The sequence below is a fragment of the Equus asinus genome, chromosome 8, assembly GCF_041296235.1.
Source record: "Equus asinus isolate D_3611 breed Donkey chromosome 8, EquAss-T2T_v2, whole genome shotgun sequence".
NCBI classification, from domain to species: Eukaryota; Metazoa; Chordata; class Mammalia; order Perissodactyla; family Equidae; genus Equus; species Equus asinus.
This window is the reverse complement of record NC_091797.1, coordinates 27,107,234-27,216,556: the sequence shown is the minus strand read 5'-3', so window position 1 is coordinate 27,216,556 and position 109,323 is coordinate 27,107,234. Positions and strand designations below refer to the sequence as shown.

General features: G+C 45.9%; 2 protein-coding genes across 4 annotated transcripts; one reads left to right on the top strand and one right to left on the bottom strand.

Annotated features, from left to right (window-relative positions):
• The first annotated feature begins 13,058 nt into the window (after positions 1-13,058).
• CMTR1 (cap methyltransferase 1) lies at positions 13,059-68,493 on the top strand. 2 transcript variants are annotated; one of them, XM_014830920.3, is made up of 24 exons: positions 13,059-13,340; positions 15,299-15,436; positions 30,577-30,728; positions 32,268-32,426; positions 35,045-35,137; positions 36,575-36,646; positions 37,776-37,870; positions 37,987-38,059; positions 42,794-42,992; positions 43,765-43,883; positions 46,122-46,218; positions 46,547-46,679; positions 47,395-47,574; positions 57,784-57,840; positions 58,598-58,655; positions 59,157-59,225; positions 60,209-60,340; positions 61,227-61,349; positions 62,029-62,120; positions 62,941-63,009; positions 64,397-64,444; positions 65,321-65,433; positions 66,066-66,174; positions 67,012-68,493. In XM_014830920.3, exons 2-24 carry the CDS (start codon positions 15,304-15,306, stop codon positions 67,142-67,144), a joined length of 2,508 nt encoding a protein of 835 aa, XP_014686406.1. In that variant the 5' UTR covers positions 13,059-13,340; positions 15,299-15,303; the 3' UTR covers positions 67,145-68,493. The 2 variants fall into 2 exon arrangements, with proteins under 2 accessions (XP_014686406.1, XP_070371092.1); XM_070514991.1 differs by lacking the exon at positions 59,157-59,225 and having other exon boundaries at positions 13,149-13,340.
• A 1,418-nt stretch (positions 68,494-69,911) lies between these two features.
• CCDC167 (coiled-coil domain containing 167) lies at positions 69,912-92,001 on the bottom strand. Of its 2 annotated transcripts, XM_070514992.1 has the most exons (5): positions 91,907-92,001; positions 85,162-85,310; positions 71,984-72,078; positions 71,737-71,789; positions 69,912-70,260 (listed from the first exon to the last, which is right to left on the bottom strand). In XM_070514992.1, exons 2-5 carry the CDS (start codon positions 85,282-85,284, stop codon positions 70,157-70,159), a joined length of 375 nt encoding a protein of 124 aa, XP_070371093.1. In that variant the 5' UTR covers positions 85,285-85,310; positions 91,907-92,001; the 3' UTR covers positions 69,912-70,156. The 2 variants fall into 2 exon arrangements, with proteins under 2 accessions (XP_070371093.1, XP_014686407.1); XM_014830921.3 differs by lacking the exons at positions 85,162-85,310; positions 91,907-92,001 and adding an exon at positions 84,824-84,971.
• Positions 92,002-109,323: the final 17,322 nt, after the last annotated feature.

The following is a 109,323-nucleotide window of genomic DNA, read 5'->3' as shown; positions in this document are numbered from 1 at the left end:
CCTTCTTTTTTGAGGCTGAATAATATTCCATTGTATATATACACACCCCATTTTTTTATCCATTCATCTGTGGATGGACACTTGAGTTGCTTCTACATTTTGGCTATTGTGAATAATGCTGCAGTGAACATGTGTGTGCAAATATCTCTTTGAAGTTCTGCTTTCAGTTCTTTTGGATATATACCCTGAAGTGGAATTGCTGGATCATAACGTAATTCTATTTTTACCTTTTGAGGAAAGTCCATAGTGTTTTCCTTAGTGGTTGCACCATTTTACATTCCCGCCAACAGTGTGTGAAAGTTCCAATTTCTCCACACCCTCACCAACACTTGTTATTTTCTGATTTTTCTTTTTTTGTAGTGGCCAGCCTAATGATTATGAGGTGATATCTCATTGTAGTTTGGATTTGCATTTCTCTAGTGAATTGTAATGTTGAGTATATTTTTATATGCTTGTTGGCCTTTGTATATCTTCTCTGGAGAAAGGTCTGTTCAAGTTTTTTGTCCATTTTATATTGGGCCATTTGATCTTGTTGTTGTTGTTTGTATAATAGCTGTTATAAGACCTTTGTCTCTTGCAGGATAGAAGGTTAATATACAAAACCCAATCACTTTCCCATATACCAGCAATGATCAAGCAGAATTTGAAATTAAAAACAATAGTATTTACAATCACACCCTCAAAAATGAAATATTTATGTCTAAATCTAACAAAATATGTACAATATTATATGAGGAAAACTATAAAACTGACAAATGAAATCAAAGAAGAACTAAGTAAATGGAGAGACATTCCATATTCATGTATAGGAAGACTCAATATTGTCAAGATGTCAGTTCTTCCCAAATTGATCTATAGATTCAATGTAATCCCAATCAACTTCTCATCAAGTTATTTTGTGGATATCAACAAACTGATTCTATAGTTTATATGGAGAGGCAAAAGACCCAGAATAACCAACACATTATTGAAGAAGAATGAAGTTAGTGGACTGACACTAACTGACTTTAAGACTTACTATAAAGCTATAGTGATCAAGACACTGTGGTATTGGCAAAAGAATAGACAAATAGATCAATGGAACATAGAGAGCCCAACAATACACCTTCATAAGTACAGTCAACTGATCTTTGACAAAGGAGCAAAGGCAAAGAACAATGGAGCGAAGATAGTGTTTTCAACAAATGGTGCAAGAAAAACTGGACATATACATTAAAAAAAATTAATCTAGACACAGACCTTATACCGTTCACAAAAATTAACTCAAAACGGACAACTGACATAAATGTAAAATACAAAAGTATAAAACTCCTAGAACAGAACATAGGAGAAGACCTAGATGACTTTGGGTATGGCAATGACTTTTTAGATGCAACACCAAAGGCATGATCCATGAAAGAAATACTTAGTATGCTAGACATCATTAAAATTAAAAGGTTATGCTCTGTGAAAGATCCTGTCAAGAGAATGAGAAGACAAATCACAGACTGGGAGAAAACATTTGCAAAAGGCACATCTGATAAAGTATTGTTATCCAAAATATATTAAGAGCTCGTGGAATTTAACAATAAGATAACAAAAAGCCCAGTTAAAAAATGGGCCAAAGACCTTAGACGTCTCACCAAAGATGAAAAGATGCTCCACATCATATGTCATCAGGGATAAGCAAATTAAAACAACAACAACAAAAAACACTACACACTTATTAGAATGGCCAAAATCTGGAATACTGACAACACTAAGTGCTAGTGTGGATGTGGAACAATAGGAACTTTCATACATTGCTGCTGGGAATGCAAAATGGTACAGCACAATGGTATTTTGGAAGACAATTCAGCAGTTTCTTATAAAATGAAACATACTTTTACTATATGATCCATCGGTGTGCTCCTTGGCAGTTACCCAAAGGAGTTGGAAAATTATGTCTAGGGGCTGGCCCCGTGGCCAAGTGGTTAAGTTCCCATGCTCCGCTGCAGGTGGCCCACTGTTTCGTTGGTTCGAATTCTGGGTGCGGACATGGCACTGCTCATCAAACCACGCTGAGGCAGCGTCCCACATGCCACAACTAGAAGGACCCACAACAAAGAATATGCAACTATGTACCAGGGGGCTTTGGGGAGAAAAAGGAAAAAATAAAATCTTTTAAAAAGAAAAATTGCGTCTAGAAAAAACCTGCCCATGGATGTTTCTAGCAGCTTTATTCGTAATTGCCAAAACATGGATGCAACCAAGATGTCCTTCAGTAGGCGAATGGATTAAAAAAACAGACAATGAAATGTTATTCAGTACTAAAAAGAAATGAGCTATTGGGGCCGGCCCGGTGGCGCAGCAGTTAAGTTCATACGTTCCGCTTCTTGGCGGCCCGTGGTTTGCTGGTTTGGATCCCGGGTGCGGACATGGCATTGCTTGGCACGCCTTGCTGTGGTAGGCGTCCTACGTATAAAGTAGAGGAAGATGGGCATAGATGTTAGCTCAGGGCCAGGCTTCCTCAGCAAAAAAGAGAAGGACTGGCAGTAGTTAGCTCAGAGCTAATCTTCCTCAAAAAAAAAAAAAAAAGAGCTATCAAGTTATGAAAGCACATGGAGGAAACTTAAAAGTACATTACTAAGTAAAAGAAGCCAATCTTGCAAGACTACCTACTGTATGACTCCAATTGTATGATATTCTGGAAAAGACAAAACTATGAAGACAGTAAAAAGATTAGTGGTTGCCAAGGGTTGACAGTGGGGATGAATAGGCAGGGCACAAAGGATTTTTAGGGCTGTGAATACACTCTGTATGATACCATAATGATGGATACAGGTCATTATACATTTGTCCAAACCCACAGAATGTACCAGAGTGAACTGTAATATAAACTATAAACTTTGTGTGATTATGACATGTCAATGTAGGTTCATCAATTGTAAGGAATGTGCCATTTTGGTGGAGGCTATTGATAATGAGGTAGGCTATGCATCTGTGAGGGCAGAGGGTATATGGGAAATCTCTGTGCTTTCCCCTCAATTTTGTTGTGAACCTTAAACTGCTCTAAAAAATAGTTAATAAAACAAACAAAAATAACCCTTTGTGTGATAATTCCAACCTATGTGTCCTCACAAGGTAAGAGGCTATTGATTTTTCTTTTACCTTAAAAAATATTGAAGATTTCCTAGTTCTTTGTATATTGAGCAGTTTTGTATACTTGACATTTTGAGTATTACATTATGTGACTGTGAGTCTTGTTTAAATCCTATGGAGAATGTTGATTTCTTGTTTGTTTTGTGTTTGTTTGCTTGCTTGCTTTAACCGGGAACTGACCTGTTTAGATCTAAGCCACAAATTCCTACCTACGGTCTATGGGCTGTGGTTCTAATGGGTTATGAGCTATGCTGCCACTGTCACCTTGTGACTGCCTGAAAACTGGGGTGAAAGTGAATCACGGAAGCAAAATAAAAACCAGGGGTTTCCCCTACTTTCTCCATAGAGACCTCTTTATTGCTTCGGGAAGGAGAAATAGATGATTTCTCTTGGAGCTCTATCTGCACCTGTTATACAGTTCGAGGTTTCAGGCTGCCCTTCAGTCCTGGCTGGGAGGTACCAGAGGGGAAAAATTGAGAAACTCACCCCTGATTTGTTGGTTCTTTGACTTCTTGTTTCCTTCCACAATAATTCTGCTACCATTTACTTTTTAGAATCTTCAGATAGGTGTTCCATACATTCTGCCCAGGTTTTAAATTGCATTTAGTGGGAGAAATGAGATGGAATGTATTTTATCCATTTTGAGAGGAATTGGAATTTTCTGTTTTTCTTTTTATTATTGGGTATTATATATATATATGTTTTTTAGATACAAGTCATTTGTCAGATGTATGTGTTGTGAATGTTTTTCTCTCAGTCTGTGGCTTGCCTATTCAATCTCTTAACAGTATCTTTTGATGAGCAGGAGCCTTTTATTTTGATGAAGTCTATTTTATCACTTTTTATTCTGATTAATGTTCTCTGAGTCCTGTGCAAAAAAAATATTTGTCTACTCCAAGTCTGCAAGGATATTCTCCTATGTTTTCTTTTTTTTAATTCCCCTGCCTGTTTTATTGAGATATAATTGACACATAACATTGCATTAGATTAAGGTATACAACATAATGATTGGGTATATGTATATATTGTGAAATGATTCCCACAATAAATTTAGTTAACATCCATCACCTCACGCAATTACAAATTTTTTTTCTTATGATGAGAACTTTTAAGATCTACTCTCTCAGCAACTTTCAAATATACAGTACAGTATTGTTAACTATAATCACCTAAATTCTCTTTTATGAGCTTTATCATTTTAGCTCTTATGTTTAGGTCTGATCCATTATGATTTAACTTTACACATGCTGTAAGGTAGGAATCAAGGTTCATCTTTCCTCTATATATTTTTATGGTTGTTCTAGCACTATTCATTGAATTCATTCATATATATTAAAAAATAAATTTATCTTTAACTTTCCTATTTAAGATAAATGTATTCCCCCATTATTTAATGCTTTACATTAAAATTTAAAACAGGGGGCTGTCCCCGTGGCCGAGTCGTTAAGTTCGCGCACTCTGCTTCGGCGGCCCAGGGTTTCACCGGTTTAGATCCTGGGTGCGGACATGGCACCGTTCATCAGGCCATGCTGAGGTGGCATCCCACACACCACAACTAGAAGGACCCACAACTGAAATATACAACTATTTACCTGGGGGCTTTGGGGGACACTGCTCATCAGGCCATGCTGAGTTGGTGATATCAAACCTCAAGTGAGTTTCCTCACCCATTGTGCAACAAGCCAATCTCTGACACCGGGTGAAGTGGAAGAAAGTAGGAATTTTATAATTGCACAGCGCTGAGCAAGGAGAGAGGGCAGCTAACGCTGAAATCCCAAACTCCCTGAAAAGCTAAAAGGAAGGGTTTTTATTTGGGGCTTTAGGCAGGGGAGGGGGAGCATATGGCCTTGATGGTCGGAGCTTTCCCACCAGCCTGTCTTTGGCCTTGAGACTACTTGCAGAGAGGAGGGAGCCAGTGACCTTGCTGGTCAGCAGCTTTCCCACCAGCCTGTATCTCTTTGCAGGGAGGAGATAATGAATCCAGGTGCTTGTCCTTGGTGGTGTCTGTCTCTATGGATGATAGTGGATTCTGGAGCCAAGAAGCCAGGGAGTAAGCAGGGAATGAGTGTTTTGGTTTTAACCCATTTATGCTGGGTTTAATGTAGGGAAACTGATATCAGGGTCAGTATCAATTCCCCCCTATTTTATGTTCATCCCTCAATCTTGAGGGATTTGGGACAGCGACCAATCTAGCTACTTCCTGCTGAAATGGGGAGTAGGTTGTTTCATCTCCTTGAACCAGTCTTTTAATAAGGCGGTGATGCTGGTGGGCTCCCGAAGTTAGGCCTGTATCATGTTAGTAAGTAGCCAGGTATTTTATAAAAAGTTTTTCTAGAGAAACAAAAAGAGAAAAGGTTAATGGTTGGAGCAAATTATAAACCAGTTTCTGAGCCTGGGGGCAGCCAATCAAGATTCCTAGCAGTCAGGGTCAAAGCATCTTTTGCAGTTTGAAATGTCTCTGATGGTGCCATTGGGCACTCAGGTAGCTTCTTGAGAGGCTTACACAGCAGCAGACATGAATTTTTATTAAGTTTATATTAAGTCCTCCAGCTTCAGTTTGCAAGGCTTTAGGAAAAAGGGCAGATTTAGTTTTCAATGACTCCAAATAAAAATGATGGGAAAAAAACCCTGAAAATGTTAGTTTGGAGGTTTGTAGCCAGCTATTTCAGGAGACTAGATGAATTCAAGATCTACTCCAGTTAACAGATGTAAAACAAAAATGTCAAAAACAATTGAAAGAACCAAAATCCAATATCCATAAATGTGTATTACAGTTTCTATTGAAACATAACTTTTTCTCTAAAATCATTCATTTTTATAAAGATAGCTAAATTAAGACTGACCGGTTTGCAAAATAAGTCTAGTTTTAATAAATTTGGCATAATTATTTACATAAGTACAGCAAGAATAGTAATGTATATAGGCTCTTTTAAATCTGCTTTGCTGGAACCTTATGAGGAATCTCAGGTTGAACTTTAAAGGCCTCTCGAGGCCAGGAAAGTCAGACCAAGAACTTGTTATCAGATTTTGCCTGTAGTACCTACAGATTTGGGTGAATTCCTCTCTTCGTGAGGTTCCCCAAAATATTAAGGTTCCTTCTACCTGCCAGAGGGAGCGACATTCTTTGCTCAACCTTACCAGGTCACTGAACCCATAAACACAGTACCAGGCCAATATTTCCAAGTGACTTTATTCCAGAATGTCAACCTTCATTCCCCAAAAGCTGTCTTGTTATATCCAAGCCCATATGTTTTTTTCAAATATGATGTTCCAGTCAAAGCCTTGGTAATATAACCAGTGTTTCCAATTGTGTCCTGTTATAAGAACAGATTCATATTGAACTTATGCAAACAACCATATTGCCATGAGAATGAGAATACTTACTCACTAAGACTTTCTAAATTCTGGAGGGCTCAGGTAGGGAGAGAAAGATAAATGCTTCAATTTTGTTTACAAATTGCTATAAGTCATAGCTCCTTAAGAGAATAGAGAAAAAGTTTTTTTTTTAAATCTGTAAAAACACAAAACATCAAAAATCAGCAATATCTCAATCAAAAAGCCATAAAAATTATAATCATCTCTATCGGTTTATTCAGTCCTGTGTAATTGGTTCTTGATCTTAATCTTCTATCAGCAGTTTGTGAGGTCATGAGTTTCTCTGTTAGAGTTCTGTAATTTTTACCCAGTTTAGTTTTACAATCTAAACATTTGTCAGAACCTGTACTCTAGAGTAAGCACCAGAGTCCTTCCCATGAATTTCTCTGAAGATGAAACACATTTGTAAAAACATTAAACAACTGTCTGTAAATAACAAAACATTTTAAAATGGTAATTGACAAAGACGCTTGACCATTCTTGTGACATATAATACTTTGAGATAATAACCAGAATTATGGCTGACAATCAGAACAGATCAGAATTTTAGATAATTTTTAAAATACTTATATCAATAACACTCATTTACATAATGCCATTTAAGAAAGTTTATTATTACTTATTTGACAATGCTTTCCTTATAGTCTGATATGTCAAACAAGCCTAATTAGTTTAGCACTTTTTCTTAGAGGAAGAGAGCAAATCTCTCTGAGAAGTCTCTGGGGCCCTCTGAAAGTCCCCAGAGAAACTCTTCCTCCTCTTCCAGTTCAAAAAAACTTTTATACAGGACTTGAATATTTTTGTGTGTGGGGGGGAAGCTCCTCAAAAATATTAAAAGCTTTAAAACATTTGTTCAGATAGGAAATAAAGCTCATCACAAAACCACGTTCAGGTATCCATTCAAAGTGACAACAGAGACAGTCAAGGGGAAACAGAGTTAAAATAGTAAAAAAAAAACCTTTTTATAATCATTTTATGAAGAGCAGATTAAAAGTTTAGGAAAATTATCCTTTTAAGAAAGAGGAGACCAAGTTTTAATTTTGTCCCAGTTGACTTTTGATATATAAATTTATTTACTTAATTGGATTTACTTTAATCTTAGCCAACTGGACTATGCACAAAATTTTACAGGGTTTTACTTTCACAAACCTTTTGTTGTTCATTTTACATTCTGAATTTGTCCCAGTACTTCAGGACAAATTTATCTTTCTTAACTCAAGAAAAAAAATATTTCTATTCTTTATACCTTTTTACTGAAAGCATACATTTTACTTTCCTTGTATACAGACCATTTAGAAATCTATGTTTTCTTATAGAAAATTCCTCAGCATACATAAAACATGTTTATCAATAAGCCAAAGCATTTTTCAGTTTCTTTGATATAAGAAACCAAAGGGAGACAGATACATGCTTAGTAGTTAACCTTTAATATTTTACCTTATGTGAAAATGACCTAGATACCCAATAAATTATTATTTGATTTACCTTAATAAAGTTTGTTTCCAAAAAGATTTTGGAAGCTGTTTTTTAAGTATGCAGACTATAAAACATGATTATTGTACTTAAAACTCTTACCCAGTTTTAACAATTAATCTTAAAAACTTCATGCAACTTCACAGCAGTTAACTATTATCTTCAGTTGTTTTAAGTACCTACATCAGAACACATATAATTATTGTTAAAAAGTTTTTCCAAAACTTTTATTTTTTCCATTTATTTAGTTTACCTGTTCTTAACAATTATATTTAGATCATCTACAAAAAACCCATGAGACATTAAACAAAATTAGCTATTATACCGAGTTACTAGTTTTGCTGATATATTTTGTAACAGAGATGACATGAGCTCGTTTGACCAGTAAACCCAGGCTGTATGTCTGCATCATAGCCAATGCTGATAACTTTGAGGACATGTCTATTTTAAAGCAAACCAGCAAACTTAAACAGGCTTTCATTCATCAAAGTTAATTTTATATCATGTTAAATAACTTTGTCTCTTAGAAGTTTTTGCATATTAATTAAAGACTGCATTCCATTATGAGAGATTTGAATCCTCTTCTGAAACAGGTTTCCAGAATGGCCATTACAATTCCAAATTATCTCAAAAGTTTACTTATTTTTACTTGTTCAATTTTAGACCAGGAATTTTGGGGGAGTTGAAGCGAAGCTCAGCTTACTGGGAAGCTCGGCAAGAGAGTAGACAAAAGCAGCAGATTTGGGTTCGGCTGCTGGCATGTTTAATTATTTAATTATTTTCTCTTAAAGAGGCAGTAAAGTATTCCTAATTTTATTTAGAAGCCTCAAAAGATTAAAACAGGCTCCCTGTTGTTGCAGCTGGCTTTTCCAATTGCATACATCAGTTTGGGTGAACTGAAATTGGCCCATTTAAGTATATCAATTTTTGCAAAGCTTTATCTTAGTTTTACTAACTCTTATACTTTTAATTAGAACTTACATTAGAATTCCATTAACAAGTTTTGGTATCACAACATTGTGTAGGGGACGCATTCCCAGTTAGACATAACATTTATTCCCTAAGCAAACATTCAGGCAAAGTTGACATAACCTCTTCATATGATAGTAGCTTAAACACTTTAATCTTTATAGTCTTATTAACCTTAGTAGCCTAACTGTTGCCCCAAACAATTGCTGGTCAGGTTCCTCATTCTGATTTCTGACTCCTGACCTTTTAAATTTTTCAAACTGAGTTAAATATAACAGGTTTGTCTGAGGTCCTTTAATGTTGGGGAATCAATGGGGGGGGGGGTCCCTTTAGCCCATCCAACCTTAGGCAGTGTTTTATTAAAACCTTTGTTTTAACTTTATTCATGTCTGTTCCATTTATCCCATTTTTCTTTTAATAACTAGCTAAAGATTTTCATTCTGTTGAGATGAGTCCCGTGACTCTTCCTTTTCTAATTTCTCTTTGTTAATTTAATGTTTTCATTAGCATCTGTAAGACCATGAGAAGAAGCTGAGGCCCCCAAGTTTGATTAAGTCCTTATGACTTGTCATTGTATTTTCCTTTTAATTTAGTTTTTTTATAGGTACCAATAAAACAGCTGTTTATCATGAGAGCTCTCTAAAAAGTTTCCCAACTTAAGGATCTATTGTTTGGCCCTTTTTTCCTCCGGAGACTAAAGAATATTGTGGCCGCGTGGTGTTACAAAAGAAAATCATCCCTCTTTAGACATTGGCTTATAACTATAGGTCGACCAGTCAGCCAAAGTTTTTCCTAAGGGACTCTCAGGTGGAATAGATGTGGCACCTACCATGTTAACACTTTTAAAAGGAAAGACAAACAGACAAACAACAACAAATACCAAACAAGCGCACTTTCCCAAAAACCCTCAGCCACAAATGGAAGCCAAAACAAGGACCAAAACCAAAAACCAAAGTGCTTTCAGTCCCAGCTTAGTCTGAGTCCTACACTTGGGGTGCGCCCAACAAATGAATCCACTACGCAGCTCTTCCTAAATGAGCAAGGACAAGGGACCTCGGTTGTGTACACCCGGGGGACTTACCAAAATTTGGCCAGGGCGTCACAACTTCAAAACAAACGGAGGCTAGAGGGCTGCCGTGTACCCAATATTTTAGCCCGGTCCTGTTGGAAAAGGTTAACACAAAGACAAAAACAAAAACTACCAGCTACTTACAAGAGATGTCTTCCTAAGTCCTGAGCCTAGTTTCTTCCACTACCAAAGCAAAAGTGCCATGGGCCAACAACGGCTGGTTAGCAGCCAGTCACTTGGGGCTGTCCCTGAGACAACAGGCTCAGGCAAGCTGCAGGACAGCTTTCAAGAGAGGCCTTTAGCCAGAAGCTGGTGTGCCACAGGCGAGACATCCACCTGAGACATTGTCCCATCTGGGTCACCAAATTGATATCGAACCTGAAGTGAGTTCACTCACTCGTTGTGCAGCAAGCCAATCTCTGACACTGGGTGTAGTGGAAGAAAGTAGGAATTTTATAATTGCACAGCGCTGAGCAAGGAGAGAGGGCAGCTAACGCTGAAATCCCAAACTCCCTGAAAAGCTAAAAGGAAGGGTTTTTATTTGGGGCTTTAGGTAGCGGAGGGGGAGCATATGGCCTTGATGGTCGGAGCTTTCCCCCCAGCCTGTCTTTGGCTTTGAGACTACTTGCAGAGAGGAGGGAGCCCAAGACCTTGCTGGTCAGCAGCTTTCCCACCAGCCTGTATCTCTTTGCAGGGAGGAGATAATGAATCCAGGTGCTTGTCCTTGGTGGTGTCTATCTCTATGGATGATAGTGGATTCTGGAGCCAGGAAGCCAGGGAGTAAGCAGGAAATGAGTGTTTTGGTTTTAACCCCATTAAATGCTGGGTTTAATGTAGGGAAATTGATATCAGGGTCTGTATCAGAGGCATCCCACATGTCACAACTAGAAGGACCCACAACTAAAATATACAACTATGTACCTGGGGACTTTGGGGAGAAAAAGGAAAAATAAAATCTTAAAAAAAAATTAAATTAAAAACAAATCACAAAATATGTGATTTTCAATATAATTTATTTCCTTTGTAATCATATACATTTTATTTTATGCCCTTCACATTATTATTTTGAGCATGAGACCATAAGCTTTATAAGATTACAAAGGTGTCTAAGGCACAGCACATGTTAAGAACCCCTGATGAGGTGGAAAGACTCAGCTTTAGAACCAAAGAGACCTGGGTTAAAATGCTTATTTGCTGCTTCCTACTCTGTGACCTTGGGCACATTGTTTAACCTTCATTTATCTTCCATTCTTCCACAGATTCAATAAATGTCTATTGAACACCTACTTCCAGGCACAGTATTAAGGACTTAATACAGACAGACATAACCTTTCCTGTACAGAGTTTACAACTGAGTGAGGGAGGCAGGTGAGTCAACAGGTCATTACACAATACTGTGGTAAGTGCTTTAATAGCAGAAGGACAGAGTCCTATGGGAACTCAGGGGTGGGACTCCCAACCCAGACTTGTTGGGTCAGGAAAGATTTCCAGAGATAAGTCAGTAAACTGAGACCTCCAAGAGAAGTGGACATTAGGCAAACAAAGAGAGAGGAAGAGCAATCTAGGCAGGGGGATGAACCCTTAAGAGATGTGGCATGTTTGAGAAACTGAGAGAAAACCAGGATGGGGAGAAGTAAGGGACTAACAGCACAAGGCACAGTAGCAGAAGGGGTCAGACTGGAGGGACTTGTAGCCACCTTAAGGATATTAGCTTCACCCTAAGAGAAGTGGGAAACCATTGATGGGTTTCATTTATTTATTTATTTTAAAGACTGGCACCTGAGCTAACATCTGTTGCCAATCTTTTCTTCTTCTTCTTCTTCTCCCGAAAGCCCCCCATACATAGTTGTGTATTCTAGTTTTGAGTGTCTCTGTTTGTGCTATGTAGGATGCTGCCTCAGCATGGCTTGATGAGTGGTGCCTTGTCTAGGCTCTGAACCACTGAAATCCTGGGCTGCTGAAGCAGAGCATGTGAACTTTAACCTGTTGCCACAGGGCCGGCCTGATTTTTTTTTTTTTTTGAGGAAGATTAGCCCTGAGCTAACTACTACTAATCCTCTTTTTTTTTTTTTTTTTTTTTGCTGAGGAAGACTGGCCCTAAGCTAACATTCATGCTCATCTTCCTCCACTTTATACAAGAGGCGCCCACCACAGCATGGCTTTTGCTAAGTGGTGCCATGTCTGCACCCAGGATCTGAACTGGCGAACCCGGGGCCACCAAGAAGTGAAACGTGTGAACTGAACTGCTGCGCCACAGGCCTGGCCCAGTGATGGGTTTAAATCATTGATGGATTGTGACAGATCAGAATAAATTTTTTAAAAAAATCACTTGGGTTTTGTGGAGCATGCACTAGAGGGATCACGACTGGAGTCAGGCACAGTGATTTGGAGATTATTGGAGAAATCTTGGTGAGAGAAGGTGAGTGTGTGGGTAGTGGCAATGGGGATGGAGAAGAATGGATAGATTTGAGAGATAATTAGGAGGTGAACTCAATGAAGTGTATATTGGAGGTTCTGCGTAATGAGGAAGATGGAGCATCCTCAGATTTCTGCTTGGACCAACAGGATGAATGGTGGTGCTATTCACTGGAAAAAGCAGGCTTAAGGGAGACCATAAGGTCAGATTTGAACTTATGGGTATGAAGTGACTGAGTGAGGATGTTCCGCAGACTTTTGGCCATATTGGCCTGAAAATCGGAAGAGGGTTTTGGGATGGGAAGCCATCTGTGTCCATATGGTAAGATGCCATAGGCAGCATTTCTTCTTTCCTCCCAACTTGTTCAACATCTGTTGAGGATGTTGGGGATACAGCAGTGAACAAGAAGACTGGGTTTCTGCCCTTAACCAGTTTGCCGTTTAGCCCTAAACTTGTTCTTTAGCTGTAAAAGGAAGACAATGAGATTAAATGAGATGAGGTTATGTGACAGCACCTGGCCCTTTTAATTTTTACATTTGTTTCCCTTCCCCAGAACCGGAAGAGAAGATACTTGCTGACTTTTGCTTTTGTATCCTGTCCCGGTTGGCTCTTCTGCGCAGGCTCCCTGGGCCGCCCGGGGGCGGGGCGAACCAGCACCCGAGCGGTCTTCCCCGGGGCCACGACCTGGCCGGGAGGAGGAAGCAGGCTGCCCTGTGACGTCATCAAGCTGCGCGGCCCGCAGGGCGGGACCCGAGCGCGACAGCACGGCCGGCGGACCGGGGCTGGTCGTGGGAAAACGAAACTGAGGGAAGCGGCGGCGGCTCTGGCAGTGGCAGGGCCAGGCTTGGTGGCTGCGGCGGCGGCAACAGCGGCCTGACCCCCCCTCCGCTCCCTGGCAGCTCGCCCTCCCCCCTCAGCGTGAGTGCCGACGCGCGGCCCCTGGGGAGCGAGCGGGCGGGCGCGCGGGCTCCGCATCCTTCTCCCCTCCACCGGCGCCTCGGCCCCCTCGGCGGTCGTGACCCCCGCCGCCCCTTCCCTCTCCCTTTCATCCCCCACCCCCACGCCGCCAGTTCCCCGCAGCCCGAGCTGCCGCTGACGTACGTCCCTGCGCACTTATCCACACACTCACGTTATCTTCAAATGAGAAGCCTGGCCCGGGGAGATGGGAGCTCTCCTCCTCCCTCTGTGAATAGGGGTGGCAGTGCGAAACCCAGGCCCAGGGGGAGAAGCCTGGGGAGGGGATTTGAACCCCATCCTAGGGGAACAGCAGGTAGAACCAGGCCTTCTGCCTTCCACTTAGAAGTTCCCTGCGAGAGCACATTCTTCTGGCCTGTGTAGGTCGCTTGAGCTGGGCATTGGTTAGCTGTGCGGCCTTCCCCGCTCGAGCCTCAGTTTTTTCCAGCGGAAAATGAGAGGGTTGGATTAGATGATTTGGAAGGCCCAAACCTAAGGTGGTCTGGGGAGGAGCATCAGTGTCTCCTGCCTTTCATACGACTGTTTCCTCCTTTCTTTTACCCACCCCAACATAGTCTGCATTGAGTTTCCCCTGCTTCCAGTCTCCCCTGCAGTCGCTAAGAATCAGAGGACTGTTTTTGCTTTGCTTATGGGCCTTCTGGGGGGGATTTAAGACTGGTTTAAAGCGAAGTGTGGCTCAGCCTGGTCTTGCTTTGTTCCATGTCTCCCCTTCTTCCTACTTCCCCAGCATAGCCCCAGCCTGTACCTGGTTAGAGGCTGCCTCCTTCGGAAGGATAAGATTATACATTGGGTTGACTAGCTCATCCTTGAACTGGAAAGAAGTGAACCATGTGATTCAGGGTTTTGTGAGGTTGAGGGGATCAGTTATGTTTGGATTGCGTTGCGCTCTCGCTGCTGTGACCGACCCATGCTGTAAGCCTGTTCTTGTGCCCCTGCACTTCCCTTTTCCCAAGGGATTGCAGCCCAGCTGGTCACCCACCTGTTTGCTCCTGTGTTTTGAGTCCTCTCTCTTTTCTGAGTCCTCTTACAGCCAATCAGTTGTGTGTAAACCACACTGTATTCACGACTACCTTTGCTTGCTCATTAACTTGAACATTCCTTAAGATTTCAGGGTCTCATGGTCACTTTATTCCATCTCATTTTTTATCTCATGTTTACTTTTCATGTACCTACCAATGGTGCCTGCCTGTTGCCATTCTTTGTTGTGGGGGTGGGTTCCTGTTCTTAAAATTGTTTTTGTACCTGAGTCCTATGATATGGCTACCTCCAGTCCCAATAACTTTCCTACTGTTCTCTTTCCTCAGTCCTGAGTCAACCACAGCTTCCATTCCTTTCTCTGGTTAAAAACTTGCCCAATTCTTTCATGTTTCCAAACTTCCTGAAGTAAACCAAAAACCAGTATTGGTATTATATTATGTAATCTCTTAATTGTCATGTTAAAATAATAATGGTGATGGAACTATCATTCAGGGATGGTCTCTTTACCTTGGAAATATTGGTTGAAACTCATTAGGTTTCATAATTAATTTCCAGTGTACGTTGTTGTCATGCATGGCCAATATTGCATCAAAAGTATAGAAAACAAGTATCCAAGGCCTTTTTTCCTCTGTGGCTTGTGGAGTTCATCCATGACTTTTTGGTGCCTGAACCAATGGCCCAGAGGCCTTTGGGTCTGTGAGCACTACATTTTCCAGTAAAACTAACAGCTATTGCTGAAATCCAGAACTTGGCTACGCTCCTTCCTGGATTTCATTCCGAGGAAGAGACTATTCAAGTGCTGGCATCAGAAGCTGTTTGGAGTTGCCAAATCCCATCCCATTGATGATTTATACTTTAGAATCCCTGCTCTGATCCTAGTGGCTCTGACAAGGGCAGCTAACTGTCTGGATTTATGGTTGCAGTAACAATGAAGAGGAGAAGTGATCCAGAATGCACTGCCCCTATCAAGAAACAGAAGAAGAGAGTTGCAGAGCTTGCCCTGAGCCTCAGCTCCACGTCCGACGATGAACCTCCCTCCTCTGTCAATCATGCAGCAAAAGGTATGCTTCCCATGTGGTCTGAGGCTCCTGGCCTTCTGGTTGTTTGAATTCCTGGAGCCTGAATTGGGCAGAATGCCATACACTGCCCTTTGAGGAAATAAGGCAAATTCTACAGAGTGATGTTGGCTGTAGACTCTCTTCCCTGTTGCCTTTCTCCTACTAGGAGTGGGGAACTTGTTTTTAATTAAAAAATTGGAATTTTTACAGAAGCGCGTTAGTTCTGTTGTGAGTCCTTCAGTAGGTGGCACTCTTTTGCTGCCTCAAGCCAGTTAGAAGTAGTTGTGAGTGTTGAGTCCCCTGTGCTCTTAATAGCTGTTAATGATCCTGGGGTTCTTTCACAGGGGGTGGACTCTTTGCTGCAATGATCTGGCCTAATTCCCCTCAGGTTTTTGCATTTAGTCTTCTCAGTTCCCTCAGCAGTTGTGATCAGAAATACCCAAATGAATTGGAGCATCTTTGTGTTCACTGTTTACATTAAGCTCAAAGGATTTCAATGATCTGGTTGAATAAAACTAGCATTTTACTTTGCCTTTTTTTTGTGGTATGGACATTCACAGTTTACACAGATGCTTTCCGTGAGAAATTGTAAAGTGTCTAGGAGCTTGCCTCAAATACCAAGCAATTAGAAATAGCTCTGTTTGCATTTACCTTGACTTGCAAGTTATGTTAATTTCCTAGGGCTGCTGTAACAAATTACCACAAATTGAGTGGCTTAAAAACAACAGAAATTTATTCTCCATGTTCTGGAGGCTAGATGTCTGAAATCAAGGTGAGAAAGGCTTTGAGTAATTGAGGTTACTAAGTGAGAAGGCAAAAAAATATTGGGTACATTGGTTTTAGGGACTGTTGAGGAAAGGGAGTTTTGATTCTCACCTGGGACTTGAGCAGTATTGGGAGAAATGGCCTACAGAGGAAAAAAGGAGAGCATGTCTGGGGGAATAAATGATACTCAGGTGTTGGAGGTAGCTAGTTCTAAGTAGACCTTGGGGAACATTGCTCTCAAGTGACATCTCTTTGAAGGAGAGGACAACTCTGAGGTAGAGGAAGGTATATGGTTAAGGATCTTTCAAGAAAATCAGTCTGGTTTAAATTTCAGGCTTTTAAAAATGTGACTCTGTGGGCTAGCCCCATGGCCGAGTGCTTGAGTTTGTGTGCTCTGCTTTGGTGGCCGAGGGTTTCACTGGTTCAGATCCTGGGCGTGGATCTAGCACCACTCATCAAGCTATGCTGAGATGGCATCTCACATAGCAGAGCCAGAAAGACCTACAGTTAGAATATACAACTATGTACTGGGGGGCTTTGGGGAGAGGAAGAAGGAGGAGGAAAAAAAAAGATTGGCAACAGATGTTAGCTCAGGTGCCAATCTTTAAAAAAAAAGTGACTGTGAATTGAGATTATCCCCTCCCCCACCACAAACTCCCTTTAATTGTACCAGATAGCTTTAACCTTTTCTGGAAATAGCACCATATGACTCAGTCAGGATTGACTATTACTGTTGTGTGTACAGAATAGAAATCTAGAGGTGGCCAGTACCTTGTATGTGACTGCCAGTAGGCCATTTGGTCCCTTTCATTTGCAGAAAATGAGGTAGGAGGCGGAGGCAAACAAACATTGCTGGATTTCCTGGGTCAGTTTATTTTAGGAAAGGGCAGCTCCATATTGACACAAAAACTCTGAGGGCTAGAGTCTGGTGTCTTCATCAGCAAGATTGCTTTCTGTGCCCCTCCCCTCCCAATCCCATGCCTGGCATGGAGTAAATGCTCAGTGAATATTTACGGAATAGAATTGATAGAAGGCAACAATAGTATCTTTTCCAAGAAGCTTAAAACGCTTCACCTCTTTCACTTTGCCTATCTCAGCTTCAGCCTGCAGAAGATCATTTCATTAAGTAATTAGCATTTATACCATCTCCGTTTTGTGTTGGCTCCTTTTAGGTGTTCCCTGGACAGTGTGCCCTGGTAGTTTACTGTTTGGCCAGAAACTACGTATCCCCTGAGATCTATACGCAGCTTTCCTATTCAAGTCATTGCATTCAAGCAGGTGTATTGCCTTTTGCTCCACTTCTACCTGGTCATACTGTTGAACAAGTGATTGAAAAATGCTCTTTAGGGAGTACAAATAGAAAAACAGAAAAACTGTAGTTACTGTTTCTGTCTGGGCCTTTTTTTGTTTCCTCTGCTAGATCAATGTGATGACTCATTAATAGATCTATTTAGTTTAATCAGTTTGTTTATTTTACATTATTGACAAGGTAGCTACATTACCAGGTCGGAGACTGATGTTTGACCAGAGTAAAGAAGAAAAAGGGATGTTGCTGTGGCATCATGCGTTCTTTTGAGTATTTTAGGATGAGTTTTTATGTATTTAAGAGGAGTTTGAAGGCATTTTCAAGCCTGAACTCTTGGAAATTTGCTATTAAATAAGAACCTGTTGAAGTGAGGAGAGGCAGATGGAGGTCATCTTGTTCTTTGGTTGTTTCTCGCGGGGAAACTGTGGTCTCGACCTCCAGACAGTTTCCTTTCTCCTCAGCTGTGCATCCAGTGTGGCTCCTGGCCCTCCCACAGGGCGCTGCTTTGGAAGTTGCCAGGCTCCTTCCCCTCCACCAGGTTTCATTCTTCCCTAAACAGGCTATTTTCCCTGAAACACCATCGCTTTCCTGTCAGCCCAGATTCATGACCTTAATCAAAAACTTCCTTTATCCGTATCTGTTTAAATTGCTCTAACGAGTTGCCATTTGTCTGGCATGAAGGAAAAATTGAGTCTTTAAACAGGAATAAGTGTATTCCACAGCAATTGTTAGGCAAGATGTGATGTTTATTAAAATCCATAATTTATTCTTCTGTATCTGTGTGCTGCTCACCTTGGCCATTAGGGATTGGAGCTGCCCCTCTTTGTGTGTTGTCACTGTCATTTTTAATCTTGGCGTGTTTACCCTACTGTTGTATTGCCTTGTGAAAATTTTGCCAGTATCTGGGAAACCTCTGATTCTTTTATAAAGTGAACCTTTCTTCTTTAAAATGACTTAAGAGTAATGATTTCCATCAGGTAGAGAAGAAATCTTAAATAAAAACTCTAAAGAGTGTTTTGGGCTTCCTGGTAGGTTTTAGAAGGGGAGCTCCTGGGAAGGTAAATGGGAATGCCACCTAGCTTTGGCAAGTTCTTAATGAAACCAATGATTTTAATAGACTGACCTTATTACTCCTGTTAATTTATATCCTCATTACAGGATTGCTCAGTGTTTGTTAAATTCTTATCAGTCTTGGGAGGCTAAACCTCCTCTTTTGTTCCTGTTGCAGCCATGATAGTTATCTCCTTTTTGTCTAAAAAGAGTGGCCCCAGAGGCCCAGGGGTAAAAATTAGTAGTGGCTGTGGCAGTCTGTGGACATCAGGACTAATCTAGGAACTTTGTCTTAAATCATGTCAGGCTAAGAATTGGTTTCAAATACCACTTGAAATAAAAGAGAGAAGTAAGGCTTATCTACTTATTCAGTGCACTTCTGGATAGCACAAAGAAATGCCTAGTAGGATATATTTTAGCTTTCATCAGCCTCACTCTCAGAACCTGGACGGGACAGCTGTACGCTAGGTAACACCTAGGGAAGAGGAATGGAGTGCAAGGATCTTTGTGCCAGAGTCTGGGCTGGAATTTTGCACTAGAATTACCACCGATTTGCCTAATGAGACTTCCAGCCAAATTTGGTTCTCCCTCTCATTTTGGTCCAAAAATGTTATAAAGACAAAACAAAAGATCTCCCTGTGAGATCTGAGGGTGACAAGAAGCTGCATGCCCAGGAATGATGTTCGTACCACTGTCCTTAAGCAAACTTAACAGACTGACACCTCCCTAAAGCTGGACCAAGGGCACACTCTCCTTTGAGAAGGATACCAGATGTTCCTAAACTTTTCATGGATAGACCTGTGAATCCCCACATAGCTGGTGAAAGGGATAATAACTGGTTTAACATTGTAGCTTGTAATTAGTTAGGACCCTGGATCCTGGGCTGCCCAGAAGGAAACTTTAGGGCTGTGCTTAGGGAGCTGCCCGCAATCCTGGTACCACCTCTTTCTATAGAAAGCAGTACAGATTGAAGGCATAGAAGCAACCGAGTGAAGAGAATCTGCGCCTTTGGAAGCGTGCAGTTCTTTAGCATGTGGGCACTCTGTTGCAGAGCGCATCTCTCTCCTCTGCATGAGAGATAATAGTTAGAGGCCCAGGCTTAGTCTTGAGCCACTTAGGAGGTCTTTCCCTTCAAAGCTGTCTTCTGAAGATTTCTCTGGAAAGGAACCAAATTCTTGCAAAGGCCTGGAATGGTACTTTATTTCTTTATAGCTTTATTTTTTTAATCCTGATTTTCAAACTAATAGATTCTTTCTTACACAGAAAATGCAGAAAGGTGCAAAACAGACGATAAATATCACCTCACTTTTCGGTTTCCATGGTTACTCACTGTTAATGTTCTGGATCTTTCCTTGTGAGTGGTACTCTCTAGCACTCTGCAATGTGTGCTGCATTGGTCCATGTAAACAAGTCAGCTCTTTATTGAGGGAATTGGATAGCCACCTTAAGAGAATGGGGCAGATTTGATGCCTCTCCTACAGGGATATTCTCAACTAAAAGCCCTCCTTGCTAATGCTTAGGAGCTAGAATTTTGGTTTTAAGTTTATTCTGATTTTTTCACACATGTTCACCTTCCTTTTTTTTTTTTTCCTTTTTCTCCCCAAATTCCCCTAGTACATAGTTGTATATTTTAGTTGTGGGTCCTTCTAGTTGTGGCATGTGGGACGCCGCCTCAGCGTGGCCTGATGAGCAGTTCCATGTCCGCACCCAGGATCCGAACTGGTGAAACCCTGGGCTCCCAAAGCGGAGTGTGCAAACTTAGCTACTCGGCTGCGGGGCTGGCCCCTCCTTTTCTTTCTTTTGCAAAATGTTATATCCTTAAAAAATGCATATTTATCTTAGCTATTAAATTTTTAAACTCTCTGAGGATAGGGTTGTTACTTTTGGATAGTACTCCATTGTATATGGCGTGGACCTCTTATAGAACAGGTCCTGAACCCAAGTTGTCCCCTGATCCTTTAAACAATATCAGTGTTTTGTTCTCTGACAGATCTGACAGATGTCCTATTTCAGCCTAGGGCGTGGGGGAGGTGCTAACCACTAGTCCCAGGAGGACCCAGTTCTCTTTTTGGCTATAAATATTCCATCTTCATGCTTAAACTTTTTGTTGTTGTTGTTTAATCTTTTTGAAAAAGATTTTTTTAAAGATTTCCTTTTTTTGGAGCAGTTTAAGGTTCACAGCAAAGTGGAGAGGAAAGTACACAGGTATCTCCTAAACCCTCTGCCCCTACACATGCATAGCCTGCCCCATTATCAACATCCCTCATAGTGGTACATTTGTTACAACTGATGAACTCACAGTGGCATTATTATCCTGAGTCCATAGTTTACATTGTGGTTCACTTTTGGTATTGTATACTCTATAGGTTTGGACAAATGTGTAATGACATCTGTGCTTACACTTTTTAAAAAAATTTTATTGAGGTCGTATTGGTTTATAACATTATGTAATTCTGGGTTTACCTTATCATAAATCAGTTACTGTATAGACTGCATCGTGCTTACCACCAATAGTCTAGTTTTTATCCATCACCATACATATGTGCCACTTTATCCCTATTGCCCCACCCCCACCCCCTTCTCCTCTGGTAACCACTAATTTGTTCTTTTTATCCATGTGTTATGAGCAAAATCATACGGTGTTTCTCTGTCTCTGACTGGCTTATTTTGCTTGAGATAATACCTCAAGGTCCATTCATGTTGTTGCAAATGGCACGATTTTGTCTTTTTTATGACTGAGTAGTATTCCATTGTATATATAAACCACATCTTCTTTATCCACTCATCAGTTGATGGGTACTTGGGTTGTTTCCACATCTTGGCTATTGTGAATAATGCTGCAGTGAACATATGGGTGCATAGATCTCTTCGTGTTGTTGATTCCATGTTCTTTGGATAAATACTCAGTAGTGGGATAGCTGCATCATATGGTAGTTCTATTTTTAATTTTTTGAGGAATCCCTGTACTGTTTCCCATAGTGGCTGCACCAGTTTGCATTCCCATCAGCGGTGGGTGAGGGTTCCATTTTCTCCACATCCTCTCCAACACTTATTATTTCTAATCTTGTTAATTATAGCCGGTCTGAGGTGATATCTCATTGTTGTTTTGATTTGCATTTCCCTAATAATTAGTGATATTGAACATCTTTTCATGTGCTCGTTGGCCATCTGTATATCTTTGGAAAAATGTCTGTTCATATTGTCTGCCCATTTTTTGATCGGGTTGTTTGTCTTTTTGTTGTTGAATTGTATGACTTTATATATTTTGAAAATTAACCCCTTGACATATATGATTTACAAATATTTTCTCCCACTTGGTGGGTTGTCTTTTCGTTTTGTTCGTGGTTTCCTTTGCCTTGCAGTAGCTTTTTAGTCTGATGTAGTCCCACTTGTTTATTTTTTGTTTCCCTCCCTGAGTAGACATTGTATTCGAAAAGATGCTGCTAAGACAGATGTCAAAGAGTGTCCTGCCTATATTTTCTTCTAGGAGTTTTATGGTTTCAGGTCTTACATTCAAGTCTTTAACCCATTTTGAGTTAATTTTTGTGTATGGTGTGAGATAGTGGTCTACTTTCATTCTTTTGCATGTGACTGCCTGGTTTTCCCAGCACCATTTCTTTTTTTCTTTTTCTTTTTGTGAGGAAGATTGGCCCTGAACTAACATCTGTTGCCGTTCTTCCTCTTTTTGCTTGAGGAAGATCATCACTGAACTAACATCCGTGCCAGTCTTCTTCCATTTTATGTGGGATGTTGCCATACTGTGGCTTGACAAGTGGTGCTAGCTCTGCTCTTGGGATCTGAACCTGCAAACCCCAGGCTGCCAAAGCAGAGCACATGAACTTAACCCCTACGCCACTAGACCAGCTCCCGCAACACCATTTATTGAAGAGAACTTTCCTTTCTCCATTGTATGTTTTTAGCTCCTTTGTTGACGATTAGCTGTCCATAGATGTGTGGTCTTATTTCTGGGCTTTCAGTTCTGTTCCATTAATCTGTATGTCTATTTTTGTGCCAGTATGATGCTATTTTGATTACTGTAGCTTTGTAGTATATTTATATTTTTTCTCTTTTTTTTTTCTTTTGAGGAAGATTAGCCCTGAGCTAACATCTGTCACCAATCCTCTTTTTGCTGAGGAAGACTGACCCTGAGCTAACATCCATGCCCATCATCCTCTCCTTTATATGTGGGTCGCCTGCCACAGCATGGCTTGCCAAGTGGCGCCATGTCTGCACCTGGGATCTGAACTGGTGAACCCCGGGCCACCGAAGCGGAATGTGTAAACTTAACCGCTGTGCCACCAGACTGGCCCTGTCTTTGTAGTATATTTTAAAGTCAGGGATTTTGATGCCTCCAGCTTTGTTCTTTTTTTCTCAGGCTTCTGTTGGCCGTTCAGGGTCTTTTGTTGTTCCATATAGATTTTAGGATTCTTTGTTCTATTTCCATAAAGAAATTGGGGTTCTGATTGGGGTTCTGATTGGGATTGCATTGAATCTGTAGATTGCTTTAGGTAATATGGACATTTTAGCTATGTTTATTCTTCTAATCCCATGAATGTGAAATATCTTTCCATTTCTTTATGTCTTCTTCGATTTCTTTCAATAATGTCTTATTAGTTTTCAGTGTATAGATTGTTCACCTTCTTTGTTATATTTATTCCTAGGTATTTTATTCTTTTTTTTTTAAGATTTAAAAAAATTTTTCCTTTTTCTCCCAAAGCCCCCCAGTACATAGATGTGTATTTTCAGTTGTGAGTCCTTCTAGTTGTGGCATGTGGGATGCTGCCTCAGCGTGGCCTGATGAGCAGTGCCATGTCTGTGCCCAGGATTCGAACCAGCGAAACCCTGGGCTGCCGAAGCAGAGCACACAAACTTAAGCACTCGGCCATGGGGCGGGCCCCTATTTTATTCTTTTTGTTGTGATTATAAATGGGATTGTAATCTTGACTTCTCTTTCTGCTAGTTCGTTATTAGTGTAGAGAAATGCAACTGATTTTTGTAAGTTGATTTTGTACCCTGCAACTTTGCTATAGTTGTTGATTATTTCTAATAGATTCTGGTGGATTCTTCAGGGTTTTCTGTATGTAGAATTATGTCATCTGCAAACAGTAAGAGTTTTACTTCTTCCTTTCCAGTTTGGATACCTTTTATTTCTTTATCTTGCCTAATTGCTGTGGCCAAAACCTCCAGTACTATGTTGAATAGGAGTGGTGTGAGTGGGCACCCCCTGTCTTGTTCTGTTCTCAGAGGGATGGCTTTCAGTTTTTCACTGTTGCATACGATGTTGGCTGTGGGTTTGTCATATATGGCCTTTATTATGTTGAGGTACTTTCCTTCTACACCCATTTTATTGGGAGTTTTTATCATAAATTGATGTTGGATCTTGTCAAATACTTTCTCTGCATTTATTGAGATTATTGTTATTTTTATTCCTCATTTTGTTAATGTGGTGTATCACATTGATTGATTTGCAGATGTTGAACCATCCCTGCATCCCTGGTATAAATCCCACTTGATTGTGGTGTATGATCCTTCTAATGTATTGCTGTATTTGATTTGCCAATATTTTGTTGAGGATTTTTGCATCTATGTTCATCAGTGATATTGCCCTGTAATTTTCCTTCTTTGTGTTGTGCTTGTGTAGTTTTGGTATCAGGGTAGTGTTGGCCTCATAAAATGAGTTAGGAAGCCTCTTGTCTTCAAGTTTTTGGAATAGTTTGAGAAGGATAGGTATTAAAATCTTCTTTGAATGTTTGGTGGAATTCTCCAGAGAAGCCATCTGGTCCTGAACTTTTGGTTTTTGGGAGGTTTTTATTACTGTTTCATTCTCTTTACTTGTGATTGGTCTATTCAGATTCTCTATTTCTTCTTGATTCAGTTTTGGGAGGTTGTGTGAGTCTAAGAATTTATCCATTTCTTCTTGGTTGACCAGTTTGTTGGCATGTAGTTTTTCATATTATTCTCTTATAATCCTTTGTATTTCTGTGGTATCCATTGTAATTTCTCATTTCATTTTTAATTTTATTTATTTGAGCCTTCTCTCTTTTTTTCTGAGTGAGTCTTGCTAAGGATTTGTCTATTTTATTTTTTCAAAGAACCAGCTCTTAGTTTCACTGATCCTTTCTATTGTTTTTTTAGTCTCTATTTCATTTACTTCTGCTCTAATTTTTGTAATTTCCTCCCTTCTGCTCACCTTGGGCTTTGTTTGTTCTTCTTTTTCTAGTTCTGTTAGGCGTAGTTTAAGATTACTTATTTGAGATTTTTCTTCTTTGTTGAGGTAGGCCTGTACTACTCTAAATTTCCCTCTTAGCACCACTTTTGCTGCATTCTGTAAGAGTTGGTATGTTGTGTCTTCATTTTCATTTGTCTCTAGGTATTTTTTAATTTTTCCTTTGATTTCTTCATTGATCCAATGGTTGTTCAATAGCATGTTGTTTAGTCTCCACATATTTGTGACTTTCCTAGCCTTTTTTTTGTAGTTGATTTCTAGTTTCATAGCATTGTTGTCAGAAAGGATGCTTAATATGATTTCAGTCTTCTTAAATTTATTGAGGCTTGCCTTGTTTCCCAACATATGGTCTGTCTTTGAGAATGTTCCATGCGCACTTGAGAAGAATGTGTATTCTGCTGTTTTTGGATAGAGTGGTCTATATATTATCTATTAGCCCATCTGGTGTAGTGTTTCATTTAAGGCCACTATTTCCTTGACTTTTGTCTGGATGATCTATCTGTTGATGTAAGTGGGGTGTTGAAGTCTCCTCCTATTGTGTTGCTGTCAGTTTCTCCCTTTAGGTTTGTTAGTAGTTGCTTTATATACTTGGGCGCTCCTCTGTTAGGTGCATGTATGTTTATAAGTGTTATGAACTCTTGGTGGAATATCCCTTTTATCATTATATACTGCTCCTCTTTGTCTCTCATTGTCTTTTTTATCTTGAAATCTGCTTTGTCTGATGTAAGTATGGCAACACCTGCTTTCTTTTACTTGCCATTTGCTTGTAGTGTTGTCTTCCATCCCTTTACTCTGAGCCTGTGTTTGTTTTGAGAGCTGAGGTGTGTTTCCAGGAGGCTGCATATTGTTGAGTCTTGTCTTTTAATCCATCCTGCCACTCTGTGTCTTTTGATTGGTAAGTTCAAACCATTTACATTTAGAGTGATTATTGATATAGGAAGGCTTAGTACTGCCAATTTTGTGTTTTGTTTTGTTTTTTTGAGGAAGATTAGCCCTGAGCTAACATCCACCACCAATCCTCTTTTTGCTGAGGAAAATTGGCCCTGAACTAACATCTGTGCCTATCTTTCTCTATTTTTTATATATGGGACACCTGTCACAGCATGGCTTGAGAAACGGTGCGTAGGTCTATGCCCAGGATCCAAATTGGCAAACCCTGGGCCACCAAAGCGGAGCCTGCAAACTTAACCTCTATGCCACCATGCCAGCCTCAATACTGCCATTTTATCTTTTGTTTTCTGGTGGTTCTATATTTCTATTGTTTCTTTCCCCTTGTATTTCTGACTGCCATTTGAGTTTGCTAGTTTTCTGTGATGTTTTTCTCAGTTTTCTCTTTATTTATGATTTATGGCTCTGCTTTGACTTTTTGTTTAGTAGTTACCATGAAGTTTGTATAAAAGATTTCATAGATGAGCTAGTCCATTTTCTAATAGCCTCTTATCTCTATTAGCCTAAGCAGGTTCCATCCCTCCCTCTTCCCCTTCTGAGTTATTTTTGTCACTAATTGTTCTTTTCTGTGTTGTGAGTTTGTGACTAAATTGAAGTGTTTATAGTTGTTTTTGATGCTTTCCTCTCCTTTATCTTTTATGTTATCATTAAGTGTTAACTAACTTGTTCTGATATAGAGCTCCAATTTTCTGAAGCCGTCTATCTCCTTGCTCAAGGTTTTTTAGTTTTAGATGAAAAGTTTTAGTTTGCTTTTTAGTTTCAGATGAAAAGGCTCCTTTCAACATTTCTTGTAAGGCAAGACTAGTGACAGTGAATGCCCTTAGCTTTTGTTTATCTGGGAAAGCTTTTATTCCTCCATTGTATCTGAAGGATAGTTTTGCTGGATAGAGTATTCTTGGCTGAAAGTTTTTGTCTTTCAGTGTTTTGAATGTGTCATTCCATTCCCTCCCAGCCTGTAAGGTTTCTGCTGAGAAATCTACTGAAAGCCTGTTAGGAGTTCCTTTGCAAGGTATTTTCTTCTGTCTTGCTTCCGTTAATATTTGTTCTTTGTCATTGACTTTTGCCAGTTTTAATAGTATGTGCCTTGGAGGAGGTCTTTTTGCATTGATGTAATTAAGGGTTCTGTTGGTTTCCTGTACTTGTAAGTTCAGTTCCTTTCCCAGGTTTAGGAAGTTCTCAGCTATTATTTTTTTGAACAAGCTCTCTGCTCCTTTTGCCTTCTCTTCTCCCTCTTGAATACCTATAATCCTTATGTTTCTTTTCCTAATTGGGGTGGATATTTCTTGAAGAATTTCTTCGTTTTTTTTAAATGTTCTCTCTCCTTCTCCACCTGAAGCATTTCTGTATTTCTATCCTCTAACTCACTAATTCTGTCCTCCATAACATTAGCTCTATTTTTTATGGGTTCTAGATTATTTTTTATCTCATTAATTGTTTTTTTTCCATAACCAGAATTTGTTTGGGTTTTTTTTAGAGTTTCAGTCTCTTTGGTGAAGTATTCTTTCTGCTCATTAATTTTATTCCTTAGCTCATGGAACTGTCTTTCTGAGTTTTCTTGTAACTCATTGAGTTTCTTTATGATAACTATTTTGAATTCTCTTTTATTTAGATTGTAAATTTCTGTTAGTTCAGGATTGGTTTCTGGAGACTTGTCATTTTCCTTCTGCTCTGATGTGTTAATGTAGTTCTTCATGGTGTTTGATGAAGTGATCCTTTACTGGTGCATTTGTGGTAGTATCAGGGGACAGATTCCACCTGCCCCTGCTGTGTCTTGGGGCCAGGAGCTGTGTTTTCTGATCCTGCCCCATCTACTGGAAGTTGTGCTGGTGGGGCTTCTCTGTGTTTGCATGCTGGCCGCAGCTGCTTGGCCAGTCATGCACGCACGCACAATCGAGGCCTCTGTGCTCCGCCAGCAGATTGTTCTGCTCTGGGACCACTGTGCTCAGCCAAGGGCTGACTGAGCTGGTGCAGTAGGCGGGAAAAGAGGGGCACTTCTTTTCATGCTTGGGCTGGCTCTGTGCTTGCAGGCGGCTCAGCTGAGCTGCTGTGCTTGGTGGGGACTCCTTCACAGGGACTAAGTCGTGCCACTCAGTGGGGAGTATTCCCACGGGCAGGGCTTCCATGGCACAGTGGGTGCTCCCACAGGCTGGCCTACAACTCCAAAAGCATTTGTGCAGGCCCTGGTGCTCCCGCCTCCTCTTACAGTCATGCTGGCCACTGTGTGAGTAGCCACGACCTAGATCACTGCTCCTGGGGAGGGGAAGGGGTGCACTCACCTAGTTTCACGGCTTCCCAGGGATCCACTCCACCCACCTTCAGATGCATGGCTGCATGGATTTCTCAAATGTCCTATTGTGCTGTGCAGGGAATCCTCTGCTGGTTAATGAGTGTCCACGTAGTTGTAACTTAGAGGGGAGAGACAAAGGGAACAATTCATTCTGCCACGATGCTGATGTCAACTCTCTATCCTTATACTTCTGAGGGGTGTGAAAATCTTGCACTACTTGTGTGAGGTATTGTAAGAGGAAATATCTTAAGGAGCTGTACACTCAGTAGGTTCTTAGCAAAGATGACAACTGGGTAACAGTTCTTGAAATTCACTACAGTGAGCATTGAATTAATTTCTATTGAGTAAAAAGCTTCTGTCCAGATGTTGGAGATAGAAAGTTGACTGTGACACAGTTCCTGCTTTCTAGGAGTGACCCTGTCCAGTGGGGTGGCATGTGACGATAACTGGCTCTCAGGCAGTGTGATGAGTGCTCTGCTGATGTTGTGAATACTTGTGCTTCTGGAGCACAGTGGAAAGGAGAATTAGGTCAGGGTGCTGGGAAAGGCTTCGCTCTTCTCAAATGTCAACCCTTAGCGATTTTGTGTTCTTGGAGCGAAATGGATGGATCAGTGCAGAAAGGCTTTAGAATTCTGATGTAATCCTCAAGTTATGAATGTCAGAATGGTGATCATCTTGGGCATAATAGGAATTGTTTTACATCGCTGCCCTTTGTGCCTTTCCTCAAGCAGCCAAGCTTTGACTCAGCATCTCTTCTTGGGGACTTCCTTTCTTCCTTAAAGGTATTGGACCACATTGCTAAGTCATTTTTTTAATGTTTATTTTAAGTTTTAGTAGATAATATATTCACATGATTGTTAAATCAAAAAATATGAAAATATAGCCAGCATAAACTCTAGTGATATAAAAATGTAAATCAAATTTCACTTCTTTCACTTTCACTTATTCCAAGTAATCATTTGGTGTTGTCTCCATGCCTCAACCCCACATGTGAGGATCATCAGTTCTCTTGGTCTTCTTGTATATCTTTCCTTCCAAACACCCTTTTGGCAATTACAATAAATAAAAATATATATTCTTACTTTCTCTCTTTAGTGCACAAGAGTTAAAATGCCATTCTTATGCATATGGGCTAGCTCTCCTGTTATTCATTTGACAGCGTGTCTTGGTGATCTATCCATTTCAGTATATAGAGCAGCACTTCCCAGGTGTTCTTGGCACCCTTTGTGTTGTCTTAACTTTTTTCAGCATGACCCTAGGCCAAAAGAAATACCTGACAGTTCAGTTTATTAAGTATTTAGGTCTAAATAGCAAGCATTCGTATCTTGAAATCAAATACATGTTTGAAAGAATAGTACACATAAATTGAAAACAATTTTTATTTTATTCTTAAGCACAATTAACTTATTAATGAGATGTGTATGCTGTTGAGCACAGTACAGTTTTAAGCCTCAGGATCGGATGGGACACCACCACTCTCATTTCCTGTTCTACATTCCTCCTGGCTTGCAGTTTATACCATTTTCATTGGGAATATGCAGAAATTGTTGACCAGATTTCTGAGATATAGTCTATTTCCAGATTTGGGTGGCTTTGCCTGAGAAACTACATGAATAAAATTACACTGGATTGAAATAGCTTTCAATTTAAGAGATTCATGTATCTATAAAGGAGAGAGAAAGAGCCAGTCACAGTGAATATCTAGACCGTGGATCATCCCCCTTTTGGCCAAGAGACAGGTACTGCATTACTTTTGGCAGCTGCTAAAGTGGTTCTTATTTGAAGTCCTTTGGCAACAAGGTTGTTGACCATGAAGATAATGGCTTAGCTCACTCAGGCAGCAGCTCCCTCCTGGAGTATTTAGATGCAACTCCTCTACTCTCCACCTCAGTTGGTACTGCTGCCTAAGCATCTCCCCTCTTTCCTGTTTTCCTCTCTTTCCTCCTCTTCCTTCTCTTTTCTTTCTTTCCCTACCCCTTCTCTTCTTCCACTTCTTCCCCTTTGAGCCAGCTCTTCTCTGGAGCTGTGTTATAGACCCACCCTCTCACCTATAAGTTTGAAGGACTGAAAACAGAGGAAACTAGGAGATTAATCAATCGGAAATTGTTAGTCCAATGATAGGATTGTTGAAAATGGAACCAGGCGCCAGTGTTTGGAATGATGTTCAAGTAATAAACAGCAGCAGCAAAAATAACAATCATCTTCAATAAATACAGTTTATATTTGACAATATACTTTCAAATACGTTATTTCATTTAATCTTCAAGCAACCCCATGAGGTAGGTGTAACCATCCCTGTTTTATAGGGAAAGAAATTGAAAGAATGAGAAAGGAAAACTGATATTGTTGAGCTCCTGCTGTGTATCAAGTACCATTGGGAACTTTCAGTGACTTGCCCAAGATTATGCAGTGAGAAGTAGAGAATACATTTGACCCTGGGTCATTTTGTCAACTTTATATGTGCAAGGCATATACTTAACACTACTAGTTGAATAAATGAAACTTAGAGGCTATTTTGTGCCATAAACTCACCTAAGTATTTTCTTTTTTTTCTGTTCCAGCGTCTGCCACAAGCCTAAGTGGATCTGACAGCGAGACTGAGGGGAAGCAGCGTAGCTCTGACTCTTTCGATGATGCATTCAAAGCAGACTCCCTTGTGGAGGGAACTTCCTCTCGCTATTCTATGTATAATAGTGTCTCCCAGAAGCTTATGGTATGTCAGCACTTGGGTTGTGTTTCTAAGCTCGACTAGCAGAGTGAGAGAAGGGAAACTGTATTGGTATGAAAAGAAGAAAAGCTAGGGCGTGAATTTTTCCTCTGCTTTTTCAGCTACTGAAATTTAGTAGAGAGAGTGTGGCTGCCTTCTTGATAGACATATCTATCACATTGGACTCATTCATAGGAAATGGCTGCTCAGGCTGCTTCTCCTGTCCTGTCCAGAGCTGGATCACCCTTTGGTCTGCTTAGTGATGAATTCTTATTATGAGCACATGTGAACATACTTCCCTACACATGGATGTGTGTCAGTGGGTAAAGAGGCTTCATGCTGTGAATTTTTGTTCTAGTGAGTGATCTCAGAAAAAATGACTAAAATTCTGCCCACCCCCGGATGCCTAAAATAAATGAGAGTAGTACAGTCTTCTGTGTTATTTCCAAAAGAAGGCACAATTCTTCTTCCAAACTTCCATACCCTGTTGATATGCCATAAGAAGGAAAGTAAATAGGAAGACCTACTCACTTTCCTCGTCAAACTTTAGTGTATGTACATAGGTTAGGGAAAGCCAAGTTTGCCTTCCGTCTGGCTTCAGGAATATTATAGTTGACTTCTCCATTTTCTGTTGGATTTATTTGAGAATGAGAACTGCCACTTCTTAAGTCATAGTCAGGATTCTAGTTTCAGGGCCACAAACTTTGGGGAAGTGGAAGATGGAGAGGTTTGTGACTCACTCAGCCTCTTTGACCTGGGGGAAGGATTTATGTCCATTGTAGGAATTCCATGCAGCTCTTGAGCTGGTAATGCCCTTCCCAAAAGCAATATAGACCCTCTAGGAGGACTTAGATCTTCTCAGGGTTGCAGTTCTTTTATTAGGTAAGGGTCTGTGGGGTTTGGAATTTGGGTCTCTGATTTTTGGAGTGTGCTACTTGGGCCTATGACTCTAGAGTTTAGTGTAAGCTTATAGACGGTTGTGACATTTAAAAAAGTATTTCTGTCCAGCATTTTATAGTACCTTCCATAGCTCAGTTTTACATGGAGTGATTTTTCATTTTATCTCTTAGTTGAGCAGGCTTCTACAGGCCCTCATTGTCCTTGCCTAATAAGACTGTTTGACTGGTTGAGGGTAAGGTAGAAGTTGCTGCTTAAAGCGGTTCCATTTTAAATTATGTTCTCCATCATCTCTACTCTAGATCTACTTCTCACTTAATCAGACAAATTAGCTACAAGGGTGGTTGTGCAAATGTCCCATGAGATTCATTAAGTACTCTTGGTGCTTTTAATTACAGCTATGAGGTCCCTTCTTATTTATCCAGCTTCTGGTTGCCCTAGATTCTCGCCTCCAGGATAGAGAGCCACTGGGGCCACAGTTAAACTGTGGTTATTTATTTCTACTTCTTTTCTCCATTAGGCTAGAAGGAAAACTTTAGACCTTACTGATCTACATTTCTCAGGGGTTAACACAATGTCTGGCACATGATAGGGGCTAAATAAATGTCTGCTTATTTATATAAATTCTTCATTACTTCTCTTTTTCAGGCCAAGATGGGCTTCAAGGAAGGTGAAGGATTGGGTAAATACAGCCAGGGTCGGAAAGACATCGTTGAGGCCTCTAATCAGAAGGGTCGAAGAGGCTTGGGTCTGACTCTGCAAGGCTTTGACCAAGAGCTGAACGTAGATTGGCGAAGTGAGCCAGAGGTAACTGGTGTGGGGAGGAGGAGACAGGAAAGCCACTTGTGTTTTTGGATGCGTGGCTTTAAGTAATCATATTAACAAACTAAAAGTCTCCAGAAGCAGTATGATCAGGGTGGTTAGTGGGGATTGGAACTAGTTTCTTACATGGAAGGTAGTGGAGATGTCCAGAATGGAAAACAGAAGACTGGAGGAGATGTGATAAGATGTAGATTTGTTTCCTGTTGCTTCATATAGGACTATGTAAGACCAATGAGTAGAAGATGCTGGAAGGCAGAGTTTGACTCCACAAAGAAGTTTAATAAATAAATACAGCTTTCCACTAGTGATTAAGATACCTCACAAGGTAGTGAGCTCCCTCTGCTGAAGGATTCAGGTGGGCTGAATGAGGACCCACCCTCTGACTATGTGAGTGACTGACGGGATAAGGTGCCCTTTAAGGTCCTTAAACCTCCACAGGTTTATGACATCCCAGTTGTAAATAGGTGTTTGTTTATGCCATATTGCTTTTCTGTTCTGGGTTTAGTTTGATTATCTACTTGGGCACCAGTTTGTTTTAACCCCGAATACCCAAAAAGACTCTTGTCCCTTTCCATGGCACAGATAATGTTGAGATTTTGTTTTTATTCATTTATTTATGTCATACCTTATTCCACAAAGGATTTGAAGTAGGTATAATAAAAACACCTAAAAATAATGGTGAAATATTACAGAGTCAAAACTGGAGAAAATAGAATACAAATGTCTAGCCTTCTACCTAGTTGCTACAGTTGAGCTTTAGATGTGGCTCTGAACTCTGGAAAGTTGATACTTTGTCTCTTTGATGTTCCAGTTCAGGAAAGAACTCCATGAACCTGCACATGATAAAAGTCTAATAAGTCTTCAGAGTAAGATGCTGACAAGCTAGGAGCTAATGGGTTCTGGGGGTGGTCCTGCTGTGTTGCCTTGTAGTTGTCAAGAGAGGAGACCAGCAGAATAGCAGATGAGACAGTGCAGAATAGGGCAAGTGTCTGTAATTGGGTGCTAGATGCAGATTTTCACCTTAGAAATACTTGGTGCTTTCCATATCCTCATTTGTGTGAAAACAAGTAGAGTCCCAGTCCTCTCAGTGGGGCAGAATTAAAACTAACATTACCAACGTGAAATCTGAAATTTGCCCATGAAATCTCTGTTTTTAATGGGGACAGTCTGTTGAAATTCCTTTTGGAGGCAAAACTATCCTAATTACCTGTTACCATAATTCAATTCTTTTCTTACAAAAGATGCCCTATGTTTCGGTTAAGACTTTGGTTCAACTGTAGTTGGTGGCCACTTCTTTAAGGTATATGAGTTTGGGTGGCCTGAGCTGAATATTCAGTTTCTGGAGTCACTGCAGGGAAAGTGCTCATTGGCTCCTACAGCCCAGGAATGTAGAGTGCAAGGTTTGACCTTTCAGACAAAGTCCACTTTGCAGGTAGCCTAAATGTTCAGATGTCCATGGGGAGATTGAGTCCGCTTTTTCTCTTCAAAGGGGCATCCAAAGTGTATATGAGCTGTTTTTTTCCTAGAGTTTATAATTTGCAACTATTTATGCTTAAAGGTGATGGATTTGACCAGGGGAGATGCGTGATTCCCTGCCAGATTCATTGACAAAAGGCTTCAGTAATTTTTCTTTTAAACTTTCTGTGTTGGTGGTGGTTGGCTTGCCCTCAAGACCTTGCATTGTGTTACCATTTTATGCCTTTCAGAGCATGTAATATTACCTTTAATCATATTGCTTCAGTTTGCAATGGTGAATCTCTTCTCCACACTTGCTTGGGAGGCAGTGTGTGAAGCTGCCATGCAGGTTAGCCACCTGTTTAGGTTTTATAATCCACATCTTCTCTAACCCAGTGAACTTAGCCCTAGCTGCACATTAGAATCATCTGGGGACTTCTGAAAAGTCCCCATACTTTTAGCGTTTTGGTCTGAGGGTCCCCACCTCAGACCAAGAGAATAATATACTCTGAGGTAGAGCCCAGGCATCAGTACTTTTTAGAAGGACTGCAGATGACCTAATGTGTAGCCAGGATGAAAACCACTGTTTTAGCTTGATAAAGTAATTGAAAAATTAAGAAGCAGCAGCATTAGAGATGCCAGTTTCTACTCTGGCTTGGAATGAACAGGCGAAGAATCCTGTTTATTTCGTGAATAACACCTTGAAAGGCATCAGAAGGTGAGACTCACTGCCATTGAGTCTTCCTGATGTAATTACCTTATCATAGACTTATATGCCATGCGTACTTGTCTGTGTACACACTGCTCTGATTGTGGGCCCCTTGCATCAAGGACCATGTCTTTTAAACTCTGCATTCTGAGCACTTAGCCCATAGTAGGTATTCATCAAATAATATTGGAACAAATGAAAGAAACCTTGGTTTGGGAAGTTCCTGAGTGTTCAAACCAGAATTGGAGCTGGCCTTCAGAAGTGAAACTTAAGAATTCTGGCTCTCAGTTCTCATATCTGACCACTGCATTTAGCCTCAGCTTCCTGGACCCTTCTCACTCTGAGTCTCTCTTGATTGTTTTGGGGAAGCCCTGGTGGTTTGGGGCCTAGCCCTCAGGGTCTGTCTTACTTGACTTATTTGCCTCTCTTTTGTTTGTAGCCCAGTGCCTGTGAGCAGGTGTCATGGTTCCCAGAATGTACCACTGAAATTCCTGACACTCAGGAAATGAGCGATTGGATGGTTGTGGGAAAGGTAGGATTTCAGGATAATGTACCCTGAATTCTTGGCACTTAGCTCCTGACTTTCTCCTCTTCAAGTCCGGTATATATGTATGTATACTCACAGTTTAAGAACATTATGAATCTGACCCTTCGGGCAGGAATAAAGCTGCGTCAAGAGAATGTGTCAGGGCCTTACAGATATGCCACTGGGGAGATGTGGCAGACAGGATTTTATTCTGCTAGTCATTTAACTTGCAAGGCAGTACAAAATGCCAAATGTCTGTCTTCCTCATGAATGCTTTTTTAGAGTAGCTTATTGTACATCTGTGTATATTCCGGTCACTCCTGGGTACTGTTCCAGGTAGGTGAAAAGATACTGTCCCTGTCCTCAGAAAGTAATGAGGGAGTTGATACAGAGGAAATTTGCTAATCTCCTTCTGGAAAATTGTAAGAATAGAGTAGATAACTACCAAATCAGTGTGGACTAGAGAGCAGTTCTCAAAGTGTAAGGGCCGCCGGGGATCTCCAAGACCCTTTTGGGGGGGTCTACAAGGTCAAAGTTATTTTCATAATGATGTTGAAAACTTGTTTGCCTTTTTCACTCTCATTCTCTCACAAATGACCGGTGGAGTTTTCTAGAGGCTATGACATGCAATATCACAGCCAGTTGAATGGAAACACAGAGAGCAGAATATAGCTATCTTCTGTTAAGCCAGATATTAAAGATTTGCAAAGATGGAAAACAGTGCCACTCTTCTCACTAAATTTTTTTAAATATAGTTATTTTTCATTAAAATGTTACTTACGTTAACATAACATATTCTTTTAACTGAGTTAATATTTTAAAATTCTTAGTTTTAATATCTAATAATAGATAACAGATATCAATATACTCTCCACATAAAGAAAAGCTCTTTTGGGTCCTCGGTGATTCTGAGGAGTGTAGAACCTGAGGACACCAAGTTTGAGCATCATTGGTTTAGACCTAGCCTCATTCAGACATAGGGTTGGACTTGACATCCCTGTGAGGCTCCCTTGAGCCCTTGTTTCTGTGATGCTACCAGTTCCTAGTGTTCTGCATTCATACTCATCAAAGAGCAAGAGGCTTCCTGGTTGAAGGACAGCCTTCTGTCATTTGGGGAAGTCCCCACCCTTCTGCCTCCACGCTCTAGGGGTAGACAGCTTGAATGTCTCCTTCCTGTTTGCTTTTCTCAGCCCCAGTATTCATGAGTCTTGTATCCATATGGTGCTCTAGTCAGAGCACCCGGGGGGCTGCTTCATCTCAGAGCCATCTGGAGTATAGCCAGAAGGATTGAGGATTTTCTCTTTCCTTCCCTCAGGGGTTGATGTTCCTTGGCAGGGACTCAAGCTCCTTCTTGCTCTGCTCACTTGGAACCCTAGTGTTTCCATTCATGCCCCCAAATGTAGTTGCACGTGGTCATTATCTATTGTTTTCTTCTCCCTGTAGAGAAAGATGATTATTGAAGATGAAACAGAGTTTTGTGGGGAAGAACTGCTTCACAGTGTGTTGCAGTGTAAGGTAAGGCCTTCTGGCTAGAGCTGGAGTTGAAAACCTTGTGTGCTGGGCTTTTCCAGTTCTTTTGAGTCAGTTACGGGAGAGTGAAGTTTAGCTAAGATTTTTCCTGGAGGTCAGATGTATAGTTTGCTACATTTCTCCAAGCTGTCCTTTTTCCTGGTGACTGTCCCACCTTGTAGTGTTGTGCTGTCCCTGTAGTCAGTAGCCAGGAAAGGATCCACTTAACCTCAGTGAGTCGGCTTGTTGTAATCCTGAGAGGGCTTCATGTAGTGAAAGGTTTGGAATCATTCTTTAGCATCAGGTAGACCTGAATTCAAATCCTAGTTTTGTAACTTTTTTGCTATGTGACCTTGGGCTAGTTACTTTAGCTTTTCTGAGATTGAGTTTCCTCGTCTATAAAATGGAGAAAATACTTCCCAGGGTTGTTGTGAGAATCAAATGAAACAGCGGGTGTGAAGTTCTTAACATGCTGGGTGAATGTTAGCCTCCCCTTGATATCTTTTGGCCTGATTTGGGTCAGGAGGTGCATTGCCTGGGGCAGAATAAGCCAAGGAAACTCTGAGGCGGAAGTGGTTAGAGAAGCAGGACCAGACCAGGCTCACAGAGCTTATTTTTTGGCAGGCAGAGGGTTGGGAATATCCTTTAGGTGACTGGAACTCAGGTGAAGTGAGGCTTTTCTTTTTTCAGAGAGAAAATTGGAGAAAGGAGAAGGGATCCCTACTGTGTGCTAGGTGCCATCAGAATACCCTAGCCTTGTTTGCCCTCTGTCTGAGTGAGCCTTAGTATCAGAACTCGGGTCCCTTGGAGAGTTGCTGCTGGAGTGGAGAAACAGATTTGCTGTGAAGATTAGCAATGCCAATCTGTGCATAAGCACAGGGGCCATTTATTAACCACTTACTATGTGTCAGGGACATGTTTACATTTTGTTTTTTACCATTTTGCAGGCGAGGTAGTTGAGGGTCAGAGTAATTGAGCATCTTATCTGGGGTCACACATCTGGTCATTTCAGAACTGGGACACAGCGGAGCCTGGCTCTTCAGAGGGCTGTGAGTCGGGCTCCACAAGCTCTTAAGACCCTTGTCCCATCCTGGAGGGTGATGCTTACCTTGAGGTTCTGATTCTCTCTGGGCAGAGTGTGTTTGATGTCCTGGATGGGGAGGAGATGCGGCGAGCTCGGACCCGGGCCAATCCTTACGAGATGATCCGAGGAGTCTTCTTTCTAAATAGGTTTGCTGACATCACCCTCCCCTCCCCTGACATGTACTGTTCCACTTTTTCCTTTGAGCCTCAGCTTTCCATATGTCTGGTACTGAGTTGCGCTCTTCTGTCTTGCTTTGTTGCAGGGCAGCAATGAAGATGGCTAACATGGATTTTGTGTTTGATCGCATGTTTACAAATCCACGGGACTCTTATGGGGTGAGAACAAGATTCTGCTTCTGAATTTATAGTGCTAAATGGGCTTAAGCTTCAGTGGCTCAGAAATTGCTGTTTGTGCAATGCTAGTTTTCCTGCTGTGTGATAGAGATATATTTTGTGATAGATATTTTGCTTTGAGTTCCTCAGATAGGATTCCATAGTGCTGCTTATGGTCCCAGAAGTGCCCCAAGAAGCAGTTGTCTCTAGGGCTTCAGGCCCAGAGTCCCAGTCCTTGCCTCTGCAGATCCTGCTGCTCACTCCACGTGGAGGTGGGCAGGGCTTGCAGAATTGCGAAAGGACATTCCTGGGCAAAATCAGCAGCTCTGACATCTATAGGCCTAGGCAGCAGGGAGGTGAGGCCGTGAGTTAGAGCATGAGCTTTCCTTCTGCTTTAATTAAACATGTATTTATCCAGCCCTGACTTTGTGCCAGGCACAGTACGAGGCACCAGGAATATAATTTTGAATGAGATAGATGTGATCCCTTCCCCCATGGTGCTTAGGTTCTGGATATTCTAGTGGACTTGAGAGCTGGTAAAGGTGCAGGGTTGGGATGTTTGTAAAGCCTTTCTGTGCTCCTTGGTGTATGAAGGCCAGTTGCCACCAGGGACACTTAGCCTGCTGCCTTCCTACTGGATGAGGTAGATCATAAGGGTGAGTATGTAGTCCTAACAGTGACTTTATTTTCCAAATCGAAACTTGTCATGTTATCTGATTTGGGTGCTGTTTCTGGAATGAGAGGGGAGTGCTCTGGGAAATGTTTGAGTGTTGAATGAAAGGGAGGCATCGGGGTCCTTTCACTGGTCTATTTAAAATCTGTCTCATGTGTGAGAATCCAGGCTGTGTTGTTCAGTGGGGGTCGGTGCAGGGAGTGCAGCACTTCCATCACAGGTGGTGTCACTTCAGTTCATACCTTCTTTGGGTCTCAGCTGCCTCATCTCTGGAATTAGCCCTACTGACCTACCAGAGGGCTGGGGTAGGACCAAAAGGCTCTTAAGATTTATTCCAGCTCTAAGATCTGTGATTTCAGATGTGGCCACTTTCCCTTTCTGCCTCTGAACGAGCCTTGTGTGGGATCATAATTATCAGGCTTTAGCCCTTCTCAAGAAGTGGTAGAGGAAGATGATTTTCTACTCTGCTACACCACATTTCTCTGAACACAGGCCCTCCATAATGAGAGAGAAAGAAAAAAGGAAATTGCATGCTAACATTCCCTTCAGGATTTCAAAGCATTTTTACCCAGTCCTAGGAAGTTAGTTCTCTTTGATAGTGAAGGGGCCAGGAGCCAGCTGTTCCCAAACCTGTTTTTGCTTCGCTCACCCTCCTTCCACTAGGCCCCCCTGATTATCTACCGGCTTAAGAAACTTATTTTCCAAGTTCTTTAACGTTTCAGCTTCACCTGCCTAACTGCTTTCTCCATGCTGGCAAAACTGGCGTGTAGACCCCTCCAGCATCTTGTCATTTCTCTCTCCTAGGTCTCCCTCCCCATTTTCCAGAACCAGCAGGCAGCACAAAAGGGCTCTTGGAATTAGTGTCTTGAGAAAATTAGGTTGATATAATGTTGATTTAATTTTCTGAGGTCCAAATGATTTCCTTTAAATCCCCGCCTGGCAGAGGAGCTCTGTTAAGCTGATGGGAAATCACAGCGTCATTGTGGTCTTTTGAATGTAAACGCCTCCAGCAGCTGGTATCTGGTTACTGTCTTTTGCTGTCATGAAAATGAAGTAGGCCCCAGGGTAGTACCATTCAGGTTGAGGGTGGAGATGTTGGTTATGGAGGAAAAGGCAGTGATGTTTGTAACGCTTCAGGCAGCGTCTTGACTTGAATTGATTGTTAGTGGCCATGGAGAATTGCCCTTTCAGGGTTGTTTCTCTAAACTCCACTATAAAAAGTGATTTCTCTCCAGCCCGTAGAGTTTTCTTCCCTCTTTTCAGCTCTGTTTTCTTCTGAGGGCCAGAGTGACAGCCAAGCCCAACAGGCTTGGTATGTTTTTCAGGCAAACAGACACCCTAGAGCAGTCCCCAGCAGAGGTGAGAGTGGCTGAAGCCCCAGGCACACACCTGGATTTGCTAGGGTCTCAGTGGCTCTTGGCTCAGGCAAATTATAGAATAAGAGCACAGAGAACTTGAAGCTTGGGGAATTGTGTAGAGGTGGGAGGTGGGAAGTGGGTGCGGAGGGACTCTGAGGTGATTCAGTGAGTTTCTCCTTTTACCACAATGCAGCTCATGGTCAAAGGAGAAAGACTAGGGTGGGGAAATAAAGAAATTGTAAACAAGAATTGGAAGAGGCAAGGGAAAGAAGAAAATTTAGATTCTTTGGGTAAATGGAAGCATATTATAGACCATAAACATTATGTGAGGGATTTATGTGCCTGGGGATATTGTTGAAGTAGGAAAACATTGTCTGTGAAGCATAACAGGAGACAAACACTGAATATAGATCCTTAAGTTTCAGCGCTGTCTTAGAGGACATAGACAGCACTTAGAAAATGCCCACTGAGTGTAGAGTACCGCACTAGGCATTGGAGGGTGAAAAAGATAGAAAAGGACAAGAGTTTTGACTCCAAGGAAATTGATCTAGTTAGTTGAATATAGTATCCTCTTTTGTTTGTTTAGTGTTTTACAGTTTATAAAGAACTTTGACATAGTGGTACTTTATTTAATCCTACAACAGCCTTAAGAAATAACCTGCATTAGGCTCAATTTACAGTTGCGGAAGCTTGAGCTTAAAGACATAAATTGTTTGCTTGCCCTTGACTGCACAGCCAGTAAGTGGCAGAGGTGAGAAGCCCAGCTGTTGTTTCTATGAAAAGACCTTCTGGCCATGGCCACGTGAGGGCCACATGTCTTGAAATCACAGAATGAAATCACATTTATGCTCTCTTTTTGGAAGTGAGATACTTGCATTGATTCATTCCCCTTCCTTCCACCAGTCTTCCTTTGGGCCAATGACTCACCCAGAGAGGCTGGAGCCTGGGGCTAAGGCATGGCCAGTGGTGAGAAACATTGTTTTTCCTCCTTCCAGTGTGTACAGGCCTTAAACTTGTGACCCCTGCCTCATTCCCACTGTGCTGCCTGGAAGGTGCTACATAATGTTCTTGGCAAATGTTATTAGGGTTTTTTGCCTGTGCAAATGAATATAATCCAAAAATATGAATAATTGATGGCTCAAGAACAAAGAATGCTGGGGTGGAGTGGTGGGAAAAGGGAGAAAGAACTGATATATCCCAGCATGCCTGTGTGGGCTTGTCACGGGATGATGAAGTTTATATTTAGCTAAAGTCACTTTCCCCAGACGTTTTCACTGTTCTGATAAAGCTAGATAGCTATCATCAGAGGCAAGGCTCTTGTCACCTAGGAAGTGACTGGATTGTGAATATTAGTATCTCCATTTCTTTCTTAAAACTGTTTCCCCTAAAGCTTTCTGATCTTTGTTGAGTAGTTACAGACCTCTGGACATGCACTCAGCCATCCCAAACCTGTAGAAAGGAAGGCTGAGCTGCCTGAGCCCCTTCCTGCTGGGTGTTCCTCAGGGTCCTCTGCAGTCATCTCTCTAGAGCTCAACCTCTTGTTGTCACCAGTGCATTTGGTACATCTTCTCTGCTGTGGAGGGTCGGGACAAGTAGAATTCACCATCTAGGGCCCAGGTATGTGACAGAGAAATGTAAACACACAATATGGTCCAATGCTGGGTTCAGCATAAATTTTAGATTGAGGGTTAAAGGTACTCAAGTGGCCAAAACCGTTATCCAATAAAACTGCAAATGACTCTTGTAATTTAGTTATTCCTGAGCTGGGTGGGGGCTCTGAGGGCTGCCTGGAAGCTGCGTACAGTGTCTCCTTCCCTCACTACCTTGTCAGCTCCCAGCTGTGTACTGTCCCAGACCCTGGCTGGCAGAGGGGCAAAGGCAGGAGAAAAAAGGTGTATAAGAAGGAGACAGAGTGCACTGTGGTATCTTGGATTGGATCCTGGAACAGAACAGGGACTCTACTGGAATCTGAGTCTGGTCTGGAGTTTAGTTAATAGTAGTGTACCAATGTTGGTTTCTTAGTTTTGACAAATGGCAATGTAAGATGTTAGCAAAACTGGAAACTGGGTGAAGGCTGTGACTGTCGTTGGAGCTTTTCTGTAAATCTCAAATTATTCCAAAATAAAAAGTTAATTGGAAAAAAAAGGGAGAGCCAAGGAGGAAGGGGAAAAGGGAAGTAGAGGCTATGGTTTGGAAAGACAGGCCTTGTGGCTGGGGAAAGGTGATGTTAGAGCCCCAGACTTTGGTTGGACAGGAAGACCTGAGCAGCGGTCTGGCTGACTGGATTCTGATTTAGCTTTATTGCAGACTGGCTGTGAACAGGTCACTTTGTGTCTTGATGTCTCTTTTTCCTTATCTGTAATGTGGGGGATACAGCGTTTGTTCTCAGTAGGACTCTTGTAAGGCAGGATATGGCGAGGAAAAGATGCTGAGAAATAAAAACATGCACACTCAGATGTCCATTAAGCTGTTTTTATTAGGAGTCTAAACTAGGCCTGGTGATGTGAAAGGCATCAGGGGTATTTTGAGGTGAGAATGGGCATCTCTAGAGGGTGAGAATCACAGAGGATACATTTCCTGGGTGTTGTGGCCCTGGCGGGAGCTCTGTATTATGCTTGCTAAAAGTCTTATTTTATCTTCCTGCTTTCTCCTTCCTGCTCCCCATTGAGCCATTTTTTTCCCCTTCCTCCCGTCCTCCACTTGCAGAAACCACTGGTGAAGGACCGGGAAGCCGAGCTTCTGTACTTTGCTGATGTTTGCGCAGGCCCAGGTGGCTTCTCAGAGTATGTGCTGTGGAGGAAGAAGTGGCATGCCAAGGGCTTTGGAATGACTCTGAAGGGCCCTAACGACTTCAAGCTGGAGGACTTCTACTCGGCCTCCAGTGAACTCTTCGAACCCTACTATGGTAGGGACACCAGGGACTAGGAGGGACAGTCCTCTGTGGGGACTTCATGTTGGAAGCGGTTATTATCCACTTACCATGTGTTTTTTCCTAGGTCTGTCAGCCTGGGGTTCTCAGTCCATGTCAGGAAGGTCTTGGTTCCCTCTTGACTGTCCCTTTTTACCCCAAGCCTGCAGAACACAGGTTAAACACTCCACTAGGCAAACTTTCATGAAAGCCATATTAATTCTTACTTTCTTCTCCTGTGGTGACAGGAGATAATGAAACTGCCTGATCTCCGGCTGAGAACTGGCAAGGTTATTAACAAATACAAAGCCCACGCCCATCTCCAGCCCTGTGTGCCTGTGTGGAATGCATCAGGAAATAGAGCTCAACCACCTGGCAGCAGTCCCCTCCATTCTATCTTGATTGTTATGATTTGGCAGCAAATCCTAAGTCCTTTCATAACAGTTCTTAGTGAAAAATTGATACTAGTTCCTAAAGGTAGGTGCTTTAGTCCTAAATGTAGGTGCTTTCAGTTTCAGTTGATGACTCTTGGCTGGTCAACTCCTTTTAGACTCTGGTTTATTACAGTAGGGCCATGTTTTTGCCTCCTTGTCTGTCACTGCAACGCAGCCTTGCAGTGTGGGCCCTGCAGTGAATTGCTCCTCACGGGCTTTTCTCCTGGACCTCAAGGCCCACTTGGTACCTGTGTTAACTGTCCCAGAGAGCATGTGTTCCAGCTCCTGGGATGTATGGGGCATGTGAGCTTACTGTGAATTTTGTGTCCTGCCAGGTGAGGGTGGGATCGATGGAGATGGAGACATCACCCGCCCAGAGAACATCACTGCTTTTCGGAATTTTGTCCTGGATAATACAGATCGCAAGGGTGTCCACTTTCTGATGGCAGATGGGGTAGGTGACCTGCTCTCCGTAGGGTGATACTTTAGGGACTTATTTTGTTAGAGGCTTGAGAATTCTTTTTCTTATGTTTTATTTGGTCCTTTAGCTGTCCTGGAAGGTGGTAGCTCACTGTTCAGATAGTAGGGATGTATGTTTTTATTCTTTTTGTACATATTTTCAATGATAACTTTGTAAAGCCTGTGATGTTGTTGACACCTTTGCTTGGAGCAAGTGGATCTTCTCAGCTCACTTCTTCAAAGGGCCTTGATTGGCTGTAAGACATGGTGATGGGAAGACCATGACTAAAATGAACTGACCGGGTACTGACTGGGAAGAACATTTCCATCATTTGTCACCTAGGTGCTGCTCCTGGCAGAGGCTGTCTATATGTGGCCACTCCTAAGCCTCTGGATGGGCTGGCAGGTGACCACATAACCAAAGGCAGCAGCTCAGGGGAATCCACAGGAGACTCTGTCAGTGGCTGGGCTAAAGTGAATGTTCAAGGAGCCTTGTTTCTTGGGCAGCTGCTTGAGACACAGAGGTGAGCCCATTGCAGCTTTCTCACCCAGTATCTGATGCAGCAGGTAGTCTTTTTCTGGAGTGAGCCACGACTTAGTCTTGAGTAGGGACAGAGAACGTGGCAGTTTGCTTCAGGGTCATATGGCTAGAGTTGAGAAAAGCCTCTGGAGCTCCTTGGGTGGCCTCTCAAGCAGTCGCCATGTGGAAAGGTAAAGGAATGTGCAGGATGTTAGCACAGAATCTGAAGATGCACTGGCTCACCAAAGCTTTGTGTACAGCAGGGAACAACAGATAGACAGGTTTGGGGGAGGCCGGGGAGCGGCTGCTCCAGCTGAGCAGATGTGGGGGTCTGATAGTGCTTAGGAGGCAGCTGTTGCAGTGTGGCAGCTAGAGTGGCAAACGCAAGGTTGACTTTCTGCTTAGGCAGTGTGGACTAGTGACCTGGGGCTTTTTTTTTTTTTTTGACTGACCCTGTAAACAGGCATGCATTTTGAGAAGCATTTATAAATCTGGAAGACATTGCTAACGTTTTTTTGTTTTGGTTTTTTAAAGATTGGCACCTGAACATCTGTTGCCAGATTTCTTTTTTTCTTCTTCTTCCTCTCCCCAAAGCCCCCAGTACATAGTTGTATATCCTAGTTGTGAGTCCTTCTAGTTGTGGCATGTGGAACACCACCTCAGCATGGCTTGATGAGCAGTGCCATGTCCGCGCCCAGGAACCGAACTGGCGAAACCCTGGGCTGCCGAAGCAGAGCGTGGGAACTTAACCGCTCGGCTTTTGATTCTGAGTTGTTTAGCTATTACCTTCTCAGGACTGAGTCAGGAAGACCTGGCCCAGCTGGGGGGCCTGCTTAATGGAGGCCAGCCTCCTTTACTTTTTCATTATTGTGATAAAAAAACACATAGAATTTACCATCTCAACCATTTTTAAGTATACGGTTCAGTAGTGTTAAATATACTCATATTGTTGTGAAACAGATCTACTGAACTTTTTCACTTTGCAACACTGAAACTCTGTACCCCCTAAACTCCCCTTTCCTCCTCCTCCAGCCCCTGGCCTCTGATTTTTATGTGAGCTTGGCTCTGCTCCCTGCTGGGATCTCACAGGGAGGTATACTGGCTCCCAGTATAGCCAGCTGGTGGGAAAGGCTCTGTGCTCTTGGGACAGGAAAGGGAGTTTGTGACTAAAGTCTTGGTAGGGGAGAGAGATTACTATGACTGTCAGAGTTATGCTAACTTTTCCCCTGTCACCAGACTGGGGCCTCTTCAGTGGTCAGCACAGTGGCTGAGTGAGCCCAAGCAGAGTATTCATGCTGCACACACTCCCTGGGTCTCACTGGGTTCACCAGGGCTTTGTTTCCTGTCTTATAGTTAGCCTGTGACTAGCCAATATTTTGCTTCTGTTCTACCTTACTCTTCCTTGCATTCCCATGAGTCTTAACATTTTCTGGACTGTCTCCTTGGAAAAGCAGACTTGGTTCCATCCCCTGGAAGTGATAGAGCAGGAAAACAACTGCAGTATTCAGGCCTGCGTCTTAGTGCTAGCTTCATCCATAATGAGCCATATGACTCTGCCAAAATAATTTAAACACTAAGCTGTATCTTTATGAGTCAGATGGTGGAGATCAATGCACACACTTCAAGAAACCTCAATGAAGATGAGGTAGGCGTTGCTCTGTTCCTTCCTCCTCATTTCTCTTTCCCACCCCAATCCTTGTGCTCTTGTTTCAGGGTTTCTCAGTGGAAGGGCAGGAGAACCTACAAGAGATCCTCAGCAAGCAGCTGCTGCTCTGTCAGTTCCTCATGGCGCTCTCCATTGTCCGGACAGGTGGCACTTCCTCAGCTGTCTTCCCACCCCAGGACTCACTAGAGGCCCTATTGGACAAGAGCTTGTGTGGGGTTGGCTTGTAGTTAAAAAAAGGAAATCTATTTATATCAGGTGACAGGTGGCTGAATGAGGAATTGAAGGAAGAAAGGGCTGTAGAATCCCCAGAGTTCCTCTAAAGCAGAGACCCCCTTAAACTGCCTCTGACTTTTAATGGACCCAGGTGCTGGCCCCTTGACTTTGTCATATTTACTTCCTGAGACTACATTACCCACCTCCTGGAATAGAACCCACTGACTTGACTGCTACTGGTGTTTTCTTTCTAATCCAGGAGGCCACTTCATCTGTAAAACTTTTGATCTGTTCACACCATTCAGCGTGGGGCTCATCTATCTGCTGTACTGCTGCTTTGAACGAGTATGTCTCTTTAAGCCGATTACTAGCCGTCCGGCCAACTCAGAGAGGTGAGGCCTTCCTCTCCATTTTAGTAAGACTGGTTGGCTAAATATCAGAACAACAAATCCTGGTGCATCTCTCTGGCATGACTGCTACATTAAAATCCTTGACTCTAAAGAAGTTATTAGAGCCAATAGGAGTCAGGATTCTTGGATCTTATCGGTCCTGTGATGTGCCAGTTAAGCCTCTGCCTCCTCTACAAGCCTTATTCACCACACTTAGGTGGGGGATCCTTGGCTTGGCCCAGGAGGGAGAAGGTGACCAATAGTAGGGACACCTGGAGGGACACGGGCTGGGAAAGGGTGAGGGGGCTGCCAACCAGAGGCACTGTTGGCATCCCTGCTGGGACACAGTGCCCATGCACTGTGTGAGAGCAGATGCTGCCAATCAGGATTGCCAGGTAGCTTGTTAAAAACACAGATTTCTGGGCCCTGTCCCTGGAGAGTCTGTAATTTAACAGACGCCCCTGATGATGGTCTTGCAGCCAGTCTGGCATGGGGCACTTGGAAACCACTGTCATAGAGAGGAGAGATACAGCCCAAAATAGAACGGAAAGATTTGAGGTGAACTTCTGCAGCACAGAGTCTGTGCTGTTCCTTGTGTGTAGACTTGAGGCTGAATGGGGAAGCTGTTTAGCTTCATGACTGAGCAAGGGATTGGGGTTGGGGGAATGTGGGAGGGGAGAGCCCTTGGTCAGTGGAGTAACAGGGTATCTCCTGCCAGGTATGTGGTGTGCAAGGGCCTGAAGGTGGGCATAGATGACGTGCGGGACTACCTCTTCTCAGTGAATATTAAACTCAACCAGCTGCGGAACACTGATTCCGACGTCAACCTTGTGGTCCCCTTGGACGTGATTAAGGGAGACCATGAATTTACTGACTACATGATACGGTCCAACGAGAGGTAAGCAAACCAGGTGTTTTTTTGCTGGCACCTCTGGGGTGTCAAGGTAGACCAGAGAATGAAGGACTAAATGACTAGCTCTTGGTTTCGCTTCATCAGCCTTGACAACTGGTAACTGGAATTGGTCTGCTGGTGCCAGGGCTCCCTGGGACTTTGGATACCTTGGGAATCCTTGTCCTGCCCCATCGCAGGGGTGGCCAGTGGGTGCCTGGCTGGCATAGCCCTGCCCACAGCCTGATGTGATAGTGAACCCAGACAGAGAACAGCCTCGTCCTGTGTCCCAGAGCAATTTCCCTTTGATTGCATCTGTTTGTAAAAGGCCAATTTGGTGGTTGCCTTGGGAAGTCCTCCTGTTGGGGACAGAAGATGGCTGGAAAGCAACTATACAGCCTGCTTTGGAAGTTTCTGGTACCAGAGCTTTTGCCATTTTGAGTTCCCCAGATGGGTGATCTGAATGCTGGTTTTTTAACCTTCTTTAATTGTTCCCCCTCTCTGTTAGTGGCAATAATTTAAAGTTGTGACAGTTGGCTCAGTTCTTCAAGTGGGCGAGCCTTAGAGAAAAGTGTTTTGAGGTAGGCTGGAGAGTTGTATAGTAGCAATGAATCAGTGAAAGTACTTTCTTAGGGGGCCAAACAGGTATTAGAAAGGTCATTTCTAAGGATGTAATCCCAAGTCTCCTAGAGAGGTTTGAAGGTATAGGTGGCCCTAGAGAATCATAGAAGGAGAGGAAATCTTTATCCATCTTATCCATTATCTCACAGTATTTTAACTTGCCACAGTGCTGCCACATAAGCTTTCTCATCTCGATAGTAATGCTAGGCACCAAGATGGAGCAGATACCAAGCTTCAGCATGTTACAGATGAAGAAGCAGGCCCAGGGGCTGGCCTAGAGTCAGGAAAGCCAGGGCTTTGTAGTATTTCTGGACTTCCTTTTGCTGAGCCATGCTGCCATCTGCTACGAGTGTGTGTGGATGCGTGGCAAAACTGGACTTCTTCTCAATGTTCCCAAAAGCACAGGATGTTTAGGCAACCCTATAACCAGTTTCCTTTCTTTTTAAAAAAAATTAAGGGGCTGGCTCGGTAGCCAAGTGGTTAAGTTCGCGCGCTCCACTGCGGCGGCCCAGGGTTCGGATCCTGGGCGTGGACATGGCACCACTCGTCAGGCCAAGTTGAGGCGGCTTCCCACATCCCACAACTAGAAGGACCTACAACTAAGATATACAACTGTGTACGGGGGGTTTAGGGAGATAAAGCAGAAAAAAAAAAAAAGAAAAAGATTGGCAACAGTTGTTAGCCCAGGTGTCAATCCTTAAAAAAAAAAAAGAAGATTGGCAACAGTTGTTAGCCTAGGTGCCAGTCTTTAAAAAAAAAAAAAAAATTGAGGTATAATTCCATAAGTGAAATCCAGATCTTATGTGTGCACTTCTGTCAGTTTTGACAAATGCATATATCCATGTAGCCTGCATCCCTATTAAGATAAAAATACCGTCTCCTCAGGAAATTTCTTTGTGCTCCTACTTAGTAAACCCTGAAGTAACTACTCCTTTGATTTTTATTACCATAGATTAGTTTTGCCTGTTTAGAACTTTGTATAAATGGAATCATACATGTACACTTTTGTGTCTTTTTTTTCTCCTCACCTTGTTTTTGAGATTCATTCACATACTGTTTATTCCTTTTTATCGCCAAGTAGTATTCAAGTGTATGGATATACTGTAATTTATTCTTCTGTTGATGGACACTTGAAGTATTTCCAGTTTGCTGCTGTTATGAATAAAGCTGCTAAAACATTCTTGTACAGGCCTTTTGGTGGACAGATATTTTCATTTCTCTTAGATAAATACTCAAGAGTGGAAATTCTAGGTCATAGAGGAAATGTGTATTTAACTTTTAATAGTGCTATATGGTTTTCTAAAGTGTTTGTACTGGTTTGTACTCCAGCACAGCATTAGAGTTCTGATTGCTCTGTCTCCTTGCCAACATTTGGTATTTTTAGTCTTTTTCATTTTAGCCATTCTAGTGGGTGTGGTATTATATCATTGTGGTTTTCATTTGCATCTCTGTGATGGGGAATGATGTTGAACCCCTTTTCATGTGTTTATTGGCCCTTTATGTATTTTATGAAGTGTCTCTTCAAGTCTTTTGACCGCTTAAAAAATGGATTTATCTTTTTATTAAGTTGTAGGAATTATTTATATATTCTGAATACAAGTCCATTGTCAAATATGTGTGTTGTGAATAGTTTCCCCAGTCAGTGACTTGTCTGTTCATTTTCTTAATGGTGTCTTTTGATAAGCAGCAGTTTAAAAATTTTTTGTCATTTTTTTATTGTGGTAAAATATACATCACATAAAATTTACAATTTTAACCGTTTTTGAAATGTATAATTCAGTGGCATTAAGTCCGTTCACATTGTTGTGCAACCATCACGACTATACATTTCCAGAACTTTTTAATCATGTAAAACAAAAACTCTGTATCTACTAAACAATAATTCCCCATTTGCCCCACCTCTAGCCCCTGGTAACCTCTATTATACTTTCTGTCTCTATAAATTTGCCTATTCTGGGTACTTCATATAAGAGGAATCACACAATATTTGTCCTTTTGTGTCTGGCTTATTTTACTTGGCATGATATTTTCAAGGTTCATCATGTTGTAGCATGTATCAGCACTCATTTCTTTTTAAGGCCAAATAATATTCCATTATAGGTACTTAACCATATTTTGTTTATCCATTCATCTGTTGATGGACATTTGGGTTGTCTCCACATTTTAGCTATTATGAATACTGCTGCTATGAATATTGGTGTGCAAGCACCAACACTTGTTAGTTTCCCTTTTTTTTTAATCATAGCCATCCTAATGGATGTGAAGTTATACCTCATTTGTAGTTTTAATTTGCATTTCCCTAATGACTAATGATATTGAGCATATTTTCACATTTCATGTGCTTGTTGGCCATTTGTATATATTCTTCGGAGAAATATCTATTCAAGTCCTTTGCTTGTTTTTAAATTCATTTGTCTTTTGTTGTTGAGTTGTAGGAGTTCTTCATATATTCTGCATATTAATCCCTTATCAGATACATGATTTGAAAATATTTCTCCCAGTGGGTTGTTTTTTTTTCACTGTATTGATTATGTTCTTTGATGCACAGCAGTTTTTAATTTTGTAGTCCAGTTTATTTTTTCTTTTATTGCCTATTCTTTTGATGTCTTCTTCAAGAAATCATTGCTAAATCCAATGTCATGAAGATTTCCATATGTTTTCTTCTAAGAGTTTTGTAGTTTTAGCTTTTATGTTTAGATGTTTGTTGCATTTTGAGTTAATTTTTGTAGATGGTGTAAAATAAGGGTCCAACTTCATTCTTTCTCATGTAGATATCCAGTTTTCCCAATACAATTTGTTGAAAAGACTGTCCTTTCTCTCTTAGATAGTCTTGGCACCCTTGTCGAAAATCATGTGACATATATATGAGAGTTTATTTTTGAGCTCTCTATTCTATTCCATTGGTCTGTATGTCTGTCTTTATGCTAGTACTACACTGTTTTACTGTAGCTTTTTAGTAAGTTTTGAAATCAGGAAGTGTGAGTCCTCCAGCTTTGTTCTTCATTTTCAAGATTGGTGGGGCTATTTGGGGATCCCTTGAAATGTCATATGAATTTTAGGATGGGTTTTTCTGTTTCTGCAAAAACTGCTGTTGGGATTTTGATAGGGATTGCATTGAATCTGTAGGTTGCTTTGGGTAGTATTGTCATGTTAACAATAGTAAGTCTTCCAATCCATGAGCACAGGATGTCTTTCCATTTATTTATGTCTTCTTTCATTTCTTTCAGCAGTTTTGTAGCTTTCAGTGTACAAGTCTCTCACTTCCTTGATTTAATTTATTCCTAAGTACTTAAATCTTTTTGATGCTATTGTAAATGGAGTTTTCTTAGTTTCCTTTTCAGATTATTCATTGTTAGTATATCGAAATGTGAGTGAATTTTGTGTGTTGATTTTATATCTTGGAAGTTGGCCGAATTTGATTGTTATAACAGTGTTTTTGTGGAATCTTTAGGGTTTTTTGCATGAAAGATCATGTCATCTGCGAACTGAGAATTTTACTTCTTCCTTTTCAATTTGGGTAACTAGAATTTTAAAAGTTTGCTGATGAAATCCAATGTATCAATTTTTCCTTTTTGTTAGTGATTTTTGTTTTCTTTCTAAAAATCTTTGCCTCTGCTAAAGTCATGAACGTTCTCTGTTTTCATCTAAAACTTTTATAGTTTTAACATGTTTAGGTCTACAGTCCACCTGAAAATAATTTTTGTTTATGGTGCTGTGATGTAGGAGTCAGAGTTCTTTTTTTCCTTATAGGTGTCCAGTTGTTCTAGCACCGTTTGTTGAAGATACTTTCCTTTTTCCATTTAATTGCTTTGGCACCCTTGTTAGAAATTATTTGACTGTGTATGTGTGATTTTATCCAGGGCACTATGTCTGTTCCATTAATCTGTTTGTCTGTCCTTTGCCATATTATCTTGATGACTATACCTTGAAAAAAGTCATCTTCAGGTCAGGTAGTGTATAGTTATCCAGCTGTGTTCTTTCTCAAGATTGTTTTGGCTAGTCTAGGTTTTTTGCATTTCCATGTAGATTTCAGAATCAGCTTGTCAATTTCTAGAAAAAACCTGTTGGAGTTTTGATGGAGATTACATTGAATTTATAAGGCAATTTGGGGAGAATTGACATCTTAACAGTATTGAATTTTCCCATCCATGAACAAAAAAATCCGTATACGGTCATGCGCTGCATAACAACATTTCACTCAGTGATGGACTGCATATAGGACAGTGCTCCCATAAGATTAGTACCGTATAGCCTAGGTGTGTAGCAGGCTCTGCCATCTGGGTTTGTGTAAGTATGCTCTGTGATGTTTGCACAATGATGAAATGGCCTAACACATTTTTCAGAACATATCCCATCATTAACTGATGCGTGATTGTATTTAGGTTCTCTAATGTCTCAACAATGTTTTAAAGTTTTCAGTATAGAGGTCTTACACATCTTTTGTTAAATTTATCCCTAAGAATTTTATAGGTGTGGATGCTATTGTAGATGGTATTTTTAAAATTTTAGTTTCCAATTGTTCATTGCTAGTATATGGGAATACAATTGATTTTTGTGTATTGTCTGTGTATCCTGTGAGAATGCTTAATTTACTTCTTAGTTCTAGTAGTTTAGTAGATTTCTTAAGATTTTTTACATATGTAATAATGTCTTCTGCAAATAAACAGTTTTACTCTTTCCTTTTCAATTGGTATGCCCTTAAAAAAATTATTTAGGGGCCGCCCTGGTGGTGCAGCAGTTAAGTTCGCACATTCCGCTTCGGTGGCCCAGAGTTTGCCGGTTCAGATCCCGGGTGCGGATATGGCACTGCTTGGCAAGCCAGGCTGTGGCAGGCGTCCCACGTATAAAGTAGAGGAAGATGGGCATAGATGTTAGCTCAGGGCCAGTCTTCCTCAGCAAAAAGAGGAGGATTGGCAGCAGATGTTAGCTCAGGGCTAATCTTCCTCAAAAAAAAAAAAAACCCAAATAATATTCCCTTGTATGTATATACCACATGTTCTTTATTCATTTATCTGTCAATGGACATTTAGCTTGTTTCCACATCTTGGCTATTGTGAATAGTGCTGCAGTGCACATGGGGATGCTGCTGTCTTTTTGAGATCCTGTTTAGTTCTTTTGGAAATGGAATTGTTGGATCATACGGTGGTTGTCTAATTTCCACACCTTATTGTACTGACTAGTTCTTCCAGTACGATGTTGAATTGAAATGATGAGAGCAGACATCCTTGCCTTGTTCTAGATTTTAAGTGTAAATTGTTTAACCATTAAGTATGATGTTACCTATAGGTTTTTTTGTAGATGTCCTTTATCAGACAAAGTTTTCTTCTATTCCCAGTTTGCTCAGAGTTTTTATCATGAATGGATGTTTAATTTTGTCAAGTACTTTTTCTGTATCTGTGGAAATTATTATATTCTTATTTTATTCCACTAATACAGTGAATTACATTGAGTGATTTTTCAAATGGTGAGCAAATCTTGCATTTTTGGATAAACTCCAGTTTGTCATGAATATCACTCTGATATATTGCTATATATATATATATATATATATATATATTTTAAAGATTTTATTTTTTCCTTTTTCTCCCCAAAGCTCCCCAGTACATAGTTGTGTAGTTTTTTTTAGTTGTGGGTCATTCTAGTTGTGGCATGTGGGATGCCACCTCAGCATGGTTTGATGAGCAGTGCCATGTCTGCGCTCAGAACCCGAACCGGCGAAACCCGGGCTGCCGAAGCAGAGCATACAAACTTAGCCACTTGGCCACGGGGCTGGTCCCATGTTGCTATATTTGATTTACTAATATTTTATTAAGAATTTTTGTGTCTATGTTCATGAGGGATATTAGTCTCTAAATCTGTATTCTTTTGAAGTCCTTGTCTGGTTTAAAAAATATATATATAAAAATACATATGTATATTTACATATATATTTTTATATATACATATAAAATACATATACATATAAAATACATATATATTTACATACATATATATGTATTTTATATGTATATGTAAATGCTATGTTTCCCTGTTTATAATCCCTTTATTAATATATATATTAAAAGAAGAAAGGATTTAAAATCAAAGAAGCTAGAAAAAGAAGAGCAAATTAAGTCCAAAATAAGGAGAATAAAGGAAACAATAATTTCCTTTTATTTATTTATTTATAGCATGTAAATATATATGGATATTTATATGGATACATTTATTATTTAATATATTGTATATTATGTAGTATTGTATGTTTATGTATACTATTGGATGTTATCTGTTCATTAATATGGTTCAAAATATTCTTTAAATTTCTTATTATTTGTTCTTTGGTTCATGGAGTATGTAGATGTGTGGTATTTGATAGCCAGATATTTTGGGGTTTTCAGGATATCTACTCGATTTAGTCCTATTGTACTCAGAATATACTCGGTATGATTTTGATCCTTTGAAATTTATTGAGGCCTTTTTTATGGCTAATCACATGCTCTATCTTGGTGAATATTCCAACTTCTGTTGTTGAGTGTAGTGTTCTATAAATGTTAATTTGGTCAAGTTGGTTCATGGTGTTTTTCAAATCCTCTGTATCTTAACTGATATTTTGACTATTTATTCTGTCCATTGCTAAACGAGGGCTGTTAAAGTCTTCAACTATGATTGTTTATTTCTTTAGTTTTATCAGTTTCTACTCCATATATTGGGATCTTTGTTATTAGTTACATGCACATTTAAGATCATTTTGTCATTATGAAATATCTTTATCTCTAGTAATACTCTTTGTCTTGAAGTCTACTTTGATATTAATATAGCCGCATCGGCTTTCTTTTGCTTAGTATTTGCAAGGTTTATCGTTTTATGTCCTTTTATTTTCAACTTGTCTTTTTCTTTTGTAAATAGCACATGGTTGGGTCTTATCTCTTTATCCAGTGTGACAGCTCTGTCTTTTAACTGGGGTGTTTAGTACATTTATGTGGAATGTAATTATTGATATATTTAGGTTTAAATCCTCTCTCTTGGTTTTTTTTTTTTGCTGGGAAAGATTTGCCCTGAGCTAACATCTGTTGCCGGTCTTCCTCTCTCTCATTTTCCGCCCCCTCCCCAAAGCCCCAGTACATAGTTGTGTATATTCTAGTTGTAAATCATTCTAGTTCTTCTTTGTGAGCCACTACCACAGCATGGCTACTGACAGATGAGTGGTGTGGTTCCATATCCAGGAACCAAACCCAGGCCTCTGAAGCAGAGCATGCCAAACTTTAACCACTAGGCCATCAGGGCTGGATCCTCTTGGTTGGTTGATTTCTGTTTATCTTGTCTTCTCTTTGTTTCTTTCCTTTTTTTTTTTTTTTTTTAAGGAAGATTAGCCCTGAGCTAACTGCTGCCAATCCTCCTCTTTTTGCTGAGGAAGACTGGCCCTGAACAAACATCCATGCCCATCTTCCTCTACTTTATACATGGGATGCCTACCGCAGCATGGTGTGCCAAGCAGTGCCATGTCCGCACCCGGGATCCAAACTGGCGAACCCTGGGCTGCCGAGAAGCGGAATGTGTGCACTTAACCATTGCACCACTGGGCCTGCCCCTTCTCTTTGTTTCTTTATTCCTTCCTTCCTTTTGGGGGGAGGGCAAAGTCAGTATTTTCTAGTGTCCCTTTTTATCTCCTTGGTTTTTTTCTTTTTTAAGCCTTTTGTGTTATGTTTTAGTTATTGCTCTAAAGATTACATTATGCAGCTTTAATTTATCATAGTTTACTTTCAAAAAATATTTTCCTGCTTCATGAACTATGTAAGAACCTGATCACAGTAAACATATATTTACAGTCCTCCTGCCTTTGTGTTCTTGTTTTATATAACCTACTTTCCGTTGCCATTATTTTTATTTTAAACAGTCTATAGTCTTTTAAAGAGAAAGATACATACATCTATATATGTACATCTAATCTTTTTTAAGAAGGTCCTTGATATTTACTAACATATTTATCCATTCCTTCATTCCTTTCTGCAGAACCAAGTTTCTATTTGGAATCATTTCCTTTCAGCCTGAAGAATTTCTTTTAACCTATTTTTGTAGTGCAAGTCTGCTGGAGACTAACTCCTTCAGCCTTTGTCTTTTGAAAATCCTTTCATTTCTTGAAGATATTTTCATTGGATATGGAATTTGAGGTTGGCAGTGTTTTTCTTTTGGCACTTTAAAGATATTCTTCCATTGTTCTCTGCCTTTCTTATTTCCCATGAGAAGTCAGCCATCATTCTTGTTTGTTCTCTGCTTTCCTTGTTTCTGATGAGAAATCAGCCGTTGTTTCCCTGTAGGTTATGTGTCCTTTTTCCTCTGACTGCTTTCAAGATTTTCTCTTCATCTTTTCTTTTCAGCATGTTGACCATGATGTGTTTATACAGTCATGCACCGTATAACGACGTTTCGGCCAGCGATGGACTCATACAGCAGTGGTCCCATAAGATTAGTACACTATAGCCTAGGTGTGTAATAGGCTATACCATCTAGGTTTGTGTAAGTACATTCTGTGATGTTCACACAACGATGAAATTGCCTAATGACACATTTCTCCAAGTGTCTCCCGTCATTAAGCGATGCATGACTGTATACAGTTTTCTTTGTATTGCTTCTGCTTGGGGTCCCCTGACCTTGGATCTGTAGATTAATTTCATTCATCAGTTTGGGAAAATCTTGGCTATTATCATGTCAATATTTTTGTCCTATTCTTTCCTTTGCTTCCGAGACTCCAATTATGTTAAACTGTTTTTTATTGTCTCATGGAGCTCAGATGCTCTGTTATTTTTTTTCACTTTTGTCTCTCTTTGTGTTTACTTTGGATTTCTGTTGACCTGTCAGTCCTCAAGTTCACTGATTCTTTTCTCTACTGTGTTCAGTCTGCTGGTAAGCCCATCAAAATCATTCTTTATCTCCAATACCGTATTTTTCATTTCTAGAGTTTTTATTTGTTTTAAAATATAGTTTCTATATCTCTGCTGATATTCTCCATCTTTTTATGCATGTTGTACACCTTTCCACTAAATCCTTGAACATGTTTTTTACAGTTATTTTAAAGGCCCTGTCTGATAATTCCAATATTTGGACCATCGCTGGGTCTTGTTCTGTTGGATTGTTTTCTCTCTTGTGAGTGAGTCACGTTTTCTTGCTTTATCCTGTCTCATACTTTTTTATTAAATCCCAGACATTATGTGTGAAAGAACAGTGGAGACTAAAGTAGAACAGGCATCTGTTAGTGTAGGTGGTTGAGTCAGTTTAGTCTGTAGTTGAACTGAGTCTGGGCTTTATTGTTGGTTTGTGAAGGATCAGTTCACCACTGCTTTCAAATTTTTAAGGATGGGATCAAAACTTCATTTTAGCAGGAGTTGGGATCTGAGTGTCTGGAAGATTTGACTCAGTTCTTCTGCTTTACTCTCAGCCATCAGCAGCCCCCATATAACTGTACCTTGGAGTGTGGTCGAGGGGGTTCTCTTTCAACTCTCCATCCCCTCCCCTAAATATAGATGGCCTCTGCTCCAGCTAAATTTCTCTGTCCTGATGTCTTTTGGTTGTCTTTTTTTGGTAATCTTTCTGAAAGCAAATAATTTTTTTTTCTTGTAGCCACTGTAGTCTGCAGATCAAAGCTCTGGCCAAAATCCATGCCTTTGTTCAAGACACGTGAGTGTTTCCCACTTTCCAGAATTCATCTATTTCAAGGGAAGAGCTTTTCGTTTAGCTTCTCCCCCTGAGCTCTTTATTTCATTTAAACATTTAAAATACTTACTCTTCTATCTCATACTCTGCTGTGGTCTATGCAGGATCCCAGAGAAGCATATGGCCTGAACCTTGCCCTCAAAGACTTTGTCTTTGGGCAGATAAGAATAGCCCAGGAAAAGGATGCAGGAAAAGTTCCTAACAGTGGATTAGAGTGTGTGGAGTGGCACAGCACGAGTAGAATACATAATGTTCAGGGGACACAGAGTAAAGAGTGATCAAGAGAGGAGAGGTAGAACTGTTCAAGGAGAACCTCTGGTAGGGGGCAGACCTGAGCTAATTCAGCTTTCTGGGGCAGAGTCACATGCACTGGGATGGACTTGAAGTGGCCTGTATTAGCAGAGGAAGAGCCAGAACGTGCTGATGGGTAATTGGAAGAAGGGTATATGGCATCCAGGGTGGTCAGGAGGGCAGACTTCTCCCTTCCCTTTGTGGTGGGAAGGGGAGGTCATCCCATTTTGTGTACATCTGAGCTCCCATCTTCAAGAGACAGCTGTGTGATTGTTAAAAGCACCCTAGGCTAATGGCAACGTGGTCTCCAGGTGTGCATGCACATGTTCATTCATGCAGGCTTCCTTTCTGGGGTACTGAGGGGCGCACAGGAGGCAAATTCCTTGCATATCTTGGAGGTTTTAATCGCTTGCTGGCTTCATTTTTCCAGGACCCTGAGTGAGCCTCGGCAGGCAGAGATCCGGAAAGAGTGCCTCCGACTTTGGGGGGTGAGCATCTCCCCAGACCATTGTTGCTCCAGGGTAGGGAAGCTGTAGAGAAGAATGGGATTGACTCCCAACCCTGTCACCTGAGGGTCTCCCCCTGCGTGAAAGTGTCTGTCTACCCTCACAGCATTTCGGAGCTGGACATCTCAGCATTGTTGGGAATGATCTTGTCCCTTTTGCTGTCAGTTTGCTCCTACAGCTGGGTCAGAAAGGACAAGGGTGGTGGGTGAACAGGCCTCAGTTTTCTGCTGGTGGCTTTGTGTAGCAACACTCACCACAGAGAGCCCCGGTGAAAGGGAAGTGGCCTTTGGGGTGTGCTACCACAGGGTGTGAAAGGGAGCAGTGACAGAATTAACCACCTCCATCCTCCACTTTCTCACCTCCTTTGTAACGTGCCATTTCCTCTTCTCCTGTTTGAACCTGTCCCCTCACTTACATAGATTCACACACAGCCTTGGTCAGAAGCACATTTGAAAGTCAAAGCTCTTTGCTGTCTCTTTTCAGATCCCAGACCAGGCTCGAGTTGCTCCTTCTTCCTCAGACCCGAAATCTAAGTTCTTTGAGCTAATCCAGGTAAATTTGGTATCTGGAGAAGGTAAAACTTTAGAGAGGCCTAACTCTAGATGTGGCAGGTTTCATGAGACCCCCAGATGCCTGGCCTCTACAGGGCTTGTGCAGCTGCCACCCGTGCTCCACAGGGCTGAGCTGAGGCCAACATAGGTGGGAACCTTTGGTATAGGGTATTGAGTTTCCCAAGACCCCATTGAACTGCCTGAAGATTCTTGTCCTGAGATGTGTTGTGCTCAGCATTCCCATGCCCAAAGGGTGGTGCTGGCTCTTACTCCCTGGCAAGTTCAGGGTCCCATGAGATTTGCCTGCAGGGGAGACATGAAGTATGGGATGACTTTAGATAGGGGAGCTGGGCAGAGGGCTAAGAGAGGCTACCAGGAGAGCTCCACAGTGGGGCTGGCCTAACCCTAGGCTCTTTGTCCTGTTTCTGCTGAGCTGGTCCTTGGAATTCTTCTGCCCTGTTTTTTTCTACCATCTGGTTTCCGGCTTCTCCCTGGGCTTCATATAAATCTGGCCCAGATCATGGGCCATTGTTGCTGGTTTTGTGGGTCAGAGACTAGAGAATGAGTTTCAAGATGGCCTTAAAAGACTAGCATGTGTACATTTTTGTGAATGGGGTGGAGAGAGAACTGCGCTCAGACCAACTGCTGGTGAGTCCTTGCCTTCAGTTTTATTGAAGAAGTGGCTTTTATATTCTGGTGACATTTCCTTATAGCCCTGCTAAATCGATCTGTACTTGGGGACTCGGTGTTCTTTCCTTTCCCAACCTCACCTAATAGGTCCTAAAGGAGCACTCCAAGCAGATGGAATTAGATCCAGTTAGTGCATGGTTAGGTAGAGCAGGGTCACAGGGGGCATGTTTCAGAGAGCAAGTACTTCCTGTCCTTTCCTTTCCCAGCCTGCCCCCATCCCCCATGCAGGCACCCATACTGAGCGCCTGTCCCTTCCCCCGACCCAGCCCTGTTTTCTCTGACCTGGGTTTACAGGGCACTGAGATTGACATTTTCAGCTATAAGCCCACGCTGCTCACCTCCAAAACCCTAGAGAAGATCCGCCCAGTGCTCGACTACCGCTGCATGGTGTCTGGCAGCGAGCAGAAGTTCCTTATCTGCCTGGGGGTAAGTCTACAGCTGCCTTCTTACCTAGCCTGGGGTGGTGGAACCTCGCCTCTGTCTGTGGGAATCTGAACAACTGCCTACCACAATTGGTGCATGTTCTTCTTGGCACTAAGGAGCTGGGGCTTTGACCCCAGCTTTGAGTTAGCCAAGTGTCTTTCATTCTTTCATTTATTCATGCATTTGCTTATTCATCTCTACATTGCTAAAGTGAACACTACCTCCTTTCTTGTCATATGGAATTTCCTAGGCTAGCAGGATGGTTAGCGGGCTAATCTGGCTTGAGCCCATGCAGCTGTTTCTTTCCAACACCTCCACCATCCCATGTCATCCCTTGTCTTGCAAAGACACCACCTATCCTTACTCTGGGGCCCTTGGAGTCTAAAATGAGGTGAGGGAAAGCCTTGGCAGTTCTATATCTTACCTAATTAGGTAAAGTCATCATTGCTTTCTTTCCACTCTGACTTGTCTTTCTGTATAATTTTATCTCTTCTTGCTCACTTACTTTCTCTGTGTCCTCGCACACTTTATCTTTTTCTCTTTTTACTTCCTCCTCCTCTGCTCTCTGGACCCTTCACCAAACCCACCTCAGAGATACACCAAGCTGGATCTTTCTTGAAGGCCACTAATTATGAACTTAGGCCTTTTGAATGGTGCTCTGGGTCTGTTCCAACCACCAGGACCAAGCCAGATTACTCCTCCTCTTCCACTGAGGCAGTGCAGGACAGCACTATCCTTATCACTGAAGTATAAGTGACTAATCTCTCCAAGACATTGTCTTCTGACATTTTCAGCTTGTAGATGCCAACTAAAAGCCCTTTTGAGAACTGAGCCTCTCACCCGCTAATCTCCATGCCTGCCTGACTCGGCCCTTTCTCTCTCCCCATAGAAGTCCCAGATCTACACGTGGGATGGCCGCCAGTCAGACCGCTGGGTCAAGCTGGACCTGAAGACAGAGCTACCCCGGGACACTCTGCTCTCTGTGGAGATTGTTCACGAGCTGAAAGGGGAGGTCAGAGGTGGTTCTGCTCACGTGTTCTGATCCTGCGAGCTAGGCAACTGGGGCACAGCTGAGCCTGGCCTTTTTCCTCGAGTTAACTGGGTTACCTTGCACGTGGTGCTTGTCAGGGCCTAGGGCCTGGGGAAGGCTTTGCAATTATTCCTTCTCTTCGAGCAGTTGCTCTAAGCCACAGTATATTCAGGCAGGAAGGACCATAGTCTCTATGTGTATAGGAGGAGCCCTTGATCCTCTCTGTGCATCAAGAGTCCTGTTGGAGCTACTGGGTTTTTAGCTGCTGATTTAGTTTTTGACCAGAGATCTGTTAGAAAAGAAGCATGAAGAAGCATTGTTATTTCCCATGAGCTTTGGGTATTACAGCCATACTGATGACTCTCAGAATAGTCAGTGGAACTGTTGGCAAGGGTGGGAAGCCAGGTCCTGGCTGGAGTACCATGGTGGCAGCCTCACTGGGTTTGAGGTTCAAGGGGGCTCATTATCCAAAACCTCAGATATCTATTCAGAAGCCTGGGCCGATTGGTGCTGAGAACCAGCTGGGAGGGAGGCAAGAGAAATATCCTGGGTTTAAAGTCCTTCCCCCAGCTGTAAGTAGAATGGAGGCCAGCGTGCATGGTGGGCAGAGTGGGCCCCAGGCCAGCGCCTAGCAGGGTGGGCAGTGTACTTATCCTTCTAGGGGAAGGCCCAGCGGAAGATTAGTGCGATCCACATCCTCGATGTCCTTGTGCTGAATGGCAGTGACGTGCGGGAGCAGCACTTTAACCAGCGGTGAGACCTGGGCCCTGGGGGAGGGAGGGAGGGGTGGGCCAGAACAGCTCTGTGACAGCAGCGTCTGAGGCTTGGCCCTCCACCCAGGCCTCCTCTGCTTAAGGGCATCCTTAGTTTCCCTCTACCACCCACTGGCTGGTTCCAAGGACAGAATGGGAAATTGATGTTGGCACTTCAGAGTTTGTTAGAGCTTGGGCCCTGATTGTCATGGATACCAACATACTCCATTTTGCCACAGCTGTTCAGATTAGTGCTGATGTTTGTGTTAAGGTTGAGCAAGAGGGCAACCTTATAGGGTCTTCTCCTGTGAAGAACATGTCTTATGCTTGGGTGGTCCTATTTAAGTCCACAACTGGATTCCACAACTCCCACAGAGGCGCTTTTGTTCATGAAAGGATGCCTAATCAGTTGCTAGAAAAGGAGGGATGTCTTATACTGCCATGATGCTAATGTCACTCCTGAGTTGGTTCATCTGAGTGGGTGTACTGTGGTATCTGTGGTCTGGGGTGATGGAGCAGACATATCCAGTAAAGATGATACTTGAAGTGACTGAGCACAACGAAGGTACACATCGGGAAAACCAACCAAGATGTAGCGAAATTAGAGGTCAGAATCCAGAGAGAGGGGGAGGATATGCATAAAGACATCAGTGGAGAAGGGCACGGTGGGCTTCCTGGGGGAATATGAGTGCTGCCTCTTGGAGCAGTTTTGCTGCAAATTCAAGCGTCTTCTCCCACTGATGCTGTAAATATGCCCTGGGGGTGAGGGTGCTGGTGGAAGCACCCTTGCTTGCCTCTGAGAGACTCTGTTTGGATTGTAGAATTCAGCTTGCTGAGAAATTTGTGAAAGCTGTTTCCAAGCCCAGTCGGCCTGACATGAATCCTATCAGGTGAGCATATTATCTCTCTCTCTCCCAAATCCCCCTTCTTCATTGCTTCTTTCTGGCCAATGCCTGCTTCCCTGTCCTGTGGGGGATGGGAAGGCTCAGTGGAAAGGACCAGGCAAGGTTGGCATTAGAGGGAAGAGTGCCCTTGAGTGATTTGTTTAGGGGTGCGAGGAGGGGGCTCCTTCGTCCCAGAATATCTCCCATCCTGCCTGTCACAGTGGGTGAAGCTCCACAGGAGATTCATTCCTAGGGGTTAAAGCATCCTTATTTAAGACGTGCTTCTGAGAGCGGTAACACACCTCGGGAGTCACACATTCACGCCTGAGTATCATTAGCATATCACCTGGCCTTTTCATTTTTTTCAGGTAAGAAAAGGGTGCTGAGGGAATGGGAGTTTTTGAACATGAAATAGAGGAGGATGGTTTGAGGGAGTAAGATCCTTGGTGCTTGGGAAGAAGGCCAGGGTTTGTCGCCATGTTAGGTAGTGTGAAAGTTCTAGGCCCCTGAGGGAGGAGAGGAGGATGAGAAGAGTTAAGGAGCAGATAGGTGGAGAACAGACTTTTCCAGGCTGGGCCGAGGTCTTAGGTTATTGCCTTTGGGGCTTCATGGGACTAGAGACTGAGATGTATATTTATACTTTATCAAAATAATTTTTATTTTTATCTTTAATAGAAATTTACTTAGTTAAAATTAAATCCAGTAGTGAGAATGCACTTTATAGATGTCTTCTAAAAGTGCAACAGCAGTTTCTTCCTGTGCTTTAAAATGGCCTGTCTGCCAGGTCCTGAGAGGCAGCTTCCAAGGACCCTGCCTCCGTTGCTTGTGGTCCAGTTGCTGAGTCTCGGGGACCTGACCCAGCAGCAGCTCCAAAGGCATGTTCAAGGCCCCAGAGGTGGAGGGCGGGGCGCCAAACCAGGAACCCTGCATCCTGGGTAGGGGCCTCCCCGCCCCCCTCATGGTAATTGGCCTATTAGGACTATTTGGAAGTAACTGCTACAGGAAGGCCTAAAATCCATGCAGACAGACCTGGGCAAGAGCCTGGCCCTTGGTGTTCTTGCCTTTGGTAATGGTGAAGGTGACCTGGGTGGGAATGCTGGCAGAGACATCGTTTTCTGCCAGACCTTCCTCTTGCTCCCGCCTATCTTCCAGAACCACAGTTATAGTCTGAGGGGATGCCTGGCTGCTCTGAAACCTAGAGCTTGTCTTTGTAAGACATCACTTCAATGGGCTTGGGATCCAGGCTAGGGGTGCTAGTTCTTGGCGGGTTGGGTAGTGTAGGGGCCCAAGGCAGAGGATTAGGACAGGCACAGCCTCCTGCCTACCAGCTGCTGCCCAGACAAGAATGTGCCCCCAGGAAGCCTTTGTCCCCTCTCCATCCCTCTACCTACAGGGTAAAGGAGGTGTACAGGCTGGAGGAGATGGAGAAGATTTTTGTCAGGTGAGTGACTCAACCAGGGTAGCTCAGGATTTGAGAGCAGTTGGGGTGGGGGTGCAGCAGTGTCCAGGATTCATTCTGTTTTTTTGTAGATGGGTTGGAGGTGGGGTAGTGAGTTGGCCCTGACGGGCAGCCTCTACCCCCCACCTCCTTTGCCTCAGCATGGCTTCGCTGCAGCCAAGAGGCCCCTGGCTGAGAGCTGATTCAGCACCCTGTCAGGAGGGGAGCAGGGCGGGTGTGTGTCAGGCAGAAATACGGGCTCATTGATGCTGTAATAGTTACGATTGTCCCTGCGAGGGGCAGAGCAGCAAGCTGCCTGAAATACTATAAATCCCAGCTCCTGGTGCTGACAGAAAAATTGAGCCTGGAGGGGTGGAGGGGGCATAACTGCTTCCTCACATTCTTAGCAGTGTGCGGGGTGCTCAGATCTGGGGGGTTCATCCTGGGTGTGCGCCTGCTGTGGCCACGGGAGCTGGGCCAGGTCTCAGTGCTCTCATGTTAACTCTTTAGTGGCCACAGTGATGCCATAGGTGGTGGACTGACCCAGTGGCACCCATGATCTCAGATCTTATCCTTACTGGTTCACCTTAAACCCCCCAAACAGTAACAACATAGGAGGGGCATCTGCCACTCCCCTGCCTCCATTGCTTGGTTGGAAGTGCAGAGCCCAAATTCTAAACCCAATATTGCACTAGCTCACTTGCCGTGTGGCCTGGAGCAACTCAGGTCTCTGCCTCAGTTTCTTACACTGAAACAAGATAAAATACTGTGTTTGGTCTGCTTTTGATATTAGCTAGAGACTAGTGTTAGGACTTTCTCTCTCTCTCTTTTAACGCACACACTCACACTTCCTGTTTGCACGCCTACTTGGGAAATCAGGTTAGAGATGAAGATCATCAAGGGCTCCAGCGGCACACCGAAGCTCAGCTACACGGGGCGAGATGACCGGCACTTTGTGCCCACTGGCCTCTACATTGTCAGGACAGTGAATGGTGGGTGATGAGTAATTGTTCCCTGTGCCTCCTTCACTCAGCCAGGGTGAGTGGCCCAGACCCTGGCTGAGCCAGAGCCAAGGGCTCCCTACTAAGATGAGTAGCAGCCAGGCTGGCATTTATTTGAGGTATATGTTGGGAGGGACTGTGTTGCCTGAGCCTTTTCTGTTCTTTGGTGAGTCCCGGGGATTGGGTTGGGGCTGGGGAGAGGAGCTCAACTTATATATGCACACATGGTCTCCTTGTGGTAGGAAAAGGGCCTTCTGGGTCGGCAGCAGCACATCCAGAAAGCCAAGCTTAGCCATTTGCATCCCATATAGAATCCCTTTTCTTCACTGCCCTCTGGCTAATAAAGTCCTGCTGCCTCTGCCCAGGTCCCAGAGATGTTGCCCTGGTGGCAGGATGGCAGGACTGGAGTAAGGTTATTGAGAAGTAATTATCTTAGTCAAACTCCTGGGGCCCCTTTGGGCTGGTGATAAAGGCAGCATCCTCACAGGCTGTTCTCTGCCTGCTTTTTTGGGAGAGAGGGAAATGGAAGTACGGGAATGGAGGAAGGCACACCCCTGCACTGGCCTGACCTATCCCCCATGGGAATTTTGTGTGTTTTCTGGGCTTCCCCTCTTCCCTATCAGAGCCATGGACTATGGGATTCAGCAAAAGCTTCAAGAGGAAGTTCTTCTACAACAAGAAAACCAAGACCTCTACCTTTGACCTCCCTGCAGACTCCATTGCCCCATTTCAGTAAGTAGCCCTCCTCCAGAGCTGGCCCCTCAGCAGCCCTGGGTACTCCTGTCAGGACGCCAGCCAGCCCTCTTGGGGAATGCCCTGGGTCCTGAGATTGACTACTGCCCCCGCAGGGACTCCCCTGAGCATGGGCTGGGTTTCTCCCCAAAAGGGTGGGGATGGTGCCTCCCCCCAACCCCTTCTTCACCTCTGCCGCCCACACCAGGGTGTGGCTGGGCCTGGGTAGTAAGCTCAGTGAGAGGAGAGTGATGCCAGGACCTGCTTTGATGGTTTGGGGTCCTGGGTGTGAAGGGCACCACCCTGGCAGGGCATCTGCTCCATGGAGCAGCCACTGGTTACATGACTTTCTGACGCTGGCCTGGTGATGGGAACATGCTGAGGGCCCACAGCCTTGCCCCTCAGGACTTAGGGTTCTAGCTGTCCCTTGTCAGGACCCAGTGTCCATTTGCCAGATTGTTGTTCATAGATTTTGACAGTAGCCAGCAGCCTTAATGTGCCTGTAATTAGCCACTGACACTAGTTTCTGTCACCACACTAATACTGTTGTATTAGAGCAGCACAGACAGACCAGGAATATCAGTAATTGTAGGAATCCAGTTGGATGCAATTAGCAGTCACAGCTGTTTGTTGGGAAAAGCTGGTTCTAGAAGGCAGGGAGGAGGGACCTACTGGGTACCTTTTGGCTGCTCAACTGGAGTCACAGATAGACCTTCCCCTCTCTGCCCCGATTCTTAAGAACACCCATCCCCTAAGTCAGTTGCCAGGGGTGAGATGGGGATCTCTTGGTCCTGCTCCACCTGGGTGCAGCCCTTTGACCTCCTTTCTCCTCCCCAGCATCTGCTACTATGGCCGGCTCTTCTGGGAGTGGGGGGATGGCATCCATGTGCATGACTCCCAGAAGCCCCAGGACCCAGACAAGCTGTCCAAGGAGGATGTCCTCTCCTTCATCCAGACGCACAGCGCCTGACAGCCTGGGGACGCCCACCCCTGCCGAATGGCCCGTCATTCCCTGTCCGGGCGCTCTGCCTGGGGCCCACAGGACTGGTTCCTCTCCCATAGTGGAAAGGGACTGGGGAGCACAGGCACTGCAGCCTGGCCGTGAGGGGTGGGTGGTCTCCTCTGCATCTCCCTTGAAGAGCTGTCAGGGGCCTTCGGAGGACACTCACGTTCCTTCTGGGACACTTTTTGGACTTCGCTCCCCTGCCTGGGAACTGTCTTCCCTGCCAGGACTCAGCCTGAAGGACGCGCTCCTATGGCGGGTTTGAGGTCAGGGCCCAGGGCACATGGGGCTGGTGGAGGACATGTCAGAGAGCAGCAGGGCTTTGGTTCTGCCGGCCTCTCCTGTATCCTGTAGACTCACTTTTCTGAGTTCCAAGCATTGCCCTGAGGGCGGCCATGCCCCTGCTTTGCCCAACTTTTTCTTGGGCCAACCCTCATGGGTGGAAGCCCACTCTAGTGAGCTGGCCAGGAGCAGCTGCTGTACAAATCAAGGTTTTGTTGCTTTGAACTTGCTCTGTTTTGATGCCAAGTTGGAGAAAATTTTCTTGTCTCCTCCCTGACCCCTGTCCTGTTCTTCCCTGGAGTTCTTCCCAGCCCAGACCTCTGACAGTCCCGCAGGCCGGGAAGGGAGGCATGTGGGCCCCACATCCCTGACACCACATTGGGATGCAGGTAGTGCTGTCTGTGGATGTGACTGCCTCCTGGGGTTGTAGAGCCTTCCTGGGCCCCAGCCCCTTTTGATCCGAACCTTGGGCAGCTCTAGAAGGGGAGGAAGCGGCCTTGAAGACTTGCCTTTTTCTATGTGCCAGCAGCAGTGGCCCCACCGTAACGGGGGGTACCTCCCGGGTTGGGTCGCACCCAGCCCTCTGGCAATCATGGCACCCCTGTTTGCCACAGCCACCTTGCTACCCTCCCCCCCCCCCCCTTTTCTTCCTCAGTAGGAGGTACAGTCGCTTTTGTTCTTTTGTGGTCACTCCATTTCCTCTGTCTTGGCGGAGGGGGACGAGGGGAAGCTGGGCAGTAGCTTTGGGTGGGGGAGGGCACCTGTGGTTGTTTTTAATGGGAAATACCTCTCAGAGATGCTCATCCAGGCTCCCTAGGGCCCCATCCCACTGCTACACTAGTTTCCATGGAGACAGGGCACTGAGGCTCCCCATGAGGTTGGAATTGACTCCACCTCAGGGGTCTCCAGCCAGCCTCCAGCCCCTCCCCCCAGGTTGGCAGCAGCACCGCTAAGATGCTGTATTTCCACCCAATTCTGGGTATATCAGTGTGTCTTGCAGAATCCTGGGTCATTAAAGATAAACATATTTTTAATGCCTGTGTGGCTCTGTGCTGGGGCTGCTGCTGTTTGTCCTCGGTGCTTTGTGGTCTGGGACTGGCTTGGATGAAACAGCTTGGGCTGGAGGTGAAGGGGAGGAAGCTCTCCTTGAAGAGGGGAGAAAAGAGGGTTTGTTTAACCAGAGCCTTGTCCAAGCTCAGGGCTCCCAGGGCTGCTGCTTGCTGCTTGCTGCTGGGGAGGGAGCCCAAGGAAGAGTCGGGAAATTATGCAGCTCCTGTTAGAAGAGAATGAATGAACCTACAGCTCAGCAGGGCAGGGAGGTACCTTCCCCCTTAAATAAATCACACAGCTTACTCCGTGGTGGTACTGTGACAATCCAGGATCAGTCTGTGTGACTAAAATAACAGAGGCGTCAGACCAATTAGTGTCACTAGACTCGGGGGAGAGATGGTTTTGCTGACCTCTGGCCCGCCTCCCCTCTTCCATGGCTGCACTAGGGGAGGCACAAGGCGGTGGGGGCCGTGTAGGTGCTCATGGTGCTTCCCTGTCTGCTCCAGGCTGGAGTTTCTCACCAGTGCCATCACTCTGGTGCAGGTTTTCCCCGGGAGCCTGCCTACACTTTGCTTGGCTCCTTTCACCCTGGCCCCAAGGGTCCGTCCTTGATGTTTCAGTCTTAGCTCCCAGGGCAACTCCTTTCCTTGTTTTTTACTTAATTGGAATAATCTCAGCGCCCAAGCCCTTCATCCTTTTGGTTGCTCTACTCTGCTCTTCCTTGCCCCAGCCTTCCACTGCCAACCCTCCTGGCCCCTGTGCTTGGAGTAGATAGAGTTGGGGGGTGTGCTCAGGGGCAGCAGGTGATGTCTCTGGTTGCTGCTCCTGCCTCCCACTCCGATCAGCCCAGCCCCTACTGCTTCTCCTTGCAAACCCTGCCTCATTTACTGGCCACTGTCACCATAAGTCTGTCTGGTCATTACAGTGACTCTTGCTGCCCACTCGCTCTGCCAGGCCTCACCAGCCCTGCCTGCCTCTTGAAGATGGATTAACTCCTCACTCCTATGGGACTGCCACAGGACCATTTCAAGTCCCCAAGTTGCCCTTGTCTGCACAGGCTGCATTTTGTCTGCCATAATTACAGGCAGTGGCACTCAGTGGAGGGCAAGACAGTGTGCTTGGTGGGGGTGGTAGACAAGTGGTGCAACGTCTGCCTCTCGGCCCCAGCAATGCCCCAGCCCTGAAAATGGCTCCCAGCATAGTTTTGGCTTGGCGAGTGCTTCTTGCCACCTCCTTATTCCCCACTTAAGCTGGGGGCTCACCTTCACAGCCCTCCTTCTCCCTTCTTTGTGAGTTCTAAACCAAGAGCTTTCTCTTGAACATTTCTTCCTTCATTCCTGATTGCCGCCCCCACCGCCCCCCAGCTGCAGTCAGACCATGACATTTACTCAGCAGACAGGAACAGCGTGGATGTTCTTTATTGCCATTCCCTTGGGCTAAGGGAGGGGCCAGCACACAGTCCTTCTGGAGACCCAGGCCCCATAGCAGGACCAGGAGGCAAGAGGGGCTGGGCTGACGGGAAGCCTTGCTCCAGTGTCTGGGTCTGGGAGAAATGCCCCTGTACCTTGGTCCTCCTAAGGCTTGAAGGGCCTGCTTGGTAGTGACCAGGGAGCTGAGGGGAAGCGTGTGACTGGAGAAATCTCAGGCTCACATGGTCCAGTAGGTGTAGACGAGGCTCAAGAGGACGAAGATGGCCACAGACAGAAGCATGTTTTTCCGGTTCTCCTGCCGAAGCAACTTGAGCTCCTTCTCTGGGAGGAAACAGGGTGGTAGACAGGTAGGTTGGGCTCATCTGCCTTCTCCTCTCCCACCAATGGCTACACACAGTGCTGAGGGCAGGTGTTCCTTCCCAGCCACTTCCTTATTCATAAAAATGGCTCTGTCTGATCTGCCTAGATCGTCACAACCTTTTGGCTACAGATCCCTGTCCAAAAATGTCCGAACACCCAATGCTGCTCAACCACTTTTCTTCAAATGCAGTTGAAGTTGAGGATGGAATATATGAGGGGGTCACCAAAAAGGCCACCCCTGAAAGCCAAGCTAGGTGGTGGTGTGGCATCACCAGGTGTGAGTCCTCTGACGTGTCACTGGTGGGCTCTGTGGTGCTCATCCTTCCAGGATGTCCCCTCTGGCCAACTAGGAACTCAGAGCAGCTGAGACCACCTTGGGCCTGACACTGGAGTAGGTGCAGGGTGGGGCCTCACCACCAGTGCTTCCAGTCCTGCCCTCTGCTGGATGCCCAGCTAAGCCGGAATTAGGGTTGCTAAGAGGAGGCAGTTTGTGCCCACAAGGTAGTTGGGCTCACCTCTAGAGGAAGCCAGTCCTGCTACTGTACAGCCACACTGTACCCAGTCATCCCCTTGTGTGACACGCAGGCGACTGGTGCTCTATGAGGGCTAAACTGAGCAGCGATGCTGCGGTTTTGTGTGAAAATTGCTAGGCTTGAGGGAGAATGTATGTCCTACTCCTACTAGTGTGAGGGAGTGGGGAAAGACCTACAGACCAGCTCTGGGTGGCCAGACTGAGCCCGTGGTGCAGGTAGATGTGCAGGTGTGTGTGTTTACAGTATTGATTTAAACTGGTCCCTGTGGGAGGTTTCCTGCCATCTAGACTGTTCTGGAGCTGATTCTTGGCCAGGTCTGGCCCTCAGGGAGAGAATAACAGACAACTCTGAGGAGCCTCTGCAGATTATTTCCCCACCCAGGCTGTGGGGTTGGGGTGGATCCAGCAGCCTCCCTCCAGCTCCATGTCCTGCCTGGGCTCTACCTTGCTCTGCCCCCAGCGCCCAGAAGGTGGCAGCATTGCTCCACCCACAGTAGCCCTTGTACCCCCCGCACCCAAATGGGCGGTTCATCCTTCTTCACTCTGGCCCCTCCAGTCCCCACTCCCATCGCAGAGTTTTCATGGGAGGGAGTGGAGGTTTGGGAGAAGGGGGCAGGGAGGACAGACCTCCCAAGCCAGGGTGGATGTGGGAGTCTCTTCGGGACTGGGCTCAGCTACAGCCATATGCCTTCATCCCACAGGCTCTCCATCTCCCTTGAAACAAAGGAACGAACCTGCTCTTCTTCCAGGCTGCTAGGCCTACAGTGGGTTCCTGCATCCTCCTAGGGGCTGCTCCCTCTTGAAGAACCTCCCTGATCCCCATGACCTTGTGGGCTCCCTGGGCGTCTGCCCCTCCTGACCCTGGGACTAGGGAGTAGGGCTGGGAACAGAAGGCCCTTTCTTACCATAGTTGGAGGCTTTGTTCATCAGGCTGTTCTTCTCCCTCTCCAGAGACCTCCTGTGAGCAGGAAGGAGATCTATGGCTCAAGCCCTTTTCCTTCTTTCCACCTGAGGGCAGCTGGCACACCAGGGCAGGCTGGACAAGGGCCCAGGTCTCCAGTGGCGGGGGTAGGAAGGGGGGGATGGAAGCTCAGGGCCAAGGCTCCAGGATATATGTGAGGGGCCAGAGGAGGGTGGGGGCAGGAGCATTACCTGGCCTCTGGGCTCAGCTCGGCCCCATGGAGCCTAGAGTTCACAGCTTCCAGGGCTCTCTGACATTGCGACAGCTTCTCCTCCAGCCCATCGATCTGAAACATATGGCATGCCCGGCAGAGATGGGTAGCAGAGCTTTTCAATCTCAAAACAGTTGGGATCCCGGGATGGGGAGGAGGGAGCCTTTAGGAGGCTTCTCGGACAGCCCCTGCTCCGCCCAGCATCACTGTTTTGCCGTCCTCTACCTCTTCCTGTTGCAGCCTGGGCCCCACTGGAAATGGCTATGGGTGTTGCTCAGGTCCTCACAGTTGCCCTGACCCTCCCAGTAAAGCATGGATTGGGGACAGATAGGAGCAGCCCCTCAGTCAGCTGTCTCCCCAGCACACACCCCAGTTGGAGCACAAACAGGAGCAAGCAGAGCTCCGAGCGTGTAGGCGCGCGCCACACAGGCCTGTCATAGAAAGAAACGAGATGCTGCGGGAGGCTCTGCCTTTCCACGGCACTCCACAGTGTGGGGCAGTGATTAGACATCTGGGGGCCAAAGCACAGAACTTTTTGCATTGACACACTTATCTTAAAGTAGTCTAAGTTGTAAAAATATACATTTTTCCATGAGAATCAATAAAAATTAGTATAAAAAATGCAGCTGAAAAACACTTCTAGTTCTTTTTGACTTGATTCTTGTGCAAAAACATTGCCCCTCACCAAGGTAGCTGTAACAGGTGGGGCAAAATAGCTAAGCTCCTGAAAGGCTGCTTGCCAGAGGGATCAGTTCCCCCATTTGTTTTGATCACAGTTTCAGAGATGTGTTCTTGGGGAAACCATTTGAGTTGTGGGAAAATATTCTGTAAAATACTAGACTGGATCATCCAAAACTGGGTCCTGGTATCACACATTTGGCTGTGAAAGTTCATCTGTCTGTCCATCTGTCTCCACGTCTGTCTGATGGCCACCTCTCTGGGCCTGCTCTGCTTGCACCTCTGCCCTGCTGGCGGAAGCCTAGATTTCAGCGGGTGGGAAGGTTTAGAGGGCCTTGTGTCCCTCACAGCGGCTGACAACAGTGCCTTGGGTCCCCATAATACTCGATTTTCCATCTGACTTTATTCATTCTCACCACATCCCTGGGAGCAATAGCAAATGTGACCTTTATTTCACAAATGGGAGAACAGGCCCCCAAATGGAATGACTTTTCTGAGGGGTGAGAGTGGAGTACCCCTCTCCTTATAGGTCTCAGCTGATTCTCTGCTCCATTCCCTTCTGGAGTAGCCCCTGCAGAGACTGCAATCAATGACTGCAAGTATGAATCCCAGAGTCCCAGGCAGGTGTTCTGGGGCCAGTGTCAGGAGAATTGCACTTGAAGTCTCTGGGCCTTCTGCCCCCTCTCCCTGTCCAGTACCCATCCTGGCCACCTCTGGGTCAGCCACTTTCCCTCATCCCAGTGCCCACCCCAAATGACACACCATCTCTCCCCTTCCCTGCAGCCCCAGCCCACTGCCAACTCCAGCGCTGGAAGCCAGGCCCTGTGGGAGGGAGCAACTGCAGAGCCTTGAGTTAATTGCCTGGTTAATTGTGGCATTTCCCTGCTAATGGGCACCAAAGGGAGGGCTGTCCTGGGAACAGGAGCTGGGGCCTGTACCTGGGGAGGCCAAAGCCTGTCCTGGAACCTGTGCTGTAGAGAAATGAACACTGGGGAGCCAGGCTCAGGGAACAGCAACAGCCTGATGCCACTGTTCGTGGAGCCAAACCGGGAGGACCAGGTGTTTCAGGCCACCATGTGGCCCACCCTTCACAGCAGCACCCCCAACACACAGCCCAGCCCCTCAGCACCCTTAGACTTGCTGTTTCCATCCATGGTACAGAAACCACAATCAGGGTACCAAATGCTATACTGGGTCCCAAACAAAGGGTAATTCTTAAAGCTCTCCCTCCTCCATAAGGCCTTCTCTGCTGCCCTTGGCTGGAAGGGTACTGCTTCCTTCCCCTGGCAAATTAATCAGTCCTCCTCTCATGAGGCTGAGTGCACACTGTCATCCTAGCTATGGATGTCCAAACCTCATCTTCCCAAACTCTGGGAGCCCCCAGGGCAGACAGTATAAACCTGCAGCCCGGGGGTCACGTCTAGCCCAGATTGGCTCATTCCACTTATGTGACTGCCTGGCCTCTAAGGATGCCTGACTTTGGCACTCCTGTCCTAGAAGGCATGGTGGCCATCAGTCTCCTCTTTGTGGCCATCACAAGGCCTGGCCAGCTGCAGTCTTTGTGGTTGTAGCCATGGAGGAATGGGTAGGGCTGGGTGTGGGGCCAAGGGGCTGGGGATGGATTTAGGCCTCATGTAGCAACTGGAGTCTGAAACACTCCCCGTGTGTTCACAGAACCTGGAAGCAGCTAGGAGGAGAAGTAACTACACATGCACACAGATTACGTACTTTGTGGATTACCCAATGCAAGTCTTAGTCCTAGGTTAGATTTCTCCCTGTCACCCCTTGGGCCAGGCCGTGGTTTGCGTGTCATTCTGGAAGCAAGTTGGGGATTTCCAACCCTAAACACTTCTGAAAGGCTACCAGGTGCCCGAACAAGTGGTAATTGGCTCAGAGCAAGGCCAGGAACTCATGCTAAGCAAAATCTTTAAATCGAGGTTGGCAAACCCCAAGTGGCCAAGCCAGTCTGCTGTCACGCTCTGGGCAGGGCCTGCAGAGCTGGCAGTCGGAGGCCTTTATCTGAACAAGCCCAATTTATCTGCAGTTCCACTGAATATCCCCACTTTCATTTACCACTTTTTAATGAGGCTTAAGTGGACGAACACAAATCAAGGTTTTAGGGACTCAAGCTCTAACCTCCCTCTATGAATATTTATGTCCTGCTGACAGCTCTCTCTGATTCCCTTCTAAATAGCAAGTTCCCTTCTTTATAACCCAGCTGCTTGATGTGGGCTGAGTGAGGAGAGGCTGAGACTGTCAGGAGGCTCTTCCGTAGGTCACAGACCCATCCTCAGAAGGTGACCCCGCCTGCAGTCAAACACCCTGCAGCATTTGCTGAGGCGGAAGCCAGCTCTCGGGCAGCTGTAACAATGGGTACAAAGATTCCAGGTGAGCTCCTGGCTGCAGAGAAGGCAGGGAGGGTCATGAAGCATCTTTTAGTTGTGACTGGGGTCAAGAGTGGCGACTACAGAGTGAAGCTGGCTCAGTAAGATGGGCCCAGAAATGGGGGAGAGGACTCAGAAAGCGGGCCTTAAAGGAAGCTCCTAGTTGGATTTTCAGTCAACTCTCAATGACATGCACATGCATTATATACTTTGTGGATTCCCCAGTGCAAATATATAGTCCTTGGTTAGCTTTCTCTCTGCCACCAGGCTAAAAGCAATGGAGGACAAGATAGCCAGGACCAGGAGAGAAGGCAGGGGTTAGGACCAGAATAAGGAGACAAATGTCAAGAAGATTCTAGAAGCATAAGGGTCAGAGCTGAGCAAACAGTTGGGAGCCAAATGCCTAGAAGCCTGAAATCGTGGGTCCTGAAAAGTGTGGTAGTAAGGAGTGTGGGCTCTAATCAGGCGCTCAGCTTGCCGCTCACTTGCCGATATCTAGGTGACTTCCTTAATTCGGTGCCTCAGTTTACTCACGTGTAAAACAAAGATAATAATGTTTCATATTTCAAAGAGTTGTTAGGATGATATGAGGCAATATGTGTAGTAAGGTGCTTAGAAGAGTGCCTAAGACATAGTAAGAGTTCAGTAAATGCTATCGTTATCAGAGAAGGTTGTCACTGGATCTTTGTGGAATAAAAAGAAAACTGAGTTAATTTGTGGCAAGAGAAAGAGGTAGAAGTGAGGGTGCGCGATGGACAGAAATCTCCATTGGTCACTGGCTGGCAGCGGTGGGAAGGGGAGCCCCTTTGGCTCGGATACGGCCATCTGAGTCTATGGAGGGATTCAGTGGCGGGGTCGGGAAGGGGGCTGCAGGATCAACCATCAGAACAGCAACCCCTCTACAGGCCAGTGCATCTAGCTGGCTCAGGACCCAGCATGCTGCGAACCTCATGATCCTGCCCGGAGATGAAGCCCGCTGGTCTGGAACCAGCACCAAATTGTAGAGGCTGGGCCTGGTGGAACCCGAGGATGAGAGGCCTAGAGCAGTGTCCAAGGGCAGAACAGACTCATGTGTGGTCTGGGCACCAGTGGGCATCTGAGGATACCTGGAACAGCAAGTGGAGCCTAGCAGTTGGAGACTGGATTCAGCCACACCATAGCTCTACGGGGCCTGGCATCCAGCTAAGCTGGGAGCAGGAATGCAAAGTCCTAGGACTAAGGCAGAAAGAGGCCCCATCAAAGAGATCGGACCAACTCCAATGGGAGGAGAAGGTTATACTCTGGAGGCCAGGAGGCTGCCAGGACTCTTGCCTGACAGGCCAGACAGAGGATCAATTGGCAGGAAGAACGTGGCTGACCTGAGACTGGCTCAGGTGCCAGGACTTTCCTGGAGCTGTAGTGGGCAATACTGCTGGCTGTGACTGTGACAGGCAAATAGGAACAGCCAAGGTGGGCACTGACACAGGGCACTCATTCAGGCAGTGCAGGGGCAGAGAGTGGATGCCGGTGGTGCACAATGTTAGGAAATGTCCCTGCATTATGTTTATATTCACAAGACCAAGTGTCTGTTTTTATGCAGGGTAAAAGAACATCGTGTCTGAGTCACTGAGATGACAGTCAGTAGGTGAAACACAGCTACGAAGGGACCCAAGGAAGTCAGAAAGGCAGTGGTGTGAGCTCCCTCTAAGTTAGCAAACTGTGCCTCTGGAAGCTCACAGTGCTGAGGACCTGGTAGGTTTTGTGTAAATCTGTTGTGCAAGCAGTTCAGGGGACCAAGAAGTAGGTGGTGAGCATGCAGGGTGTCCTGGTGGGAAAGTCTGTTCTTGACCCTGAGACCAGCAGCGGCTAAAGCCTGCCCATGGGGACTGCTGGTCCGAGCCCAGGCAGGGAAGACGCAGAGCATTAGGGGAGAAGGGAGGAGGAAAAGGAGGGAGAGAGAGGTTTTTAAGGTAGGGAGTGCGAAGGAGCACCCCTCAAGGAGGAGGAAGTTAAAGGTGCCAGGGGAGGCCCTGGAGACTGGGTCCAGGATGTCTGTACTCGAACAGGAAAGGCCCAGGAGGGATTCCACCACAGTAAGGATGAGATCTGCTGCCTTTCTTAGCTGAGCACAGACTGGGGAATCGGGGCCTGGTGGGCAGCTTCGAGTGGGCAGAGGAGCAGGCTCAGTGAAGAGAAGTATAAGACCGAGGATTCTCCACAGAGGTGGGGATGCTTCCTGCAGAAGAATGTGAAGATCTGAAGTCAGCCCAGCGCCAAGGTGGGCAGAGGCCTGAACCCAGCCAAGCAGGGCCATCGCTCCCGCTGGTAGGTACCAAGGGAAGAAAGGGCTTCTTCGTTTCCAGTCATCGGGGCAGAGACTCCTCCGTGACCTTCCCCGAGGGCCCCGCCCTCAGATGCAGCTCTGAGTGCTGTGTGCTGCAAGGTGCTCCACTAGCACATCAGCAGCCCCGAGCCAGCTAAGCAAAATCCCCTCTGCCACCTGACTTGGGGAATAACACCTTATCCTTGGAGCTTTAGGGATGTCTCCCTGGGGTCCTATACACCATAAAACTACTGTGTTAAGAGAAACTGTAAAATTCTCTGAAATCCCCATGAGGCATCTTTTCAGGAGTATGGAGCCTCCTGGAATTGAAGCCCTGAATGAGGCCTCTTCGGGGGCAGGAACGGGAGTACCAGCTCACGTACAGATAACTGCCCAGCACACTGGTCAGGTCAGGCCCCAGGAGGGCCAGCTCCAGGTGGTGGCTGCTGCTGCAGGAGGCCTCACTTGAAACTTTTATTCTGCCAACAAGAACGAGCCACAGGCTGTCGCTCTCCTCGTGAAGGTGGCTGAATGGCGCTCCCACAAGCACTGGACAGCCTGGGAGGGGGCTCTCCGCACTCCCTAAGGAGCCACTGTCTAGGCCCAGACTTTCTTCTGGGAAAGGGCAGAAGGCACCGCAGGGCTGGGCTGTGGGTCACACAGCCCTCTCTGCTTTCTGGTTTAGGAAGTCGTTTCTGGTCCTGCTGGTCTTGATCTCAGGAGCTTCTGCCCTCGAGTGACAGAAGTTGCTGAAATGGGTTAACCTCAGGAGTCAGGCAGTGGTCATGGGGCAGAGCCTCCACCTGCCTGGCCAGGTCCTTGCTGGGCACCAAGACCTAATACAGAGCATGGTGTTGGGGTATCTGAGTCCAACTCAAATCACGGAGTTCCATGTGTCTGGATGGCGCGGCATGAGTCAAAGCAGCCTCCGGAAGTCAAAAGTCCATACAAAACTAGACCACAACAATCCCAGTAGCAGCCAACACTTCTGTAGCACGCACTATGCCAGGCACTGTAGTCAGCGCTTCCACTGAGGCACAGAGCGCTCACCATAACCCCATGACGGGAGCGGCAGGATCAGTATCCACCGTTTTGCAGATGAGGAAACCTGGGCCATGGAGATGAAGTAATTTGTCCAGGGTCACACAGCCAGCACAGGGGGGAGCTGGGCAGTCCAAGTGTGTGCTATTAGCCACCACCCCGCATCGAGAAAGCAGAGAAGCACCAGCTCCGAACCGCTCTCAGTTCCTGGGTCCACCTCCACTCCTACGCCCTGGGCTAGGCAGACTGTGGGCAGCTTCGGGTATGCCACCCAATGTCTGCATCCACTCTGCAGAGAAGGCACTGGCCCAGTTTTACAGAGAAGCAAGATCCCTGCCTAAGGTCGTGTAATTGGGAGGTGGCAGAACTGGGGTCTGAATCTGGGGTTTTCTGCTTCAGAGCTTATGTTCTTTCCACCACTTCAAGCTCTTTCTCCAAAATCCGTCATGAAAACATTCATGACAAAGAAGGGTTCTGTGGTACTAAGCTATTCCACATCCCAGTTGAAGCCCATCTAAGCTTGCTGATTTGGCTCCAACAGATTCTCGACTCTGAATAATCTTGTACAAGGGCTTTGCTTGGTCTCTGTTCACGTAGTAACCGATACTCCCCATGAGGGAAGGACCTGATTGAAATCTGTTTGCTTGGAGACAGTGAGACAGGAACATTGAAGACAATTACCCTCCCACTCCCAGCTTCACAAACATCCCAGGCACCATCCCCCAAATTACCTAAAACAAAAGCACCCTGCAAAATTCCCAAAACAGATCCAGTTTCTAGAACGAAAAAGGTGGGCTAGCTGGCCCTGATAAGCCCTTCATTCCCCAAGGGTATCAAAGCCTTTCTATTCACTTGCTAATTCACAGCCCAGAGAGTGGCGTCAGCTGTTTCATCTCCAGCCCCAGCAGCCTGGGAACTGGATTTCTTGAAATCCACTCATTTTCACATGTCAGGGAGGCCCCAGGACGTTTATTATAATGGGTAAAGAAGCCAGAACGCCTGGCCTGCCCAGATGGTCTCTGGCAAGAGCGCTGGGGCTTTCCATCTGGGGCCTTCAGGCCACACAGCCAAGTTACACGGGCGTCACAGGCCTCAGTTTTCCAGATGACCAGCCTCAAACCCCAAAGGGCTGATTACTCTGACACCGCTTAAGGGGTGTTTCCCTGTGGGGGCAGAAAACAAACCTGCGCCCATGGCTCCCCAAACCCTCAGGCCCTGTGAGAAGTTCCTCTCTGGGGCCGAGCAGATGAAGACGGTAAACCTTCCCAGTTTTTAATCAATGAACAATTTTCAGGAAAAGCAGAGAGCCAAGGGGCTTGTCTTTCCTCTGGGGAGTCACCCCTGCCCCAGGTCAGGAAGTTGAGGGCCGTGCTGAGGCCCATGCAATCCCAAGACATTCTGGCATGCTGAGCAGCTCTGTGAGCAGAGGCACGGCCGTCCTTGCCTGAAGCCTTCAGCTGTCCCTGGGCCAGAACGTTGTTTGGGGTTTGTTTTCTCTTCTTCCCCCAATATATATTTTTTGATAAATTAGCAAAAGCTTCTTCATCGCTGAAAGGCTCAAAGCACTTTTCAAGAACTGGCATCCATCCCGTGCCTTATGAATTCATTAATTAAGATGCTGGCAAACAGCCACTCCACACATGCTGACATCCTGCCGTGTTAGGTAATGAGGTTTTAGTCTCCTGACCCCCGTCAAGTGGAGCGGAGCCAGACGCAAGCTGCTGAGAGAAATCACCTGCCCAATGGCGACCTGTCGCTTGACCCTGGCGACAGGTGAGGCTCATTTAATGGTCAGTGGCCCTTGAACAGTCTCTGCATGCTGCGAGCCTTTCTGCCAGCCCCTGGCCGGGCAGCTCCTCAGCAAGGTGGCATCCCGTCACCTGCCCCACTGTGGCCACCTAACCTATGACTGGCAAACCACTCAACGGGGCCCAGATGTCAGGGGTGAAGGTTCAAGTGCCTCCTCCAGCCACTCAAGCCAATTCCTAAGTATTTATTGACAATCCACTAAAGCTGCTTCTATGCCCTGTCTCAGAACACTGCTAGTTCCCCTCGGCCTTGTGCATGGCCTGTTCCAGAAGTGAGCCTGTCTCCATCCACACTTTGTGCTGCTGTCCTTAGGGAGCTAACAGCAGTGGCCGACACGAAACAAACTGTCCTTTCCTCCTGGTGCTCATCACGCCTAAGCCATTTTCTCCCCTTGACCTACGAACTCTCCTTAATCGTCACTGATCCAGGCCTCTTTTTCTGATAAGGATTCCAGTGAATTTTAAATGACTCCCATTAACTTTTACTCCTTATAGCAGATATTATTAGATGGCCAATACACCATCAATTCCCAACCCCTCCTCCTTTGCCTCCCTCTGCCTTATAGATGTTAGAAAAGCTCACCAGATGCTTTCCAAGCCTCACTGCAGCTAGGGATGGTCATGACCCAGTTCTGGCCATTGAGATGTACCAGAAGTCAGCTAGGAGACTCCTGGGAAAGCTTATACTTTGCTGATAAAAAGGACCAAGAGTGCTGTATTTCCTTTCTCCTTCTTCCTGACTTAAAGTTGGATATGATGACTGGAGCTGTGGCAGCTATCTTGTGACTAAGAGGAAACAGCTAAGAGAATGCAGCAATACCAGCCCTGACATAGCTGGGTTTTTGAACCAATGCCAGTAGCCACCTACCTCCAAATTTCTTGTTATGGGAATATAAGTATACTCCTAGTTGCTTAGGTCACTGAGGCCAGTTTTCTGTAACTTGTAGACAAAAGCTTTCCAAACGGATACATTTTTGTCCTTTTTAACCAAGGGACCAGATTTAACCAAGTTATCTCCTTTAAGATGTCAGCTAAGACATTGCACATGTGTTAACTTAAAACCAACTGGCTTTTGAAACATCTGAAGACACCAAATTGAATGGGCCAGCTGTGAAAGAAAAGTACAATGACCACAGAACAGGTCATTACTATCAGAGATTAAAAAACGAAAACAGGTTTTACATCAGCCAAAATCCTATCAGTTTAGACTGAAATGCAACCTCTCCCTCAGCTAGAATTCTTCTATCAGGTTAGACTGAAATGCAACCTTCCCCTCCTCCCACACAACATTAAAATCAGTACCGGAGCTGGGGATTTCTCATCTGAACTGTAATTCTCTCTCGTTCTTCAGAATTAACTCTCAGAAGCTAAAACTCATAGCCAGTTTTTTCCAACTCAGAGATCTCACAAGGTGGCAAATGAGCTGGATAAAAAGGCCGTGAGAGAAGCCACAAGTGGAGGAGGCTGGGTGGTGCTTGGCTCTCCTGGGAGGTGACTGCCCGGTACAGCTGGCCCGGCCAGCACTGGGGGTGAGCGCCGCCTGCTCAGTAATTGCTTCATTATAACAAGTGGAGACTGTTTGCAGGTGCTGAGATCACTCACTTGTGGGGGTTTTATTGCACTCATCAGATTAACAAACATTTTTGATTAAATCACCACTTCATTGGCTCTGAGCACACGACTTTTAATAAGAGGACAATATCTACTGCTACGGAGCATCAGTGCACATTCAATACTCAGATCCGCTGGGGGCAACGGAGCGACAAGGTGGGGAGACAGCAAGATGCCAAGCTTTTCTTAAGGCACACAGTTACAGATCTCAGATCTTAGAATATCCAAGTAGAGCCCAAGATGGCAAATGTAAACATCTATATTGGTATCAATAGGGGGAAAAAAATGGGCAAATGTGACCGGTAAAGGCACCAGGAGAGCACACGCCCCACGCCCCTTAAAACCCATGTCAGCCAAACAAGACATCTGTGATCTGTATTTGGACCACAGTCAGTGAACCTGTAACCCCTGGTGAAGCTCAAGTCCTTCACGTTACAGACGAGGAAACGAAAGTCTAAACAAGAGGGCTGACTTAGTCATGATGGGAGGCTGCAAAAGAACTACAAAGGCTACTAACGAGAAAGCTCTGTTCGTTGATCATGCACCTGTGCCAGCACGTGCCAGGCACCTTCCACACAGCGTCTCATTCAGTCCTCAACACCACGCTGCGAGGTACGCTGCAATCTGCCAGGGAGCCCGCAGGCCAGCCACTAAAGCACACTGGCCCCTTCTTCCACAGTAAGGGTGCTGCAGCTGGGCACGCGGCCTCCTAGCCAACCAATGTGTTTCCCAGCTCCCCCGTGCAGTTAGGAGAGGCCTCGCGTCAGCTCACATCTCTGCCAATGGAAAGTGGGCACTCCGGGCCAGGAGTGTGAAGACAGTGGGTGCTCTTCCTCCACTTTCTCTCTTTCCCTGCCAGTGGACACATCAATGGGGTGCGACCTGGTTTCATTCTTGAGCTGACAACAAGGCCCTGGGGGACGGCAGAGTCACAAGATGGAAGGAATATGGCAGACAGTCCTGGTACTCTAGACCAAGGGGTGGCCAAGTACAGCCTATGGGCCAAACACAGTCTACTGTCTGTTGTAAATAAAGTTTTATTGGAACACAGCCACACCCATTAATTTACATCCTGTCTACTTTTGTGCTAAGATAGCCCACCAAAGTATAGCTGATTCTCCTTATTCATGGTAGTTACGTTCTGTAAAGTTGCCACCAACAATGAATTAGCAAATACTGAACCAGGTTAGGTTCCTGTGAGCCTCTGATAACATTTTTATCAACTGATCAATACAAAAACTTGTTTTTTGTGTTTCTGTTTAAAGGGACCTTATTTAATACACATTGTTGACTCACTAACATTGAGCTCGCAGCCAACGGCACTACCACTCAGCCCTGAACAAAGCTTATGTCGCGCGTATTTTCTCTGTGAGGCATGCACAGCCTTCCTGCACTGAGGAAAACGAGGCAGTACTTCAGCACTACACTCGAGGGCCACTTTGAACAGCAAAATCACCAACAAAAAGCACAAAAATGCAAAAAACATGGCCCTAAACAGACCACAAGAAGGACACATTTACAGTCTAAGAGCTGAAACAAGAAGACAGAGCATCGCCTTGTTCCTTCTTAGCTGGCTACGTGGGCCTCAGGTCATGGAAGTTTTCACAGCTTTGAGTTTGTGAATTACTGCAAAAGTGTCGCGAGTATTGATTTGGGGGTTACAAATACATTTTAGCAAGCAGGCAAATTCACAAATACAGAATCCACAGATAACGAGAATCAACTGCAATGTGGTTCCAACCGAGACCACACGGCCCACAAAGCCCAAAATATTTACCATGTGACCCTTTCCAGACAATGTCTGCCAATCCCTGCTCTAGCCTGTTAGATAGAAAATAAACTGTCTTGTTCTTGAAGCCACTGCATTTTCCGGTTTCTCTGTTATAGCAGCTCGTCATGTCCTAATACCGGCTGTAAGGTCTATGGTCTTCTCACTACATAACGCCATCTCACTTTACCATCTGCATTCTTTTAGAAGGAGATTCACATTTCCATCAACCTTTTTTTCCTACCAAGTAGGCCAATATTTCTCAAGGGGTGGTGCTAAAACCTCCTGCATCAGCATGCGTGTGTGTAGATTGTTAAAAATGCACACCCGAGTCCTACTGAAGGACTCAGGGTGGGGGAGATGCCAACTCTCCATTTTTAACAAGCTCTACAGATGAGTCTTAACCATTCTTAAGTTTCTTAGCCTGCATGCTCTAAGGGAGCTGCAACACAGGAGCCAAGATGCACTAGAAGGCAAATCAGCTGTGCTTGATTCTTGCTCCTCCACCGCAGTCAACCCGGGCTCTCCCTGAAACCTCAGTTTCCTCATCTGTTAAGAATCCCACAGGCGTGTAGTGAGAATCCACTGAGAATGCAAATCCAGTAGCATCCAGCAGTTGCTCCATATGCATCAGTGCTCTTTCCCTTCCATATGCGGTAATTTATTTTCAAGCTCTATGGGAACACCACCATTCCAGATTTCTCTACCAATTCCCACAGGTTCCCAAAGTAATTTTCAAACTACAAGCTTCAGGACTCCAGAGGAAAAATTTCCCATCTTAGGGGATATTTAAGCCACTAGTAACGTACCAAACAGTATGGTCTCCCTCACCTTTGGGGATCCCCTCATTCACAGGTCTCTACTCCTTTGGGGGCCCCCTCACCTCCGAGTGCCCGCCCCTTTTGGGTACTCTTATTTACACGTCTGCCCTCAGGGCCTCCTGATTTCCGTGTCCCGCCCTCTTTGGGGCTCCCCTTCACCTCCATGTCTCTACCCCTCTGGCGGTCCCCTCACTTTCCGGCTCCCACCTCTGGCGCCCCCTCGGGCTCCGCAACCTCCGGGTGCCCCCTGGGGCCCTCTCACGACCCTCGCGTCCCTCCCCCAAACCCGCGTCGCCTTCACTTCCTCCCCTCGGCTCCTCCTCCAACCTGCAGCGGGGCCGACCCCCTACTCCGCCGCCGAGAGAAGGCAACTAACCCTGCGGCCCACCCGCCACGGCTCCCCTCACCTCTAGAGCGACGCCCACATTCTCCCGCTTCTTTTTAGTCATGTTACTTGCCGGGAGCCCCAAGTCATTATTGGACGCGCCCACTGGTGGCACCACGCATGCGCAAATACTCGTGCTTCTCCCTCATTGGTCGCCAAGGCGGCGGGCTGTGGGTGGTCCGGGAGGGACAATGACCCGCCCAGGGGTGGGGCTTCTCCTTGTTTACTAATTCAAAGCCAGTTTACAGCACTGAGAGTGTTTTTTTTCACCCCATCTTCTGTGCCCTCCATCCTTTTAGTGACCACCCTGCCCAGTTTGAGACCTACCCCCAACCCCCCCGCATTCAAATTCTCTCCAACCTTCAAGGCCCATCCTGAAGCGCTGCTCCTCCAGGAAGCCCCGCCTTCAGCCCCTTGGCCTTTTGGGATCTGATGATGACCTTCTGTTGCTATTCCTCCTTTTTGTCTTGTATTCTTACTCATTTTTCTTGTTTCACTGTAAGGACAGCCTGCAAACATGACAGAAAACTTATAAATGAAAAACAGCATCCATCATCCTACCAGTCTGAACACAGTTCCTATGTTTGTTTCCGTGTATTCCCTTCCAGGCTGGGTCTCAGACGTAGTATCTCATCCTGTTTTAATCCTACTGTACAGTACACTGTGGACCCAGCCCTTCAAAATATTTTCTTTTTTTTCAAAAGATTGACACCTGAGCTAACATCTGTTGCCAATCTTTGTTTTTTCTTCTTCTTCTTCTTCTTCTCCCCAAACCGCCCTCGTTGTATATTCTAGTTGCAGGTCCTTCTAGTTGTGCCATGTCGGACGCCACGTCAGCATGGCTTGATGAGCGGTGCCATGTCTGAGCCCAGGATCCAAACCAGCGAAACCCTGGGCCACTGCAGCGGAGTGTGTGAACTCAACCACTCGGCCACAGGGCCAGCCCCCATCAAAATGTTTGACTGTGACTCCGTGATAAAAAATATTCATTTGTATTATGGCCCATTGCCTGTATAACCAAAACCAAAGTTTCCTGATAAACACCTTTACCACCACCTATGATGCACTCTGATATTTTCTATTCTAGCCTTTTTCATTAAAAAGAGAAAAAGTTGGTGGCAGGAGACTTATTAAGTTTATTTCATGACCTATTAATGGATATTGAACTGCAATTTGAAAAACACTGTCATAGACATTTTCCCATGTCTTTGAAATCATTGTTTGTGATGGCTGTCTATGCCACCAAGAGAATACATCCCATTCTTGTATTGGACATTGTTTTATTGGACATTACCTCCAAATAATGCTAAAGCAAACATCTTTGTGTACATAGCTCTGTCTTCTGAATTCTTTCTTTAAGATAAATTCACACAAGTGCAATTATTGGGTGAAAGAGTATGAGACCAGAATCAAAGCTCCTTATTTTCCAACCAGTTATCTCTCCCTTGGAGACTGTGTTTCTGTGTGTGAATAACAACCCTGACTCAGTGTTTGGGAGGAAAAAAAAATGTTTTCAGATCTGTGTTCTCTTCTTGATAGAGTCACTGAATGATGGAGCTGGAGAGGACCTGAGATCGCATCTTGCCTGGCCCCCTAACTGAGGCCCGCAGAGGGAAAGTGCAGTAAATTCTGTCCGAACAGGAAGCAGGCTGTTGAGCAGTTGTTTAGAGCAGTTCTCAGTTTAACACCCAGCACAGGAAAAACTTACTCAAGAACATTGTCCATCAACTGTCAATCGACAGCATTTATTGTCAGAACACTCTTCATAGCATTGGTTCCAATCCCAGAAAAGCCAGACTCTGTGCTTCCCAATTATCACAGGCTTGGGCCCATGGGAGGTGAGAAGAGGAGGAAAAACACTGTGTTCTTTTCAAAGTGGCTCCTTCTGCGTTTGTTTGGCACCAAGAAAAAGCCACGGAGATCTGGGTGCGCCTCATGTCGGCCCCTCATCTCTCTCCCATTCCCCCATGAAATGACGGGCAAGCTGTTGTCCTTCTCCCAGAAGGGCCTTGGGTTTTCCAAAGCAAACCTTGTCCCACGGTTCTGATAATGGGACAAATACTTGAAATGGGGCTGGACTGAGAGCCTACGTGGATTGCAGCGAAAGAGGGGACTTTTGGAGTGAGATTCACCTGGATTCCAATCCCAGTCACTTAGCAGCAGTGTGATTGGGGCCTGATGCTTAAGCTCGCTGAGCCTCGCTTTCAGTGTCTGTAAGACAAGTTCGCTGGGCCAGGCTTATAGGGTCGTTATGAGAATCACTAAGTGGTGGGTGCTGTGTCTTGTGAGTGACCAGGAGAGGCTCAGCAAGACTGACATGCTTGCTGCCAGCTTTTCTTTATAGGATTTCGCTTAGCAATTGTTGCCATTTGTATTTTTTGTTAATATTTTGATATTGGTTTATATGAGCTTTGACACTATCGTAAAGTATCTGTTGTTAGGAGTTTGGAGCAAATACTTGCATTGTTTCCTGCTATCAAGGGTGCCCAGTTCACTGCAAAAGGCCACCACCAACATACAAAACCGTCTCTCCACCTCTCTATTCATCCTTCCTGCTGAGACCGTCATCGAATCCTGGGTTTCATGTGCCCAGCATTACAGACAGTGGTGACCCCCACGGAGTTAGGGAGGCTGAAAGAGCCCTAGGTAACCCAACGAGGTGCTTTCATCCCCCTGGTACATACAAAGACCAGCTTTGAGTCCCACAGGCACTGTTTGCCGAGCCTAATGCAGCTTGGCCTGGCTTCGTGCTGGAAACTCTGCCCACAAGCAGATGGACTACTGTGGGCCTGTCTGTCTGTGTTCTCCAGTGAGCTGTGGTTCTGCACTGTCTATTTGGGAGTTTAGAGGTAAGTGCTTAAGGGGAATCAAGCATTGCACTAGCAGGCAGGAGAACCGGGTTCATTCCTGGCTAGGCCAGCTTCTCACGGCCTGACCTTGGGCAGGTCAAGCCCCCTCTTTGGCTCTCAATTTCCAAGTCTGTGAAATGGGCATGGGGGGAGAACTAGACAGCTTAGACACCCTAGAATTCTGTTTTTAATGACCTTGTTATTTGTAAAGTGCCCAGATGTAATGCACCATCCTTGGCTGTAAGGTAGACATATAAAATAAGAAACAGTCATTACCCTCAAGATATCTTCAATCTAGTTAGAGAGACAGACTGACAACGTGAAATAGTGAATGCCAGACGTCATATAATTAAATGCCAGCTGTCTGGTACTTACTGTTGATGTATTAGGAGCTCAGAAAAAAAGAGAATGCCGTGGGTACTGGGGGCGGCTCTGTGGTGGCTATGGGTCCTGGAGGATAGACACCATTGGGTTAGGTGAAGATTGGGGAGAGGGCACCCCAGGTGGGAACCCAAGGGGCTCCCTGTGCTTATAGAGGGCGCCCTTTTCAGATTTGCACAAAAGCACCGTATAGGCTAGCCACGGCCCAGGCTTATATGTCACTGAGACAGACCCTTGGGTCTATTTTCCTATCCCTTGCCCCATCCTGGGCTTGCCTGACCTGCGGGGCCCAGACCTGGTCCCCCACCATTGCCCGAGGGCACCTCAGAGCAGGAGTGAGGGAGAGTGGAATTGTTCACTGTCAGAAACATTTCAGGCAGGAAATGAAGAATTTCGTAGGTGGTTAAAAATACAGTGGAGGCTGATTTATGTTTGAATTTTGTTCCAGGACAGCAGATTATAGCCCAAGTTCTGAGGCAAAGGCAGCGGTGTCTTTATGGCCTGCTTGGATCAGTTTTATGTCTTCGTGATTTTTATGTTTCAGCTAAGCCAAGATGCTCAAAGTTTTTTGTCCCATACTTCGCTGGGGAACACATGTACCACTCCTTACACCCAACCTCATTTTACCATAAAAAGAAAAAAAAGCAAAATAGGTGAAAAAATGTTTCTGTCTTGCTATTTAGCTAGTATCCAGTACTTTTAGCTAAATTAAATCAAATCATAAATAGATGATGAATCCACATGAGACCCTGAAGTAGATGTCAGATGACATTGTGGAAACAAAAAGACAGGGATCTGAATATTGTTGAATATGCAGATCACTCCATGTCATAATATCTTCTTGAAGAGAGGAAATTTCTGTCAGGCATGAGTGCCAAGATAACCTATGCGGCCTTTCCCGCCATGCTGATATATTTTTAACTTATGGCTTCTGTACCTTTTGTAACTGATCATGCTTCCCACTTTTTTGTTCATGAGGAAGCTCAGATCTGAACTTGTTCGGGGATTCTAAGCACAGGTTTCTGTGTCCTAGCATTCTCCCTGGCTTGATTTTATTTTTCTACCCTTGTTTTCCCTTTGCTGTATGTCTATTTTTATCCCACTGTATTGTGTACATTTCGGTAAACTACCTCAAATCCCTTTTTGGAACACAAAGGAGTATAAATAAATCAATAAATACATCCTGTGTTTGTAAATGTGGCACTTCTTTCTAAAGCAATTTTCGCATCCGTTAGCTCTTGCATCCTCACACAGCTCTGTAAGGAAAGTTCAGCTGGCTCAGTCACCCCCATTTTGCAGTTAAGGGAGCTGAGGTACATCCATGAATGAAGTGGCTCGCAGAAGAGCACAGGCCCACCCCTCCATCTACATAGATGACCACCTGAACCCCTCCGAGGAAGGAGACAGGAATATGAAACTGACAGCCCATTAGGTGATTTTTATTAGTAGATGTGGATTGAGAAGGAAGACACCAAGACTGGAGTAACCAGTTGGAGAGGACACAAATGGGGATGACCATCGGCTTCAGAGATTCCCCCAGAGTCCATATCTGTGTTGCCATCTCCGTCCCCCACTCCTAACAGTAACAGACCCACTCCTGCTAGTCACATGGGTGGCATGTGATGGAAGCTGGGCAACCAATCATAGAACCACATGCTGTTGGCCATAGCGATTGGTTCAGAGGGGACGACACATGACCTGAGCTGGGCCAATAGGAGTTCTTCACTGAGATTTTCAATCTCTAGCTGGGAATTGAGATCCTATCTCAGTTGGGATGTGATCCTGGAACTGCTGGTAGTTGTGTCCGTCCCCTTCCAGGAGCAGAAGTTCGTGTGGAGTACGAGAGGAGGCAGGCAGCATGCATAAAGCAGCAGCTGTGGGAGAGAGCGAGCCTGTGGATGTTTGGAACTCGGTATCCGGCTGCCTCACCTTTGGCCCTCCCAGGATGGAGGGCAACAAATCCCCTTTTTTGAGTAAGCTATTTTGAGCTGTTTCTTTCACTTAAAGTCCAGAGATTTCTTAATTCATCTAGTTTTTAGACTGAGTTTGTGTGTGTGTGTGTGTGTGTGTTTCCTGAGGGAATAAGCCCTGAAGTTCTGCCTCTCTGGAATCCTAGTTTTGGTCTTCTAGGTCCTTACATCTGGAGCCTCAATGGTTAGCTTATCTAAGGGAGCTTAGGCCCTGGGGAGTAGTAATAATAATTCCCCCCACATTCTGTGTCTGTCTCCAGCTGGCCCTACACAAAGGCAGTAGAACTTAGTTCAGAGTGTGCCACCTGGCTCTGTTGCCGATCAACTGTGTGACCTTGGGCAAGTTACTCAAGCTCTGGGCCTCAGTTTCTCATCTGTAAAATGGGGATAATAAGAGTAGGTACCTCATAAAATTCTTGTGAGGATTATACAAAATAATCTATTTCAGCACATAATGCTGTGCCTGGCACCTAGTCAGTGCACCATAAATGTAGTTCAATTACTTTGGATAATTTTATCCACAACATCCCTCTAGGATGCCTGTGAATGAGGCAGACCAACTTTTCTCTTGTCTGTTTGGCCAGTGAAGACTCTGGTGTTCAAGGGGTTAAGTGACCCACTCAGCTCACGTAAGTCTGGAAGAGTCCAGATTCTAGACATTGGAGTCAAATCCAGGGTCCTCTCCTTTGGACCACATTTGCCAAGTGGCACTGTGCTGGCTATTGTCAGGAAGCCAATTTCACAGCTCATAAAGGGCACTATCCCGCCAGGCACAGAGACCATTAGAGGAGCCCAAGTCTGTCCTGAAGGCTGCTTGGTGAGGACAGAGGATCGGCACTGGAAACACGTCCAGAGGAAGGACCGCTTAAGTCGGCTTCCCCGGACAAGCGTCTGTCCACACTCCTCTCCGTCTTCTCCCTCACTGACGGCTCCCAACGGCAGCACACCTCACATGGAGGAATTGTAGAAGACAGATTATCAGAACCAGAAGGCAATATAGGCATCACTCAAGTCTATTCATTCATTCAACAAACATTTCTTAGACAACTACTATGTGCCAGGCATAGCGGATGTAATGGTGAACAAGACATAGATCAAATCTCTCATTTTACAAATCAGAAAACTGAGTCCCAGGAAGGAACATGTCTTCCCTAAGGTCTACAGTGAATTAGGAACTTTGTTAGACACCTTCTAGAGACATCTGCCTGGCTCACAATGGCCCCCCTTTCCTGAGATTTATAGGATCTCACCTTCCTTGTCACGGCTGATTCGACCAGAGAAAAGCAGCTGACTGAAGCTGGGGCCAATCAGGTTTCGTCTCCCAGGAATTTGACCCTGGGATGAGATGCTGGTCTTAGCCCAGAGAGAGAGGGACAGAATGAGTGCCTGGTCCGATCAATGGTCCAGTTCTTGGATCAACACTTGGGTGTCTTATGAGCACCATCCATCCCTTACAATACATCTTTCCTCTTCATTTTGAGAGTTTTGAAGTTATTAATGAATTTTTTTTCTTCTCACAACGAAAATAACCTTAACGAAGACTGTGGCTGAGATTGGATTAAAACTTGAGACTCCTGGATCCCAGACCTGTGCTCTTTCCATCATGCTGCCTGGCACAGAGATGCTCTTCCCAAGGAGCTCTCAGAAGTCCGACCTTTGCATATGACCTTGGATATACCAAACAAAACCATGCCATCCAGTGGAGTTCTCAGGGTTCAGAGAAGCTGTCTCTGGGAGATGCCAAGGTCATGGATCTCTAAAGCAATTGCCTTGTGTGTGTGTGTGTGTGTGTGTGTGTGATGGTTTCCAGAACAGCAGCAGAGGATGGGGATTAAAAGTTTAGGCCCTGAAGTCGGACTGCCAGAGTTCAAACCAATCCAGGTCACCCAGTCACCAGCTGCTTACCTTGGGCAAGTCGCTTTTCTCAGTTTCTTCCTCTGCTATTTCCCCCTAGGGTTCTTGTGAGGCTCCATGTATGCATAGAGGGCTTAGAACACTGTGCAACAAATGCCGGCTGTTTACCATGTGAGTAACCTGCTTTTTTTAGATTGCATTTGCCTACAAGACATTCCTGGATCCTTAGGGTTTAGCTTTCACTCACTTCTTTGGCTACTGCCAGTCCCCTGAGATCCACCTTGGTCTCATCACATTTTTAGCATAAAACAAGGATCACTCAAAGCCCAAGTCAGATACCCACGTGAAAAGCCACCAGTGTCTGACCTTTTCCACGCCTTGGTGTGTGTATTGTACCTGCGATGAGTTAGTTGTGTCAACTCGTACACTCCCTCAGGGCAGGAGCTGACCGGCCTGATTAAAGTTTCTCATCAAACCTTCACTCAACAATTATTTGCTAAGCACCTACTATGTGCTGAGCCCTATACTGAGCCTGGGGGACAGGGGCTCTCTGTTTGGTGATGGGCTAAAAGATAAATGCTATATTACCAGCATTGGGAAGGAGGCAAGCATGAGGAGCTATGGAGATGTCGGGAATGTGGAGCTAGTTCAGAATGGGGAGTCAGGGAAGGAGGCTCAGAGAAAGGGAAAGATGAGTAAGAGTTAGGCATTGCAATTTCACACCGTCAGATCAGCAGACATCTGACAAAACCAAGTGTTGACAAGGAGTGAAGCCATGGAAACTCTGATACACTGCTGGTGGAGTGTAAATTAGCATAGAACTTAAAAAAGCAAATCAGGGGCCAGCCCTGTGGCCAAGTAGTTAAAGTTCCATGCACTTTGCTTGAGTGGCCTGGGTTCATGGGTTCAGATCCCAGGCATGGACCTACTCCACTCAACAGCTGTGCTGTGGAGGCATCCCACATACAAAGTGGGGGAGGATTGGTACATATGTGAGCTCAGGGCTAATCTTCCTCAAGAAAAAAAAGAGGAAGGTTGGCAACAGGTGTTAGCTCAGAGCCAATCTTCCTCACCAAAAAAAAAAAAAAAAAGGAAAAAAAACCAATCAGCATTAACTAGAAAAGGTGAAGATGCACTGGTGCACTAGTTAACATATTCCAAGAATGTACTTTGTTTTAAAAGCAAAGAATTGGAAACAACTTAAATGTCCATTGTATTAGTCAGCTACTGCTGCAATAATGCTGTGTGAGAAATAATTCTAAAAGTCTCCGTGACTTACAACCATATTTACTTCCTGTCACAAGATTTCAGGTTAGCTAGGGTGATTCTGCTCAAGTTTACATTGGCTCCATGTGTCTCTCATTTGGGCACTCAGGCCAAGGAGGTGACCGCTTGCTGGGAGCTTGCTCTTCTCATGGCAAACAGCAGGAATGCAAGAGGCCAAGCTAAACCATTTCAAACCTCTGATTGCCTCACATTCTCTTTGTTAAATTCCTTTAGACCAAATCCAGAGTTAATGGGGCGGGGATATATTCTCCATCTAGTCCATATGGCAAAGGGGGTGAATGTATAGTTCTTGACAGTCATGGAGTAAAGAGTTGGGGATAATGATTCAATGGACTATATCCATCAATAGAAGACTGGATCAGTGAATTGTGGTGTAGTCATAGAATGAAACAGTACACAGCAATGATGGTCTAAAGCGGGGGTCAGCGAACTGCAGCCCACAGGCCAAATCCACCTGCTGCGGGTTGTTGTCGTTAACTTGTACTGGAACACCGTCAGTCACGCTCACCCATTTACATATCGTCTATGGCTGTTTCACACCCCAATGGCAGAGTTGAGTAGTCGCAACAGACTGTTGGGCCCACAAAGTTTAAAATATTTGCTATCTGTCCCTTCCAGAAAAGTTTGCCGACGTCTGATCTAGAGCTACACACATCAACATGGATAAATCTTGCAAACATAATGTCCTATTAACAAACAAGTTGCAGAGGCCTGTAAACCATCTGATACCATTTCCCTGAAGTTTCAAAACCTTCACAATATTCAAAACAATACTGTATATTACTTAACTATTCCCATATATGCTGAATAAATAGTAAACATCCAAAGCAGGACAGTGATTATCCCAGTAGCTGGGGAGATGGATGTGGCGGGGGACAGGGCCCAGGGGGCTCCGACTGTGTTGGTGATGAGTTGTTTCTTCAGCTGGGTGATGGTGGTAATACAAGCGCATTAATTTCACTATTATTTATACTTTTTATATAGGTCCTAAATATTTCATAATAGAAAAAAATAGAGTTGGGGAGCACAGAAGATGGGTAAAGGGTGTTATAGGCCCAGACCCAAGATGCAAAGAGGATGGCATGAGGATGACGAGAATGACTGAAGCATGACGTGCATGGGGGAGGGGAGGCTGGGAAGACAGGCGCAGTCTTCAGATCGCTCTAAGGAGTTTGGTTTCCTCCCAGGGCAGAGGGGCGCTCCTGGGCAGTTCTGAGCTTAAATGGCGTCGTGATCAGATTCGTGTTTTAGAAGCGTCAGCCTGGTTGCAGTACAGAGGATGGTGGGGAGCAGGGCTGCAACACGACCCTGTGAGTGAGCACCTCCTTACATTCTGCCCCCGAGGGGCCTCGCTCTCCTCACTCTACTCCCAGCCCTGGTCTGGAAGGCAGTGAAACTGGAGGCAGGGAGCAGGTTAAGAGGCTGTGGCCGTGGTCCAGGGCCTGAGCCAAAGCAGTCACAGTTAGAGTGGAAAGGAGGTGACGTCTTGAAGAGCTATGAAGAAAGAGATTAAAGAGGGGATATGGGCAGTAAGAGACAGAGAGAGTCTAGGAAGCCGCTCGCTCTTCTGCCTCGGGCCAGTGGATGGTGTTGCTGTTTGCTGGGCAGGAAAGCCAGGCAGAGTGGCTGATTTAAGAAGAACAATGGCGAGGTCAGTGGAGTGGCAGCCTGGGGACTGGACCCCAAGGTGCATCATAGATGGGGTGGGAGGGCAGGTGGGTGGTTGAGGAGCCTGAGGTCTTTGTTTTCCTTGGGTTCCAGAAGGGCAGCAGTGGGGACTGGGATGGGTGTGGCAGACACTGTCTATCGCCTACGCCACAGCATTCCTCCTCCCGTGCTCAGAGAGCCCTGATTTTCTCCAGGAGTCAATATGCCCAGCCCTGAGATGAATCACGATTGGTCCAAATCAATATGACCACCTGTTCCCTCTGCCAGTGATTGGCTTAGGAGTAGACATATGACCCTATTCTGGGCAATGGGACATAAGGGATAGTCTGCTGGGTCTTCTGGGAAACTGTTTTCCTCCATAAGAGACATATATGAGGAAAAAGTCTTCCTGTCTTCTCTCTCTACACATGCATTTTTCTCTCCCTGACCCCTTCATTTCTACCTGGGAAACTGCTGGGAGAGGGTGTGAGGCTTGGAACTGCAGCAGCCATCTTGTCACCATGAGGAGATACACTGAGAATGACAGTATAAAAACACAGGAAGAGCCTGGGTCTTTGATGACATCTGTGAACTGTTAAACTAGCTTTGGGACCCACTACCTTTCAGACACTTGCCCAGTACATAATATATGTCCTTATGGTTTAAGCCACTGCCAGTTGGTTTTTCTGTTACTTACAGCCAAACGCACTCTAACTGGTACAAGGAATTTGAAATTTTGAAATAACTGAAGTGTGGCTGGGAAGAGGGAAACCAGATGAAGTGTCGAGGGTCCGGTGGAGGATGAGGATCTTACTATAGCCTATAAGGCCCTCCACAACTGGATTTTTTTTCACTAACTCTCCACTGTCACCTCCTATTATTTTCCTTTCTCACTCTACCCCAGCTACACTGGCCTTTTGTGTTGCTCACACATGCCAGGCACACTCCCACCTCGGGTCTTTGTACCTGCTGTTCCCACTGCCTGGAATGCTCTCCCTCCAGATGCCTACATGTCTCCCTCTCTCACCTCCTTCAGGTCTTTACTCAGAAGACACTTTCTCCGTGAGACCCTCTCTGGCTACTCTCTTTAAACCCCCTCCCAAGTCCCCTTCTTCGTCTTCCTTTTTCTTCATGGCACTTACTATATGTTTTGCTTATTTATTTTGTTTATTGTCTCTCTACAATAGAATGTAGCTCCGTTTCATTTACTGATGTGTCCCCGAGGGCCTAGAATGGTGGCTATAAATACTAGATGTTCAATAAATACTTGTTGAATGAATGAATGAATGAATGAATGTTTTTGTGGGGACTCCAGGACTGACAGGAAAGTATCGTTTTCTCTTGCTGATCTCAGCATCCTGGAGAATGAAAGCAGATGGCTGGACCGATTCAGGGAGGGGGCTCTGCTCAGAGGGAGTAGCAGACGGACAGCAAGAGGGGCGAGGGCTTGGAGGGGCTCCTCTGGGGGAGGGTCTCTTCCTCTGTGGTTATCAAGATACACGGTGTGTGTTTGACAGCATGGACTTCGGGAACCGTATCCGGCCCTCCCCGCCAGCTCACCCTGCACACACAGTACCTGCCCTGCCTCCTTCCTGGGTGATGTTCCTGTTCCAGCCTCCTGCTTCTACCTGGGCGACTCCTCTCCAGCCCCGCTGAGCCACACCCACTGCCTCTCCAGTCCCATTCCCCGCTTCTCGGGATTCCTGTACGCCGAAACCGTCCTGCTCCCTCACATCTCAGGGTGTTTCCCATCTGGGTTTGTTTGATCTCCAGTCCACCTGCCAGCCTGCCCCGCTCCCTGCTCCAGGGCAGCCCACAAGGCCGTGTAGCTCAGTAATCCCTTAGCGGGGAGGGAAAGGTCCTGCTATTTCAACAAGACACATTTAGAGACGTGCGTTCCTTTTGGATATTCCATAAAATGGCACTTGCCCACCATCCTCCGTTTCTTCTGGTGAGGAACATATGCTTTCACACGTGTTGTCGCATTTACTCCTCCAAGAACCCCGGGAAGCGGGTGCCATTATTGCCACTTTCCAGATGAGGACACTGCGGCCCAGAGAAAGGCAGGAATCTGCCTAGAGAGACCCAGTGAGAAAGAGGCGAGTGGTCCAGCGGCTCGGAGGGAAGCCCCTCCCCTCCTCTGCCAGCGCCTCCGCCCCTCCCCAGCTCTTTCAGAGCCCCCTGCTCTGGAGGGGAAGTAAGAACCTGATCTGTGGATTTTGCAGCGAACAAAGGCACAGGGAGCTCTTGAACCGGCTTGCTGCAGATGCCAGCGTTTTTATCCATGGCCTCCGTTCCTTGCCTCCTTTCTTTGAGGTTAGAAGGAATCAGAGAGCGCGTGCCCCTCCCTCCACCTTCCCCCTGGACTCCCTGCTGCGGTGGGTGCCAGCTCAGGCCTGGAGTCAGCCTGATCTGCCCACCTGCATACACTGCCCAGCCTGCGAGAAAGCTCAGACTTCCTCCAGCATCCCGTGTGCGCCCTACCTGGGGGAGGACTGTGTGCAGCTGGGTGGTGGTCACCTCCGAGGGCCTGAGGGGCAAGGAGCCTGTGGGGTGGGGGGGATGGGGACAAGGCCTTTCCGGAGCAGGGGTCATTTCCCACGCTGTGCAGGACCGCTTCCCTTTGTCCCTCCAGATCCACACCCCACCTTTCATCACCCTGCTCCCTGCTCCCATGGATGTGATGTTCCAGCACCCTGCTCCCTGGCCTCTGACACATCCAAGGGCTGCCTTGTCCTCTGGCCTCCAGCTGAGTTTGGAGGAAGGGAGGGGAGTGAGGACCAGGAATGTATTACCCCAGCTCCCTCCCTACAAGGTCACCGTGGCTTGGCTGTGACAGGGGCACTCACCATCAGGCAGCCTCTCCAGGTTGCTGCTCTCTCTGCTCCCTACTCTCACTTCCCCTGGGGTGCTGCCCCCCTTGTCAGTGTCCCTGAACCCTGCCTACACCTTTGTAAACAAGCTCTTAATTAAGCTCTCCTCATGTTAGCAGGGTTAGGCTGTCATCACGTTGCTCCCAGGACCCTGAACTAATCAGGTGCCTGCCACTTGAGAAACAGCTGAATCCCCAACAGGAAATGGGGACTGGGAGAGCCGGCCTTGGTGAGCCGAAGGGTGCGGCCACCACTCGGGGGCCACAGTCTTCCAGAAGGAGGAGCCACAAGTGGGCGTTCAGTAAACTCCTTCAGTGAAGCAGACTGTTTGAAGCTTGGAGGGGAGAGCCTGCTGCTTCCCAGCTTGGAGGGGAGAGGCCACGCTGAAAATGCGGCTTCCTCTCAGGAAGGGGAGACTGTCTTCAGGGGTCCAGGTTCCAGGGCACCAAACGACAGACAGACACCACACTGGGCAGTAAACAGTGATCTCCAAATGTTTCCATCACATACCCCTGTGGGTAAAATGTTTTTGAGGAGGGTCCCAGCAGGAAATAGATGTCACGTTTAAATTAGGGTAATCCAAGGAGGTTTATTTACAAAGGACTCTGTATGAAGGTGTGGGCAGAGAGGAACCACCAGGGACAGTGCGGTAAGCAGAGCTGTGACCACCACTCGGTCTGCAGGGGAGTGGAGGGGGTGGTTCTCAAAATTTGGAGGGAGAGAGCCCACCCCTGGAGAGCTTCCCAGTGAAGGAGCACAGCCCTCCACCCCCCACCCAGGTGGTCCTGCAGGGAGGGAGCCAGTGGGACAAATTCCCTGACTGCGCTTTCCTCCTCCCAGCCCTTCTGAGCCCTAGGGGAACCCTCAGGGCAGGAAGCCTGGGCCACCTCCAGGCAGAGAGCCTCAGGGTGGCGGAGGGCCGAGGGAGCCTGGGGACACGCGGGAGATATTCAGCTCTATCTCCAGCAAATGTATGTTTATTTATTAATAAATTCTAAACTTGCACAGCCACGCTAATATATTATGTGCATTATAAAGCACACACAAAAAGGGAAATTGAAAAGGCTGAGAGAAAATAGATAGAAGTGGAAGTTCTCTTAGTTTCTTCTGGCACCCTAATAGATTCTTTCGTGCGCCCTTGGGGTGCGTACTCTCTGCTTGGATGAAGACTGTTAAAGACCCGTGCCCCTGAAGGAACATTCCAGGGGGGTGGACCTGTCACCTTGACCTGCGTGGTGATTATATGAGTGTACACATAGGTAGAAACTGATCAAGCTGTGCACTTAAGATTAGTTCATTTGACTGCAGGTAAATCACACACATCAATGCACACACACGCACACAGGTCTGGGCCCAGCGGGTTCCCACTGTTCTTCCATTGTTCACCCAGGAGGCTGGAGCAGCCTGTTGCTCCCTTTCTTCTCTTCTCTCTTTTCTCCCTGTCCCCATACCACTGAAGAGGCCTGGCCGGGGGCACCTTCCTCCCAGAGGAAGCCCCCCACCTTGTCCTCTCAGAGCTATAATGAGTCGCACTTCCATAGCTCTTTCTATATGCTGGGAGCTGCTCCAGGCACTCAGTGTGCATTAACTCACTTATTCCCCACAACAACCCTGTGAACATTGGTACTATTTTTACCTTCATTTTACAAATGAGGAAACTGAGGCACAGAGAGGGCAAGTAACTCACCCAAGGCCACACAGCTAGTAAGGGGTAGAGCTAGGATTTGGCCCCAGGGTCTGTGCTCTGACTCACAGCTAGGCAGATTCTCTTGGCTTCTCTGGGGCCAGGAAGGTAGCAGACTCAAGCCTGTCCCCTCCAAGCTAATCTCTTTTTCTCTCATATTCTCCAGATCCCTGCTCTCTTCCTGTCACGTGGTGATTAGTGTGGGACCCAAGTCCAGGCCCGGGCTAGCTTGGTAGTGCTGTGGCAATTAATGAGCAGCACCGAAGGGTGAGTGGCCTGGGAGGCAGGAGGCAGGGCCTGGGCTGGGCCTCTGTTCTCCCCCGCGGCCTGGAAGAGGGAGGGGCTTACGTGTGCAGACACCCTCACCTTCCCGCGGGCTGGCCTCCTCCTCCTCCCTGTCTAGCTGGCTGCTCCTGACCTCTGCTCCTTGCCAGCGCCTTCTCCCCCCTGCAATGTACTCCTGTCTCCAGCCCTTCCAGGCGGAGCTGGAATCCCACTCTCCTTCCAGAGAGTGTCCTGCCCACCCCCGTTCCATTCTGAGGGCCAGACTCCCCTCCTCATTGCGGGCTCAGGGAAGGTCAGAGCCACATCAGTCTTGCTCACTGTCACCACCTGGACACTTTCCTCAAAAGTGCTCAGGACAGAGCCGGCAGCCGATGATTGTTTGAATGAGCAAAGGAATGTTGAGATGTTCATGAGTTTTGACATCGTTCTCTGGGCCAACGGCAGGGCGTCAGAAGTTTTTCAGCACACGGATTTCATGATCAGAATTCTCCAAGTGTCCCCGGGGTGTTTGGGGCTGGCGTCTTCTCTCCTTTCTGAAGAGTGTTTGCTGAGAGCTGTAGCAGCTTGACAAGACTCTTCCGGAACGGCCACAAGAGAAACGGTGGCCCAGGCTAGTTAGCAGCCAGGGGGGCAGCGCATCCAAGGCCGGCTTTGCAGACTGCTGACACCATTAGTGCCCACCCAGTGGGGGCCAGCCTCGTGTCAGAAGGCCCTGGGCAGACTGAACTCTGCCGCCTCACAAGACAGGTCATTTCCCTCGCGAGCTTCCAAGCCTTTACCGGAGCTGTTTTCTTGTCCCTTAACTCTGTTGGTATTGAAGTCTGGGCGGCCTGACAGCCCTGGCAGACAGCCCAGAGGCCAGCGCCCCAGGCAGACACTCTCTCTGCCTTATTATGCAGCTTCAGTGGCCTCGCCGCCATTGGGTGGCATTTGTGAGCGCAAAAGAGAAGCCGTGAGTAGTCAAGAGGCCCTTTCAGGAAAGGGCGCCGCAGGCCTCCCGGCTAAGAGGCTCCTGAGGTCCGTGGGCATCTGTTTGCAGCCGTCCAAGCATTTCTGTTTGCATCCTGGCCCTGGCCCCCCAGGCACTTCAGTGGGTGGGCCTCTGCTCACCTGCAGGTGGCAGTGGTGCGGAGAATTTTACCAGGGCCTCCCTGCCCGGAGGACCCAGCGCTGGATGCCCAGAGTTGGAGTTACAGTCTTCCCCGGGCCCAGGTACCCTGTTTGCCTGCTGTCCCACAAATGGGGTGGCGGGGTGGCATCCTTGGTCGGTCCCCTCCCACAGGTACTGCACCCACCTGCCCTCCTGCTACCCGCTCTCCTCTTTGCAGGCCCCACTGAGAAGTGAACAGCTGCAGCTCTGCTGCCACCACAGTGTAGCTGCGAGTCAGCATTAAAGGGCCAACTCCCTTAATTGGTGCCTCGTGTGATTCGGGCTCCTTTGTCACCCACATCATCATTTGTGGTACCCAGATCAAAGCTCCTGCCAGCTGTGCACCGAGCCTGCTCTCGGCAGAAACAGCGGACAGGAGAAAGCGAGGATGAAAGATGGAGCTCAGGATGGAAGGTGTTTTCCTTGACAACAGCCTCTGGCCGCTGCTGCTCCCCGCTGGCCCCCACCCCCAACCTTGTCTCTAGTCCTGGGAGCAACAGGGCTTTGAAAAATTCCACCCAGAAGTGGCGCCCTGGTTCCCGGCATGCCCTGTGGCCGTCTGTTGTTGATTTGAAATCTGCTTGCCCGGGAGTTCCAGTTCGGCTCAGCAGACAGCAGTATTTGCTTATTAATTTGTTTATTGATTTACTGGGCTGTACTTGGGGCTTCTCCTGGGAAGAACTCCAGACGTGTGGGCCGTCCAGCATCCAGCCATCAGTCAGACTCAAATTTGGGCTTAAGATGCCACAGGCCTGGAGCGGGTGGGCCTGGAGCCAGTGTGAAGCCCTGTGAGGACTGACAGGCGGGGCCATGGGGCACTGGAGAACTGAGGCCAGAGGGGAGGAAGTGGGCCGGCTGCGGCCGCTCCAGGGCGTGGGCATGCTGCACTCTGTGGGAACGGCGCCCCCTGGAGTTGTGCAGTGTGGCACTCCTGTTCCGGGCCTCCTCCCACGGAGAGGTTATTACAGACCCGTGGCCGCAGAGAAGGAAGCACACCTCTCCATCTGGGGAGCGGCCCTTCTCTGGCTCAGCTGGAGGGGCCGCCTTCCAGGAGGCAGGGGTTGGAGGAGAGAACTGGTCCAAGGTCTTTGGTGCCCGAAGGCGCTCAGCTTCGTGTCTTAGGACGGGTTTTCTGAACGTGCCAGGACTGAGTAAGGCAGAGGGTGTTTCTAGCAACGACTCTCTCAGCTCTTGCATAATAATACTACATTTTTTAAAACCTCTGAGGACGTCTGTGGCTTTGTCGCCTTTTTGAGGCATATGTTGACTACAGATTGCGGTAGCAGAATGGGAGGGGGAGGGGAGGGTGGTGAGGGAGGAGCAGCGGCATCTGAACAGAATTCTGTCACAGATATAAAGATCCCTGACTGAGAGCTTGTGAGTGAGGCGACAGTGAGTGAGAGGCTGGGGGTCACACAGACCTGGGGACATTCCCGGCTCTATCATTTATGAGCTGGCCCACCTCAGGCAAGTTACTTACCATCTCTGTGCCTGTCTTGTCTGTAAAAGGAGGGTGAGAGTGTCAACCTCATAGAATTGATGTGAGAGTTATAACTGAGATAACATAGGTATGCACTAATATAGATGGCCCTTATCTCCCGATCTTATACACGAGATGAGAAACAGGATGTTCCCTGAGGGAACTCTCACCCCTAAATGAAGGGAGGACCCTGTCTGGATAAATCCTGGGCTCCCTTTTCAGATGTGCCTTTCTGCAGCAGCTCCGGACTTCCCTGGGCCTCCTTCTCTTCTCTTTCCCTTCAGGCCAAGATCAAAATCTCCCAGTATGCTGCTAGCCAGCCCTCAGAGGACGCCAGGTGTGGGCGGGCTGGGCATCAGGGCATGCAGAGGGGAGGGCTGGGCGTACCCTCAGTGATGCCCTCGGCCCCAGGAGCGGACGTAGGGTCTTGGGGGTGCACACAGGCTGAGGAGTCCCACTGCACAGACTCCAATCCCAGCCCGGCCGTCCATTGCTGTGCAGCCTGGAGCAAGGGGGTTCGTCTCCCTGTGCCTGGTTTCGGCATCTGCAAAAGAAGATTCTGAGCGTACTTGCCTCATAGGGCTGTTGTGAGGTTAAGCGAAGGACTTGGACAGCCTGAGGCTGGGAGGAAGGGCGTTCCTGGCAGAGGAACAGTAGGGGCAAAGGCAAAGAGGTCGCGACTGAATGGCCTTGGCCCGCTGAAATCCTTCTCAAGAGAGTCTGGCTCCACTCACTCTAGAAACCTTTCGTGTTCCCTCGGGACAAAATTTCTCTCTCCGCAGTCTCCCCAAACTCTCAGCATATGTCTCAGGTATGGCACATTCACCCCTCTGCCCATACTCCCACTATCTTGAAAACGCCTCCCTATTCTTTGCAACTCGCTGTAGGTGTCACTCTCTCCAGGAAGCCTTCTCGGATCTCTTTCCCCTACCTCCCCCTCCTCCTCTCTGTCAGGTGTGACTCTCCATCCTCTGTCTTTTTTGCACAGTACCCTGGTGCATGTGCATTACCACCACACTTGGCAGCGTTGGTCTGTTTCCTTGGGTGCCTCCCCCAGCTGACCGTGAGCCTCCAGCGATGTGGTCAGTATCAGTTAGGATTGAGATGGGCTGTAGATAATAGTAATCCCCCAAATAATGGTTTCTCTGACTTGGAAGTTTTATTTCTTTGTCTCTTGAAAGTCTGGAGTCCAGGGCTGATATGGTGGCTCTGCTCTATATCGTCCTCTGGGACCCAGGCTCCTGCTATCTTGTGGCTCTGTGATAGGTGGATTCCCTGACCAAGGTCCCCTCATAGTCCAACACAGTAGCTCCAATTCCAGCCATTACATCCACTTTCCAGTCAACTGGGGAAGAGTGAGTGTCAGCTATCTCTTAAGGAGAGTTCCAGAAGCTATCACTTAACACCTCTCTTTACACTTTATTGGTTAGAATTTAGTCACATGGCTATGTCTAGCTGCAAGGGAGGCTGGGAAATGTAGTCTTTATTCTGTTTGTGACTGCCTCAAAGTTCCAGGACTAGGGAAGAAGAAGAGAATGGAACAGAGACAAATAACAGCCTCTGCCATAGGGCCCTAGCCTCCTTTGCCCCTGAGTTGTGCCCCTGCCACCCCATGGCACATTGCCCAGCACACAGCGAGTGCTCAGTGTTTGGGAAAGACAGAGCCGTACAGACAATCACAGTGTGCGTTTGCCTTCCCCACCAGAGTGGGTGTGTGGCAGCCTCTGATTGATCTGCGTGTTCCCCCTCCCACATTCACTCATTCAGAAGTATTGGTTGATGCCTCCGTCATGCTGGGGGTTATTCTAGGTGCAGGGATAAAACGGTGAGTGAGAGACAAAGTCTGCACTCTCCTGAACTTACACCCCAGGGGCTTCCTAAAGATTATTAACCCACTCGAGAGGGTACTCAGAGTTGGCATCTCTGTTTTACATATGAGGGAACTGAGCACAGGAAAGTCAAGTGAGTTGCCAAGCTCACACAGGTTAGAAGAGACAGAGCTGAGATTGAAAGGCCGGTGGCCTGGCTCCAGAGCCTCTCCCCTTAGCCTCTGCAGGAGTGGCTTGCGACATTTTTACACTATGCTGCTCTTACCGAACATACTGTGCTGTGTCCTGCTTTCTGCATGTAACTGTGCCACAGACATTTTCCTGTAATTTTTGTAATCACTGTTTCTGGTGGCCGCATGGAGGAGGGCGGGGCAGGGCAGCTGTGGTCTACGTGTCTGGGGGGAATGGAGAGGGTAGCGGTCCCTGTGTGGGGTCAAGAAAAGTCCGTGTGCATGTGACTGGGAGGGGCCCGTGGCTAATAGGCCCAGAGCCCGGCTGGCCTGGGTGACCTTTGCTTTCTATCCCTCTTTGACCATCCAACTGGGGTCTGTCTTCTCAGCTCCTCTCCACTTGACCCTGCTCCTCAAGGAGGCTGCTGGGCCTTGAGCCTCCCCGACCTCCCTGGGCTGGTCCTGTGACTGACTTCCAGGCCTCAGAGGCATTTTCCCCCCTCAGCCGGTGGAGGCCTGAGGGCGCCCTCACCCCCACCTTGTGGGCTCTGTAGAGCACCCCTGTCTTCCCAAACCCTTTCCTAGCCCAGGAGGAGGGTGGAGAACATACCAGACCCCTGGAGGCAGGCAGGGGTAGCAGAGAGAAGATGCTGGGGCTCACATCTCTCCCACCAGTTGCCCTCTACTGTGCTTCAGGGAGTGGAACCAAACCCTCCTGCACACCTAGGCCCCATGAGAATGTTATGTTTTACAGGGTAGAACGTGGGCTCAAGGAGGACCCATCCCTGGCCCTGTATCCCTGACTAGTTGGTGGCAGGGTGAAGATTGAGACTATGCCCCTAGCGGTGGGCAGGGAAGGGCGGGGGAGGGGGCAGAAAGTGGCTGCCCATTTTGCAGATGGGCACATCAAGTCCCAGAAATTTAGTTAAGCTGTGCCTAGGCCACAGGTTGCACTATGAGTCAGGGATGGAACTTGGGTCTTAGGGACTCCAGTCCAGGGTGGCCCCATCTGACTCCAGGTTCAGCCCCACAGCTTTGGTTTCTAAGACCCCAGAGATCTCAAAGCATGTGTTTAGCCTGTGGAAGTCCTCGTAAGCAGCAAATGCTTGTGGCCAGGCAGAGTCGTGGCAAGAAATGGGTGAAGTGCTGGGGGGGATGCAAAAGAAATTAAGATGTGATTCTTATTTGGAGGTGATGGTGGGAGGGGGTTCCAATTGGGTTTGAGAGATGAGGACTTGGAATAAGAAATATACATCTAACACTCAAATATTTCAATAGGTGGCAATGCCCTTGAGTGCCTGAAAGCCGGTGTCGACTGAAGCAGTTAAGAAAGCTTAATGGGAGAAGAGAATTTGAGCTGAACCTTAAGAAGTAGTAGGAATTAAACTCATACACAAAGGATGGAGAGAAGGTGGCGGGTAGGGGTACCAGATTGAGTAAAGGCACAGAGGCTGGACTGAGATGACACACGCCAGGTACAATGTGAAGCCTGGTGTGACTGGGGTGGGCTTGTTGGAGAGGAGTGGGCAATGATGCTGGAGAGGGGCCAGACAGTGGAGGGGTCTGAAAGAGCAGCAGAGGCATTGGGACTTAATTCTGTAATCCAGGGAAGACAGCCCTTCAGCATGGGTGCCTCCAGTTCCCCTCTTTCATCCATGGCAGATACTGCTCCCTGCTGAGCCATGTGGGGCCTTAGAGTCCTCTTCAACCCAAAGCTCCAGGCAGGCCCTGCCAATGGTTTGTGACTAAGAGGAAACCTCATTGCTGTGGGTAATTGTGAGCCACTGCAGGTTCTTGAGTGGGAGACTGAGTGTCAGAATGAGTTTTGTATTCCTGGAGCCTGTGTGGACTGTTTGCCATGATCTCAATCAGCCTTGAGTCACAATTGTGGTGGGGCCCTATGGGGACTCTGATGACCACAGGGCAGCGGGGCCTCTGCCTTCAACTCTCCAACCATCCTAACCCAGGCTTGCCCACCCAACCCCCATAACTCACTCCCAGGGAGAGGGCCCAGCGTTTCTCATCATGGAAACTGAGTGGAGAGGGAGAAGCAGTCACACCACTCAGGCGAGATTGAATTCTGAATGAGGCCCTGCTTGGCTGCCCTCCTGCCAAGGGAGAGAGGAGGCCCAGCCAGGGCTGAGTGGGTGCCACCAGCGACCCAGATTCTAATTTAGTGAGTTTAAATGCAACTTTAAAATGCATAGAGGTCCAAACAAAACACATCTGTCATGGTTTTCAGGGTGAGAGGGATCCATCCACCACAGATATGTATGTGTATATATGTGTGTATATATATTTTTTCCTTCTTCTTCTTTCCCAAAAGTAAGTATCGATTTTCAGTGACTGTAAACAGGCCATAAGAATGCTCTCAGGCATCCCACCCTCTGATTTCAACCATGCAGATATGACTCTGAGATGACACGCCTCCTGCACTTCTGGTTTGTTTGTCATTGCTGGAGTGTGTTTGTGTGTGTGTGTGCATGTAGTGGGTTGTGAGAAGCACAGAGACTAGAAAGGTGGGGATAAGAAGGGACTTATTCCACTGCCTGGAGCTGCTGTGGGCCCTGAGGGCAGGTGTTTGTCGGTCCGGTCGTGGGTCTAGGAGGCTGGCGGACAGGAAGGGAGCGCCGATGAGCCTGGAGTAGGGAGCTGAAGGTCCCCCGCTGCAGGTCCCTGGACCCCCAACCCCCCTCCAAGCTGCAACTTTATCCCTGGGTGGGGAAGCCTGTTGATAACCCAGCTCCCTGGTGAGTGCCAGGGCCGTGAGCAGCTGAGAGATATGTTTATTTCCTTCTAATGTTGTTCAAGGTTCAATTTACCCGGTGGCACACTAGTAAATAAATAAGAAAACCAAACCTTTGACGGGGGAAATATAGAGTTTTCCTCCTACATTCCTGAGTAATATCTCAAAACTTTTGTGACTCACGAGGGCCTGCAGTGTTTGGCTAAAGGAGAAAAAAAAGAAGAAGGAAAAGAAAACCATCTCATTTCATATATATTTGTCAACAGCTTTACAGCAAGTGGAGAATATTCTATATAATGTGGCCCCACGCACCATCAGCACTGACACCAGGGTCCCCAAGGTCTGTGGCCGTGTCTGAAGCCGGAGAAGTGTAACCTGTATAATTGTATCTCTGTAAAGGGGGTCGTTTCCTACTGCCCAGAACCCATTACCCACCAAATCTCCTGACACTAATCTCCCAGGCCTCCAAGATCTAGGCATTGGGAGTAGGGAGTTATTGCACAGAAATCGTTCAAATTCTCCAGCTCGGAACACAGTGGCAGTTAAGGGGAAAAAAAGGCAAATGAGAGAGAAGCTGTTACAAGTGAATGAGGCAATAGCAGGCGAGACCAGCGATGTGAGAATGACAACTCTGCATTCTGTTACATGTTTACCTGGAAAACTTTGTTGAGACCCTGTGTGCCAAGCACTGGGCAAGGCACAGGGCGGGGAGGTAACAATAACAGCAATGCAATCATGATCATTGTAATAATAAAGGGGCAGTATACTGAGCATTTACTAGGTGCTGGGTGCTGTGCTGAGCATCTTACCTTGGAGTTGAGCTCCTTGTTCTCAGGAAGTTTACAATCTGGTGGAGGAGAGAGGAGCCAGGTCAGCTGCCCACTGAAAATCCAAAGAGAGTTCTGGTCTTGAAGCATAGTTGGGAAAACCCCAAATTGGGGAATTTTTATAAATTTTGAAATTTGGGCTCTGATTGATGTTGGAAACCTCAGCCCTATCTTTTTGAGGGAGTAAAGGCCAAGGTTAACAGGAACCCTGGTAGTTTAGGTTTTCCTGGGAAATCTCGCCAAATTTAGCATAAATGGGATGGGCAAAGGAGTGAAGAAAGGAGGAGGCTGGGGAAATATGACAGAGAGAGAAGGGGACATTCAGGGCTTAGAGAAAGGTAGGGGGCAGGAAGAGAGGAAGGACTGGGGAGATGTCTGATCACTAGGGTGTGACATGAACAGGGCCTTTGACATGCAGGTGAAGGCTGGGGGACTTGGAATCCCTCAGCCCAGGGCACAGTTTTTTGTTTTTGTTTCTGTTTGTTTTTTTTTTTTAGAAAGTTTAGCCCTGAGCTAACTACTGCTAATCCTCCTCTTTTTGCTGAGGAAGACTGGCCCTGAGCTAACATCCATGCCCATCTTCCTCTACTTTGTATATGGGACGCCTACCACAGCATGGCTTGCCAAGCGGTGCCATGTCCGCACCTGGGATCCGAACCAGTGAACCCCGGGCCACTGAGAGGCGGAACGTGCGCACTTAACCGCTGCTCCACCAGGCTGGCCCCAAGGGTACAGTTCTGAGAAGGAGGGAGATGAGGGCTGTCAGCTGGCTGGATAGGAGCCAGGTCAATGGTAACCGAGGTCTCTTGTATCCTGAAAGGAATCAGTGAAGGTGACCGAGGACAGAATTGCTCCTTCACTTGCAGGACAGAGTTTGAAGATGTGCCTCCCAGAGAGGGAGAGGGGAAAGGAGTGGGATCTGAGTGGAATCCAAGGGGTGGTGAGTGGAGGGAATTGCTGGGGAAATGGTCGTTCTCAGTGGGCTCCCTGGTCTCAGGCCTGCGTGGAAGATAAACACTGAAGGGAGATGCTGGGAGCTGTCCAGGACCCCAAGTGCTGAAAAGGATTCCTGAAAATAGCTCTTTGATCCCTAGAAGCTGAGAGCCTCCTACCCAGTGGTTCTCAAAGTGTGGTCCCTGGACCAGCAGCATCAGCACCACATGGAAACTTGCTAAAAATGCAAATTCCCAGGCCCCGCTCAGATTTACTGAATCAGAATCTGTGGGGAGGGGGTGTATGTGCAACAGCAATCTGTGTTTAATAAGCTGTCCAGGGGATTTCAATGCCATTCAATTTGGAGAACTTCTGCTCTAACCAACAGCTTTCCTGTTCCCAATTCCAGGTGCCCAGTCCTTTCTTCCATAGTCAAACCCCAAATGCAGCTCTACCACGGCACTTGTTACCCTGCTTTTAAAGCATCTCTGTTTGTTTTCTCAATAGTGTTGAGCTCCATGAAGGGAGGGTAACATCCTACTCAACTCTGAACCACC

Coding starts and splice junctions, on each gene's coding strand:
- CCDC167 (XM_070514992.1), bottom strand. CDS start 85,284: ATGAGTAAGAATACAAGACAAAAAGGAGGAATAGCAACAGAAGGTCAT. Junction 71,790..71,983: donor GAGCTGAGCCCAGAGGCCAG/GTAATGCTCCTG, acceptor TCCTGCTCACAG/GAGGTCTCTGGAGAGGGAGA. Junction 70,261..71,736: donor GAACAAAGCCTCCAACTATG/GTAAGAAAGGGC, acceptor GTTTCCTCCCAG/AGAAGGAGCTCAAGTTGCTT.
- CMTR1 (XM_014830920.3), top strand. CDS start 15,304: ATGAAGAGGAGAAGTGATCCAGAATGCACTGCCCCTATCAAGAAACAG. Junction 46,680..47,394: donor CGTCCGGCCAACTCAGAGAG/GTGAGGCCTTCC, acceptor ATCTCCTGCCAG/GTATGTGGTGTGCAAGGGCC. Junction 62,121..62,940: donor GAGCAGCACTTTAACCAGCG/GTGAGACCTGGG, acceptor TTTGGATTGTAG/AATTCAGCTTGCTGAGAAAT.